We start from the raw sequence: 144,179 nt of genomic DNA on the forward strand, positions 1-144,179 counted from the left end.
CCCTACAGCCATACCAAGCCTCACCAAAAAGGTAAAAAGAGTGCAAACAAAACAAAGAAAATGCTGGCCGACAATTGCCATTCCAGAAATACCAATAGCACTAGCAAAGACCCAGAACTGTGATTTACATGTTCATCGCAGTGCTGTTACTAATGACAAAAAGGAAACAAACCGATTTTTAGATCGAAAAGTGCTGTATAAGGGCCCTAATTAGTTGTTCTCTTCTAAGATATTTTTATATTATTTTGTGGCACAGTACTTTAGGTAAGGTAATTCAAAATTATATTATCAGCCCGTCTTGGTCATGCCACAGGACGCCGGACCAATAGTTAACGCAAAATTATATTATCAGCCTATCACGCTCGTAACAGAAGGTAACTCAAAATTGTATTATCAGCCCGTCGCGCTCTTTCCACAGGGCGCCGGACCAAAAGCAAAATGTAACTAATGTAACTAAAAATTACATTTTCAGGCCGTCACGCTCCTACCACAGGGCGCTGGACCAAAAGGTAACTCAAAATTATATTATCAGCCCGTTGCGCACCTACTAAAGGGCGCCGGACCAAAAGATAACTCAAAATTTTATTATCGGCCCGTCGCGCTCTTTCCACAGGGCGCCGGACCAAAAGCAAATGTTATTAATGTAACTAAAAATCACATTTTCAGCCTGTCGTGCTCCTACCACAGGGCGCCAGACCAAACGGTAACTCCAACTTTTATTATCAGCCCGTCGCGCTCTTTCCACAGGGCGCCGGACCAAAAGGTAACTCAAAATTATATTATCAGCTCGTTTGAGAATGGCATCTCAACTGCCAACAAAATACTGAACGCATTGCACAAATTGCTGCAACCTAAAGAGTAGAACTCAGGGGCATATTTAAAATGATTTAAATATACCCCCAAATTCTACTTATGGCCTCCTCCTCCCCTACAGCCATACCAAGCCTCACCAAAAAGGTAAAGCATAAGAGTGCAAACAAAACAAAGAAAATGCTGGCCGACAATTGCCATTCCAGAAATACCAATAGCACTAGCAAAGACTCCGAACTGTGATTTACATGTTCATCGCAGTGCTGTTACTAATGACAAAAAGGAAACAAATCGATTTTTAGATCGAAAAGTGCTGTATAAGGGCCCTAATTAGTTGTTCTCTTCTAAGATATTTTTATATTATTTTGTGGCACAGTACTTTAGGTAAGGTAATTCAAAATTATATTATCAGCCCGTCTTGGTCATGCCACAGGACGCCGGACAAATAGTTAACACAAAATTATATTATCAGCCTATCACGCTCCTAACAGAAGGTAACTCAAAATTGTATTATCAGCCCGTCGCGCTCTTTCCACAGGGCGCCGGACCAAAAGCAAAATGTAACTAATGTAACTAAAAATTACATTTTCAGGCCGTCACGCTCCTACCACAGGGCGCTGGACCAAAAGTTAACTCAAAATTATATTATCAGCCCGTCGTGCACCTACTAAAGGGCGCCGGACCAAAAGATAACTCAAAATTTTATTATCAGCCCGTCGCGCTCTTTCCACAGGGCGCCGGACCAAAACCAAATGTAACTAATGTAATTAAAAATTACATTTTCAGGCCGTCACGCTCCTACCACAGGGCGCTGGACCAAAAGGTAACTCAAAATTATATTATCAGCCCGTCGCGCACCTACTAAAGGGCGCCGGACCAAAAGATAACTCAAAATTTTATTATCGGCCCGTCGCGCTCTTTCCACAGGGCGCCGGACCAAAAGCAAATGTTATTAATGTAACTAAAAATCACATTTTCAGCCTGTCGTGCGCCTACCACAGGGCGCCAGACCAAACGGTAACTCCAACTTTTATTATCAGCCCGTCGCGCTCTTTCCACAGGGCGCCGGACCAAAAGGTAACTCCAAATTATATTATCAGCTCGTTTGAGAATGGCATCTCAACTGCCAACAAAATACTGAACGCATTGCACAAATTGCTGCAACCTAAAGAGTAGAACTCAGGGGCATATTTAAAATGATTTAAATATACCCCCAAATTCTACTTATGGCCTTCTCCTCCCCTACAGCCATACCAAGCCTCACCAAAAAGGTAAAAAGCATAAGAGTGCAAACAAAACAAAGAAAATGCTGGCCGACAATTGCCATTCCAGAAATACCAATAGCACTAGCAAAGACCCAGAACTGTGATTTACATGTTCATCGCAGTGCTGTTACTAATGACAAAAAAGAAACAAACCGATTTTTAGATCGAAAGGTGCTGTATAAGGGCCCTAATTAGTTGTTCTCTTCTAAGATATTTTTATATTATTTTGTGGCACAGTACTTTAGGTAAGGTAATTCAAAATTATATTATCAGCCCGTCTTGGTCATGCCACAGGACGCCGGACCAATAGTTAACGCAAAATTATATTATCAGCCTATCACGCTCGTAACAGAAGGTAACTCAAAATTGTATTATCAGCCCGTCGCGCTCTTTCCACAGGGCGCCGGACCAAAAGCAAAATGTAACTAATGTAACTAAAAATTACATTTTCAGGCCGTCACGCTCCTACCACAGGGCGCCGGACCAAAAGCAAATGTAACTAGTGTAATTAAAAATTACATTTTCAGGCCGTCACGCTCATACCACAGGGCGCTGGACCAAAAGGTAACTCAAAATTATATTATCAGCCCGTCGCGCACCTACTAAAGGGCGCCGGACCAAAAGATAACTCAAAATTTTATTATAGGCCCGTCGCGCTCTTTCCACAGGGCGCCGGACCAAAAGCAAATGTTATTAATGTAACTAAAAATCACATTTTCAGCCTGTCGTGCTCCTACCACAGGGCGCCAGACCAAACGGTAACTCCAACTTTTATTATCAGCCCGTCGCGCTCTTTCCACAGGGCGCCGGACCAAAAGGCAACTCAAAATTATATTATCAGCTCGTTTGAGAATGGCATCTCAACTGCCAACAAAATACTGCACTTTGCTGCAACCTAAAGAGTAGAACTCAGGGGCATATTTAAAATGATTTAAATATACCCCCAAATTCTACTTAGGGCCTCCTCCTCCCCTACAGCCATACCAAGCCTCACCAAAAAGGTAAAAAGAGTGCAAACAAAACAAAGAAAATGCTGGCCGACAATTGCCATTCCAGAAATACCAATAGCACTAGCAAAGACCCCGAACTGTGATTTACATGTTCATCGCAGTGCTGTTACTAATGACAAAAAGGAAACAAATCGATTTTTAGATCGAAAAGTGCTGTATAAGGGCCCTAATTAGTTGTTCTCTTCTAAGAGATTTTTATATTATTTTGTGGCACAGTACTTTAGGTAAGGTAATTCAAAATTATATTATCAGCCCGTCTTGGTCATGCCACAGGACGCCGGACCAATAGTTAACACAAAATTATATTATCAGCCTATTACGCTCCTAACAGAAGGTAACTCAAAATTGTATTATCAGCCCGTCGCGCTCTTTTCACAGGGCGCCGGACCAAAAGCAAATGTAACTAATGTAACTAAAAATTAACTTTTCAGGACGTCACGCTCCTGCCACAGGGCGCTGGACCAAAAGTTAACTCAAAATTATATTATCAGCCCGTCGTGCACCTACTAAAGGGCGCCGGACCAAAAGATAACTCAACATTTTATTATCAGCCCGTCGCGCTCTTTCCACAGGGCGCCGGACCAAAAGCAAATGTAACTAATGTAATTAAAAATTACATTTTCAGGCCGTCACGCTCCTACCACAGGGCGCTGGACCAAAAGGTAACTCAAAATTATATTATCAGCCCGTCGCGCACCTACTAAAGGGCGCCGGACCAAAAGATAACTCAAAATTTTATTATAGGCCCGTCGCGCTCTTTCCACAGGGCGCCGGACCAAAAGCAAATGTTATTAATGTAACTAAAAATCACATTTTCAGCCTGTCGTGCTCCTACCACAGGGCGCCAGACCAAACGGTAACTCCAACTTTTATTATCAGCCCGTCGCGCTCTTTCCACAGGGCGCCGGACCAAAAGGTAACTCAAAATTATATTATCAGCTCGTTTGAGAATGGCATCTCAACTGCCAACAAAATACTGAACGCATTGCACAAATTGCTGCAACCTAAAGAGTAGAACTCAGGGGCATATTTAAAATGATTTAAATATACCCCCAAATTCTACTTAGGGCTTCCTCCTCCCCTACAGCCATACCAAGCCTCACCAAAAAGGTAAAAAGCATAAGAGTGCAAACAAAACAAAGAAAATGCTGGCCGACAATTGCCATTCCAGAAATACCAATAGCACTAGCAAAGACCCCGAACTGTGATTTACATGTTCATCGCAGTGCTGTTACTAATGACAAAAAGGAAACAAATCGATTTTTAGATCGAAAAGTGCTGTATAAGGGCCCTAATTAGTTGTTCTCTTCTAAGATATTTTTATATTATTTTGTGGCACAGTACTTTAGGTAAGGTAATTCAAAATTATATTATCAGCCCGTCTTGGTCATGCCACAGGACGCCGGGCCAATAGTTAACACAAAATTATATTATCAGCCTATCACGCTCCTAACAGAAGGTAACTCAAAATTGTATTATCAGCCCGTCGCGCTCTTTCCACAGGGCGCCGGACCAAAAGCAAAATGTAACTAATGTAACTAAAAATTACATTTTCAGGCCGTCACGCTCCTACCACAGGGCGCTGGACCAAAAGTTAACTCAAAATTATATTATCAGCCCGTCGTGCACCTACTAAAGGGCGCCGGACCAAAAGATAACTCAAAATTTTATTATCAGCCCGTCGCGCTCTTTCCACAGGGCGCCGGACCAAAACCAAATGTAACTAATGTAATTAAAAATTACATTTTCAGGCCGTCACGCTCCTACCACAGGGCGCTGGACCAAAAGGTAACTCAAAATTATATTATCAGCGCGTCGCGCACCTACTAAAGGGCGCCGGACCAAAAGATAACTCAAAATTTTATTATCGGCCCGTCGCGCTCTTTCCACATGGCGCCGGACCAAAAGCAAATGTTATTAATGTAACTAAAAATCACATTTTCAGCCTGTCGTGCTCCTACCACAGGGCGCCAGACCAAACGGTAACTCCAACTTTTATTATCAGCCCGTCGCGCTCTTTCCACAGGGCGCCGGACCAAAAGGTAACTCAAAATTATATTATCAGCTCGTTTGAGAATGGCATCTCAACTGCCAACAAAATACTGCACTTTGCTGCAACCTAAAGAGTAGAACTCAGGGGCATATTTAAAATGATTTAAATATACCCCCAAATTCTACTTAGGGCCTCCTCCTCCCCTACAGCCATACCAAGCCTCACCAAAAAGGTAAAAAGAGTGCAAACAAAACAAAGAAAATGCTGGCCGACAATTGCCATTCCAGAAATACCAATAGCACTAGCAAAGACCCAGAACTGTGATTTACATGTTCATCGCAGTGCTGTTACTAATGACAAAAAGGAAACAAACCGATTTTTAGATCGAAAAGTGCTGTATAAGGGCCCTAATTAGTTGTTCTCTTCTAAGATATTTTTATATTATTTTGTGGCACAGTACTTTAGGTAAGGTAATTCAAAATTATATTATCAGCCCGTCTTGGTCATGCCACAGGACGCCGGACCAATAGTTAACGCAAAATTATATTATCAGCCTATCACGCTCGTAACAGAAGGTAACTCAAAATTGTATTATCAGCCCGTCGCGCTCTTTCCACAGGGCGCCGGACCAAAAGCAAATGTAACTAATGTAATTAAAAATTACATTTTCAGGCCGGCACGCTCCTACCACAGGGCGCTGGACCAAAAGGTAACTCAAAATTATATTATCAGCCCGTCACGCACCTACTAAAGGGCGCCGGACCAAAAGATAACTCAAAATTTTATTATCGGCCCGTCGCGCTCTTTCAACAGGGCGCCGGACCAAAAGCAAATGTTATTAATGTAACTAAAAATCACATTTTCAGCCTGTCGTGCTCCTACCACAGGGCGCCAGAGCAAACGGTAACTCCAACTTTTATTATCAGCCCGTCGCGCTCTTTCCACAGGGCGCCGGACCAAAAGGTAACTCAAAATTATATTATCAGCTCGTTTGAGAATGGCATCTCAACTGCCAACAAAATACTGAACGCATTGCACAAATTGCTGCAACCTAAAGAGTAGAACTCAGGGGCATATTTAAAATGATTTAAATATACCCCCAAATTCTACTTATGGCCTCCTCCTCCCCTACAGCCATACCAAGCCTCACCAAAAAGGTAAAGCATAAGAGTGCAAACAAAACAAAGAAAATGCTGGCCGACAATTGCCATTCCAGAAATACCAATAGCACTAGCAAAGACTCCGAACTGTGATTTACATGTTCATCGCAGTGCTGTTACTAATGACAAAAAGGAAACAAATCGATTTTTAGATCGAAAAGTGCTGTATAAGGGCCCTAATTAGTTGTTCTCTTCTAAGATATTTTTATATTATTTTGTGGCACAGTACTTTAGGTAAGGTAATTCAAAATTATATTATCAGCCCGTCTTGGTCATGCCACAGGACGCCGGACAAATAGTTAACACAAAATTATATTATCAGCCTATCACGCTCCTAACAGAAGGTAACTCAAAATTGTATTATCAGCCCGTCGCGCTCTTTCCACAGGGCGCCGGACCAAAAGCAAAATGTAACTAATGTAACTAAAAATTACATTTTCAGGCCGTCACGCTCCTACCACAGGGCGCTGGACCAAAAGTTAACTCAAAATTATATTATCAGCCCGTCGTGCACCTACTAAAGGGCGCCGGACCAAAAGATAACTCAAAATTTTATTATCAGCCCGTCGCGCTCTTTCCACAGGGCGCCGGACCAAAACCAAATGTAACTAATGTAATTAAAAATTACATTTTCAGGCCGTCACGCTCCTACCACAGGGCGCTGGACCAAAAGGTAACTCAAAATTATATTATCAGCCCGTCGCGCACCTACTAAAGGGCGCCGGACCAAAAGATAACTCAAAATTTTATTATCGGCCCGTCGCGCTCTTTCCACAGGGCGCCGGACCAAAAGCAAATGTTATTAATGTAACTAAAAATCACATTTTCAGCCTGTCGTGCGCCTACCACAGGGCGCCAGACCAAACGGTAACTCCAACTTTTATTATCAGCCCGTCGCGCTCTTTCCACAGGGCGCCGGACCAAAAGGTAACTCCAAATTATATTATCAGCTCGTTTGAGAATGGCATCTCAACTGCCAACAAAATACTGAACGCATTGCACAAATTGCTGCAACCTAAAGAGTAGAACTCAGGGGCATATTTAAAATGATTTAAATATACCCCCAAATTCTACTTATGGCCTTCTCCTCCCCTACAGCCATACCAAGCCTCACCAAAAAGGTAAAAAGCATAAGAGTGCAAACAAAACAAAGAAAATGCTGGCCGACAATTGCCATTCCAGAAATACCAATAGCACTAGCAAAGACCCAGAACTGTGATTTACATGTTCATCGCAGTGCTGTTACTAATGACAAAAAAGAAACAAACCGATTTTTAGATCGAAAGGTGCTGTATAAGGGCCCTAATTAGTTGTTCTCTTCTAAGATATTTTTATATTATTTTGTGGCACAGTACTTTAGGTAAGGTAATTCAAAATTATATTATCAGCCCGTCTTGGTCATGCCACAGGACGCCGGACCAATAGTTAACGCAAAATTATATTATCAGCCTATCACGCTCGTAACAGAAGGTAACTCAAAATTGTATTATCAGCCCGTCGCGCTCTTTCCACAGGGCGCCGGACCAAAAGCAAAATGTAACTAATGTAACTAAAAATTACATTTTCAGGCCGTCACGCTCCTACCACAGGGCGCCGGACCAAAAGCAAATGTAACTAGTGTAATTAAAAATTACATTTTCAGGCCGTCACGCTCATACCACAGGGCGCTGGACCAAAAGGTAACTCAAAATTATATTATCAGCCCGTCGCGCACCTACTAAAGGGCGCCGGACCAAAAGATAACTCAAAATTTTATTATAGGCCCGTCGCGCTCTTTCCACAGGGCGCCGGACCAAAAGCAAATGTTATTAATGTAACTAAAAATCACATTTTCAGCCTGTCGTGCTCCTACCACAGGGCGCCAGACCAAACGGTAACTCCAACTTTTATTATCAGCCCGTCGCGCTCTTTCCACAGGGCGCCGGACCAAAAGGCAACTCAAAATTATATTATCAGCTCGTTTGAGAATGGCATCTCAACTGCCAACAAAATACTGCACTTTGCTGCAACCTAAAGAGTAGAACTCAGGGGCATATTTAAAATGATTTAAATATACCCCCAAATTCTACTTAGGGCCTCCTCCTCCCCTACAGCCATACCAAGCCTCACCAAAAAGGTAAAAAGAGTGCAAACAAAACAAAGAAAATGCTGGCCGACAATTGCCATTCCAGAAATACCAATAGCACTAGCAAAGACCCCGAACTGTGATTTACATGTTCATCGCAGTGCTGTTACTAATGACAAAAAGGAAACAAATCGATTTTTAGATCGAAAAGTGCTGTATAAGGGCCCTAATTAGTTGTTCTCTTCTAAGAGATTTTTATATTATTTTGTGGCACAGTACTTTAGGTAAGGTAATTCAAAATTATATTATCAGCCCGTCTTGGTCATGCCACAGGACGCCGGACCAATAGTTAACACAAAATTATATTATCAGCCTATTACGCTCCTAACAGAAGGTAACTCAAAATTGTATTATCAGCCCGTCGCGCTCTTTTCACAGGGCGCCGGACCAAAAGCAAATGTAACTAATGTAACTAAAAATTAACTTTTCAGGACGTCACGCTCCTGCCACAGGGCGCTGGACCAAAAGTTAACTCAAAATTATATTATCAGCCCGTCGTGCACCTACTAAAGGGCGCCGGACCAAAAGATAACTCAACATTTTATTATCAGCCCGTCGCGCTCTTTCCACAGGGCGCCGGACCAAAAGCAAATGTAACTAATGTAATTAAAAATTACATTTTCAGGCCGTCACGCTCCTACCACAGGGCGCTGGACCAAAAGGTAACTCAAAATTATATTATCAGCCCGTCGCGCACCTACTAAAGGGCGCCGGACCAAAAGATAACTCAAAATTTTATTATAGGCCCGTCGCGCTCTTTCCACAGGGCGCCGGACCAAAAGCAAATGTTATTAATGTAACTAAAAATCACATTTTCAGCCTGTCGTGCTCCTACCACAGGGCGCCAGACCAAACGGTAACTCCAACTTTTATTATCAGCCCGTCGCGCTCTTTCCACAGGGCGCCGGACCAAAAGGTAACTCAAAATTATATTATCAGCTCGTTTGAGAATGGCATCTCAACTGCCAACAAAATACTGAACGCATTGCACAAATTGCTGCAACCTAAAGAGTAGAACTCAGGGGCATATTTAAAATGATTTAAATATACCCCCAAATTCTACTTAGGGCTTCCTCCTCCCCTACAGCCATACCAAGCCTCACCAAAAAGGTAAAAAGCATAAGAGTGCAAACAAAACAAAGAAAATGCTGGCCGACAATTGCCATTCCAGAAATACCAATAGCACTAGCAAAGACCCCGAACTGTGATTTACATGTTCATCGCAGTGCTGTTACTAATGACAAAAAGGAAACAAATCGATTTTTAGATCGAAAAGTGCTGTATAAGGGCCCTAATTAGTTGTTCTCTTCTAAGATATTTTTATATTATTTTGTGGCACAGTACTTTAGGTAAGGTAATTCAAAATTATATTATCAGCCCGTCTTGGTCATGCCACAGGACGCCGGGCCAATAGTTAACACAAAATTATATTATCAGCCTATCACGCTCCTAACAGAAGGTAACTCAAAATTGTATTATCAGCCCGTCGCGCTCTTTCCACAGGGCGCCGGACCAAAAGCAAAATGTAACTAATGTAACTAAAAATTACATTTTCAGGCCGTCACGCTCCTACCACAGGGCGCTGGACCAAAAGTTAACTCAAAATTATATTATCAGCCCGTCGTGCACCTACTAAAGGGCGCCGGACCAAAAGATAACTCAAAATTTTATTATCAGCCCGTCGCGCTCTTTCCACAGGGCGCCGGACCAAAACCAAATGTAACTAATGTAATTAAAAATTACATTTTCAGGCCGTCACGCTCCTACCACAGGGCGCTGGACCAAAAGGTAACTCAAAATTATATTATCAGCGCGTCGCGCACCTACTAAAGGGCGCCGGACCAAAAGATAACTCAAAATTTTATTATCGGCCCGTCGCGCTCTTTCCACATGGCGCCGGACCAAAAGCAAATGTTATTAATGTAACTAAAAATCACATTTTCAGCCTGTCGTGCTCCTACCACAGGGCGCCAGACCAAACGGTAACTCCAACTTTTATTATCAGCCCGTCGCGCTCTTTCCACAGGGCGCCGGACCAAAAGGTAACTCAAAATTATATTATCAGCTCGTTTGAGAATGGCATCTCAACTGCCAACAAAATACTGCACTTTGCTGCAACCTAAAGAGTAGAACTCAGGGGCATATTTAAAATGATTTAAATATACCCCCAAATTCTACTTAGGGCCTCCTCCTCCCCTACAGCCATACCAAGCCTCACCAAAAAGGTAAAAAGAGTGCAAACAAAACAAAGAAAATGCTGGCCGACAATTGCCATTCCAGAAATACCAATAGCACTAGCAAAGACCCAGAACTGTGATTTACATGTTCATCGCAGTGCTGTTACTAATGACAAAAAGGAAACAAACCGATTTTTAGATCGAAAAGTGCTGTATAAGGGCCCTAATTAGTTGTTCTCTTCTAAGATATTTTTATATTATTTTGTGGCACAGTACTTTAGGTAAGGTAATTCAAAATTATATTATCAGCCCGTCTTGGTCATGCCACAGGACGCCGGACCAATAGTTAACGCAAAATTATATTATCAGCCTATCACGCTCGTAACAGAAGGTAACTCAAAATTGTATTATCAGCCCGTCGCGCTCTTTCCACAGGGCGCCGGACCAAAAGCAAATGTAACTAATGTAATTAAAAATTACATTTTCAGGCCGGCACGCTCCTACCACAGGGCGCTGGACCAAAAGGTAACTCAAAATTATATTATCAGCCCGTCACGCACCTACTAAAGGGCGCCGGACCAAAAGATAACTCAAAATTTTATTATCAGCCCGTCGCGCTCTTTCCACAGGGCGCCGGACCAAAAGCAAATGTAACTAATGTAATTAAAAATTACATTTTCAGGCCGTCACGCTCCTACCACAGGGCGCTGGACCAAAAGGTAACTCAAAATTATATTATCAGCCCGTCGCGCACCTACTAAAGGGCGCCGGACCAAAAGATAACTCAAAATTTTATTATCGGCCCGTCGCGCTCTTTCCACAGGGCGCCGGACCAAAAGCAAATGTTATTAATGTAACTAAAAATCACATTTTCAGCCTGTCGTGCTCCTACCACAGGGCGCCAGACCAAACGGTAACTCCAACTTTTATTATCAGCCCGTCGCGCTCTTTCCACAGGGCGCCGGACCAAAAGGTAACTCAAAATTATATTATCAGCTCGTTTGAGAATGGCATCTCAACTGCCAACAAAATACTGCACGCATTGCACAAATTGCTGCAACCTAAAGAGTAGAACTCAGGGGCATATTTAAAATGATTTAAATATACCCCCAAATTCTACTTAGGGCCTCCTCCTCCCCTACAGCCATACCAAGCCTCACCAAAAAGGTAAAAAGCATAAGAGTGCAAACAAAACAAAGAAAATGCTGGCCGACAATTGCCATTCCAGAAATACCAATAGCACTAGCAAAGACCCAGAACTGTGATTTACATGTTCATCGCAGTGCTGTTACTAATGACAAAAAGGAAACAAACCGATTTTTAGATCGAAAAGTGCTGTATAAGGGCCCTAATTAGTTGTTCTCTTCTAAGATATTTTTATATTATTTTGTGGCACAGTACTTTAGGTAAGGTAATTCAAAATTATATTATCAGCCCGTCTTGGTCATGCCACAGGACGCCGGACCAATAGTTAACACAAAATTATATTATCAGCCTATCACGCTCCTAACAAAAGGTAACTCAAAATTGTATTATCAGCCCATCGCGCTCTTTCCACAGGGCGCCGGACCAAAAGCAAATGTAACTAATGTAATTAAAAATTACATTTTCAGGCCGGCACGCTCCTACCACAGGGCGCTGGACCAAAAGGTAACTCAAAATTATATTATCAGCCCGTCACGCACCTACTAAAGGGCGCCGGACCAAAAGATAACTCAAAATTTTATTATCGGCCCGTCGCGCTCTTTCAACAGGGCGCCGGACCAAAAGCAAATGTTATTAATGTAACTAAAAATCACATTTTCAGCCTGTCGTGCTTCTACCACAGGGCGCCAGAGCAAACGGTAACTCCAACTTTTATTATCAGCCCGTCGCGCTCTTTCCACAGGGCGCCGGACCAAAAGGTAACTCAAAATTATATTATCAGCTCGTTTGAGAATGGCATCTCAACTGCTAACAAAATACTGCACGCATTGCACAAATTGCTGCAACCTAAAGAGTAGAACTCAGGGGCATATTTAAAATGATTTAAATATACCCCCAAATTCTACTTAGGGCCTCCTCCTCCCCTACAGCCATACCAAGCCTCACCAAAAAGGTAAAAAGCATAAGAGTGCAAACAAAACAAAGAAAATGCTGGCCGACAATTGCCATTCCAGAAATACCAATAGCACTAGCAAAGACCCAGAACTGTGATTTACATGTTCATCGCAGTGCTGTTACTAATGACAAAAAGGAAACAAACCGATTTTTAGATCGAAAAGTGCTGTATAAGGGCCCTAATTAGTTGTTCTCTTCTAAGATATTTTTATATTATTTTGTGGCACAGTACTTTAGGTAAGGTAATTCAAAATTATATTATCAGCCCGTCTTGGTCATGCCACAGGACGCCGGACCAATAGTTAACGCAAAATTATATTATCAGCCTATCACGCTCGTAACAGAAGGTAACTCAAAATTGTATTATCAGCCCGTCGCGCTCTTTCCACAGGGCGCCGGACCAAAAGCAAATGTAACTAATGTAATTAAAAATTACATTTTCAGGCCGGCACGCTCCTACCACAGGGCGCTGGACCAAAAGGTAACTCAAAATTATATTATCAGCCCGTCGCGCACCTACTAAAGGGCGCCGGACCAAAAGATAACTCAAAATTTTATTATCGGCCCGTCGCGCTCTTTCCACAGGGCGCCGGACCAAAAGCAAATGTTATTAATGTAACTAAAAATCACATTTTCAGCCTGTCGTGCTCCTACCACAGGGCGCCAGACCAAACGGTAACTCCAACTTTTATTATCAGCCCGTCGCGCTCTTTCCACAGGGCGTCGGACCAAAAGGTAACTCAAAATTATATTATCAGCTCGTTTGAGAATGGCATCTCAACTGCCAACAAAATACTGCACGCATTGCACAAATTGCTGCAACCTAAAGAGTAGAACTCAGGGGCATATTTAAAATGATTTAAATATACCCCCAAATTCTACTTAGGGCCTCCTCCTCCCCTACAGCCATACCAAGCCTCACCAAAAAGGTAAAAAGCATAAGAGTGCAAACAAAACAAAGAAAATGCTGGCCGACAATTGCCATTCCAGAAATACCAATAGCACTAGCAAAGACCCAGAACTGTGATTTACATGTTCATCGCAGTGCTGTTACTAATGACAAAAAGGAAACAAACCGATTTTTAGATCGAAAAGTGCTGTATAAGGGCCCTAATTAGTTGTTCTCTTCTAAGATATTTTTATATTATTTTGTGGCACAGTACTTTAGGTAAGGTAATTCAAAATTATATTATCAGCCCGTCTTGGTCATGCCACAGGACGCCGGACCAAAAGGTAACGCAAAATTATATTATCAGCCCGTCGTGCACCTGCTAATGGGTGCCGGACCAAAAGGTAACTCAAAATTTTATTATCAGCCCGTCGCACTCTTTCCACAGGGCGCTGGACCAAAAGCAAATGTAACTAATGTAATTAAAAATTACATTTTCAGGCCGTCAGGCTCCTACCACAGGGCGCTGGACCAAAATGTAACTCAAAATTATATTGTTAGCCCGTCGCGCACCTACTAAAGGGCGCCGGACCAAAAGATAACTCAAAATTTTATTATCAGCCCGTCGCGCTCTTTCCACAGGGCGCCGGACCAAAAGCAAATGTTATTAATGTAACCAAAAATCACATTTTCAGCCTGTCGTGCTCCTACCACAGGGCGCCAGACCAAACGGTAACGCCAACTTTTATTATCAGCCCGTCGCGCTCTTTCCACAGGGCGCCGGACCAAAAGGTAATTCAAAATTATATTATCAGCCCGTCGCGCACCTACTAAAGGGCGCCGGACCAAAAAGTTAACTCAAAATTATATTATCAGCTCGTTTGAGAATGGCATCTCAACTGCCAAAAAAATACTGCACGCATTGCACAAATTGCTGCAACCTAAAGAGTAGAACTCAGGGGCATATTTAAAATGATTTAAATATACCCCCAAATTCTACTTATGGCCTCCTCCTCCCCTACAGCCATACCAAGCCTCACCAAAAAGGTAAAAAGCATAAGAGTGCAAACAAAACAAAGAAAATGCTGGCCGACAATTGCCATTCCAGAAATACCAATAGCACTAGCAAAGACCCAGAACTGTGATTTACATGTTCATCGCAGTGCTGTTAATTATGACAAAAAGGAAACAAATCGATTTTTAGATCGAAAAGTGCTGTATAAGGGCCCTAATTAGTTGTTCTCTTCTAAGATATTTTTATATTATTTTGTGGCACAGTACTTTAGGTAAGGTAATTCAAAATTATATTATCAGCCCGTCTTGGTCATGCCACAGGACGCCGGACCAATAGTTAACACAAAATTATATTATCAGCCTATCACGCTCCTAACAGAAGGTAACTCAAAATTGTATTATCAGCCCGTCGCGCTCTTTCCACAGGGCGCCGGACCAAAAGCAAATGTAACTAATGTAACTAAAAATTACATTTTCAGGCCGTCACGCTCCTACCACAGGGCGCTGGACCAAAAGTTAACTCAAAATTATATTATTAGCCCATCGCGCACCTACTAAAGGGCGCCGGACCAAAAGATAACTCAAAACTTTATTATCAGCCCATCGCGCTCTTTCCACAGGGCGCCGGACCAAAAGCAAATGTAACTAATGTAATTAAAAATTACATTTTCAGGCTGTCACGCTCCTACCACAGGGCGCTGGACCAAAAGGTAACTCAAAATTATATTATCAGCCCGTCACGCACCTACTAAAGGGCGCCGGACCAAAAGATAACTCAAAATTTTATTATCGGCCCGTCGCGCTCTTTCAACAGGGCGCCGGACCAAAAGCAAATGTTATTAATGTAACTAAAAATCACATTTTCAGCCTGTCGTGCTCCTACCACAGGGCGCCAGACCAAACGGTAACTCCAACTTTTATTATCAGCCCGTCGCGCTCTTTCCACAGGGCGCCGGACCAAAAGGTAACTCAAAATTATATTATCAGCTCGTTTGAGAATGGCATCTCAACTGCCAACAAAATACTGAACGCATTGCACAAATTGCTGCAACCTAAAGAGTAGAACTCAGGGGCATATTTAAAATGATTTAAATATACCCCCAAATTCTACTTAGGGCCTCCTCCTCCCCTACAGCCATACCAAGCCTCACCAAAAAGGTAAAAAGCATAAGAGTGCAAACAAAACAAAGAAAATGCTGGCCGACAATTGCCATTCCAGAAATACCAATAGCACTAGCAAAGACCCAGAACTGTGATTTACATGTTCATCGCAGTGCTGTTACTAATGACAAAAAGGAAACAAACCGATTTTTAGATCGAAAAGTGCTGTATAAGGGCCCTAATTAGTTGTTCTCTTCTAAGATATTTTTATATTATTTTGTGGCACAGTACTTTAGGTAAGGTAATTCAAAATTATATTATCAGCCCGTCTTGGTCATGCCACAGGACGCCGGACCAAAGGGTAACGCAAAATTATATTATCAGCCCGTCGTGCACCTGCTAATGGGTGCCGGACCAAAAGGTAACTCAAAATTTTATTATCAGCCCGTCGCACTCTTTCCACAGGGCGCTGGACCAAAAGCAAATGTAACTAATGTAATTAAAAATTACATTTTCAGGCCGTCAGGCTCCTACCACAGGGCGCTGGACCAAAATGTAACTCAAAATTATATTGTTAGCCCGTCGCGCACCTACTAAAGGGCGCCGGACCAAAAGATAAGTCAAAATTTTATTATCAGCCCGTCGCGCTCTTTCCACAGGGCGCCGGACCAAAAGCAAATGTTATTAATGTAACCAAAAATCACATTTTCAGCCTGTCGTGCTCCTACCACAGGGCGCCAGACCAAACGGTAACGCCAACTTTTATTATCAGCCCGTCGCGCTCTTTCCACAGGGCGCCGGACCAAAAGGTAATTCAAAATTATATTATCAGCCCGTCGTGCACCTGCTAATGGGTGCCGGACCAAAAGGTAACTCAAAATTTTATTATCAGCCCGTCGCACTCTTTCCACAGGGCGCTGGACCAAAAGCAAATGTAACTAATGTAATTAAAAATTACATTTTCAGGCCGTCAGGCTCCTACCACAGGGCGCTGGACCAAAATGTAACTCAAAATTATATTGTTAGCCCGTCGCGCACCTACTAAAGGGCGCCGGACCAAAAGATAACTCAAAATTTTATTATCAGCCCGTCGCGCTCTTTCCACAGGGCGCCGGACCAAAAGCAAATGTTATTAATGTAACCAAAAATCACATTTTCAGCCTGTCGTGCTCCTACCACAGGGCGCCAGACCAAACGGTAACGCCAACTTTTATTATCAGCCCGTCGCGCTCTTTCCACAGGGCGCCGGACCAAAAGGTAATTCAAAATTATATTATCAGCCCGTCGCGCACCTACTAAAGGGCGCCGGACCAAAAAGTTAACTCAAAATTATATTATCAGCTCGTTTGAGAATGGCATCTCAACTGCCAAAAAAATACTGCACGCATTGCACAAATTGCTGCAACCTAAAGAGTAGAACTCAGGGGCATATTTAAAATGATTTAAATATACCCCCAAATTCTACTTATGGCCTCCTCCTCCCCTACAGCCATACCAAGCCTCACCAAAAAGGTAAAAAGCATAAGAGTGCAAACAAAACAAAGAAAATGCTGGCCGACAATTGCCATTCCAGAAATACCAATAGCACTAGCAAAGACCCAGAACTGTGATTTACATGTTCATCGCAGTGCTGTTAATTATGACAAAAAGGAAACAAATCGATTTTTAGATCGAAAAGTGCTGTATAAGGGCCCTAATTAGTTGTTCTCTTCTAAGATATTTTTATATTATTTTGTGGCACAGTACTTTAGGTAAGGTAATTCAAAATTATATTATCAGCCCGTCTTGGTCATGCCACAGGACGCCGGACCAATAGTTAACACAAAATTATATTATCAGCCTATCACGCTCCTAACAGAAGGTAACTCAAAATTGTATTATCAGCCCGTCGCGCTCTTTCCACAGGGCGCCGGACCAAAAGCAAATGTAACTAATGTAACTAAAAATTACATTTTCAGGCCGTCACGCTCCTACCACAGGGCGCTGGACCAAAAGTTAACTCAAAATTATATTATTAGCCCATCGCGCACCTACTAAAGGGCGCCGGACCAAAAGATAACTCAAAACTTTATTATCAGCCCATCGCGCTCTTTCCACAGGGCGCCGGACCAAAAGCAAATGTAACTAATGTAATTAAAAATTACATTTTCAGGCTGTCACGCTCCTACCACAGGGCGCTGGACCAAAAGGTAACTCAAAATTATATTATCAGCCCGTCACGCACCTACTAAAGGGCGCCGGACCAAAAGATAACTCAAAATTTTATTATCGGCCCGTCGCGCTCTTTCAACAGGGCGCCGGACCAAAAGCAAATGTTATTAATGTAACTAAAAATCACATTTTCAGCCTGTCGTGCTCCTACCACAGGGCGCCAGACCAAACGGTAACTCCAACTTTTATTATCAGCCCGTCGCGCTCTTTCCACAGGGCGCCGGACCAAAAGGTAACTCAAAATTATATTATCAGCTCGTTTGAGAATGGCATCTCAACTGCCAACAAAATACTGAACGCATTGCACAAATTGCTGCAACCTAAAGAGTAGAACTCAGGGGCATATTTAAAATGATTTAAATATACCCCCAAATTCTACTTAGGGCCTCCTCCTCCCCTACAGCCATACCAAGCCTCACCAAAAAGGTAAAAAGCATAAGAGTGCAAACAAAACAAAGAAAATGCTGGCCGACAATTGCCATTCCAGAAATACCAATAGCACTAGCAAAGACCCAGAACTGTGATTTACATGTTCATCGCAGTGCTGTTACTAATGACAAAAAGGAAACAAACCGATTTTTAGATCGAAAAGTGCTGTATAAGGGCCCTAATTAGTTGTTCTCTTCTAAGATATTTTTATATTATTTTGTGGCACAGTACTTTAGGTAAGGTAATTCAAAATTATATTATCAGCCCGTCTTGGTCATGCCACAGGACGCCGGACCAAAGGGTAACGCAAAATTATATTATCAGCCCGTCGTGCACCTGCTAATGGGTGCCGGACCAAAAGGTAACTCAAAATTTTATTATCAGCCCGTCGCACTCTTTCCACAGGGCGCTGGACCAAAAGCAAATGTAACTAATGTAATTAAAAATTACATTTTCAGGCCGTCAGGCTCCTACCACAGGGCGCTGGACCAAAATGTAACTCAAAATTATATTGTTAGCCCGTCGCGCACCTACTAAAGGGCGCCGGACCAAAAGATAAGTCAAAATTTTATTATCAGCCCGTCGCGCTCTTTCCACAGGGCGCCGGACCAAAAGCAAATGTTATTAATGTAACCAAAAATCACATTTTCAGCCTGTCGTGCTCCTACCACAGGGCGCCAGACCAAACGGTAACGCCAACTTTTATTATCAGCCCGTCGCGCTCTTTCCACAGGGCGCCGGACCAAAAGGTAATTCAAAATTATATTATCAGCCCGTCGCGCACCTACTAAAGGGCGCCGGACCAAAAAGTTAACTCAAAATTATATTATCAGCTCGTTTGAGAATGGCATCTCAACTGCCAAAAAAATACTGCACGCATTGCACAAATTGCTGCAACCTAAAGAGTAGAACTCAGGGGCATATTTAAAATGATTTAAATATACCCCCAAATTCTACTTATGGCCTCCTCCTCCCCTACAGCCATACCAAGCCTCACCAAAAAGGTAAAAAGCATAAGAGTGCAAACAAAACAAAGAAAATGCTGGCCGACAATTGCCATTCCAGAAATACCAATAGCACTAGCAAAGACCCAGAACTGTGATTTACATGTTCATCGCAGTGCTGTTAATTATGACAAAAAGGAAACAAATCGATTTTTAGATCGAAAAGTGCTGTATAAGGGCCCTAATTAGTTGTTCTCTTCTAAGATATTTTTATATTATTTTGTGGCACAGTACTTTAGGTAAGGTAATTCAAAATTATATTATCAGCCCGTCTTGGTCATGCCACAGGACGCCGGACCAATAGTTAACACAAAATTATATTATCAGCCTATCACGCTCCTAACAGAAGGTAACTCAAAATTGTATTATCAGCCCGTCGCGCTCTTTCCACAGGGCGCCGGACCAAAAGCAAATGTAACTAATGTAACTAAAAATTACATTTTCAGGCCGTCACGCTCCTACCACAGGGCGCTGGACCAAAAGGTAAATCAAAATTATATTATCAGCCCGTCACGCACCTACTAAAGGGCGCCGGACCAAAAGATAACTCAAAATTTTATTATCGGCCCGTCGCGCTCTTTCAACAGGGCGCCGGACCAAAAGCAAATGTTATTAATGTAACTAAAAATCACATTTTCAGCCTGTCGTGCTCCTACCACAGGGCGCCAGACCAAACGGTAACTCCAACTTTTATTATCAGCCCGTCGCGCTCTTTCCACAGGGCGCCGGACCAAAAGGCAACTCAAAATTATATTATCAGCTCGTTTGAGAATGGCATCTCAACTGCCAACAAAATACTGCACTTTGCTGCAACCTAAAGAGTAGAACTCAGGGGCATATTTAAAATGATTTAAATATACCCCCAAATTCTACTTAGGGCCTCCTCCTCCCCTACAGCCATACCAAGCCTCACCAAAAAGGTAAAAAGAGTGCAAACAAAACAAAGAAAATGCTGGCCGACAATTGCCATTCCAGAAATACCAATAGCACTAGCAAAGACCCAGAACTGTGATTTACATGTTCATCGCAGTGCTGTTACTAATGACAAAAAGGAAACAAACCGATTTTTAGATCGAAAAGTGCTGTATAAGGGCCCTAATTAGTTGTTCTCTTCTAAGATATTTTTATATTATTTTGTGGCACAGTACTTTAGGTAAGGTAATTCAAAATTATATTATCAGCCCGTCTTGGTCATGCCACAGGACGCCGGACCAATAGTTAACGCAAAATTATATTATCAGCCTATCACGCTCGTAACAGAAGGTAACTCAAAATTGTATTATCAGCCCGTCGCGCTCTTTCCACAGGGCGCCGGACCAAAAGCAAAATGTAACTAATGTAACTAAAAATTACATTTTCAGGCCGTCACGCTCCTACCACAGGGCGCTGGACCAAAAGGTAACTCAAAATTATATTATCAGCCCGTTGCGCACCTACTAAAGGGCGCCGGACCAAAAGATAACTCAAAATTTTATTATCGGCCCGTCGCGCTCTTTCCACAGGGCGCCGGACCAAAAGCAAATGTTATTAATGTAACTAAAAATCACATTTTCAGCCTGTCGTGCTCCTACCACAGGGCGCCAGACCAAACGGTAACTCCAACTTTTATTATCAGCCCGTCGCGCTCTTTCCACAGGGCGCCGGACCAAAAGGTAACTCAAAATTATATTATCAGCTCGTTTGAGAATGGCATCTCAACTGCCAACAAAATACTGAACGCATTGCACAAATTGCTGCAACCTAAAGAGTAGAACTCAGGGGCATATTTAAAATGATTTAAATATACCCCCAAATTCTACTTATGGCCTCCTCCTCCCCTACAGCCATACCAAGCCTCACCAAAAAGGTAAAGCATAAGAGTGCAAACAAAACAAAGAAAATGCTGGCCGACAATTGCCATTCCAGAAATACCAATAGCACTAGCAAAGACTCCGAACTGTGATTTACATGTTCATCGCAGTGCTGTTACTAATGACAAAAAGGAAACAAATCGATTTTTAGATCGAAAAGTGCTGTATAAGGGCCCTAATTAGTTGTTCTCTTCTAAGATATTTTTATATTATTTTGTGGCACAGTACTTTAGGTAAGGTAATTCAAAATTATATTATCAGCCCGTCTTGGTCATGCCACAGGACGCCGGACAAATAGTTAACACAAAATTATATTATCAGCCTATCACGCTCCTAACAGAAGGTAACTCAAAATTGTATTATCAGCCCGTCGCGCTCTTTCCACAGGGCGCCGGACCAAAAGCAAAATGTAACTAATGTAACTAAAAATTACATTTTCAGGCCGTCACGCTCCTACCACAGGGCGCTGGACCAAAAGTTAACTCAAAATTATATTATCAGCCCGTCGTGCACCTACTAAAGGGCGCCGGACCAAAAGATAACTCAAAATTTTATTATCAGCCCGTCGCGCTCTTTCCACAGGGCGCCGGACCAAAACCAAATGTAACTAATGTAATTAAAAATTACATTTTCAGGCCGTCACGCTCCTACCACAGGGCGCTGGACCAAAAGGTAACTCAAAATTATATTATCAGCCCGTCGCGCACCTACTAAAGGGCGCCGGACCAAAAGATAACTCAAAATTTTATTATCGGCCCGTCGCGCTCTTTCCACAGGGCGCCGGACCAAAAGCAAATGTTATTAATGTAACTAAAAATCACATTTTCAGCCTGTCGTGCGCCTACCACAGGGCGCCAGACCAAACGGTAACTCCAACTTTTATTATCAGCCCGTCGCGCTCTTTCCACAGGGCGCCGGACCAAAAGGTAACTCCAAATTATATTATCAGCTCGTTTGAGAATGGCATCTCAACTGCCAACAAAATACTGAACGCATTGCACAAATTGCTGCAACCTAAAGAGTAGAACTCAGGGGCATATTTAAAATGATTTAAATATACCCCCAAATTCTACTTATGGCCTTCTCCTCCCCTACAGCCATACCAAGCCTCACCAAAAAGGTAAAAAGCATAAGAGTGCAAACAAAACAAAGAAAATGCTGGCCGACAATTGCCATTCCAGAAATACCAATAGCACTAGCAAAGACCCAGAACTGTGATTTACATGTTCATCGCAGTGCTGTTACTAATGACAAAAAAGAAACAAACCGATTTTTAGATCGAAAAGTGCTGTATAAGGGCCCTAATTAGTTGTTCTCTTCTAAGATATTTTTATATTATTTTGTGGCACAGTACTTTAGGTAAGGTAATTCAAAATTATATTATCAGCCCGTCTTGGTCATGCCACAGGACGCCGGACCAATAGTTAACGCAAAATTATATTATCAGCCTATCACGCTCGTAACAGAAGGTAACTCAAAATTGTATTATCAGCCCGTCGCGCTCTTTCCACAGGGCGCCGGACCAAAAGCAAAATGTAACTAATGTAACTAAAAATTACATTTTCAGGCCGTCACGCTCCTACCACAGGGCGCTGGACCAAAAGTTAACTCAAAATTATATTATCAGCCCGTCGTGCACCTACTAAAGGGCGCCGGACCAAAAGATAAGTCAAAATTTTATTATCAGCCCGTCGCGCTCTTTCCACAGGGCGCCGGACCAAAAGCAAATGTAACTAGTGTAATTAAAAATTACATTTTCAGGCCGTCACGCTCATACCACAGGGCGCTGGACCAAAAGGTAACTCAAAATTATATTATCAGCCCGTCGCGCACCTACTAAAGGGCGCCGGACCAAAAGATAACTCAAAATTTTATTATAGGCCCGTCGCGCTCTTTCCACAGGGCGCCGGACCAAAAGCAAATGTTATTAATGTAACTAAAAATCACATTTTCAGCCTGTCGTGCTCCTACCACAGGGCGCCAGACCAAACGGTAACTCCAACTTTTATTATCAGCCCGTCGCGCTCTTTCCACAGGGCGCCGGACCAAAAGGCAACTCAAAATTATATTATCAGCTCGTTTGAGAATGGCATCTCAACTGCCAACAAAATACTGCACTTTGCTGCAACCTAAAGAGTAGAACTCAGGGGCATATTTAAAATGATTTAAATATACCCCCAAATTCTACTTAGGGCCTCCTCCTCCCCTACAGCCATACCAAGCCTCACCAAAAAGGTAAAAAGAGTGCAAACAAAACAAAGAAAATGCTGGCCGACAATTGCCATTCCAGAAATACCAATAGCACTAGCAAAGACCCCGAACTGTGATTTACATGTTCATCGCAGTGCTGTTACTAATGACAAAAAGGAAACAAATCGATTTTTAGATCGAAAAGTGCTGTATAAGGGCCCTAATTAGTTGTTCTCTTCTAAGAGATTTTTATATTATTTTGTGGCACAGTACTTTAGGTAAGGTAATTCAAAATTATATTATCAGCCCGTCTTGGTCATGCCACAGGACGCCGGACCAATAGTTAACACAAAATTATATTATCAGCCTATCACGCTCCTAACAGAAGGTAACTCAAAATTGTATTATCAGCCCGTCGCGCTCTTTCCACAGGGCGCCGGACCAAAAGCAAAATGTAACTAATGTAACTAAAAATTACATTTTCAGGCCGTCACGCTCCTACCACAGGGCGCTGGACCAAAAGTTAACTCAAAATTATATTATCAGCCCGTCGTGCACCTACTAAAGGGCGCCGGACCAAAAGATAACTCAAAATTTTATTATCAGCCCGTCGCGCTCTTTCCACAGGGCGCCGGACCAAAACCAAATGTAACTAATGTAATTAAAAATTACATTTTCAGGCCGTCACGCTCCTACCATAGGGCGCTGGACCAAAAGATAACTCAAAATTTTATTATCGGCCCGTCGCGCTCTTTCCACAGGGCGCCGGACCAAAAGCAAATGTTATTAATGTAACTAAAAATCACATTTTCAGCCTGTCGTGCTCCTACCACAGGGCGCCAGACCAAACGGTAACTCCAACTTTTATTATCAGCCCGTCGCGCTCTTTCCACAGGGCGCCGGACCAAAAGGTAACTCAAAATTATATTATTAGCTCGTTTGAGAATGGCATCTCAACTGCCAACAAAATACTGAACGCATTGCACAAATTGCTGCAACCTAAAGAGTAGAACTCAGGGGCATATTTAAAATGATTTAAATATACCCCCAAATTCTACTTATGGCCTCCTCCTCCCCTACAGCCATACCAAGCCTCACCAAAAAGGTAAAAAGCATAAGAGTGCAAACAAAACAAAGAAAATGCTGGCCGACAATTGCCATTCCAGAAATACCAATAGCACTAGCAAAGACCCAGAACTGTGATTTACATGTTCATCGCAGTGCTGTTACTAATGACAAAAAAGAAACAAACCGATTTTTAGATCGAAAAGTGCTGTATAAGGGCCCTAATTAGTTGTTCTCTTCTAAGATATTTTTATATTATTTTGTGGCACAGTACTTTAGGTAAGGTAATTCAAAATTATATTATCAGCCCGTCTTGGTCATGCCACAGGACGCCGGACCAATAGTTAACGCAAAATTATATTATCAGCCTATCACGCTCGTAACAGAAGGTAACTCAAAATTGTATTATCAGCCCGTCGCGCTCTTTCCACAGGGCGCCGGACCAAAAGCAAAATGTAACTAATGTAACTAAAAATTACATTTTCAGGCCGTCACGCTCCTACCACAGGGCGCTGGACCAAAAGTTAACTCAAAATTATATTATCAGCCCGTCGTGCACCTACTAAAGGGCGCCGGACCAAAAGATAACTCAAAATGTTATTATCAGCCCGTCGCGCTCTTTCCACAGGGCGCCGGACCAAAAGCAAATGTAACTAGTGTAATTAAAAATTACATTTTCAGGCCGTCACGCTCATACCACAGGGCGCTGGACCAAAAGGTAACTCAAAATTATATTATCAGCCCGTCGCGCACCTACTAAAGGGCGCCGGACCAAAAGATAACTCAAAATTTTATTATCGGCCCGTCGCGCTCTTTCCACAGGGCGCCGGACCAAAAGCAAATGTTATTAATGTAACTAAAAATCACATTTTCAGCCTGTCGTGCTCCTACCACAGGGCGCCAGACCAAACGGTAACTCCAACTTTTATTATCAGCCCGTCGCGCTCTTTCCACAGGGCGCCGGACCAAAAGGTAACTCAAAATTATATTATCAGCTCGTTTGAGAATGGCATCTCAACTGCCAACAAAATACTGAACACATTGCACAAATTGCTGCAACCTAAAGAGTAGAACTCAGGGGCATATTTAAAATGATTTAAATATACCCCCAAATTCTACTTATGGCCTCCTCCTCCCCTACAGCCATACCAAGCCTCACCAAAAAGGTAAAGCATAAGAGTGCAAACAAAACAAAGAAAATGCTGGCCGACAATTGCCATTCCAGAAATACCAATAGCACTAGCAAAGACCCCGAACTGTGATTTACATGTTCATCGCAGTGCTGTTACTAATGACAAAAAGGAAACAAATCGATTTTTAGATCGAAAAGTGCTGTATAAGGGCCCTAATTAGTTGTTCTCTTCTAAGATATTTTTATATTATTTTGTGGCACAGTACTTTAGGTAAGGTAATTCAAAATTATATTATCAGCCCGTCTTGGTCATGCCACAGGATGCCGGACCAATAGTTAACACAAAATTATATTATCAGCCTATCACGCTCCTAACAGAAGGTAACTCAAAATTGTATTATCAGCCCGTCGCGCTCTTTCCACAGGGCGCCGGACCAAAAGCAAAATGTAACTAATGTAACTAAAAATTACATTTTCAGGCCGTCACGCTCCTACCACAGGGTGCTGGACCAAAAGGTAACTCAAAATTATATTATCAGCCCGTCGCGCACCTACTAAAGGGCGCCGGACCAAAAGATAACTCAAAATTTTATTATCGGCCCGTCGCGCTCTTTCCACAGGGCGCCGGACCAAAAGCAAATGTTATTAATGTAACTAAAAATCACATTTTCAGCCTGTCGTGCTCCTACCACAGGGCGCCAGACCAAACGGTAACTCCAACTTTTATTATCAGCCCGTCGCGCTCTTTCCACAGGGCGCCGGACCAAAAGGTAACTCCAAATTATATTATCAGCTCGTTTGAGAATGGCATCTCAACTGCCAACAAAATACTGCACTTTGCTGCAACCTAAAGAGTAGAACTCAGGGGCATATTTAAAATGATTTAAATATACCCCCAAATTCTACTTAGGGCCTCCTCCTCCCCTACAGCCATACCAAGCCTCACCAAAAAGGTAAAGCATAAGAGTGCAAACAAAACAAAGAAAATGCTGGCCGACAATTGCCATTCCAGAAATACCAATAGCACTAGCAAAGACTCCGAACTGTGATTTACATGTTCATCGCAGTGCTGTTACTAATGACAAAAAGGAAACAAATCGATTTTTAGATCGAAAAGTGCTGTATAAGGGCCCTAATTAGTTGTTCTCTTCTAAGATATTTTTATATTATTTTGTGGCACAGTACTTTAGGTAAGGTAATTCAAAATTATATTATCAGCCCGTCTTGGTCATGCCACAGGACGCCGGACAAATAGTTAACACAAAATTATATTATCAGCCTATCACGCTCCTAACAGAAGGTAACTCAAAATTGTATTATCAGCCCGTCGCGCTCTTTCCACAGGGCGCCGGACCAAAAGCAAAATGTAACTAATGTAACTAAAAATTACATTTTCAGGCCGTCACGCTCCTACCACAGGGCGCTGGACCAAAAGTTAACTCAAAATTATATTATCAGCCCGTCGTGCACCTACTAAAGGGCGCCGGACCAAAAGATAACTCAAAATTTTATTATCAGCCCGTCGCGCTCTTTCCACAGGGCGCCGGACCAAAACCAAATGTAACTAATGTAATTAAAAATTACATTTTCAGGCCGTCACGCTCCTACCACAGGGCGCTGGACCAAAAGGTAACTCAAAATTATATTATCAGCCCGTCGCGCACCTACTAAAGGGCGCCGGACCAAAAGATAACTCAAAATTTTATTATCGGCCCGTCGCGCTCTTTCCACAGGGCGCCGGACCAAAAGCAAATGTTATTAATGTAACTAAAAATCACATTTTCAGCCTGTCGTGCGCCTACCACAGGGCGCCAGACCAAACGGTAACTCCAACTTTTATTATCAGCCCGTCGCGCTCTTTCCACAGGGCGCCGGACCAAAAGGTAACTCCAAATTATATTATCAGCTCGTTTGAGAATGGCATCTCAACTGCCAACAAAATACTGAACGCATTGCACAAATTGCTGCAACCTAAAGAGTAGAACTCAGGGGCATATTTAAAATGATTTAAATATACCCCCAAATTCTACTTATGGCCTTCTCCTCCCCTACAGCCATACCAAGCCTCACCAAAAAGGTAAAAAGCATAAGAGTGCAAACAAAACAAAGAAAATGCTGGCCGACAATTGCCATTCCAGAAATACCAATAGCACTAGCAAAGACCCAGAACTGTGATTTACATGTTCATCGCAGTGCTGTTACTAATGACAAAAAAGAAACAAACCGATTTTTAGATCGAAAAGTGCTGTATAAGGGCCCTAATTAGTTGTTCTCTTCTAAGATATTTTTATATTATTTTGTGGCACAGTACTTTAGGTAAGGTAATTCAAAATTATATTATCAGCCCGTCTTGGTCATGCCACAGGACGCCGGACCAATAGTTAACGCAAAATTATATTATCAGCCTATCACGCTCGTAACAGAAGGTAACTCAAAATTGTATTATCAGCCCGTCGCGCTCTTTCCACAGGGCGCCGGACCAAAAGCAAAATGTAACTAATGTAACTAAAAATTACATTTTCAGGCCGTCACGCTCCTACCACAGGGCGCTGGACCAAAAGTTAACTCAAAATTATATTATCAGCCCGTCGTGCACCTACTAAAGGGCGCCGGACCAAAAGATAACTCAAAATTTTATTATCAGCCCGTCGCGCTCTTTCCACAGGGCGCCGGACCAAAAGCAAATGTAACTAGTGTAATTAAAAATTACATTTTCAGGCCGTCACGCTCATACCACAGGGCGCTGGACCAAAAGGTAACTCAAAATTATATTATCAGCCCGTCGCGCACCTACTAAAGGGCGCCGGACCAAAAGATAACTCAAAATTTTATTATAGGCCCGTCGCGCTCTTTCCACAGGGCGCCGGACCAAAAGCAAATGTTATTAATGTAACTAAAAATCACATTTTCAGCCTGTCGTGCTCCTACCACAGGGCGCCAGACCAAACGGTAACTCCAACTTTTATTATCAGCCCGTCGCGCTCTTTCCACAGGGCGCCGGACCAAAAGGCAACTCAAAATTATATTATCAGCTCGTTTGAGAATGGCATCTCAACTGCCAACAAAATACTGCACTTTGCTGCAACCTAAAGAGTAGAACTCAGGGGCATATTTAAAATGATTTAAATATACCCCCAAATTCTACTTAGGGCCTCCTCCTCCCCTACAGCCATACCAAGCCTCACCAAAAAGGTAAAAAGAGTGCAAACAAAACAAAGAAAATGCTGGCCGACAATTGCCATTCCAGAAATACCAATAGCACTAGCAAAGACCCCGAACTGTGATTTACATGTTCATCGCAGTGCTGTTACTAATGACAAAAAGGAAACAAATCGATTTTTAGATCGAAAAGTGCTGTATAAGGGCCCTAATTAGTTGTTCTCTTCTAAGAGATTTTTATATTATTTTGTGGCACAGTACTTTAGGTAAGGTAATTCAAAATTATATTATCAGCCCGTCTTGGTCATGCCACAGGACGCCGGACCAATAGTTAACACAAAATTATATTATCAGCCTATTACGCTCCTAACAGAAGGTAACTCAAAATTGTATTATCAGCCCGTCGCGCTCTTTTCACAGGGCGCCGGACCAAAAGCAAATGTAACTAATGTAACTAAAAATTAACTTTTCAGGACGTCACGCTCCTGCCACAGGGCGCTGGACCAAAAGTTAACTCAAAATTATATTATCAGCCCGTCGTGCACCTACTAAAGGGCGCCGGACCAAAAGATAACTCAACATTTTATTATCAGCCCGTCGCGCTCTTTCCACAGGGCGCCGGACCAAAAGCAAATGTAACTAATGTAATTAAAAATTACATTTTCAGGCCGTCACGCTCCTACCACAGGGCGCTGGACCAAAAGGTAACTCAAAATTATATTATCAGCCCGTCGCGCACCTACTAAAGGGCGCCGGACCAAAAGATAACTCAAAATTTTATTATAGGCCCGTCGCGCTCTTTCCACAGGGCGCCGGACCAAAAGCAAATGTTATTAATGTAACTAAAAATCACATTTTCAGCCTGTCGTGCTCCTACCACAGGGCGCCAGACCAAACGGTAACTCCAACTTTTATTATCAGCCCGTCGCGCTCTTTCCACAGGGCGCCGGACCAAAAGGTAACTCAAAATTATATTATCAGCTCGTTTGAGAATGGCATCTCAACTGCCAACAAAATACTGAACGCATTGCACAAATTGCTGCAACCTAAAGAGTAGAACTCAGGGGCATATTTAAAATGATTTAAATATACCCCCAAATTCTACTTAGGGCTTCCTCCTCCCCTACAGCCATACCAAGCCTCACCAAAAAGGTAAAAAGCATAAGAGTGCAAACAAAACAAAGAAAATGCTGGCCGACAATTGCCATTCCAGAAATACCAATAGCACTAGCAAAGACCCCGAACTGTGATTTACATGTTCATCGCAGTGCTGTTACTAATGACAAAAAGGAAACAAATCGATTTTTAGATCGAAAAGTGCTGTATAAGGGCCCTAATTAGTTGTTCTCTTCTAAGATATTTTTATATTATTTTGTGGCACAGTACTTTAGGTAAGGTAATTCAAAATTATATTATCAGCCCGTCTTGGTCATGCCACAGGACGCCGGACCAATAGTTAACACAAAATTATATTATCAGCCTATCACGCTCCTAACAGAAGGTAACTCAAAATTGTATTATCAGCCCGTCGCGCTCTTTCCACAGGGCGCCGGACCAAAAGCAAAATGTAACTAATGTAACTAAAAATTACATTTTCAGGCCGTCACGCTCCTACCACAGGGCGCTGGACCAAAAGTTAACTCAAAATTATATTATCAGCCCGTCGTGCACCTACTAAAGGGCGCCGGACCAAAAGATAACTCAAAATTTTATTATCAGCCCGTCGCGCTCTTTCCACAGGGCGCCGGACCAAAACCAAATGTAACTAATGTAATTAAAAATTACATTTTCAGGCCGTCACGCTCCTACCACAGGGCGCTGGACCAAAAGGTAACTCAAAATTATATTATCAGCCCGTCGCGCACCTACTAAAGGGCGCCGGACCAAAAGATAACTCAAAATTTTATTATCGGCCCGTCGCGCTCTTTCCACATGGCGCCGGACCAAAAGCAAATGTTATTAATGTAACTAAAAATCACATTTTCAGCCTGTCGTGCTCCTACCACAGGGCGCCAGACCAAACGGTAACTCCAACTTTTATTATCAGCCCGTCGCGCTCTTTCCACAGGGCGCCGGACCAAAAGGTAACTCAAAATTATATTATCAGCTCGTTTGAGAATGGCATCTCAACTGCCAACAAAATACTGCACGCATTGCACAAATTGCTGCAACCTAAAGAGTAGAACTCAGGGGCATATTTAAAATGATTTAAATATACCCCCAAATTCTACTTAGGGCCTCCTCCTCCCCTACAGCCATACCAAGCCTCACCAAAAAGGTAAAAAGCATAAGAGTGCAAACAAAACAAAGAAAATGCTGGCCGACAATTGCCATTCCAGAAATACCAATAGCACTAGCAAAGACCCAGAACTGTGATTTACATGTTCATCGCAGTGCTGTTACTAATGACAAAAAGGAAACAAACCGATTTTTAGATCGAAAAGTGCTGTATAAGGGCCCTAATTAGTTGTTCTCTTCTAAGATATTTTTATATTATTTTGTGGCACAGTACTTTAGGTAAGGTAATTCAAAATTATATTATCAGCCCGTCTTGGTCATGCCACAGGACGCCGGACCAAAAGGTAACGCAAAATTATATTATCAGCCCGTCGTGCACCTGCTAATGGGTGCCGGACCAAAAGGTAACTCAAAATTTTATTATCAGCCCGTCGCACTCTTTCCACAGGGCGCTGGACCAAAAGCAAATGTAACTAATGTAATTAAAAATTACATTTTCAGGCCGTCAGGCTCCTACCACAGGGCGCTGGACCAAAATGTAACTCAAAATTATATTGTTAGCCCGTCGCGCACCTACTAAAGGGCGCCGGACCAAAAGATAACTCAAAATTTTATTATCAGCCCGTCGCGCTCTTTCCACAGGGCGCCGGACCAAAAGCAAATGTTATTAATGTAACCAAAAATCACATTTTCAGCCTGTCGTGCTCCTACCACAGGGCGCCAGACCAAACGGTAACGCCAACTTTTATTATCAGCCCGTCGCGCTCTTTCCACAGGGCGCCGGACCAAAAGGTAATTCAAAATTATATTATCAGCCCGTCGCGCACCTACTAAAGGGCGCCGGACCAAAAAGTTAACTCAAAATTATATTATCAGCTCGTTTGAGAATGGCATCTCAACTGCCAAAAAAATACTGCACGCATTGCACAAATTGCTGCAACCTAAAGAGTAGAACTCAGGGGCATATTTAAAATGATTTAAATATACCCCCAAATTCTACTTATGGCCTCCTCCTCCCCTACAGCCATACCAAGCCTCACCAAAAAGGTAAAAAGCATAAGAGTGCAAACAAAACAAAGAAAATGCTGGCCGACAATTGCCATTCCAGAAATACCAATAGCACTAGCAAAGACCCAGAACTGTGATTTACATGTTCATCGCAGTGCTGTTAATTATGACAAAAAGGAAACAAATCGATTTTTAGATCGAAAAGTGCTGTATAAGGGCCCTAATTAGTTGTTCTCTTCTAAGATATTTTTATATTATTTTGTGGCACAGTACTTTAGGTAAGGTAATTCAAAATTATATTATCAGCCCGTCTTGGTCATGCCACAGGACGCCGGACCAATAGTTAACACAAAATTATATTATCAGCCTATCACGCTCCTAACAGAAGGTAACTCAAAATTGTATTATCAGCCCGTCGCGCTCTTTCCACAGGGCGCCGGACCAAAAGCAAATGTAACTAATGTAACTAAAAATTACATTTTCAGGCCGTCACGCTCCTACCACAGGGCGCTGGACCAAAAGTTAACTCAAAATTATATTATTAGCCCATCGCGCACCTACTAAAGGGCGCCGGACCAAAAGATAACTCAAAACTTTATTATCAGCCCATCGCGCTCTTTCCACAGGGCGCCGGACCAAAAGCAAATGTAACTAATGTAATTAAAAATTACATTTTCAGGCTGTCACGCTCCTACCACAGGGCGCTGGACCAAAAGGTAACTCAAAATTATATTATCAGCCCGTCACGCACCTACTAAAGGGCGCCGGACCAAAAGATAACTCAAAATTTTATTATCGGCCCGTCGCGCTCTTTCAACAGGGCGCCGGACCAAAAGCAAATGTTATTAATGTAACTAAAAATCACATTTTCAGCCTGTCGTGCTCCTACCACAGGGCGCCAGACCAAACGGTAACTCCAACTTTTATTATCAGCCCGTCGCGCTCTTTCCACAGGGCGCCGGACCAAAAGGTAACTCAAAATTATATTATCAGCTCGTTTGAGAATGGCATCTCAACTGCCAACAAAATACTGAACGCATTGCACAAATTGCTGCAACCTAAAGAGTAGAACTCAGGGGCATATTTAAAATGATTTAAATATACCCCCAAATTCTACTTAGGGCCTCCTCCTCCCCTACAGCCATACCAAGCCTCACCAAAAAGGTAAAAAGCATAAGAGTGCAAACAAAACAAAGAAAATGCTGGCCGACAATTGCCATTCCAGAAATACCAATAGCACTAGCAAAGACCCAGAACTGTGATTTACATGTTCATCGCAGTGCTGTTACTAATGACAAAAAGGAAACAAACCGATTTTTAGATCGAAAAGTGCTGTATAAGGGCCCTAATTAGTTGTTCTCTTCTAAGATATTTTTATATTATTTTGTGGCACAGTACTTTAGGTAAGGTAATTCAAAATTATATTATCAGCCCGTCTTGGTCATGCCACAGGACGCCGGACCAAAGGGTAACGCAAAATTATATTATCAGCCCGTCGTGCACCTGCTAATGGGTGCCGGACCAAAAGGTAACTCAAAATTTTATTATCAGCCCGTCGCACTCTTTCCACAGGGCGCTGGACCAAAAGCAAATGTAACTAATGTAATTAAAAATTACATTTTCAGGCCGTCAGGCTCCTACCACAGGGCGCTGGACCAAAATGTAACTCAAAATTATATTGTTAGCCCGTCGCGCACCTACTAAAGGGCGCCGGACCAAAAGATAAGTCAAAATTTTATTATCAGCCCGTCGCGCTCTTTCCACAGGGCGCCGGACCAAAAGCAAATGTTATTGATGTAACCAAAAATCACATTTTCAGCCTGTCGTGCTCCTACCACAGGGCGCCAGACCAAACGGTAATGCCAACTTTTATAATCAGCCCGTCGCGCTCTTTCCACAGGGCGCCGGACCAAAAGGTAATTCAAAATTATATTATCAGCCCGTCGTGCACCTGCTAATGGGTGCCGGACCAAAAGGTAACTCAAAATTTTATTATCAGCCCGTCGCACTCTTTCCACAGGGCGCTGGACCAAAAGCAAATGTAACTAATGTAATTAAAAATTACATTTTCAGGCCGTCAGGCTCCTACCACAGGGCGCTGGACCAAAATGTAACTCAAAATTATATTGTTAGCCCGTCGCGCACCTACTAAAGGGCGCCGGACCAAAAGATAACTCAAAATTTTATTATCAGCCCGTCGCGCTCTTTCCACAGGGCGCCGGACCAAAAGCAAATGTTATTAATGTAACCAAAAATCACATTTTCAGCCTGTCGTGCTCCTACCACAGGGCGCCAGACCAAACGGTAACGCCAACTTTTATTATCAGCCCGTCGCGCTCTTTCCACAGGGCGCCGGACCAAAAGGTAATTCAAAATTATATTATCAGCCCGTCGCGCACCTACTAAAGGGCGCCGGACCAAAAAGTTAACTCAAAATTATATTATCAGCTCGTTTGAGAATGGCATCTCAACTGCCAAAAAAATACTGCACGCATTGCACAAATTGCTGCAACCTAAAGAGTAGAACTCAGGGGCATATTTAAAATGATTTAAATATACCCCCAAATTCTACTTATGGCCTCCTCCTCCCCTACAGCCATACCAAGCCTCACCAAAAAGGTAAAAAGCATAAGAGTGCAAACAAAACAAAGAAAATGCTGGCCGACAATTGCCATTCCAGAAATACCAATAGCACTAGCAAAGACCCAGAACTGTGATTTACATGTTCATCGCAGTGCTGTTAATTATGACAAAAAGGAAACAAATCGATTTTTAGATCGAAAAGTGCTGTATAAGGGCCCTAATTAGTTGTTCTCTTCTAAGATATTTTTATATTATTTTGTGGCACAGTACTTTAGGTAAGGTAATTCAAAATTATATTATCAGCCCGTCTTGGTCATGCCACAGGACGCCGGACCAATAGTTAACACAAAATTATATTATCAGCCTATCACGCTCCTAACAGAAGGTAACTCAAAATTGTATTATCAGCCCGTCGCGCTCTTTCCACAGGGCGCCGGACCAAAAGCAAATGTAACTAATGTAACTAAAAATTACATTTTCAGGCCGTCACGCTCCTACCACAGGGCGCTGGACCAAAAGTTAACTCAAAATTATATTATTAGCCCATCGCGCACCTACTAAAGGGCGCCGGACCAAAAGATAACTCAAAACTTTATTATCAGCCCATCGCGCTCTTTCCACAGGGCGCCGGACCAAAAGCAAATGTAACTAATGTAATTAAAAATTACATTTTCAGGCTGTCACGCTCCTACCACAGGGCGCTGGACCAAAAGGTAACTCAAAATTATATTATCAGCCCGTCACGCACCTACTAAAGGGCGCCGGACCAAAAGATAACTCAAAATTTTATTATCGGCCCGTCGCGCTCTTTCAACAGGGCGCCGGACCAAAAGCAAATGTTATTAATGTAACTAAAAATCACATTTTCAGCCTGTCGTGCTCCTACCACAGGGCGCCAGACCAAACGGTAACTCCAACTTTTATTATCAGCCCGTCGCGCTCTTTCCACAGGGCGCCGGACCAAAAGGTAACTCAAAATTATATTATCAGCTCGTTTGAGAATGGCATCTCAACTGCCAACAAAATACTGAACGCATTGCACAAATTGCTGCAACCTAAAGAGTAGAACTCAGGGGCATATTTAAAATGATTTAAATATACCCCCAAATTCTACTTAGGGCCTCCTCCTCCCCTACAGCCATACCAAGCCTCACCAAAAAGGTAAAAAGCATAAGAGTGCAAACAAAACAAAGAAAATGCTGGCCGACAATTGCCATTCCAGAAATACCAATAGCACTAGCAAAGACCCAGAACTGTGATTTACATGTTCATCGCAGTGCTGTTACTAATGACAAAAAGGAAACAAACCGATTTTTAGATCGAAAAGTGCTGTATAAGGGCCCTAATTAGTTGTTCTCTTCTAAGATATTTTTATATTATTTTGTGGCACAGTACTTTAGGTAAGGTAATTCAAAATTATATTATCAGCCCGTCTTGGTCATGCCACAGGACGCCGGACCAAAGGGTAACGCAAAATTATATTATCAGCCCGTCGTGCACCTGCTAATGGGTGCCGGACCAAAAGGTAACTCAAAATTTTATTATCAGCCCGTCGCACTCTTTCCACAGGGCGCTGGACCAAAAGCAAATGTAACTAATGTAATTAAAAATTACATTTTCAGGCCGTCAGGCTCCTACCACAGGGCGCTGGACCAAAATGTAACTCAAAATTATATTGTTAGCCCGTCGCGCACCTACTAAAGGGCGCCGGACCAAAAGATAACTCAAAATTTTATTATCAGCCCGTCGCGCTCTTTCCACAGGGCGCCGGACCAAAAGCAAATGTTATTAATGTAACCAAAAATCACATTTTCAGCCTGTCGTGCTCCTACCACAGGGCGCCAGACCAAACGGTAACGCCAACTTTTATTATCAGCCCGTCGCGCTCTTTCCACAGGGCGCCGGACCAAAAGGTAATTCAAAATTATATTATCAGCCCGTCGCGCACCTACTAAAGGGCGCCGGACCAAAAAGTTAACTCAAAATTATATTATCAGCTCGTTTGAGAATGGCATCTCAACTGCCAAAAAAATACTGCACGCATTGCACAAATTGCTGCAACCTAAAGAGTAGAACTCAGGGGCATATTTAAAATGATTTAAATATACCCCCAAATTCTACTTATGGCCTCCTCCTCCCCTACAGCCATACCAAGCCTCACCAAAAAGGTAAAAAGCATAAGAGTGCAAACAAAACAAAGAAAATGCTGGCCGACAATTGCCATTCCAGAAATACCAATAGCACTAGCAAAGACCCAGAACTGTGATTTACATGTTCATCGCAGTGCTGTTAATTATGACAAAAAGGAAACAAATCGATTTTTAGATCGAAAAGTGCTGTATAAGGGCCCTAATTAGTTGTTCTCTTCTAAGATATTTTTATATTATTTTGTGGCACAGTACTTTAGGTAAGGTAATTCAAAATTATATTATCAGCCCGTCTTGGTCATGCCACAGGACGCCGGACCAATAGTTAACACAAAATTATATTATCAGCCTATCACGCTCCTAACAGAAGGTAACTCAAAATTGTATTATCAGCCCGTCGCGCTCTTTCCACAGGGCGCCGGACCAAAAGCAAATGTAACTAATGTAACTAAAAATTACATTTTCAGGCCGTCACGCTCCTACCACAGGGCGCTGGACCAAAAGTTAACTCAAAATTATATTATTAGCCCATCGCGCACCTACTAAAGGGCGCCGGACCAAAAGATAACTCAAAACTTTATTATCAGCCCATCGCGCTCTTTCCACAGGGCGCCGGACCAAAAGCAAATGTAACTAATGTAATTAAAAATTACATTTTCAGGCTGTCACGCTCCTACCACAGGGCGCTGGACCAAAAGGTAACTCAAAATTATATTATCAGCCCGTCACGCACCTACTAAAGGGCGCCGGACCAAAAGATAACTCAAAATTTTATTATCGGCCCGTCGCGCTCTTTCAACAGGGCGCCGGACCAAAAGCAAATGTTATTAATGTAACTAAAAATCACATTTTCAGCCTGTCGTGCTCCTACCACAGGGCGCCAGACCAAACGGTAACTCCAACTTTTATTATCAGCCCGTCGCGCTCTTTCCACAGGGCGCCGGACCAAAAGGTAACTCAAAATTATATTATCAGCTCGTTTGAGAATGGCATCTCAACTGCCAACAAAATACTGAACGCATTGCACAAATTGCTGCAACCTAAAGAGTAGAACTCAGGGGCATATTTAAAATGATTTAAATATACCCCCAAATTCTACTTAGGGCCTCCTCCTCCCCTACAGCCATACCAAGCCTCACCAAAAAGGTAAAAAGCATAAGAGTGCAAACAAAACAAAGAAAATGCTGGCCGACAATTGCCATTCCAGAAATACCAATAGCACTAGCAAAGACCCAGAACTGTGATTTACATGTTCATCGCAGTGCTGTTACTAATGACAAAAAGGAAACAAACCGATTTTTAGATCGAAAAGTGCTGTATAAGGGCCCTAATTAGTTGTTCTCTTCTAAGATATTTTTATATTATTTTGTGGCACAGTACTTTAGGTAAGGTAATTCAAAATTATATTATCAGCCCGTCTTGGTCATGCCACAGGACGCCGGACCAAAGGGTAACGCAAAATTATATTATCAGCCCGTCGTGCACCTGCTAATGGGTGCCGGACCAAAAGGTAACTCAAAATTTTATTATCAGCCCGTCGCACTCTTTCCACAGGGCGCTGGACCAAAAGCAAATGTAACTAATGTAATTAAAAATTACATTTTCAGGCCGTCAGGCTCCTACCACAGGGCGCTGGACCAAAATGTAACTCAAAATTATATTGTTAGCCCGTCGCGCACCTACTAAAGGGCGCCGGACCAAAAGATAAGTCAAAATTGTATTATCAGCCCGTCGCGCTCTTTCCACAGGGCGCCGGACCAAAAGCAAATGTAACTAATGTAACTAAAAATTACATTTTCAGGCCGTCACGCTCCTACCACAGGGCGCTGGACCAAAAGTTAACTCAAAATTATATTATTAGCCCATCGCGCACCTACTAAAGGGCGCCGGACCAAAAGATAACTCAAAACTTTATTATCAGCCCATCGCGCTCTTTCCACAGGGCGCCGGACCAAAAGCAAATGTAACTAATGTAATTAAAAATTACATTTTCAGGCTGTCACGCTCCTACCACAGGGCGCTGGACCAAAAGGTAACTCAAAATTATATTATCAGCCCGTCACGCACCTACTAAAGGGCGCCGGACCAAAAGATAACTCAAAATTTTATTATCGGCCCGTCGCGCTCTTTCAACAGGGCGCCGGACCAAAAGCAAATGTTATTAATGTAACTAAAAATCACATTTTCAGCCTGTCGTGCTCCTACCACAGGGCGCCAGACCAAACGGTAACTCCAACTTTTATTATCAGCCCGTCGCGCTCTTTCCACAGGGCGCCGGACCAAAAGGTAACTCAAAATTATATTATCAGCTCGTTTGAGAATGGCATCTCAACTGCCAACAAAATACTGAACGCATTGCACAAATTGCTGCAACCTAAAGAGTAGAACTCAGGGGCATATTTAAAATGATTTAAATATACCCCCAAATTCTACTTAGGGCCTCCTCCTCCCCTACAGCCATACCAAGCCTCACCAAAAAGGTAAAAAGCATAAGAGTGCAAACAAAACAAAGAAAATGCTGGCCGACAATTGCCATTCCAGAAATACCAATAGCACTAGCAAAGACCCAGAACTGTGATTTACATGTTCATCGCAGTGCTGTTACTAATGACAAAAAGGAAACAAACCGATTTTTAGATCGAAAAGTGCTGTATAAGGGCCCTAATTAGTTGTTCTCTTCTAAGATATTTTTATATTATTTTGTGGCACAGTACTTTAGGTAAGGTAATTCAAAATTATATTATCAGCCCGTCTTGGTCATGCCACAGGACGCCGGACCAAAGGGTAACGCAAAATTATATTATCAGCCCGTCGTGCACCTGCTAATGGGTGCCGGACCAAAAGGTAACTCAAAATTTTATTATCAGCCCGTCGCACTCTTTCCACAGGGCGCTGGACCAAAAGCAAATGTAACTAATGTAATTAAAAATTACATTTTCAGGCCGTCAGGCTCCTACCACAGGGCGCTGGACCAAAATGTAACTCAAAATTATATTGTTAGCCCGTCGCGCACCTACTAAAGGGCGCCGGACCAAAAGATAACTCAAAATTTTATTATCAGCCCGTCGCGCTCTTTCCACAGGGCGCCGGACCAAAAGCAAATGTTATTAATGTAACCAAAAATCACATTTTCAGCCTGTCGTGCTCCTACCACAGGGCGCCAGACCAAACGGTAACGCCAACTTTTATTATCAGCCCGTCGCGCTCTTTCCACAGGGCGCCGGACCAAAAGGTAATTCAAAATTATATTATCAGCCCGTCGCGCACCTACTAAAGGGCGCCGGACCAAAAAGTTAACTCAAAATTATATTATCAGCTCGTTTGAGAATGGCATCTCAACTGCCAAAAAAATACTGCACGCATTGCACAAATTGCTGCAACCTAAAGAGTAGAACTCAGGGGCATATTTAAAATGATTTAAATATACCCCCAAATTCTACTTATGGCCTCCTCCTCCCCTACAGCCATACCAAGCCTCACCAAAAAGGTAAAAAGCATAAGAGTGCAAACAAAACAAAGAAAATGCTGGCCGACAATTGCCATTCCAGAAATACCAATAGCACTAGCAAAGACCCAGAACTGTGATTTACATGTTCATCGCAGTGCTGTTAATTATGACAAAAAGGAAACAAATCGATTTTTAGATCGAAAAGTGCTGTATAAGGGCCCTAATTAGTTGTTCTCTTCTAAGATATTTTTATATTATTTTGTGGCACAGTACTTTAGGTAAGGTAATTCAAAATTATATTATCAGCCCGTCTTGGTCATGCCACAGGACGCCGGACCAATAGTTAACACAAAATTATATTATCAGCCTATCACGCTCCTAACAGAAGGTAACTCAAAATTGTATTATCAGCCCGTCGCGCTCTTTCCACAGGGCGCCGGACCAAAAGCAAATGTAACTAATGTAACTAAAAATTACATTTTCAGGCCGTCACGCTCCTACCACAGGGCGCTGGACCAAAAGTTAACTCAAAATTATATTATTAGCCCATCGCGCACCTACTAAAGGGCGCCGGACCAAAAGATAACTCAAAACTTTATTATCAGCCCATCGCGCTCTTTCCACAGGGCGCCGGACCAAAAGCAAATGTAACTAATGTAATTAAAAATTACATTTTCAGGCTGTCACGCTCCTACCACAGGGCGCTGGACCAAAAGGTAACTCAAAATTATATTATCAGCCCGTCACGCACCTACTAAAGGGCGCCGGACCAAAAGATAACTCAAAATTTTATTATCGGCCCGTCGCGCTCTTTCAACAGGGCGCCGGACCAAAAGCAAATGTTATTAATGTAACTAAAAATCACATTTTCAGCCTGTCGTGCTCCTACCACAGGGCGCCAGACCAAACGGTAACTCCAACTTTTATTATCAGCCCGTCGCGCTCTTTCCACAGGGCGCCGGACCAAAAGGTAACTCAAAATTATATTATCAGCTCGTTTGAGAATGGCATCTCAACTGCCAACAAAATACTGAACGCATTGCACAAATTGCTGCAACCTAAAGAGTAGAACTCAGGGGCATATTTAAAATGATTTAAATATACCCCCAAATTCTACTTAGGGCCTCCTCCTCCCCTACAGCCATACCAAGCCTCACCAAAAAGGTAAAAAGCATAAGAGTGCAAACAAAACAAAGAAAATGCTGGCCGACAATTGCCATTCCAGAAATACCAATAGCACTAGCAAAGACCCAGAACTGTGATTTACATGTTCATCGCAGTGCTGTTACTAATGACAAAAAGGAAACAAACCGATTTTTAGATCGAAAAGTGCTGTATAAGGGCCCTAATTAGTTGTTCTCTTCTAAGATATTTTTATATTATTTTGTGGCACAGTACTTTAGGTAAGGTAATTCAAAATTATATTATCAGCCCGTCTTGGTCATGCCACAGGACGCCGGACCAAAGGGTAACGCAAAATTATATTATCAGCCCGTCGTGCACCTGCTAATGGGTGCCGGACCAAAAGGTAACTCAAAATTTTATTATCAGCCCGTCGCACTCTTTCCACAGGGCGCTGGACCAAAAGCAAATGTAACTAATGTAATTAAAAATTACATTTTCAGGCCGTCAGGCTCCTACCACAGGGCGCTGGACCAAAATGTAACTCAAAATTATATTGTTAGCCCGTCGCGCACCTACTAAAGGGCGCCGGACCAAAAGATAAGTCAAAATTTTATTATCAGCCCGTCGCGCTCTTTCCACAGGGCGCCGGACCAAAAGCAAATGTTATTGATGTAACCAAAAATCACATTTTCAGCCTGTCGTGCTCCTACCACAGGGCGCCAGACCAAACGGTAATGCCAACTTTTATAATCAGCCCGTCGCGCTCTTTCCACAGGGCGCCGGACCAAAAGGTAATTCAAAATTATATTATCAGCCCGTCGTGCACCTGCTAATGGGTGCCGGACCAAAAGGTAACTCAAAATTTTATTATCAGCCCGTCGCACTCTTTCCACAGGGCGCTGGACCAAAAGCAAATGTAACTAATGTAATTAAAAATTACATTTTCAGGCCGTCAGGCTCCTACCACAGGGCGCTGGACCAAAATGTAACTCAAAATTATATTGTTAGCCCGTCGCGCACCTACTAAAGGGCGCCGGACCAAAAGATAACTCAAAATTTTATTATCAGCCCGTCGCGCTCTTTCCACAGGGCGCCGGACCAAAAGCAAATGTTATTAATGTAACCAAAAATCACATTTTCAGCCTGTCGTGCTCCTACCACAGGGCGCCAGACCAAACGGTAACGCCAACTTTTATTATCAGCCCGTCGCGCTCTTTCCACAGGGCGCCGGACCAAAAGGTAATTCAAAATTATATTATCAGCCCGTCGCGCACCTACTAAAGGGCGCCGGACCAAAAAGTTAACTCAAAATTATATTATCAGCTCGTTTGAGAATGGCATCTCAACTGCCAAAAAAATACTGCACGCATTGCACAAATTGCTGCAACCTAAAGAGTAGAACTCAGGGGCATATTTAAAATGATTTAAATATACCCCCAAATTCTACTTATGGCCTCCTCCTCCCCTACAGCCATACCAAGCCTCACCAAAAAGGTAAAAAGCATAAGAGTGCAAACAAAACAAAGAAAATGCTGGCCGACAATTGCCATTCCAGAAATACCAATAGCACTAGCAAAGACCCAGAACTGTGATTTACATGTTCATCGCAGTGCTGTTAATTATGACAAAAAGGAAACAAATCGATTTTTAGATCGAAAAGTGCTGTATAAGGGCCCTAATTAGTTGTTCTCTTCTAAGATATTTTTATATTATTTTGTGGCACAGTACTTTAGGTAAGGTAATTCAAAATTATATTATCAGCCCGTCTTGGTCATGCCACAGGACGCCGGACCAATAGTTAACACAAAATTATATTATCAGCCTATCACGCTCCTAACAGAAGGTAACTCAAAATTGTATTATCAGCCCGTCGCGCTCTTTCCACAGGGCGCCGGACCAAAAGCAAATGTAACTAATGTAACTAAAAATTACATTTTCAGGCCGTCACGCTCCTACCACAGGGCGCTGGACCAAAAGTTAACTCAAAATTATATTATTAGCCCATCGCGCACCTACTAAAGGGCGCCGGACCAAAAGATAACTCAAAACTTTATTATCAGCCCATCGCGCTCTTTCCACAGGGCGCCGGACCAAAAGCAAATGTAACTAATGTAATTAAAAATTACATTTTCAGGCTGTCACGCTCCTACCACAGGGCGCTGGACCAAAAGGTAACTCAAAATTATATTATCAGCCCGTCACGCACCTACTAAAGGGCGCCGGACCAAAAGATAACTCAAAATTTTATTATCGGCCCGTCGCGCTCTTTCAACAGGGCGCCGGACCAAAAGCAAATGTTATTAATGTAACTAAAAATCACATTTTCAGCCTGTCGTGCTCCTACCACAGGGCGCCAGACCAAACGGTAACTCCAACTTTTATTATCAGCCCGTCGCGCTCTTTCCACAGGGCGCCGGACCAAAAGGTAACTCAAAATTATATTATCAGCTCGTTTGAGAATGGCATCTCAACTGCCAACAAAATACTGAACGCATTGCACAAATTGCTGCAACCTAAAGAGTAGAACTCAGGGGCATATTTAAAATGATTTAAATATACCCCCAAATTCTACTTAGGGCCTCCTCCTCCCCTACAGCCATACCAAGCCTCACCAAAAAGGTAAAAAGCATAAGAGTGCAAACAAAACAAAGAAAATGCTGGCCGACAATTGCCATTCCAGAAATACCAATAGCACTAGCAAAGACCCAGAACTGTGATTTACATGTTCATCGCAGTGCTGTTACTAATGACAAAAAGGAAACAAACCGATTTTTAGATCGAAAAGTGCTGTATAAGGGCCCTAATTAGTTGTTCTCTTCTAAGATATTTTTATATTATTTTGTGGCACAGTACTTTAGGTAAGGTAATTCAAAATTATATTATCAGCCCGTCTTGGTCATGCCACAGGACGCCGGACCAAAGGGTAACGCAAAATTATATTATCAGCCCGTCGTGCACCTGCTAATGGGTGCCGGACCAAAAGGTAACTCAAAATTTTATTATCAGCCCGTCGCACTCTTTCCACAGGGCGCTGGACCAAAAGCAAATGTAACTAATGTAATTAAAAATTACATTTTCAGGCCGTCAGGCTCCTACCACAGGGCGCTGGACCAAAATGTAACTCAAAATTATATTGTTAGCCCGTCGCGCACCTACTAAAGGGCGCCGGACCAAAAGATAAGTCAAAATTTTATTATCAGCCCGTCGCGCTCTTTCCACAGGGCGCCGGACCAAAAGCAAATGTTATTAATGTAACCAAAAATCACATTTTCAGCCTGTCGTGCTCCTACCACAGGGCGCCAGACCAAACGGTAACGCCAACTTTTATTATCAGCCCGTCGCGCTCTTTCCACAGGGCGCCGGACCAAAAGGTAATTCAAAATTATATTATCAGCCCGTCGCGCACCTACTAAAGGGCGCCGGACCAAAAAGTTAACTCAAAATTATATTATCAGCTCGTTTGAGAATGGCATCTCAACTGCCAAAAAAATACTGCACGCATTGCACAAATTGCTGCAACCTAAAGAGTAGAACTCAGGGGCATATTTAAAATGATTTAAATATACCCCCAAATTCTACTTATGGCCTCCTCCTCCCCTACAGCCATACCAAGCCTCACCAAAAAGGTAAAAAGCATAAGAGTGCAAACAAAACAAAGAAAATGCTGGCCGACAATTGCCATTCCAGAAATACCAATAGCACTAGCAAAGACCCAGAACTGTGATTTACATGTTCATCGCAGTGCTGTTAATTATGACAAAAAGGAAACAAATCGATTTTTAGATCGAAAAGTGCTGTATAAGGGCCCTAATTAGTTGTTCTCTTCTAAGATATTTTTATATTATTTTGTGGCACAGTACTTTAGGTAAGGTAATTCAAAATTATATTATCAGCCCGTCTTGGTCATGCCACAGGACGCCGGACCAATAGTTAACACAAAATTATATTATCAGCCTATCACGCTCCTAACAGAAGGTAACTCAAAATTGTATTATCAGCCCGTCGCGCTCTTTCCACAGGGCGCCGGACCAAAAGCAAATGTAACTAATGTAACTAAAAATTACATTTTCAGGCCGTCACGCTCCTACCACAGGGCGCTGGACCAAAAGGTAAATCAAAATTATATTATCAGCCCGTCACGCACCTACTAAAGGGCGCCGGACCAAAAGATAACTCAAAATTTTATTATCGGCCCGTCGCGCTCTTTCAACAGGGCGCCGGACCAAAAGCAAATGTTATTAATGTAACTAAAAATCACATTTTCAGCCTGTCGTGCTCCTACCACAGGGCGCCAGACCAAACGGTAACTCCAACTTTTATTATCAGCCCGTCGCGCTCTTTCCACAGGGCGCCGGACCAAAAGGTAACTCAAAATTATATTATCAGCTCGTTTGAGAATGGCATCTCAACTGCCAACAAAATACTGAACGCATTGCACAAATTGCTGCAACCTAAAGAGTAGAACTCAGGGGCATATTTAAAATGATTTAAATATACCCCCAAATTCTACTTAGGGCCTCCTCCTCCCCTACAGCCATACCAAGCCTCACCAAAAAGGTAAAAAGCATAAGGGTGCAAACAAAACAAAGAAAATGCTGGCCGACAATTGCCATTCCAGAAATACCAATAGCACTAGCAAAGACCCAGAACTGTGATTTACATGTTCATCGCAGTGCTGTTACTAATGACAAAAAGGAAACAAACCGATTTTTAGATCGAAAAGTGCTGTATAAGGGCCCTAATTAGTTGTTCTCTTCTAAGATATTTTTATATTATTTTGTGGCACAGTACTTTAGGTAAGGTAATTCAAAATTATATTATCAGCCCGTCTTGGTCATGCCACAGGACGCCGGACCAATAGTTAACGCAAAATTATATTATCAGCCTATCACGCTCGTAACAGAAGGTAACTCAAAATTGTATTATCAGCCCGTCGCGCTCTTTCCACAGGGCGCCGGACCAAAAGCAAATGTAACTAATGTAATTAAAAATTACATTTTCAGGCCGGCACGCTCCTACCACAGGGCGCTGGACCAAAAGGTAACTCAAAATTATATTATCAGCCCGTCGCGCACCTACTAAAGGGCGCCGGACCAAAAGATAACTCAAAATTTTATTATCGGCCCGTCGCGCTCTTTCCACAGGGCGCCGGACCAAAAGCAAATGTTATTAATGTAACTAAAAATCACATTTTCAGCCTGTCGTGCTCCTACCACAGGGCGCCAGACCAAACGGTAACTCCAACTTTTATTATCAGCCCGTCGCGCTCTTTCCACAGGGCGCCGGACCAAAAGGTAACTCAAAATTATATTATCAGCTCGTTTGAGAATGGCATCTCAACTGCCAACAAAATACTGCACGCATTGCACAAATTGCTGCAACCTAAAGAGTAGAACTCAGGGGCATATTTAAAATGATTTAAATATACCCCCAAATTCTACTTAGGGCCTCCTCCTCCCCTACAGCCATACCAAGCCTCACCAAAAAGGTAAAAAGCATAAGAGTGCAAACAAAACAAAGAAAATGCTGGCCGACAATTGCCATTCCAGAAATACCAATAGCACTAGCAAAGACCCAGAACTGTGATTTACATGTTCATCGCAGTGCTGTTACTAATGACAAAAAGGAAACAAACCGATTTTTAGATCGAAAAGTGCTGTATAAGGGCCCTAATTAGTTGTTCTCTTCTAAGATATTTTTATATTATTTTGTGGCACAGTACTTTAGGTAAGGTAATTCAAAATTATATTATCAGCCCGTCTTGGTCATGCCACAGGACGCCGGACCAAAAGGTAACGCAAAATTATATTATCAGCCCGTCGTGCACCTGCTAATGGGTGCCGGACCAAAAGGTAACTCAAAATTTTATTATCAGCCCGTCGCACTCTTTCCACAGGGCGCTGGACCAAAAGCAAATGTAACTAATGTAATTAAAAATTACATTTTCAGGCCGTCAGGCTCCTACCACAGGGCGCTGGACCAAAATGTAACTCAAAATTATATTGTTAGCCCGTCGCGCACCTACTAAAGGGCGCCGGACCAAAAGATAACTCAAAATTTTATTATCAGCCCGTCGCGCTCTTTCCACAGGGCGCCGGACCAAAAGCAAATGTTATTAATGTAACCAAAAATCACATTTTCAGCCTGTCGTGCTCCTACCACAGGGCGCCAGACCAAACGGTAACGCCAACTTTTATTATCAGCCCGTCGCGCTCTTTCCACAGGGCGCCGGACCAAAAGGTAATTCAAAATTATATTATCAGCCCGTCGCGCACCTACTAAAGGGCGCCGGACCAAAAAGTTAACTCAAAATTATATTATCAGCTCGTTTGAGAATGGCATCTCAACTGCCAAAAAAATACTGCACGCATTGCACAAATTGCTGCAACCTAAAGAGTAGAACTCAGGGGCATATTTAAAATGATTTAAATATACCCCCAAATTCTACTTATGGCCTCCTCCTCCCCTACAGCCATACCAAGCCTCACCAAAAAGGTAAAAAGCATAAGAGTGCAAACAAAACAAAGAAAATGCTGGCCGACAATTGCCATTCCAGAAATACCAATAGCACTAGCAAAGACCCAGAACTGTGATTTACATGTTCATCGCAGTGCTGTTAATTATGACAAAAAGGAAACAAATCGATTTTTAGATCGAAAAGTGCTGTATAAGGGCCCTAATTAGTTGTTCTCTTCTAAGATATTTTTATATTATTTTGTGGCACAGTACTTTAGGTAAGGTAATTCAAAATTATATTATCAGCCCGTCTTGGTCATGCCACAGGACGCCGGACCAATAGTTAACACAAAATTATATTATCAGCCTATCACGCTCCTAACAGAAGGTAACTCAAAATTGTATTATCAGCCCGTCGCGCTCTTTCCACAGGGCGCCGGACCAAAAGCAAATGTAACTAATGTAACTAAAAATTACATTTTCAGGCCGTCACGCTCCTACCACAGGGCGCTGGACCAAAAGTTAACTCAAAATTATATTATTAGCCCATCGCGCACCTACTAAAGGGCGCCGGACCAAAAGATAACTCAAAATTTTATTATCAGCCGATCGCGCTCTTTCCACAGGGCGCCGGACCAAAAGCAAATGTAACTAATGTAATTAAAAATTACATTTTCAGGCCGTCACGCTCCTACCACAGGGCGCTGGACCAAAAGGTAACTCAAAATTATATTATCAGCCCGTCACGCACCTACTAAAGGGCGCCGGACCAAAAGATAACTCAAAATTTTATTATCGGCCCGTCGCGCTCTTTCAACAGGGCGCCGGACCAAAAGCAAATGTTATTAATGTAACTAAAAATCACATTTTCAGCCTGTCGTGCTCCTACCACAGGGCGCCAGACCAAACGGTAACTCCAACTTTTATTATCAGCCCGTCGCGCTCTTTCCACAGGGCGCCGGACCAAAAGGTAACTCAAAATTATATTATCAGCTCGTTTGAGAATGGCATCTCAACTGCCAACAAAATACTGAACGCATTGCACAAATTGCTGCAACCTAAAGAGTAGAACTCAGGGGCATATTTAAAATGATTTAAATATACCCCCAAATTCTACTTAGGGCCTCCTCCTCCCCTACAGCCATACCAAGCCTCACCAAAAAGGTAAAAAGCATAAGAGTGCAAACAAAACAAAGAAAATGCTGGCCGACAATTGCCATTCCAGAAATACCAATAGCACTAGCAAAGACCCAGAACTGTGATTTACATGTTCATCGCAGTGCTGTTACTAATGACAAAAAGGAAACAAACCGATTTTTAGATCGAAAAGTGCTGTATAAGGGCCCTAATTAGTTGTTCTCTTCTAAGATATTTTTATATTATTTTGTGGCACAGTACTTTAGGTAAGGTAATTCAAAATTATATTATCAGCCCGTCTTGGTCATGCCACAGGACGCCGGACCAATAGTTAACGCAAAATTATATTATCAGCCTATCACGCTCGTAACAGAAGGTAACTCAAAATTGTATTATCAGCCCGTCGCGCTCTTTCCACAGGGCGCCGGACCAAAAGCAAATGTAACTAATGTAATTAAAAATTACATTTTCAGGCCGGCACGCTCCTACCACAGGGCGCTGGACCAAAAGGTAACTCAAAATTATATTATCAGCCCGTCACGCACCTACTAAAGGGCGCCGGACCAAAAGATAACTCAAAATTTTATTATCGGCCCGTCGCGCTCTTTCAACAGGGCGCCGGACCAAAAGCAAATGTTATTAATGTAACTAAAAATCACATTTTCAGCCTGTCGTGCTCCTACCACAGGGCGCCAGACCAAACGGTAACTCCAACTTTTATTATCAGCCCGTCGCGCTCTTTCCACAGGGCGCCGGACCAAAAGGTAACTCAAAATTATATTATCAGCTCGTTTGAGAATGGCATCTCAACTGCCAACAAAATACTGCACGCATTGCACAAATTGCTGCAACCTAAAGAGTAGAACTCAGGGGCATATTTAAAATGATTTAAATATACCCCCAAATTCTACTTATGGCCTCCTCCTCCCCTACAGCCATACCATGCCTCACCAAAAAGGTAAAAAGCATAAGAGTGCAAACAAAACAAAGAAAATGCTGGCCGACAATTGCCATTCCAGAAATACCAATAGCACTAGCAAAGACCCAGAACTGTGATTTACATGTTTATCGCAGTGCTGTTACTAATGACAAAAAGGAAACAAATCGATTTTTAGATCGAAAAGTGCTGTATAAGGGCCCTAATTAGTTGTTCTCTTCTAAGATATTTTTATATTATTTTGTGGCACAGTACTTTAGGGAAGGTAATTCAAAATTATATTATCAGCCCGTCTTGGTCATGCCACAGGACGCCGGACCAATAGTTAACACAAAATTATATTATCAGCCTATCACGCTCCTAACAGAAGGTAACTCAAAATTGTATTATCAGCCCGTCGCGCTCTTTCCACAGGGCGCCGGACCAAAAGCAAATGTAACTAATGTAACAAAAAAATTAACTTTTCAGGACGTCACGCTCCTGCCACAGGGCGCTGGACCAAAAGTTAACTCAAAATTATATTATCAGCCCGTCGTGCACCTACTAAAGGGCGCCGGACCAAAAGATAACTCAAAATTTTATTATCGGCCCGTCGCGCTCTTTCAACAGGGCGCCGGACCAAAAGCAAATGTTATTAATGTAACTAAAAATCACATTTTCAGCCTGTCGTGCTCCTACCACAGGGCGCCAGACCAAACGGTAACTCCAACTTTTATTATCAGCCCGTCGCGCTCTTTCCACAGGGCGCCGGACCAAAAGGTAACTCAAAATTATATTATCAGCTCGTTTGAGAATGGCATCTCAACTGCCAACAAAATACTGAACGCATTGCACAAATTGCTGCAACCTAAAGAGTAGAACTCATGGGCATATTTAAAATGATTTAAATATACCCCCAAATTCTACTTAGGGCCTCCTCCTCCCCTACAGCCATACCAAGCCTCACCAAAAAGGTAAAAAGCATAAGAGTGCAAACAAAACAAAGAAAATGCTGGCCGACAATTGCCATTCCAGAAATACCAATAGCACTAGCAAAGACCCAGAACTGTGATATACATGTTTATCGCAGTGCTGTTACTAATGACAAAAAGGAAACAAATCGATTTTTAGATCGAAAAGTGCTGTATAAGGGCCCTAATTAGTTGTTCTCTTCTAAGATATTTTTATATTATTTTGTGGCACAGTACTTTAGGGAAGGTAATTCAAAATTATATTATCAGCCCGTCTTGGTCATGCCACAGGACGCCGGACCAATAGTTAACACAAAATTATATTATCAGCCTATCACGCTCCTAACAGAAGGTAACTCAAAATTGTATTATCAGCCCGTCGCGCTCTTTCCACAGGGCGCCGGACCAAAAGCAAAATGTAACTAATGTAACTAAAAATTACATTTTCAGGCCGTCACGCTCCTACCACAGGGCGCTGGACCAAAAGTTAACTCAAAATTATATTATCAGCCCGTCGTGCACCTACTAAAGGGCGCCGGACCAAAAGATAACTCAAAATTTTGTTATCAGCCCGTCGCGCTCTTTCCACAGGGCGCCGGACCAAAAGCAAATGTAACTAATGTAATTAAAAATTAAATTTTCAGGCCGTCACGCTCCTACCACAGGGCGCTGGACCAAAAGGTAACTCAAAATTATATTATCAGCCCGTCGCGCACCTACTAAAGGGCGCTGGACCAAAAGATAACTCAAAATTTTATTATCGGCCCGTCGCGCTCTTTCCACAGGGCGCCGGACCAAAAGCAAATGTTATTAATGTAACTAAAAATCACATTTTCAGCCTGTCGTGCTCCTACCACAGGGCGCCAGACCAAACGGTAACTCCAACTTTTATTATCAGCCCGTCGCGCTCTTTCCACAGGGCGCCGGACCAAAAGGTAACTCAAAATTATATTATCAGCTCGTTTGAGAATGGCATCTCAACTGCCAACAAAATACTGCACGCATTGCACAAATTGCTGCAACCTAAAGAGTAGAACTCAGGGGCATATTTAAAATGATTTAAATATACCCCCAAATTCTACTTAGGGCCTCCTCCTCCCCTACAGCCATACCAAGCCTCACCAAAAAGGTAAAAAGCATAAGAGTGCAAACAAAACAAAGAAAATGCTGGCCGACAATTGCCATTCCAGAAATACCAATAGCACTAGCAAAGACCCAGAACTGTGATTTACATGTTCATCGCAGTGCTGTTACTAATGACAAAAAGGAAACAAACCGATTTTTAGATCGAAAAGTGCTGTATAAGGGCCCTAATTAGTTGTTCTCTTCTAAGATATTTTTATATTATTTTGTGGCACAGTACTTTAGGTAAGGTAATTCAAAATTATATTATCAGCCCGTCTTGGTCATGCCACAGGACGCCGGACCAAAAGGTAACGCAAAATTATATTATCAGCCCGTCGTGCACCTGCTAATGGGTGCCGGACCAAAAGGTAACTCAAAATTTTATTATCAGCCCGTCGCACTCTTTCCACAGGGCGCTGGACCAAAAGCAAATGTAACTAATGTAATTAAAAATTACATTTTCAGGCCGTCAGGCTCCTACCACAGGGCGCTGGACCAAAATGTAACTCAAAATTATATTGTTAGCCCGTCGCGCACCTACTAAAGGGCGCCGGACCAAAAGATAACTCAAAATTTTATTATCAGCCCGTCGCGCTCTTTCCACAGGGCGCCGGACCAAAAGCAAATGTTATTAATGTAACCAAAAATCACATTTTCAGCCTGTCGTGCTCCTACCACAGGGCGCCAGACCAAACGGTAACGCCAACTTTTATTATCAGCCCGTCGCGCTCTTTCCACAGGGCGCCGGACCAAAAGGTAATTCAAAATTATATTATCAGCCCGTCGCACACCTACTAAAGGGCGCCGGACCAAAAAGTTAACTCAAAATTATATTATCAGCTCGTTTGAGAATGGCATCTCAACTGCCAAAAAAATACTGCACGCATTGCACAAATTGCTGCAACCTAAAGAGTAGAACTCAGGGGCATATTTAAAATGATTTAAATATACCCCCAAATTCTACTTATGGCCTCCTCCTCCTCCCCTACAGCCATACCAAGCCTCACCAAAAAGGTAAAAAGCATAAGAGTGCAAACAAAACAAAGAAAATGCTGGCCGACAATTGCCATTCCAGAAATACCAATAGCACTAGCAAAGACCCAGAACTGTGATTTACATGTTCATCGCAGTGCTGTTAATTATGACAAAAAGGAAACAAATCGATTTTTAGATCGAAAAGTGCTGTATAAGGGCCCTAATTAGTTGTTCTCTTCTAAGATATTTTTATATTATTTTGTGGCACAGTACTTTAGGTAAGGTAATTCAAAATTATATTATCAGCCCGTCTTGGTCATGCCACAGGACGCCGGACCAATAGTTAACACAAAATTATATTATCAGCCTATCACGCTCCTAACAGAAGGTAACTCAAAATTGTATTATCAGCCCGTCGCGCTCTTTCCACAGGGCGCCGGACCAAAAGCAAATGTATCTAATGTAACTAAAAATTACATTTTCAGGTCGTCACGCTCCTACCACAGGGCGCTGGACCAAAAGTTAACTCAAAATTATATTATTAGCCCATCGCGCACCTACTAAAGGGCGCCGGACCAAAAGATAACTCAAAATTTTATTATAGGCCCGTCGCGCTCTTTCCACAGGGTGTCGGACCAAAAGCAAATGTTATTAATGTAACTAAAAATCAAATATTCAGCCTGTCATGCTCCTACCACAGGGCGCCAGACCAAACGGTAACTCAAAATTATATTATCAGCCCGTTTGAGAATGGCATCTCAACTGCCAACAAAATACTGCACGCATTGCACAAATTGCTGCAACCTAAAGAGTAGAACTCAGGGGCATATTTAAAATGATTTAAATATACCCCCAAATTCTACTTATGGCCTCCTCCTCCCCTACAGCCATACCAAGCCTCACCAAAAAGGTAAAAAGCATAAGAGCGCAAACAAAACAAAGAAAATGCTGGCCGACAATTGCCATTCCAGAAATACCAATAGCACTAGCAAAGAACCAGAACTGTGATTTACATGTTCATCGCCGTGCTGTTACTAATGACAAAAAGGAAACAAATCGTTTTTAGATTGAAAAGTGCTGTATAAGGGCCCTAATTAGTTGTTCTCTTCTAAGATATTTTTATATTCTTTTTCGGCACAGTACTTTAGGTAAGGTAATTCAAAATTATTTTAGCAGCCCATCTTGGTCATGCCACAGGACGCCGGACCAAAAGGTAACTCAAAATTTTATTATCAGCTTGTCGCGCTCTTTCCACAGGTCGCCGGACCAAAAGGTAACTCAAAATTATATTATCAGCCCATCGTGCTCCTAATAATGGGTGCCGGACCTATAAGTAACTACAACTTTTATTATCATCCCGTCGCACTCTTTCCACAGGGCGCCGGACCAAAAGGAAACTCAAAATTACATTATCAGCCCATTGCGCACCTACCACAGGGCGCCGGAGCAAAAGGTAACTCAAAAATTATATTATCAGCCCATCGTGCTCCTACCAATGGGCGCCGGACCAAAAGTTAACTCAAAATTTTATTATCAGCCCGTAGCGCTCTTTCCAAAAGGGAGCCGGATCAAAGGGTAGTGAAACTAATGTAACAAAAAATTACATTTTCAGCCCGTCACGCTCCTACCACAGGGCGCCGGACCAAAAGGTAACTCCAATTTTTATTATCAGCCAGTCGCGCTCCTATCAATGCGCGCCGGACCAAAAGCTAACTCAAAATTTTATTATTAGCCGGTCGCGCTCTTTCCACAGGGCTCCGGACCAAAAGGTAACTCAAAATTACATTATCAGCCAGTTGCGCACCTATCAAAGGGCCCGGGACCAAAAGATAATGTAACTAAAATTACATTTTTCAGCATGTCGCGCTCCTACCACAGGGCGCTAGACCAAACAGTAACTCCAACTTTTGTTATCAGCCCGTCACGCTCTTTCCACAGGGCGCTGGACCAAAAGGTAACTCAAGACACATTCTCACCAGAGGGGTAATCTTAGCAGTCCCTGTGACCACAGGGGGTTCCAAAGCTGTGGGGGCCCATATATTATATATATATATATATATATATATATATATATACATATATACACAAGCGTTTAATATATAGTGCTTTTACAGATTACATCGTCATGGTCCTCAAAGGAGCTCACAATCTAATCCTTCAAATCATATGTCCATCCTAAGGTCAATTTTAGTGGAAAGCCAAATAGCTTATCTGTATGATTTTGGGATGCGTGTGGAAACTGGAGTGCCAGGAGGACACCCACAGGGATGGCCACACTAGTTATATGACTCTTGCAAAATGGTTCTCACCAGGCTGTGTGAGTCACCAAGGCGAGGGGTGTGAGCATGGGGGGAAGGGGGGCGCATCGAGGTCACGCTGAGGGTACCATGGTGTGTAGTTAAGCCCCTGATTTTCACCATGTCCCAAACCCAGGTCACCTATGTCAATCATATAGTTTGCCCCAAAGGAACATGACTGAGGCCTTGTTCACATTGTGTTCCGTTTGCGTGTCCGTCCATGTTGGGCTTTTTTTGAGCGGTCTTTTTTTTCTGATATCCGGTGTGATTAACGGTTTTCTAAGCATTTTTTCCAGAGCGGTTTAGAAATTCAGTCCCTGATGCAAATCAGGAAGTGAACTCTTTGACCTGGAAAAGAATAAATACAATGTATTTATTCTTAAAAACGCGGATGCAAACGTCTTAATGCACGTTTTGTATGCGTTCGCCGATTTTTCTATACCTTTCTTTGAGGCGGAATTGCCTAGAAAATGCAACACGCACCGCTTTGCTAGCCACACAGCTTTCCTAGCCGCACCGGACTGACGTCAGTGAGGCTGGAGACGGAGCTCACCGTGGCTGAACAGCAGACCACGGGAGGACGGCATGGGACTTGAACACATTTATTGGGCGGCAGGAAGCCCCGGGTAAGTATCAGAGCTTGAGTTAATTTCATCTCTTAGTCTCTTTAAGCCTGGCACTTTCAGACCTTGTTCACATCTAAAAACGAAAGTGCAAACGTTTTGCGTTTTTGTGCATTTTTTTTTACTGCGCATTGCTCCTGATGCAAGTCAGGAAGTGAACTCTTTGACCTGGGAAAGAATACAATGTATTTATTCTTAAAAACGTGAAATACAGGGCACCTTTATACGCCGCAAGGATAAAATAGCAGCTAACCCCAAATCTCCTGCTATTGCTGCTAATTGCAGCTTGAAAGAAGCAGGAGTGGGAGGGTGTTAAGAATTAGGCTCCGCTGGGGTAGGTGGTCAATGGTTAGGCACCGTGGGGGGGCATTAAAGGGTTAGGCACCCCTACGGGTGGCGATGGGTACACAAGTTAGGCTGCTGTCATCGGAAACTAATGATAAATGACGGTTCAGTTGTGAATTGTGTATAAAAAAAGTGTCCCAGTCATGGTAAAAGAGCAATTATTGTCCATGTAGACCGATCTGTCCTGGAGGACAGTGTGGCAAATGTCACACTTCTGGGTCCTCATCTTCACACTTTTGGTAATGATCCGATTGGCAGACCATCGTCATGCCGTTACTGACTTAAAATGTGCGTCAACAACGTTCACTCATCACTAACCATCAGGGATTGCTTGTTTTCCAACAATCACGATCTAGCGTGTACCTCCGCACACATGCTAGACTGTGTCCCTTGGGAAACTAGTTTTAGAGTACAGCAACATTAAAAGGAACTGTACTGAATATATTGTAATTAAGGTGCCCATTAACGGTACAATTTTTTCACCAAATGCGATCTTTCGATGTGATTTTATGATCGATTTGAATAGAAAATGATCGATTTGTATAGAAAATTAGCTGTTTTTGAAGGCAATCAATAAGGAACGATTCTTTGGTAGATTGCTGAGTAGGATAAAATCTATCCAAAAGTTGCATTTTATGATAGACAGAATCATTCATTAAATGTAAACAATCGATAATTACCTTCCGATTATTTTCGATCGTGAAAATCGCATTGAAATATGGCATCTGGTGAAAAAATTGTACTGTTAATGGGAGCCTTTAGTAAAATAGCTTATTACGTACAATATAAAACTTTATAAATTATCTGGTCAGTGTTTGCCCATTTTAAAATCTTTCCTCACCCCAATTTGCATTCTGAAATCTTTATTGCTGTCAGGTGCATCTCTGCGGAATGCTTGTTTACCGGGAGTCCTGAAGCCAGGGAAAATAATACCTGGTCTCCAAGAATGCTGTGGGAGGAGAATTTTGCATATTTAAATAGCCTAGGCTGTGACATCATTGGGAGGGAAGGGCTACATACCAATATATTGAAAAATACTGTGTATAGATATAGGAAGTGATTCTGATGCTGAAAGCAAAATAATTATGGTAAACGTGAGTATCCTGAATAATTTACAACGTGTCACTTTGGTGCCTCTTTAGGGGCTGATGTAAGTTTGGTGAAGTTGCCGTGTGCTCCCTGCAATATTACCACGGTAACACACAAGGCACTTATGGGTTAATGGGCGGTCTTCCTACTGCGCTCCTAATGGTAAAATTGCTGTGCGCTCCCTGCACAATTACCTCTGAGCTCAGATCACACTGCTATCCATGCACCTGACCCTGCCATAGGAATGATCCAGTCCTGTGCTGCTGGAGCTATAAAGTCTACCCCACACACTTTCCATGACATGAGGTGTGCACATGGGGGATAGAATTGCGCCTCTCTTCTCTTTTTTGCTGGAGCAATGTGAAGGATACATCAGTTGTGATGCTTTGTGATGTGAAGCTCCACGACCCCTTAAAGAGAACCCGAGGTGGGTTTGAAGAATGTTATCTGCATACAGAGGCTGGATCTGCCTATACAGCCCAGCCTCTGTTGCTATCCCAAACCCCGCTAAGGTCCCCCTGCACTCTGCAATCCCTCATAAATCACAGCCACGCTGCTGACAAACAGCTTGTCAGAGCTGGCTGTGTTTATCTCTATAGTGTCAGTCTGCTGCTCTCCCCGCCTCCTGCAGAACTCCAGTCCCCGCCTGCATCCCTTCCCTCCCTGCTGATTGGAGGGAAGGGACGGGGGCAGGGACCGGAGCTATGCAGGAGGCGGGGGAGCAGCCGAGACTGACACTACAGATGTAAACACAGCCTCACAACAGGGCTGTGATTTATGAAGGATTGCAGAGTGCAGGGGGACCTTAGGGGGGTTTGGGATAGCAATAGAGGCTGGGCTGTATAGGCAGATCCAGCGTCTGTATGCAGATAACATTCTTTAAACACACCTCGGGTTCTCTTTAACCACCCTGGCGTTCTGATTAAATCGCCAGGGTGGCTGCGGGAGGGTTTTTTTTAAATAAAAAAAAAACTATTTCATGCAGCCAACTGAAAGTTGGCTGCATGAAAGCCCACTAGAGGGCGCTCCGGAGGCGATCTTCCGATCGCCTCCGGCGCCCAGAATAAACAAGGAAGGCCGCAATGAGCGGCCTTCCTTGTTTTGCTTATATCGTCGCCATAGCGACGAGCGGAGTGACGTCATCGACGTCAGCCGACGTCCTGACGTCAGCCGCCTCCGATCCAGCCCTTAGCGCTGGCCGGAACTTTTTGTTCCGGCTGCGCAGGGCTCAGGCGGCTAGGGGGGCCCTCTTTCGCCGCTGCTCGCGGCGAATCGCCGCAGAGCGGCGGCGATCAGGCAGCACACGCGGCTGGCAAAGTGCCGGCTGCGTGTGCTGCACTTTATTTGATGAAAATCGGCCCAGCAGGGCCTGAGCGGCAGCCTCCGGCGGTGATGGACGAGCTGAGCTCGTCCAGACCGCTCAGGAGGTTAAAGGACAACTGAAGTGAGAAGATTATGGAGGCTGCCATGTTTATTTCCTTTTAAACAATACCAGTTGCCTGGCAGCCCTGCTGGTCTGCTTGGCTGCAGAAGTGTCTGTATAATACTAGAAACAAGCATGGAGCTAATCTTTCAGATCTGACAATAATGTCAAACACCTGATCTGCTGCATGCTTGTGCAGGGTCCATGGATGAAAGTATTAGAGGCCAAGGGTCAGCAAGGCTGCCAGGCAACTGGAATTTCTTAAAAGAAAATAAACATGGCAGCCTCCATATACCTCTCTCTTCAGTTGTCCTTTAAAAGTACCTTTATTGCGAAAGTCGTAAAATGTAAAATCTATGTCAACACATACAAATAAGTACGTTTCTCCCAAATTAAAATGCTTTTCAGGGAGTGTCTTAATAAAGGCCATGCTGAGAATCCCCCATGAGGATATGGACTAGTCCAAATCCTGTCAGTTCTGCCAGCTTTCTGCTGCTAACCATAAGTGACAGCAACATAGTAGAAAATTAATTTAGAGCTCATTTTACTCTGGGAGAAACGTGATTCTTATTTATGTGTTTACATATATTTTACATTTTCTAATTGTTTTGCAATAATGGTCCTTTGAGAAGAATCGAAGGATAGCGGTCATGTTCCATCACCCTGTTGGACCTGTGTGTGAAGAGGAATGTGCAGTGTGTGTGGATCCACAGACCGAAGATGAATGGAATTTATATTGTTCTGAGCTACATTATAATTGTGGGACTGACAGTGGGAGGTGACTGCAAGGCGTAATGAGCAGCAGCTGCTGACAGTTTGTGGCCATATTGTGTGTGCCGGGTTCGGTTGGGCCTTACTATCGAATGACTCACCTCACCCTCAAGGGATTATGGGACTGGTCAGTGGACAGCATAGGAACAGTGCTAGAAGGTTTATTTACACGGGATATTTCTGATATTGTATTGTGGAGCGCCAACCAAAAAAGGACAGCTGTAACCTGCTATAAAAAAAGTAAGATACTCCCCTCAGAAGAGGGAAGACTCTGGATCCCTAATAGCCTTCCCGTTCCTCTGTGTCCCCTCGTTCCACTGCCGGGGCCCTTGTTCAAATCTACCGCTGGCTGCTGCTTCAGGTCTTCTAGTATGGAGCTGCTTGTCTTTGGAAGTACTTGGAGACCCGAGTACTTCAGTGGCCCTCCGAGGATACCCAAAGGCCTTGTCCACATTAAAGTTGAAAACTGGAACGGGGGCCAGCGGCAGTGGAACGAGGGGACATAGAGAGGAACGGGTAGGCTCTAAGGCAGGGGTGGCAAACTCCAGTACAAAATGGGGAGAATTAAACACTGGGACAAAGTTGTGGGCCAACTTCAATGTCTAATGGCCACTGCTTTAGCCGTGTCCGTGTTCTACCTTCTCCCCGTGTCTGTGTGAGTTTCCTCCAGGCACTCTACGATACACGCACTACACCATATATACATAGACATATGACTGCAGTAGAGATTAGATTGTGAGCTCCTCTGAGGGACAGTTAAGTGACAAGATCATATACTCTGTACAGCGCTGCGAAACATGTAGGTGCTATATAAACACTAATGCCTTAGAATTATGCCGTCTCTACCCAGCAGTTACCTTGTTTAGATGATTAAACTCCCTATTGTATTGTGATTACTTAGCTAGACTGTCATTAGCTTAGACTTCAGTATTTCCCACCAGTGGAGTAGCTAAAGAGCTGTAGACCCGATGCAAGTTTTACATGGGGCCCCCCCAAACACTCTATACGTAACAATTGATACGTCACACCAAAACCCGCCAATGGCAACTACAGTGTCAGAGGTGCAAGAAGGGAATGGGGAGCAGTGTGTTCATGCTTACTACTATTTAAAGTATCTATAGAAGTTATTATAACGAGCACAGGACCAATAGAGAGCTAATACTGCAGTTGAGGGAGGGCCCTTCGGGGCCTCTCTGGGGCCCCGATGCGGTAGCAACCTCTGCAACCCCTATTGCTACGCCCCTGTTCCCCACACTCAGATTATACACACGCTTTCTCACAGCCCCCTCCGATAGAACCGTCACCTGGTATTTACAGTATTTGCATCTGCACAGTACGGCCACGCAGGGAGCGCCGCACACAAGTTCAATGGATATTCTGACAGTGCGGCCACAAGGGGGAGCTCCGCACACAAGTTCAATGGACATTTTCCTAGTAACGTCGACAAGGGGGAGCTCTGCACACAATGCTGCCGGCTTACATACCGTTCCTGGTTCCAGGATACTCGGTGGGATGCTCCTAGTCTCGTCCCCCTCGGCTGTGTACAGCAGAGACACACCAACCTCCTCCATCCTTTTGTCGCATGAGCGCTGCTTCCTGTGCCCACGGAAATCGTGTTTCCGTCCCGCAGGTGATGCAGATGCCTCGCGCTGGTGACGTGGAGCTGTGCGATTAAAGGGACACTTAAGTAAAAAAAAAAAATGAGTTTTACTCACCTGGGGCTTCCAATAGCCCCCTGCAGCTGTCCGGTGCCCTCGCCGTCTCCCTCCGATCCTCCTGGCCCCGCCGGCAGCCACTTCCTGTTTCGGTGACAGGAGCTGACAGGCTATGGACGCGAGTGATTCTTCACGTTCCTGGCCACAATAGCGCCATCTATGCTGCTATAGCATATATCATATACCATATAGCAGCATAGAGGGTGCTAATGTGTCTGGGAACTCGAAGAATCACTCGCGTCCCCAGTCTGTCAGCTCCTGTCACCAAAACAGGAAGTGGCTGCCGGCGGGGCCAGGAGGATCAGAGGGAGACGGCGAGGGCACCGGACAGCTGCAGGGGGCTATTGGAAGCTCTAGGTGAGTAAAACTCATTTTTTTTGTTTGACTTAAGTGTCCCTTTAAGCACACCTTGCCAGTGATGTATATACTATACTGTAATATATATGTTATATCTATTAATACAAGATTAATTCTTGGCACAGCATATACTGTCAGGCTGTATAACGGTAAGCACAGCTTTAATACAAGGTTTTCACACTGGTTTCTTCAACTAGATGTTCAAGTATTACTGTACATGTTTGCTAGCCTTGCAACGCATAGCTGTCTCTTGCAGCATTTCATAGCTCCCGCCTCCCAACTATCCCTGCTTTGGAGGGACAGTACCTCTTTAGGGACCCTGTCCCTCTGTCTTCCTCATTTGTCCCTCTTTCTTGACTGATGTATATGTTACGGCCAGAACCCGAAGTGTGGCCACCTCGCGTTCTGGCCAGCCACTTCGGGTTCTGGCCAGCCACTTCGGGTTCTGGCCGGCCAATGTGTGAAGTGGCCGCAGCGCAGCAGCCAATGTTAGAAATGTAATGTTTAAATGTATTAAAACCTGCTTAATTTCATGAAATGTAATAGATGAAGCCGCCGGCTTTCGCACTGCCTCCTCTCCTCCTCCTCCCCCCCCCCACCGCCTCTCTCCGGATTCTCCTACAGAAGGAGGCCCGGTGGATGAGAAAGTTGGAGTCCATCAACTCCAAGGGGATGAATGAAATGTTCAGCTTGAAATGTTTTTTATGATGCTGTATTATGTGTTACTGACTTAATTTCTCTCTCTCTCCAATCCCCAGGTATTAATGGGACACACACCATCGTGATTGGTTGGGGGTGTCGGTTGGAGGGTGGTAAGATGGATCTGTGGTCCAAATATTTGCAACAGAAGTTTTTCGCAGTATTGTCTGTATTAGGTTTACCTAAGATGCAGTAATTTGATTTGTTAATCAGGTTTACCAAGGTAGACGGATATAGTAATGCCTCTGATTAGTGCCCTAAGGGGTTAACAAGACTTTGGGCTGTGTGATGTCAGTGATCAGTTGACTTGTCAGCTGACAAGATGGAGGTGGTCCAATTTAGGGTGTGGTGGTTAGAAGTATGTATTTATTCACTGTGTGCCATTCAATGTATGTACACCTGATGAAGGGGATATGCCCCGAAACATGTCGTGTATTACTGGGATTTGATAAAACGCAAGTTTGAAGCCAATTGAGTGCCTCCTTCGTATTTACTACATTGAACCGTGTGTGGAGTGGTGACCCACAGAGGGATTGTGCACCGGCAACATAGACCTGACTAGGCCTATTCCACAGGGACTCGCTGCAGTTTGCTTGTTCAGAACCCAAAGTGGCTGGCCAGAACGCGAAGTGACCACACTTCGGGTTCTGGCCATAACATATACATCTACAGTGGTTTGCAAAAGTATTCGGCCCCCTTGAAGGTTTTCCACATTTTGTCATATTTCTGCCACAAACATGTATCAATTTTATTGGAATTCCATGCGAAAGCCCAATACAAAGTGGTGTACACGTGAGAAATGGAACGAAAATCATACATGATTCCAAACATTTTTTACAAATAAATAACTGCAAAGTGAGGTGTGAGTAATTATTCAGCCCCTTTTGGTCTGAGTGCAGTCAGTTGCCCATAGACATTGCCTGATGAGTGCTAATGACTAAACAGAGTGCACCTGTGTGTAATCTAATGTCAGTACAAATACAGCTGCTCTGTGACGGCCTCAGAGGTTGTCTAAGAGAATATTGGGAGCAACAACACCATGAAGTCCAAAGAACACACCAGACAGGTCAGGGATAAAGTTATTGAGAAATGTAAAGCAGGCTTAGGCTACAAAAAGATTTCCAAAGCCTTGAACATCCCACGGAGCACTGTTCAAGCAATCATTCAGAAATGGAAGGAGTATGGCACAACTGTAAACCTACCAAGACAAGGCCATCCACCTAAACGCACAGGCCGAACAAGGAGAGCGTTGATCAAAAATGCAGTCAAGAGGCCCATGGTGACTCTGGACGAGCTGCAGAGATCTACAGCTCAGGTGGGGGAATATGTCCATAGGACAACTATTAGTCGTGCACTGTACAAAGTTGGCCTTTATGGAAGAGTGGCAAGAAGAAAGCCATTGTTAACAGAAAAGCATAAGAAGTCCCATTTTCAGTTTGCCACAAGCCATGTGGGAGACACAGCAAACATGTAGAAGGTGCTCTGGTCAGATGAGACCAAAATGAAACTTTTTGGCGAAAACGCAAAACGCTATGTGTGCAGAAAACTAACACTGCACATCACTCTGAACACACCATCCCCACTGTCAAATATGGTGGTGGCATTATTATGCTCTGGGGGTGCTTCTCTTCAGCAGGCACAGGTAAGCTGGTCAGAGTTAATGGGGAGATGGATGGAGCCAAATACAGGGCAATCTTGGAAGAAAACCTCTTGGAGTCTGCAAAAGACTTGAGACTGGGGTGGAGGTCTTCAAGCAGGACAACGACTCTAAACATAAAGCCAGGGCAACAATGGAATGATTTAAAACAAAGCATATCTGTGTTAGAATGGCCCAGTCAAAGTCCAGATCTAAACCCAGTCGAGAAGCTGTGGCAAGATCTGAAAACTGCTGTTCAGAAACGCTGTCCATCTTATCTGACGGAGCTGGAGCTGTTTTGCAAAGAAAAATGGGCAAGAATTTCAGTCTCTAGATAAGCAAAGCTGGTAGAGACATACTCTAAAAGACTGGCAGCTGTAATTGCAGCAATTTTAAAAAAAAATGTTTGGAATCATGTATGATTTTCATTCCACTTCGCACGTGTACACCACTTTCTATTGGTCTTTCACGTGGAAATCCGATAAAATTGATTCATGTTTGTGGCAGTAATGTGACAAAATGTGAAAAACTTCAAGGAGGCCGAATACTTTTGCAAACCACTGTATGTATTCATATGTATACTTCTTATTTTCAAATGTTAATATGAAGGAAAATGAACCAGGATAGAAAGTACCAGTGTGGTTTAAACTATAAAATAACATATTTTTCTTTTGGGAAAAGGGTAGGAGGCGCCCGTGGACGTGTATCTGTGGTTCTTATATTAGATGTGGCAATTCAAACAAGGTATTAATGGTCCTACCTTATAGTAGTACAACTCACACGTAAAGTGATGGTTGATGTTTCTCAAACTTTATTAGGGCACAATTGACAACGCGTTCCGCGGCCACGCCGCTTCCTCAGGTCTATAGGTGTGCCTTCAAATACAACATGGCAACAATCAGGATAGACACACCACTAAACGTTAGTATAAGCATAAAAAACAGTAAATTACAATAAATCACCGAATCAATATATAATAAAAAAATATTCGGAACGTACCACAGTACTCCACAGGAAAAAATGTATGCATCCATATACATATACCTATATATATATATATATATATATATATATATATATATATATATATATATATATATATATATATATATATATATATATATATATACACACACACACACACATAAGCGTGTGTGGGAGTAAATGTGTCTGCAGGTCCCACATATTTTTTGTCGGCAGGGTGATGAACATTACCCTGCCGACAAAAAATATGTGGGACCTGCAAACACATTAACTCCACTGACAGGGTAACGATACCAGGTTCACAACAGGAGTACAGAGTACAAGGTACATTTTCCTGTGGTTCCACCAATCTGGTATATCTGATCATGTGTGCTAAATGCCCCAATGTTTTGTACGTGGGAGAAACTGGACAAACTCTGCGCAAACGTATGAATGGACACAGGCACACTATTAATGATACCAAATCTGGACTCCCAGTTGCTACACACTTTCGGTCCAACGGACACAGCATGGATGATCTTCGTGTCACTGCCCTGAAGGGTGGCTTCAAAATGTCAAATGATTGATTAATAGCAGAAACAAAATTTATAAATTGGTTCAAAGCTGTGCAGAACGGATTGAATAAGGACAACAACTTCCTATATTGGTATGAGATTGATGATATTTGAACTTTCAACAGCCATTATAGCTGAATTTGTGAACTAAGAATTTACGATACCTCTGTGTCAGTCCAACTCCCAGGTCTGTGAGCAGGTGTTAAACAAGGATCCTTATCTTAGCTTACAACCTCTAACCCCAGGTCCATGGTCTGTGTGAATTAAGGCATCTTAATGACATGTATTTATGCTTGAAAAAATATCTGTTTTCCCTTTTGATGTTGCATGTATATAAGCTGTCTGTACCACCAGTTTGCAAACTAACAGGATATAAGCCAGACGAAGGCTGCAAGGCCGAAAGCTTGCTTATTTTTATTCATTTTTAGTTAGCCAATAAATGGTATCATCCTGGTTTAAAACTTCTTGCTTTTACTGATGGCTAACACGGTACAATACCCTACTGCTACCAATATAAAAACGTATGTGGCTGTAAGGGCCCACTAGTGCAACTAACCATAAATATTAAAGAAGTGGGGCTCAGTAATGTGTGTAGGATGAATGGATCTGAGGTGCCTATAAGTGTGTAGAGCAGTAGGGTGAGAGAATCTAATGGTTAAGTATATTTTTCTTTTGAAATCTTTATAGTATGCGTGACTAGGGGTGTGCCTAGGGCGTCATTAAAGGTACCCTTAACTGTGGTTCAAAAAAAAGTTTCATTCACCTGGGGCTTTCCCAAGCCTCCTGCAGCCATCCTGTGCCTGCGTAGCTCCTCCAGTGTCCTCCGGTCCCCCGCCGCAGCTTAGTTTTGTTTTCGGCCGACTGCCAGTAGTCCTCCGGCAACGTGTCCTATTCTTCCGCATTCCCCGGCGTAAAGTGCCGTAAAGCGCGTCCATGGAACACATTCCCCGCCGTAAAGCGCGGCCGAATGACGGAATTATGGTGCTTTACGTTGGGGAATGTGGAAGAATAGGATGCATTGCCGGAGGACGATTGCCAGTCGGCCGAAAACAAAACTAAGCCGCGGCGGGGGACCGAAGGACACTGGAGGAGCTGTGCGGGCACAGGACGGCTGCCGGACGCTTGGGAAAGCCCCAGGTAAGTGAAACTTTTTTTTGAACCACGGTTAAGGTTCCCTTTAAGGGTGTAGTACATTGTAGGGGAAAATGTCATCCGGAACTCAGCTGCTTACTTTGGAGGGTTATGAACCTTGCTCAAAAAACACCTGCAATATATATGATGGTGATCTTCTTCACCTCTTGCTCAAAAAGCACCTTCAGATAGGCTCACAGTCAAAACCAAGGAGACGTGCAGCAAGTTGGAGTAGTGCAGAGCACAACAAAAACACATAGCACATGGAGAAAAAATACTGTGCACCTGTCTCTTTAAACGTTTTTTATATTTATTCTGTCCTTCAGCCAAAAATCAACGGTATTGACATACAGAAAGAAGAAGCGTCAAACCTGGATGACAGACGGTGCTGCGGTGTGCAGGGGAAAGGTGACCAGGGGAAGAATGGACGGCACTACAGCCGTTTCACGCCAGACTGGCGCTTGCTCACGTGCGTGTCCTTAGAGAGACAGCGCCGTGCGGCTTCCTGGATAGGACCTTAAAGCCGCGCCCCCATCGATGTCTCATTGGTGGGGAGTGCGTGTGGGGAAAGGTCGGGGGTGAGAGGGCGGAGACTCGCCGTCGATCGGCCAGAAGCTTGCGCTAGTGTGATTTTACTGAGCGGCGCTTTGTGGATAATTAACAAAGTGACATCTTGTGCAGATACTTAAAACTCATGCTTGGTGCTAATAAATATACATAAACACATCCTTATTACAGGCATAACACGTACATAGTGATTAATAATGTGCATAATCAAATTCACATTTAGTGAAGCATATTCACTGTGCTGGTTAATACTGTGCAAAAAATGCACCCATAGACGCTGGCATAATGACATTACATAATTCTTATTATTCTTATCTCCTACAGTATTTAAAGAGAGACTGAAGTGAAAATAAATCTCGCTTCAGACCTCAGAGTTAGCAGGGGCATGTGTGCCCCTGCTAAAACGCCGCTATAGCACGGCTTAACGGGGGTCCCTTCACCCCCAAATCCCCCTCCGTAATGCGGGGGAGCGCTTCCTGGTTGGGGCAGGGCTAACCGCCGCAGCCCTGCCCCACGCGCGTCTGTCAGCGAGTATCTCCGCCTCTCCCCCGCCCCTCTCAGTCTTCCTTCACTGAGAGGGGCGGGGGAGAGGCGACGATGCGCCGCTGACAGACGCGACTGGAGGCAGGGCTGCAGCCGTTAGCCCTGCCTCCAGGAGCGACCAAATTCACGACCAAGTCGTGCTGGGGTGGGTTTGTGCGGCGCGATAGCGGCGGTTTAGCAGGAGCACACGTGCCCCTGCTAACTTTGAGCTCTGAAGCGAGATTTATTCTCGCTTCAGAGTCTCTTAAAAATCATTATTTTATTACTGTAATGATTAAATAATACACCCCAAATAATAACCCCAACAAAAAAAATCCCCATTAAAAAAGACCAGGAGCGGCAATACGAGTCCTAGAGACCTAATGGGTTACATTAACCTTTAAAATTGCCACCCTTCTATATTTTACAGAATTTTACAGAACCAAAGAGGTCCGAGGCACCATTACACTTATGGGAGAGTGATAACTCACTCATCCATCTATGCAATGGAAGCACAAAGCGGCTTATGTCCCTCACTGTGGGACTTCTCAAAGGGCCCAAAACCTAGTCCCAATCCGAGCATCTTGGGCCTCAAAAGCCTATTTATTAATAAGAAATGTAATAAGGATGTGTTTATGAATATTAATTAGCACCAAGCATGAGTTTTAAGTATCTGCACAAGATGTCACTTTGTTAATTATCCACAGAGCGCCGGTCGGTAAAATCACACTAGCGCAAGCTTCTCGCCGATGAAAGGCAAGTCTCCGCCCCCTCACCCCCGGCCTTTCCCCACACGCCCTCCACACCAATGAGACAGCGCCGGGGGCGCGGCTTGAAGGTCCTATCCAGGAAGCCGCACGGCGCTGTCTCTCTAAGGACACGCTCATGAGCAAGCGCCGGTCTGGTGTGTCATTCTTCCCCTGGTCACCTTTCCCCTGCACACCACAGCACCGTCTGGAATCTAGGTTTGACGCTTCTTCTTTCTGTATGTCAATACATATTTTTTCTCCATGTGCTATGTGATTAAGGGTGTGACAGGGGTGTGGCTTAAGTGTCCCTATTTCTTATCTCACTAAAGTTGGAAGGTATGGCTGGTTACAATTTCTGGGGCACCAACACAGGTGTCCATTTAAATATCTGAATGGTCGCCTATGGCAGCGCCCAAATTTCCTATTTCAGAGTCTCCCACATAGGTAGCCAGAGAGCCCTGTTTATGTGGCAAGAGAGGGCCCCAAATACACCACACAGCAGAGGGAGAATGAAAGTGAACCTTAACTGTATGAAAAAAAAAAGTTTAACTTTCCTGGGGCATCTACCACCCCCCTGCAGCTGCCCTGTGCTTGCACCGGGACACACCCATCCTCCGGTGCCTCGCTACACCCTACTTTCGTTCTAATGAGAGCCTCTGGTCCACTCGCCTCCTAATTGCGCTCCCATGGACGGGAGCACTCTGCAGATTTGCAGCACTAAAAAATCTCTACTGCTAAATCTCTACATAGATGAGAGCGTTATTAAGGAGCCGCACATGCACAGTGGCCAGTCAGTCTGGAAGAGGATCGCTGAGGGGGCACAGGGCAGCTGCAGGGGGCTGGTAGAAACCGCAGGTAAGTTAAACCTGTTTTGATTTCTTTTCTTTTTTTACTTAATAAGGTTCCCTTTAACTCACCTCTCCAGGTTCGCAGTAGTGATGGGTCGTTCGCGAACGAGCCGGCTCTTTGCTGCGAACGACAAGAGCCGACTCCCACTTTGAGGAGAGCCGGTGCCTCAGCCACCCCACATAGCCCTGCTTTGCTGTGTAATAAAGGGTGCTAAGGCATGCTGGGAGATGTAGTCCTCCTCTTGCAGCTTGTAGGAGTGTATGGGGCGGAGCAGAGCAAGAGCAGGAGGGATTGCCCCAGTCAGAGAAGCAGTCTGGAGTTGTCATGGAGACGGGGGCGGGGCTTTTACGCCAATTCTGAATGGTGTCTAGTGATATTTAATGAAGAGCCGATTGAGGCCTCTTGCACACTGCAAGCGATTCCGATTCCGCTTTTTAATCGGTTTTTACATCCGATTCTGATTTGCAGTTTGCTCCCTGCACACTGCAAATCGGAATCGGATCTAAAAACTGATTAAAAAGCGGAATCGGAAATGCATGCAGTGTGCAAGAGGCCTGAGAGCCGGCTCTTTAATGGGAGCCGATTCAGAAGAGCCGATTCTCTGAGAAGAGCCGGAATTCCCATCACTAATAGTAACATGTCTGTAGATGTAAGGCCTGTACACACTGAAAATCACCAGAAGCAGTGTGATGCAATGTTGCTGAGGGGATCTGTTGCTGGTTTTATGATTGTTCAATTATGAAATAATGCAAAGTACCAGTATGGGCTGCTGGCCGGGGGAGAGCACACCTGTCTGCTCAGCCTGCCATGTGCAGCAGCAGCACCCCTGATCACGTGCAGCTCAGTCTGCAGCCACCTGCATCCATATACAGCCGCCCTGTTCTTCCAGCAGCCTCACTACGGGATTCCCCAGACTCACAATATACACACAGCCCTCCCATAGAACTGGCTCCTAACAGGGTCTATGTACATCAATAAGAGTTCTATAGTGGCCACACGGGGGAGCTCCGCACACAAGTTCCATGAACATTTTACAGTCCGGCCACAAGAGGGAGCTCCGCACACAATGCTGCCAGCTTACATACGCGATCCTGGTTCCTGGCTGTTCCGGGTGATGCCTCCAGAGGGTAGGCGGACTCTCGTCCTCGGCTGTGCAGAGCGGAGACTCGTCCAACTCCTCCGGCTGTCAGTGTCTCGAGTGTGCTGTGTCCGTGGAGGGCGTGTTTCCGGTCACCTCACCTTCTGCAGATGCCTCGCGCTTCCAGCTCACCCGGCCAGTGCTATATGTAATGTATGCAATAGCATTGCTGACTATACTGTAATATATATATGCTATATGTTAATAGAAGATTAATACATGCACAACATATATTGTCAGGCTGTATAATGGTAAGCGCAGAGTTTATACAATGATTTAACACTTAATACTGCAACTAGGTTTACAATCATTACCTTTGTGCTGTTACTGTGGACTTATCATTCTGCTGGACTATCTTTACATTGATAACACAGTCCACTTCAGCTTATAGGAGGGCTATCTAACTCTGGGCTCACCTCCATCTCTTTCCCTGAACCCTAGCAATCATTAGGGCTCTTTCACATCACAGAGCGTGTGCAGGAACCGATTTCGTGCACGCATTATGACCTGCGGCGTGACTTTGGGAAGTTGCGGTGGGACGCTGATTAGCGGCGGTAGTTCTAATTCACCCTGCGGGAGAATGCTGCGGCTGGACGTTACGAAGCTCCCAGATGCATTACAATGTAACGCTCTGGAATGTGTCATCTAATGTGAAAGTGAACATGAAAGTCAAATAGGTTTTCATGTTATCTTTCTAAACGCAGCCTAGGAGCGATCCGTCAAAACGCACGGTGCAGCTCCTAGTGTGAGAGAGCCCTTACTGGTTCAGCCATATCACACTGCAGACCTCGGATCCAAGTTGCACAGCTGCTGAGCCATAAAACATCACCTGCAATTCTTCTTAGGGCTCATTCACACTAATTCACACTAAGTGCTGCGCTGTCAGTTTTGATGCATTGCACATAGTGTGCGATCCACATGGTAACATGAAAGTCCATAGACTTTCATGTTAGTAGTCACTGTAGAGCTGTGCGTTCCCGGGTGTTGCGATTTAACACGTCTGGGAACATCTTATCACATGACAAACACATTTTCCCAATGGGTTCTATTGTGTTGCTGCTGCCAATGTCTGCGCTTTAAGACACCTCAATGTGCATTCCGTGCGATGGAGACGCATGCACAAAATCGCATTTGTGCATGTGTTCTGTAGTGTGAATTAGCCCTTAGCCACAATTCTAGGGACACAGTGGGTTGCAAAAGTATTCGGCCCCCTTGAAGTTTTCCACATTTTGTCATATTACTGCCTCAAACATGAATCAATTGTATTGGAATTCCACGTGAAAGACCAACACAAAGTGGTGTACACATGAGAAGTGGAACGAAAATCATACATGGTTCCAAACATTTTTTACAAATAAATAACTGCAAAGTGGTGTGTGCATAACTATTCGGCCCCCTTTGATCTGAGTGCAGTCAGTTGCCTATAGACATTGCCTGATGAGTGCTAATGACTAAATAGAGCGCACCTGTGTGTAATCTAATGTCAGTACAAATACAGCTGCTCTGTGAGGGCCTCAGAGGCTGTCTAAAGCCGCATCTACACGCGTAGATGCGGCCGCGATGTTCCTTATCAATCGAGCCGGCTCAATTGAAAAGATCCGGCAGGACGGATCTCCCCACCGCCGATTCCCTGCTCGCTTCCCGCGAGGGGACAATGGCAGGGAATCGAGCGGAGGATAAGCGTCGCGGCGACGAGCGGGAATCGAGCGGGTATTGGGCAATCATTCAGAAATGGAAGGAGTATAGCACAACTGTAAACCTACCAAGACAAGGCCATCCACCTAAACTCACAGGCCGAACAAGGAGAGCGCTGATCAGAAATGCAGTCAAGAGGCCCATGGTGACTCTGGACGAGCTACAGAGATATACAGCTCAGATGGGGGAATCTGTCCATAGGACAACTATTAGTCGTGCACTGTACAAAGTTGGCCTTTATAGAAGAGTGGCAAGAAGAAAGACATTGTTAACAGAAAAGCATAAGGGCTCGTCTCCACTAGTGCGCGTGCGTCTCGCAGACGCACGCCGCACTGAGTCGGTGGGCGGGATCGCAGGAAAATCCCATGAGCCGTGCCATGCACGGCTATGGGATTCGCAGCCTCCGCGGCGAATTCTGCGGGGGGTTCCGGGCGAATCGCTCCCGCAAGCGATTCCGCCGCGGCGCCGTCATCCCCTATGGCAGATTTTACCCGTGCGAATCATGTGAGGGAAACTCTGCAGAATCGCCGGCGCAACCGCCCTAGTGGAAACGGGCCCTAAGAAGTCCCATTTGCAGTTTGCCACAAGCCATGTAGGGGACACAGCAAACATGTGGAAGAAGGTGCTCTGGTCAGATGAGACCAAAATGGAACTTTTTGGCCAAAATGCAAAACGCTATGTGTAGCGGAAAACACTGCACATCACTCTGAACACACCATCCCCACTGTCAAATATGGTGGTGGCAGCATCATGCTCTGGGAGTGCTTTCTTCATCAGGGACAGGGAAGCTGATTATACATAGATGGTGAAGTCCGCTCAACCGTCCACCCTGCAGGGTCAGAGCAGGAACAAGGAACCTTTACCTCAAATATACAGTGTCCAAGAAAGAGATGTTCCGCTCGATAATCCAGCAAAATAGAAAATCTCTATGATAGCAGTAACACACGACACAACATGTCTGCTGCTCTATGTGTTACTGCTATAATGAGGTTTTTCTATTTTGCTGGATCATCGAGCGGAACATCACTTTCTTGGACACTGAAGCTGATTATAGTTGATGGGAAGATGGAGGGAGCCAAGTACAGGGCAATCTTGGAAGAAAACCTCTTGGAGTCTGCAAAAGACTTGAGACCGGGGCGGAGGTCTTCCAGCAGGACGGGTCTTTGCGCCGCCGGCAATCGGAGGGCAGGGAGGGACGCCGCAGGGAGAGGGGAATCATGTTGCCAGCGCTAGGCTAGCTACATGATAGAAAAAAAATGTGCAAAAAACGTTCCGGCCACGGGAATCAGAACGCCAGGCAGGTTAAAACAAAACATATCTATGTGTTAGAATGGCCCAGTCAAAGTCCAGATCTAAATCCAGTCGAGAATCTGTGGCAAGATCTGAAAACTGCTGTTCACAAACGCTGTCCATCTTATCTGACTGAGCTGGAGCTGTTTTGCAAAGTAGAATGGGCAAGGATTTCAGTCTCTAGATGTGCAAAGCTGGTAGAAACATACCCTAAAAGACTGGCAGCTGTAATTGCAGCAAAGGGTAGTTCTACAAAGTATTGACTCAGGGTGCTGAATAATTACGCACAAACCCACTTTGCAGTTTTTTTTTTTTTTTATGTTTGGAATCATGTATGATTTTCATACCACTTCTCACGTGTACACCACTTTGTGTTGGTCTGTCATGTGGAATTCCAAAAAATTGATTCATGTTTGTGGCAGTAATATGACAAAATGTGGAAAACTTCAAGGGGGCCAAATACCTTTGCAAACCGCTGTATGTAATCATACTTCTTATTTTCAAATGTTAATATGGAGGAAAATGAACCAGGATAGAAAGCACCAGTGTGGTTTAAATCAGGGGTCCCCAACCTTTTCCGGCCCGGGGACCACTTTGACCAAATTTTTCTCTGGGGACCAGGTGGGGGTGGGGGGGAATGTGCGCGAGCTAGTGGACAGTGTCGTGCGCAGCGGGTAACAGGGGGGCTGGGGGTGGCGGCATAGCTAGCATAGTTGCTCCAGTATAGGGAGTTTAGTTACCCCAGTATGGCTAGTGTAGTGCCCCGGTATAGCTAGTATAGTGCCCCAGTATAGCTAGTATAGTGCCCCAGTATAGCTAGTATAGTGACCAGTACAGCGAGTATAGTACCCAGTATAGCTAGTATAGTGCACAGTATATAGCTAGTATAGTGCCCAGTATAGCTAGTATAGTGCCTAGTATGGGTAGGTAGTGCCCACCCCCCGGATCCAAACCCCCCCCCCCGGCCACCCGCGGCTGCCGCTCCTATTACCTTATGAGCTGGCAGCCGCTTGTTCTCTTAGATTCCCCGTAGCCGCTCTCCTCTTAGCAGCATCTCGTATTACAGCAGCGCGTATTGCGGCTGCTGTAAGGAAGGGAAGGAAGCGGGGCAGTGGCTTCCTGTAGCGGCGATATGCATTGCCGTTACCATGGGAACCGCTGTGCCACTTCCCCCCTTACAGCAGCCGCAAGACACGCTGCTGTAATACGAGATGCTGCTAAGAGGAGAGCGGCTACGGGGGAATATAAGAGAACAAGCGGCCGCCAGCTCATAAGGTAACAGGAGCGGCGGCCGCGGGGGGAGAGGGGCGAGATGACAGACCCGCCGCGGCCCGGTGGAAAACTGCCAACGGACCAGCAGTGGGTGGTTGGGGATCCCTGGTTTAAATTATAAAATAACATATTTTCTTTTTAAATCAATATAGTATGAGCGACTAGGGGTGTGCCTAGGGCGTGATTAAGGGTGTGGCAGGGGTGTGGCTTTAGTGTCCCTATTTTTTATCTCAAAAAGTTGGAAGGTATGGCCAGGGCCTGTTCGAGGGGCCGGTTACAATTTCTGGGGCACCAACACAGGTGTCCATTTAAATATCTGAATGGTCGCCTATAGCAGCACCCAAATGTCCTATTTCAGTCTCCCACATAGGTAGCCAGAGAGCCTTGTTTATGTGGCAAGAGAGGGCCCCGAATACACCGCACAGCCAGTGGCGTACCTAGGGCATTTGACACCCGGTGCTGGGTATTATAAGACACCCCCCCCCCCCCAAAAAAAAAAAGTAAAGGGGCAAAAAACGGGTGGGGCTATAACAAAAAACAATGGGAGCTAACTGTAATTTAACGTGAGCCCAGGGTGAGAGTGATATGGAGGCTGCCATATTTATTTCCTTTTAAACAATGCTAGTTGCCTGCCAGCCCTGCTGATCTATTTGGCTGCAGTAGTGAACTGAATCACACCAGAAACAAGCATGCTTGTTCAGGGTCTTGAAAGAATTAGAGGCAGAGGACCAGCACGGCAGCCAGGCAACTGGTATTGCTTAAAAGGAGATAAATATGGCAGCCTCACTATTATTCTCACCTCAGGTTCCCTTTAAAAGTGCAACGCAAAGACAGTGGACCCAAGTTTTGGTGACCCTTTCCCCAGAAAATTCACATACTTGTCCAGGTTTTCTCAAGAAAATACACATAATGTGTGCAGATTTGCCCAGAGAATACGTTCAATCAGGTCGGCAGATTTGCCCAGAAAATACATGCAATCATGTCGGCAGATTTGCCCAGAAAATACATGCAATCATGTCGGCAGATTTGCCCAGAAAATACATGCAATCATGTCGGCAGATTTGCCCAGAAAATACATGCAATCATGTCGGCAGGTTTGCCCAGAAAATACATGCAATCATGTCGGCAGGTTTGCCCAGAAAACACATGCAATCATGTCGGCAGATTTGCCCAGAAAACACATGCAATCATGTCGGCAGATTTGCCCAGAAAACACATGCAATCATGTCGGCAGATTTGCCCAGAAAACACTTCAATCGTGTAGCAGACCTGGCCAGAACATAAACGTAAAAATATAAATAAAAAAAAAAAAACATTTACTCACCTGCAGCAGAGCTCCTGTTCCAGACCTCAGTCCGGTGCGCAGCTCCCACGATCCTCTGCAGACAGCAACTGAAACTCCCAAAGTCTCCAGAGCAGGGCTTCGGACATTTTACCATAGCCCTGCTCTGCCGCTGCGGTGAACTGACACGGCATCTATTAGATGCCGAAAGTCAGTTCACGCTGGGGGGTGCTTGGAGAATTTTAGGAGGTGCTTCAGCACCCAAAACACCCCGCCCCCCCCGGTGTTGCCAGTGCCCCCAGTTTAGGTAGCTGGCAGTTGCCCCCAGTATAGGTAGCTAGTTGCCCCCAGTGAAGGTAGTATAGTTGCCCCAATATAGCTAGTATAGTTGCCCCCAGGATAGGCAGCATAGCTGCTGCCACCAATGTAGGTATTGTTGCTGCCCTCAGTGTAGCTAGTATAGTGGCCCCCCGTACAGCTGCCCTTCAGTATAGGTAGTATAGTGGCTGCCATAGTTGCCCCAGTATAGCTAGTATAGTGGCCTACAGTTTAGATAGTATAGTGGCCCCCAGTGTAGCTAGTATAGTGGCCTAAATTAGCTAGTAAAGTTACCCCCAGTGTAGCTAGTATAGTGGCCTCCATTGTAGCTGGTATGGTGCCCCCCCCCCCCCCCCAGTATAGGTAATATAGTAGCCCCCATAGTTGCCCCCAGTACAGCTAGTGTAGTGACCCCCCAGGCCCACCCCCCAGTGTAGCTAGAAGGAGGGGTGACAGCAGGGATAGTGGTGGGGAGGGTGGGGGACATATCCCCTCCCTCACCGGGGTCCCCTCCTTCTGCCTCTCTTACCCCCCCCCCCAAAATGCGGGCAGCGGGCAACAAACGGCGAGCAGGCGGGCGCAGAGAATACTCACGTTACTTCCGCGTATCAGCCTGGAACGCTGCGTCGCCGTCACGTGCCTCTTCTGCGCTTCCAATGATTGGAGCGCGCTGCGGCGAAAAGTGGGGAGGACTGAGGAGCGCGCAGCGACGAAGACTGGGGGGGGGGGCGGTCAGCAAAAAAGGGGCGTGGCCATGACATTGTATGGGCGGAGCTAACGAAATGATGTAACAGCGAGGCATAAGAAAGCTGTGTTTACGCCATGATGTGGACAAACGAGACTTTGCATCATGGGTGTGCAGAAACTGTGTGATGCTAATAGTATACCGTAACCACAAAGCAGCAAACATAGCCATCTATGACCATTAAATAATAAATGCAGTAACAGATACCCCGGACACCAGAAAATAAACGCAATGGGCAACATGTCAGCACAAAATAAACGCAATGCGGCCAACATGTCAGTACAAAATAAACGCAATGCGGGCAAACATGTCAGTACAAAATAAACGCAATGTGGGCAAACATGTCAGTACAAAATAAACGCAATGCGGGCAAACATGTCAGTACAAAATAAACGCAATGCGGGCAAACATGTCAGTAAAAAATTAACGCAATGCGGGCAAACATGTCAGTACAAAATTAACGCAATGCGGGCAAACATGTCAGTACAAAATAAACGCAATGCGGCCAACATGTCAGTACAAAATAAACGCAATGCGGGCAAACATGTCAGTAAAAAATTAACGCAATGCGGGCAAACATGTCAGTACAAAATTAACGCAATGCGGGCAAACATGTCAGTACAAAATAAACGCAATGCGGCCAACATGTCAGTACAAAATAAACGCAATGCGGGCAAACATGTCACTACAAAATAAATGCAATGCGGGCAAACATGTCAGTACAAAATAAATGCAATGCAGGCAAACATGTCAGTACAAAATAAATGCAATGCGGGCAAACATGTAAGTACAAAATAAATGCAATGCGGGCAAACATGTCAGTACAAAATAAACGCAATGCGGGCAAACCTGTCAGTACAAAATTAATGCAATGCGGGCAAACATTTCACCAGAAAATTAACGCAATGTGGGCAAACATTTCACCAGAAAAGAAACGCAATGCGGGCAAACATTTCACCAGAAAAGAAACGCAATGCGGGCAAACATTTCACCAGAAAAGAAACGCAATGCGGGCAAACATTTCACCAGAAAAGAAACGCAATGCGGGCAAACATTTCACCAGAAAAGAAACGCAATGCGGGCAAACATTTCACCTGGAAAAAAAAACAATGCGGGCAAACATTTCACCTGGAAAAAAAAACACAATGCGGGCAAACATTTCACCTAAAAAAAACACAATGCGGGCAAACATTTCACCTGGAAAAAAAAACGCAATGCGGGCAAACATTTCACCTGGAAAAGAAAGCATTTACTCACCTGGCAGAAGTCTCCGGCCTCTGGCGCGCTGCTCCCGGGACCAGCTTGCTGCTGATCTTCTCTCCCCTGTCACCATGAGCTTGCTGGTTAGTCTGTACTTCTCTCCCCTGCTGATAGGGCTACGGCAAGATGGCGCACGAAGCCCTGTACTGGAGACACAAGTAGTATCCAGTACAGGGCTCCGGCAGCCATCTTGCCGTAGCCCTGCTCGCCTGCCGGTGTCGGAACACCGGAAGACAGTTAGGCTGGAGCGGGGCTGCGGGCAATGAACTGGCACGGCGTCTATAGACGCCGCTGCCAGTTCATAATTAGAAATCTAATTGTATCGTCTCCATCCTACCTCACTGTGTAATTCCTGCTAGCGGCCGCTAGGGGGAGCTCCGGGATATAACTGCTTGTTCCTTCCCGGAGCTTCTGCCGGAGAATGTCGGGGCTGGGAGCTCCTGCCTATCGGGGATACAGAGAGAGAGACGCCGCACGTCTGTCTCCGCTGCTGCCGCCGCTCCGTCTGCGAAAAGAAGAATGAGTGCCGGGGTGACGTCATAGAAGCTATTGTGACGCAGGTGAGCAGCTCGAGCACCGCTGAGGATGGCACCTGCAGTGACACGTGACCACGCCCCTCTGCTGTTGCTGTGCCATGCTAGTGGATGGAGGTGACGTCATGGCAGCTAGTGTGACGCGCGTGTGCAGGTGGGCAGCTAGAGTCGAGCATCGCTGAGGAAGGCACCTGCAGTGACACGTGACCACGCCCCTCTGCTATTGCTATGCCATGCTAGTGGATGGAGGTGAGGCATTATGTGCAATAGGGAAAGGTCAGGAAGGGAGCGTGTGCTGCGCTGTATATACTGCTGTGCATGCATCATGCAGTTATGTACTCAGTGACCTGCATATGCCTATCCACACATTTAAGCTTGGGACACATCCAATTTTGATTGGCCAATTTTATCACTGCCATGTCGTATGAGAGGCTTATTTGCACAAGCTGGTCTCAGTATTTAAAGTCTCACTCTACATTGAGGTGGTAACAGTCTCTAGCAATTGGCCAATCAATGTTGGATGTGTGTCTGCACCCTGTTATTTTCACTCTATCTGCAATGCTGTGGTTATGTGATATACAGGGTTCGGCTGTCTAGAGTACTCTGGCCCGCCCCTTAGCATGTGGCTGCTCCTCCCCTCCTTAGTGCTGTCACACTGGGCAGCTCCGCCCCCTGATCTCCCAGCAATAGAGCTGAAGCTGTCACCATGTTAGCCACAGCTTGGCACTGAAACACTGGCCTGCCCGTCAATATGTCGCTGCTCCTCCCCTCCTCAATGCTGCTGGTGCACCCAGAGAAGCATATAGTAACATGTCTGTAGATGTAAGGCCTGTACACACTGAAAATCACCATCTGCTCAGCCTGCCATGTGCAGCAGCAGCGCCCCTGATCACATGCAGCTCTGTCTGTAGCCACCTGCATCCATATACAGCCGCTCTGTCCTTACTGTGATCTTCTGGGCTGTGTATAACCTGAGGTCTGTGTATGGGGCGATGCTGAGCGATATTATGGTGCCGTTAGGGAAGATGAGGAGTTTTGCTGGCAGTGTGTAGCGGAGCAATGCTTTTCAGCGCTGCTAGATTTGGACGCAGCCAGCGCCGCTATAGACTGTAATGGGAATCAGTCTATAGCGGTGCTCAGTGAGTAACGTCGGCTCCGTCAGAAGACAGAGCCAAAGTTGCTTGAAAACAAAATAATTTGGTCTCCAGCAATCGCTGGAAGCCAAATTATTTCATTCCCCCACTATTCATGGCGGCCTGTAGGGGGAATAGTAATTAAAACGGCCTGGACTTGTGCAGAAGCAGGATCAGCCTTATAGCGCTGTATCCTGCGCCCAAGTCTACCGGTGCCGATTTCAAATGTACTCGTGTGTAGGGCTGGATCATATTCCACAAGGTGACTGCTATGGCTTCTATACACTGAAGCTACATACACACATGCGAGAATTGTTGTGATGACGGAAGGGCTTTAATTGGTGGGCGGGCTAGTAGAAAGCATTGCGAATGGTCGTGCTTGGGTATCGGGAGTCGTACGGATCTTTAACGATGCCCGAGCAATAGCGATCTGCAGCCTCTGTACACACATAATGATCGGCAGTTGAAACCGTCATTATCGGCTGTTTCAGATGCATGTGAGTACGTGTAAACCCAGCCATAAAGTGACCCTAAGGGCTGGGACCCACTGGCGTTTTTGGCAGTGTTTTGGGATCACTGACAATCGACAGTGATTCCAAAAAAACTTTGTCACTGTATCTAAATGGGGCTGAACCCACTAATGCGATTGTGATTAGAGTTAATCGCAATCGCAGGGCAGGCAGCATTTTGAGTGTGTTTGAGCTCAGTGCTAAGTATAGAAACACTGCAAAATCGCTTTGAAAAATGAATTTTGCAGCAATTTGGGGGCGAGCATTTGCAGATTTAAATAAAAGGCTTTCCTTCGTAGCCCTGCCCCCTAATGGAAGAGGTCATAGGTGTTTCTCTAGCACCAATCAGAGAAGCTTCTGTGACATCTTCTGCTAGGGGGCGGGGCTATGGGCGGAAGCTGGACATCGAGACACCCAGTAAGTATAATTAACTTTATTTAAAATTATAAACGCTCAGCCCCCAAATCGCTGTAAAATTTCTTTTTGAAAACTGTTTTGCAGCACTTCTATACATAACATCAGGGCAGTTTCTAGGCTAAAATGCACCCAGGGCGAGAGTCTAAAAATTGTGCCCCCCACCTGCCGTGGGGGGTGTCAACAGTATAGGTTAGCCAGGTCTAGTTGCCCTCAGTATAGGTAGCCAACTATAGGTCCCCCCAGTGTAGGTAGCCAGGCATAGGTGCTCCAGTATAATTGCCCCCAGTATAGGTTAGCCAGGTATGTGCCTCCGGTATAGGTATCCAGTATAGTTGCCCCATTATAGGTTAGATAGGCAGTTGCCCCTTGTATAGGTTAGATAAGTAGGTGCCCCCGTACAGGTTAGCTAGGTGGGTGCCTCTAATATACGTAGCCATAATAGTTGCCCCCAGCATAGGTTAGATAGGTAGGTGACCCCAGTATAGGTTAGTTAGGTATGTGCCTCCAATATAGGTAGCCAGTATTGTTGCCACCAGTATAGGCTAGCTAGGTAGGCGCCCCCAGTATAGGCTAGCTAGGTAGGTGCCCGCAGTATAGGCTAGCTAGGTAAGCGCCCGCAGTATAGGTTAGATAAGTAGGTGTCCCCAGTATAGATTATATAGGTAGGTGCCCCAGTATAGTTTAGATAGGTAGCTTCCCCGAGTATACATTACATAGGTAGGTTTCCCCAGTATGGGTTGGATAGGTAGGTTCCCCCAGTATAGGTAGGTGCCCCAGTGTAGGTTAGATAGGTAGGTTCCCCCAGTATAGGTTAGATAGGTAGGTTCCCCCTAGTATAGGTTATATAGGTAGGTGCCCCAAATGTATAGTCTAGATAGGTAGCTGCCCCCCAGTATAGGTAGGTAGGTGCCCCCCTCATAATGGGGGAGCCGCAGCCGTGGGGAGGGCAGCCCAACCTCTCCCTCCCTTCCTCACCCCGGGCCGCCCTCCGTGCTCCCCCTCCGACTGCAGAGTAATTAGCGCAGGGAAACGCTGTATACAACTACTCACCTTCCTGGTTCCAAGCGCCTGCTCACTCACCGTTGGTCTTCTCCTCTCTGCACAGACACTGATACACCCGCTGAACAGGAAGCAGCGTGTGTATCAGCGTCTATGCAGAGAGGAGAAGACCGGCGGCGAGTGAGAGGCGATTGGAACCAGGGAGGTGAGTAGTTGTATACAGCGCTTCCCTGCGCATTACTCTGCAGTCTGGAGGGGGAGCACGGAGGGCGGCCCAGGGAGAGGAAGGAAGGGAGAGGTCGGGCTGCCCTCCCCACGGCTGCGGCTCCCCCCTCCATTACAGCGCCCCCCCCTCCCTCTGCGCTCAGAGCTGCCGCACGGCTGCACGGCCCCTAGAAACGGACCTGCATAGCATTGATTGCCCAAAATGCTGCATGTCATGCGATTGTGATTAATCCTAATCGCAATCGCACTAGTGGGTTCCCCACCATTTAAATACATTGGCAAATCGTTTTTTTGTTTTTTTTCTGTTTTTTTTTCAATCGTCAGCGATCTAAAAACTCTGCCAATATCGCCCTAGTGGGTTCTAGCCGTAGACATGGCCCAAAATCCTTGTGCACACACCTAATTTTCAATTCATCATCCACCCTCTAATAGGATTAGCACTGTCCAAAGTTCTCATTGAGGGTTGGGAACACACTAGGCGATGCTTGAAAGGTTGCGTTTTGCTGCATATGCGTTAATGTGTTTTATTAGTGTTTTGAGTGCATTTTAATTGCATTAGCGTTTTGCACATGAGTTTTTCTTGCGTTTTACTTTGCTTACATAGAAAAGCGCGTAACTAACTGCGGGTGTCCTGTGAAGTATTGTTATCGCCAGGCTCGGACAGAGCCGCCGAACCACCGATGATCCCATCGGTGGGCCCCGACTGCCCCTCCTCCTGGGGGCCCCAGAGCTAAGAGGGAGGGGGGCACTAGCGTCGTGACGTTTTTTTTTTGTTTTTTTTTTAATTTATTAAAAACCTCTTTCCCCCCGGGGGGGGGCCCCCTCCTATCCTCCCCCTCCCTCACCTCAGAGGGCCCCCCTCCTATTACGAGCGGCGGTAGAGCGGCGGTTACAGCAAAGTTCCGGCGAGGTATAGCAGAAGATAGAGGTCCAGCTGCCTCCCGGGCTACGCTGTCTCCTCTATGCCGCTCGCACTGCTTCCTGGTTTAGTGCGCGGCAATTACAAAGGAGACAGCGACTGGGAGGCAGCTGGACCTCTATCTTCTGCTTTACCTCGCCGGAAGTTTGCTGTACCCGCCGCTCTCCCGCCGCTCGTAATAGGAGGTGGGCCCTCCGAGAGTCCGAGGTGAGGGAGGGGGAGGATAGGAGGGGGCCCCACCGGGGAAAAGAGCTGCCCTCCCCGCAGCTTGTAATAGGAGGGGGGACACCCAGGTGAGGGGGAGCAAAGGAGTCGGGGCCCCCACTGGCTACCCACCCGGCTACCTAACTGCCCACCCGGCTATCTAACTGCCTACATTCCCACCCGGCTACCTATCTACCCACCCGGCTACCGATCTGCCTACCCTCCCATCCGGCTGCCTAACTGCCCATCCGGCTACCTATCTACCCACCCGGCTACCTAACTGGCTGCCCACCCGGCTACCTATCTACCCACCCAGCTACCTATCTGCCTACCCTCCCACCTGGCTACCTAACTGCCCACCCGGCTACCTAACTGCCTACCCTCCCACCTGGCTACCCTTCTGCCTACCCTCCCACCCGGCTACCTAACTGCCCACCCGGCTACCTAACTGCCTACCCACCCATCCGGCTACCTATCTACCCACCCAGCTACCTATCTGCCTACCCTCCCACCCGGCTGCCTAACTGCCCATCCGGCTACCTATCTACCCACCCGGCTACCTAACTGGCTGCCCACCCGGCTACCTATCTACCCACCCAGCTACCTATCTGCCTACCCTCCCACCCGGCTACCTAACTGCCCACCCGGCTACCTAACTGCCTACCCTCCCACCCGGCTACCCTTCTGCCTACCCTCCCACCCGGCTACCTAACTGCCCACCCGGCTACCTAACTACCTATCTACCCACCCAGCTACCTATCTGCCTACCCTCCCACCCGGCTACCTAATTGCCCACCCGGCTACCTAACTGCCTACCCTCCCACCCGGCTACCTATCTGCCCACCCGGCTACCTATCTGCCCACCCGGCTACCTATCTGCCCACCTGGATACCTATCTACCCACCCAGCTACCTATCTGCCCTCCCGGCTACCTAACTGCCTACCCTCCCACCTGGCTACCTAACTGCCCACCTGGCTACCTATCTACCCACCCAGCTACCTATCTGCCTACCCTCCCACCCGGCTACCTATCTGCCCACCCGGCTACCTATTTACCCACCCAGCTACCTATCTGCCTACCCTCCCACCTGGCTACCTAACTGCCCACCCGGCTACCTAACTGCCCACCCAGCTACCTATCTGCCCACCTGGCTACCTAACTGCCTACCCTCCCACCCGGCTACCTAACTGCCCACCCAGCTACCTATGTGCCTACCCTCCCACCCGGCTACATAACTGCCTACCCGGCTACCTATCTGCCTACCATGCCATGGGCGTCCCTACATAGGGCAAAATGGGGCATGCGCACTCCCCTGGCTAGCTGCTGCCCCCCCTAGCTACCCGGACGTGGCTGGCCCGCCCGCCCTGGGGTGGCAGCGGAGAGAGAAAAGAAGTGGCAGGCACAGCGGCGCTGCCTGCCGCATCACTTAATTCTAAAGGGGGGAGCGAGAGAGGGGGAGCCCCAAGGTGAGGGAAGGGGGAGGGGGAAACGTCCTCCCTTCCCCACCGCTTCTCTTCTCTCTCCGCTGCCACTGAGGACACCTATAGATCTGGCTATTTAAACTGGGGACACCTATAGACCTGTCTATCTATACTGGGGGGCCCTGTCACTACCTAAACTAGTGGCTCCTGTCACTACATACACTGGGGGGGGGGGGGTCCCTGTCACTGCATACACTGGGGGGCTCCTGTCATACCTAAACTGGGGGTACCTGTCACTAACTGAACTGGGGGGCGCCTGTCAATACCTGAACTGGGGGCACCTGTCACTACCTGAACTGGGGGGCCCTGTCACTACCTAAACTGGGGGCTCCTGTCACTACATACACTGGGGGGGGGGTCCCTGTCACTGCATACACTGGGGGCTCCTGTCATACCTAAACTGGGGGTACCTGTCACTAACTGAACTGGGGGGGGGCGCCTGTCAATACCTGAACTGGGGGCACCTGTCACTACCTGAACTGGGGGGCCCTGTCACTACCTAAACTGGGGGCTCCTGTCACTACATACCCTGGGGGGCACCTGTTACTACCTTAACTGGGGGGCACCTGTCACTACAAACACTGGGTGCTCCTGTCACTACCTAAACTGGGGGGTATCTGTCATTAACTAAACTGGGGGGCTCCTGTCGCTACCTAAACTTGGGGGTCCTGTCACTACCTAAGCTGGGAGGCTCCTGGTGCTACCTAAACTAGGGTGCACCTGTCACTACCTAAACTATCCAGGCCAGCCCAGCATCACCACCAGCCAACCAGCCCAGAATCACTGTCAAAAAGGCCACAGCATCACCACCAACAGTCAGGCCAACATTTACTTCAACCAGCCAAGTACAGCCCAGCATCACCGCCAGGCCGGCCACAGCATCACCGCCAGGCCTTTCAACCCACACATCATCCCCAATCCAGCCAAAAACAGTATTGCCTGGCACAGCAGCCAGTAGAGGAGAATTCAGAAGCCAGGTGAGAGGTGTATACCATATTAAGTGGGCATTCTGCCTATTTATGTGAAATGCTGTTTATTTATGTGCCTCATGACTGCTGAATTTGTCTTGTTGGGGGCCTCATGGTTACTGAATTTGTCTTGTTGGGGGCCTCATGGTTACTGAATGTCTTGTTGGGGGCCTCATGATTGCTGAATTTGTCTTGTTGGGGGCCTCAAGATTGCTGAATTTGTCTTGTTGGGGGCCTCATGATTGCTGAATTTGTCATGTTGGGGGCCTCATGATTGCTGAATTTGTCTTGTTAGGGGCCTCATGATTGCTGATTTTGTCTTGACGGGGGACCTCATGATTGCTGAATTTGTCTTGTTGAGGGTCACATGATTGCTAACTGCGAGACTATGGAAAAGGCTGAATCATCATCATATGAGACAATAGCTACTTTTTAGCTTTTTAAAACAGAAAATAAAACTGGGAGGTTCTAAAATAAAAAAAAAAGAATACATTTTTCAGGAGTAGGATGGATGAAATTGTTTATCTTCACAGTTTATTTTCAACTTGGATTTTCCATAATGTTCATGTATGAGTTAAAACGTTTTTATTTAGTTTAAATTGCTGTTGCCACTTTGCAATAGATAAGTGACTTTTGGATTGCATTTTGTGGGGGTATCTGCCGTCAACCTGATTGCATTGTGTGGGGGTATCTGCTGTCAACCTGATTGCATTTTGTGGGGGTATCTGCCACCAACCTGATTGCATTGTGTGGGGGTATCTGCCGTCAACCTGATTGCATTTTGTGGGGGTATCTGCTGCCATTTGACTACTTGATGAATTATGAGGCATGTAACTACTTGAATATTTTATCTACAATGTATCTGGTCGGACCTAATCTCTGTGAATAACGCCGCTACTTATTTTGTGTTTTGTATTTTTTTTTTAAGTCTGCCCATGACTCATCATGACCACGCCGATGTTCCAGTGCATGGTGACACCCATTTAGTTTCGCATTTAGACATATCCCTATTGGAGACTGTCCTCAGAATTGCTCACAATCTATTCCCTACCATAAAGTCATGCAAAATTTCTAGAGTACATGTGTATGTGAGCCCAAAATGGGGGGGGGGGGGGGGAGGAGGAGAGGGGGGGGGCCCCAGGCTGAAACTTCCTTGGTGGGCCCTTGGTGTCCCAGTCCGACCCTGGTTATCGCGATAATTCACTTGCGGCCGCTACGCTGTTCATTTGCATAGTTGTAACTATGTAAGTTAACATAGTAGCGGCTGCAAGTGAAGTATCGCGGTAACGATACTGCACAAGACCACCTGCAGTTAGTTACGGGCCCTAGGCAAAGCGGGCGCTCCTTCACATTAACCTCCCTAGCGGTATGGACAGATATATCCAGTGGCGGACATACGGCCGTGCAGGTCGTGCCGCCGCACAAGGGCCCCTGAAGTTCCCCTGCTTCAGGGGGCCCATTAAGGAAGTATCGAGCAGTATACAAAGTTGGAGACCAAGCGGCAGCTGCCTCTAGCGTCTGCTGCAGCCCCGGCCGGAGACTTCCTGTATTTTCTGCTCTCCCGCCGGCCGCCGCGCATACCGGGAGGGGGGCCCCCCGAGGTGAGGGAGGGAGGATAGGAGTCGGGCCCCCCACCCGGATAGCTACCCACCCACCCGGCTACCTTACCCACCCGGCTACCTTACCCACCCGGCTACCTAACCACCCACCCGGCTACCTACCCGGCTACCTAACCACTCTGCCGGCTACCTACCCACTCGGCTACCTACCCGGCTACCTAACCACCCACCCGGCTACCTACCCACCCGGATACCTACACACCCACCCGGCTACCTACCCGGCTACCTAACCACCCACCCGGCTACCCACCCGGCTACCTACCCACCCGGATACCTACCCGGTTACCTAACCGCCCTGCCGGCTACCTACCCTCCCGGCTACCTACCCGGCTACCTAACCACCCACCCGGCTACCTACCCTCCCGGATACCTACACACCCACCCAGCTACCTACCCGGCTACCTAACCACCCACCCGGCTACCTACCCACCCGGATACCTACACACCCACCCGGCTACCTACCCGGCTACCTAACCACCCACCCTCCTACCTACCCACCCGGCTACCTAACCACCCACCCGGCTACCCACCCACCCGGCTACCTACCCGGCTACCTAACCACCCACCCGGCTACCTAACCACCCACCCGGCTACCTACCCACCCGGCTACCTAACCACCCACCCGGCTACCTAACCACCCACCCGGCTACCTAACCACCCACCCGGCTACCCACCCACCCGGCTACCTAACCACCCACCCGGCTACCCACCCACCCGGCTACCTAACCACCCAACCGGCTACCTACCCACCCGGCTACCTACCCACCCGGCTACCTAACCACCGTGCCGGCTACCTACCCACCCGGCTACCTACCCGACTACCTAACCACCCACCTGGCTACCCACCCACCCGGCTACCTACCCGGCTACCTAACCACCCACCCGGCTACCTACCTACCCGGCTACCCAACCACCCACCCGGCTACCTAACCACCCACCCGGCTACCTACCCGGCTACCTAACCACCCACCCGGCTACCTACACACCCACCCGGCTACCTACCTACCCACCAGGCTACCTACCTACCCACCCACCCGGCTACCTACCAACCCACCAGGCTACCTACCTAAAGACCCACCAGGCTACCTACCTACCCACCCACCCACCCAGCTACCTACCCACCCACCTAGCTACCTACCCACCCACCTACCCACCCACCAGGCTACCTACCCACCCGCCTACCCAGCCACCCACCAGGCTACCCACCCACCCGGCTACCAGCCACCCACCAGGCTACCTACCCACCCGGCTAAGGGCTACCTACCTACCCACCCGGCTGCCTACCTACCTACCCACCAGGCTACCTACCCACCAGGCTACCTACCCACTCACCCACCAGGCTACCTATCCACCCAACCACCCATGGGAGCTGCGCGCCGGATGGAGGCTGGGACAGGAGGTCTGCTGCTGCAGGTGAGTAAATGGTTTTTTTATTATTTATTTTAGCAGGTGTATGTTCTGGGCAGGTCTGCCACATGATTGCATGTATGTTCTGGGCAAATCTGCCGACATGATTGCATGTATTTTCTGGGCAAATCTGCCGACCTGATTGAACGTATTCTCTGGGCAAATCTGCCGACATGATTGCACGTATTTTCTGGGCATATCTGCCGACATGATTGCACGTATTTTCTGGGCATATCTGCCTACATGATTGCACGTATTTTCTGGGCATATCTGCCGACATCATTGCACGTATTTTCTGGGCATATCTGCCGACATCATTGCACGTATTTTCTGGGCATATCTGCCGACATCATTGCACATATTTTCTGGGCATATCTGCCGACATCATTGCACGTATTTTCTGGGCATATCTGCCGACATCATTGCACGTATTTTCTGGGCATATCTGCCGACATCATTGCACGTATTTTCTGGGCATATCTGCCGACATCATTGCACGTATTTTCTGGGCATATCTGCCGACATGATTGAATGTATTTTATGGGCAAATCTGCCGACATGATTGAATGTATTTTATGGGCAAATCTGCTCACATTATGTGTATTTTCTTGAGAAAACCTGCACAATTATGTGAATTTTCTGGGGAAAGGGTCACCAAAACTTGGGCCCACTGTCTTTGCGTTGCACTTTTCAAGGGAACCTGAGGTGAGAATAATATTGAGGCTGCCATATTTCTCTCCTTTTAAGCAATACTAGTTGCCTGGTTGCCGTTCTGGTCCTCTGCCTCTTATTCTTTCAACCATAGACCCTGAACAAGCATGCAGCAGGTCAGGGGTTTCTGACAATATTGTCAGAACTGAGAAGATTAAGCTGCATGCTTGTTGCTGGTGTAATTCAGTTTATTACTGCAGCCCAGTGGCGTCCCTACCATGGGGCGGCCAGGAGCGCTCCGCTCCGGGTGTCAGCTCCAGGGGGGGTGTCATCAAGGCCTCCCCAGAAGCCTTGATGACACAGGAGGGGAAGCAGCGCTGAAGGAGGGGTGGCAGCGTCGGCGGGGAGGGGGGAAATACCCCCCACATCTCCCTCACCTGGGTCCCCTCCTTCGGCGCTTCCCCTCCACGGGCGCCGGCAACGGGCACTGACAGGGCGGCTGATAGCCGCCCTCAGTTTACCCGAGCAGGGCTACGGGAAGATGGCCGCCGAAGCCCGCACTGGAGACAAAAATAGACGGCAAGATGGCCGCCGACACCATCTTGCCGTCTATTTTTGTCTCCAGTGTGGGCTTTGGCGGCCATCTTCCCGTAGCCCTGCACTGATGACGCAGCAGGAGACGGCGCGGGACATTCAAGAGGAGCTGCGGAGGCTGCCTGGGACTCGGAAGACATCTGCAGGTAAGGTTTTTTTCTTTTACAGGTGCACCGGCCACCCACCGCTGCTGCCCACCTACCCACCGCTGCTGCCCACCTACCCACCACTGCTGCCCACCTACCCACCAGGCTACCCACCACTACTGCCCACCTGCCCACCACTGCTGCCCACCTACCCACCGCTGCTGCCCACCTACCCACCAGGCTACCCACCGCTGCTGCCCACCTGCCCACCGCTGCTGCCCACCTGCCCACCGCTGCTGCCCACCTACCCACCACTGCTAGCAGGCTACCCACCACTGCTGCCCACCTACCCACCGCTGCTGCCCACCTACCCACCACTGCTGCCCACCTACCACCACTGCTGCCCACCTACCCACCACTGCTGCCCACCTACCCACCAGGCTACCCACCACTGCTGCCCACCTACCCACCACTGCTGCCCACCTACCCACCGCTGCTGCCCACCTACCCACCAGGCTACCCACCGCTGCTGCCCACCTGCCCACCGCTGCTGCCCACCTGCCCACCGCTGCTGCCCACCTACCCACCACTGCTAGCAGGCTACCCACCACTGCTGCCCACCTACCCACCACTGCTGCCCACCTACCCACCGCTGCTGCCCACCTACCCACCAGGCTACCCAGCAGGCTACCCACCGCTGCTGCCCACCTGCCCACCGCTGCTGCCCACCTGCCCACCGCTGCTGCCCACCTACCCACCACTGCTGCCCACCTACCCACCGCTGCTGCCCACCTACCCACCGCTGCTGCCCACCTACCCACCGCTGCTGCCCACCTACCCACCACTGCTGCCCACCTACCCAGCAGGCTACCCACCACTGCTGCCCACCTACCCACCACTGCTGCCCACCTACCCACCGCTGCTGCCCACCTACCCACCACTGCTGCCCACCTACCCAGCAGGCTACCCACCACTGCTGCCCACCTACCCACCACTGCTGCCCACCTACCCACCACTGCTGCCCACCTACCCACCAGGCTACCCAGCAGGCTGCCCACCTACCCACCACTGCTGCCTACCTACCCACCAGGCTACCCAGCAGGCTACCCACCACTGCTGCCCACCTACCCACCGCTGCTGCCCACCTACCCACCGCTGCTGCCCACCTACCCACCGCTGCTGCCCACCTACCCACCAGGCTACCCACCACTGCTGCCCACCTACCCACCACTGCTGCCCACCTACCCACCAGGCTACCCAGCAGGCTGCCCACCTACCCACCAGGCTACCCACCACTGCTGCCCACCTACCCACCACTGCTGCCCACCTACCCACCACTGCTACCCAGCAGGCTGCCCACCTACCCACCAGGCTACCCAGCAGGCTGCCCACCTACCCACCACTGCTGCCCACCTACCCACCACTGCTACCCAGCAGGCTGCCTACCTACCCACCAGGCTACCCAGCAGGCTGGCCACCTACCCACCACTGCTGCCCCCCTACCCACCATGCTACCCACCTACCCACCACTGCTGCCCACCTACCCACCAGGCTACCCAGCAGGCTACCCACCACTGCTGCCCCCCTACCCACCACTGCTACCCAGCAGGCTGCCCACCTACCCACTAGGCAATCAGGCTGCTCACCCTTCACCACCTACCCACCAGGCTATCAGCTTGCCAACACTCAAATCTGTTACCGATATTGTGTATTTTGTGGTCAGATCTGCTACCGACATTGTGTATTTTGTGGTCAGTTTAACTACCGTCATTATGTATTTTGTGGTCAGTTTAACTACCGTTGTGTATTTTGTGGTCAGTTTAACTACCGTCATTGTGTATTTTGTGGTCAGTTTAACTACTGATATTGTGTATTTTGTGGTGAAATCTGGTGCTGACATTGTGTATGTTCTGGTCAAATCTACCGCAAGATTGAATGATTTTTTTCTGGTCAAATCTGCCGACATGATTGAATGTATTTTCTTGTGAAATCTGCTCACATAACGTGTAATGTCTGGTGAAATGTTCTCGCATTACGTGTATTTTATGTTGAAAGCTTCTGACATTTTGTGTATTTTCTGGAGAAAAGCTGCGCAATGATGTGAATTTTCTGGAGAAAGGTTGACTAAAACTTGGGTGCACTTTTAAATTAGCTCCGCCCCATCCGGTCATAGCCACGCCCATTTTCGCACGCCGCAGGTGGTGTACCGTGTGGGGGGGGTGTCTTTCAATACCTAGCACCGGGTGTCAAATGCCCTAGGTACGCCACTGCTGCAGCCAAATAGATCAGCAGGGCCGCCAGGCAACTAGTATTGTTTAAAAGGAAATAAATATGGCAGCCTCCATATCACTCTCACCCCGGGATCACTTTAAATTACAGTTAGCTCCGCCCTTATCCGGTCATTCCACACCCATTTTTTGCCGCGGCGCGCTTTGCGCACCGCAGGTCAGGGGAGCCCACAATTGATATTTTGCACAGGGGCCCACTGCTGGCTGTGTCCACCACTGGATATATCCGTCCATAAAAACATGCTGTGAACAGTATAAATGTGCATACACATCAATACTCTCCTGCACTGCATACTAGACCCTTGCTTGACACATTTTTGCAAGTTACAGGAAAAAAAAGTTTAAAAAATAAATTTTATCACTTTTTTGCACAGAAATCCTGGGAAAAATTGAATGCCAGGGTTAAAGAAAATCTGTAATGAAAAAAGTTCCCCTGGGGGTACTCACCTCAGTAGGGGGAAGCCTCCGGATCCTATTGAGGCTTCCCCCGTCCTCCTCGGTCCTACGGCGGCGGCGAAATTCTCCTGGAGCGGCGGCGATGTAAATATTTACCTCTTGGCTCCAATGCAGGCGCAGTATCCGCTCTTCCCATGGAGATAGGCGGAAATAGCTGATCTCCGTCGGACCGCTCTCCTGCGCCTGCGCAGTACAGCGGACCCAAAGGAGATTGGCCTTGTCCGCCTATCTGCGTCAGAAGAGCCGCAACAGCGCCCCCGCTGGAGCCAGAAAAGGTAAATATGGCACAGCAGGACAAATTATCGCCTGTGCGTTCCGGGGGCTGCAGCGAGACCGCTGTGGGACACAGGAGGATGGGGGAAGCCTCTATAGTGTCCAGAGGCTTCCCCCTACTGAGGTGAGTACTCCCAGGGGAACTTTTTTCGTACAGGTTTTCTTTAAGCTGCACTGCTAAGGAACACAGCTTGATGAATCAGGCCCAAGGGTACACAGAGCTTGTGCCAAAGTAAGCACTTAGCTTCCGATTGGAGGAAGCTAGTGGAGGCGGGGAGATCCTGTAATGGAGGAGAACAGTGATTGACAAGCTACAGGTGAATACAGGTCCTATTTAGAATTAAAAATTCCGCCTTGGGTTCTCTGTAAAAACGGATTTTGAAAATCTAGTTCCACTTTCATGATTTCCTCTGCACTGACTGATAAAACTGTTTGGTTGCTATGGGCAGCATCTCTGCGCTGACTGATATAACTGACACAGTTGCTATGGGCAGCATCTCTGCACTATAGTAGAAGAGACAAGAGTGCTCCTTTGGTGTAATACTTTTCTTTACTTAAAATTTCACGCATACAGGTTACACGCGTCGGGAGACACCGCACCTGCTGTTTTGGCCAAACACAGGGTAGGAGAGGACGGTTGGCAGGCCTGAGAAGCGCTTTTGTTTTTAACACATTGTAAGTGTAACCTGTATGCGTGAAATTTTAAGTAAAGAAAAGTATTACACCAAAGGAGCGCTCTTGTCTCTTCTACTATTTTACTTAGGTCACTGGTACCACCCAGCAACCAGGAGCAGCACCTTGAAACCATCACAGCCCATACCGAGTGAGGGGGTAGCGCAGGAGAATCTCTTCCTTCTGTAGCATCTCTGCACTGACTGATATAACTGACACGGTTGCTATGGGCAGCATCTCTGCACTGGCACTGACTGATATAACTGATGCGGTTGCTATGGGCAGCATCTCTGCACTGACTGATATAACTGACACGGTTGCTATGGGCAGCATCTCTGCACTGGCACTGACTGATATAACTGATGCGGTTGCTATGGGCAGCATCTCTGCACTGACTGATATAACTGACACGGTTGCTATGGGCAGCATCTCTGCACTGGCACTGACTGATATAATTGACGCGGTTGCTATGGGCACATCTTACCTTGCATTTGCTGCACCGCCACTGCACCGCATGCATCATGTTCCCATATGGTAGATTAGATAAAGTAGCAGTATGGGCTGTTGGCCGGCGGGGAGAGCACACCTGTCTGCTCAGTGAGAGGCGCCCTGCAGCCATACTACACAGGCAGTATCGGGAAGCTTGGAAGGCTCCCACCTGTAGTGTCGGGGTTGGTGTGAGCAGCACAGGCAGCCTGCTGTGGACAGTACTTCTTCCTGCGCCACCAACACAGGCCTACCCTGCAGTCACTGATGTACCCAGCAGTCACCTTGCTTTGATGATAAAACCCCCTATTGTACTGTGTTTACCTAAGCAGCCTGCCATGTGCAGCAGCAGCTCCACTGATCACGTGCAGCTCTGTCTGCAGCCACCTGCATCCATATACAGCAGCCCTGTCCCTTCCAGCAGCCTAACTACTGGATTCCCCAGACTCACAATATACACACAGGCTCTCACAGCCCCAGGGCTGGTTTAAGCAACATGGGGGCCCCGGGGCAAAGGTAAATTGGGAGCCTCCTACCCCCCTCGCCCTTCCCAGCATAGTCAGCCCCCAGGCTTGTAGTAAACTACACCCACGCTATTTGACCAATCACATCGCTTAGTGCTGTAAGAGAGTACTGTGATTGGAGAACTGCTCCCCATGAGGAATTGTGCTGGGTTCCCTGAAGTAGACTAGAGCCAAGGATTGTAGTTAGCCAATAAATAGTATCATCCTGATTCAAAGTATAACCACACCTCCCAACTTTTTGAGATGGGAAAGAAGGACACTTAAGCCACGCCCCTGCCACTCCCTTAATCACACCCCTAGTCATACATACCATAAAGATTTCATGAGAAAAATAGGTTGTTTTATAATTCAAACCACACTGATCCTTTCTATCCTGGTTCATTTTCCTTCATATTAACATTTTTAAATTATTAATATATAATTTTAAAGGATGGGAATAAAGTTTAAAGTCAATCAAACACATTTTTTTAGTAGAGAAATATATATATTTACATAGAAAGAGGGACAAAGTCCTGAAAGAGACAAATGAGGAGGAAAGGGGGACAAGGTTCCCAAAGAGAGACTGTCCCTCCAAAAGAGGGGGACAGTTGGGAGCTATGACATAACTAATGCAACCTCACTGTTGGGCAACATTTTTTGTTTGAATTCAGGTACAAGTTAAATTAATTTGTGTTCAGTAAAACTGGTGCATCCCGTCTATTCAAGAGGCACTGTAGTGAAATAATATAATGAATGAAATTGCTTTTAGAAATAATTTATCAGCTCTGTGGAAAGTTTGTTTCGGGGAATTCCAAAGCCAGTGAAAATAATGCCTGGTGTCCTAGAATGCTCTGAGGAGAATTCCGCATTGCTAAACAGCCTAGGCTAAGCATCACTGGGAGGGTGGGGCTACATACCAGTACACAGCCATATATAGCTATAGGAAGTGTTTCTGATGCTGAAACCAGGAGAATAACCTTTAACCCTCTGGGGGATAATCCCGAGCTGAGCTCGGGGTAAGCCGCCACAGAGGATTTCTCAGGCCCTGGTGGGCCGATTTGCATAATTTTTTTTTGTTGCACACAGCTAGCACTTTGCTAGCTGCGTGTATATACCGATCGCCGCCGCTCCGCGCTGATTCGCCGCTACCCACCGTGCCGCACCGCTCCCCCCCCAAGACCCCGTGCGCAGCCTGGCCAATCAGTGCCAGGCAGCGCTGAGGGGTGGATCGGGACTCCCTCTGACGTCGTTGACGTCGATGATGTCATCCCAATTGTCGCCATGGCGACGGGGGAAGCCAAACAGGAAATCCCGTTCTGAACGGGATTTTCTGTTTGCTTTGATTGCCGGAGGCGATCGGAGGTGGTCAGGGGATGCCGCTGCACAGCGGCTATCATGTAGCTAGCACTAGGCTAGCTACATGATTAAAAAAAAAAATAATTAAAAAAAAATGTGCTGCGCCGCCCCCTGGCGATATTATTGTATCGCCCATTAGGTTAAAGTGGGTATCCTGAATAATTTCCTGCATTCCACTATACGTCACTGCAGCGTTTCTTTAATCATACTGTGGTCACCATTTCATCACCTATATAGTGACAGCTCCTGTCACACCCAACTCTGTCCTCCATAACACAACCACACTGTCTGTTGTGAGCCAACTACGGGGCCAGACAAGGCCACAATGCACTGTTAGCACTCATTTGATCTAACAAGCCTTTTCATCTCTATCTAGTTTAAAATTCAAGGCTGTGCCCCCGACATACATGCTGCAATAAACTATATTCTGATTCCCCTACAGAGAGTCTAAAAGGGGTGTTCCCACTTTAATGACATTGCATGTCTCATATATAAGTGGCCATTCTTTACCTGGCGTAGGTGGTAGCAACCTCCTGCCAGGAGTGGTGGCTCTGCTCTCCAGGGTGCCATTAGCTGGGGGAGCTGCAGGAGGTGGAACATTGGAATCCGCTCTTCAAGATACGCTGATCGCTGCAGCTGCTGCGGCTGCCACTCCAGCCAGTTAGCGGGGTGCCTCTTCCCTCCTCACAGGCATGTACGTTCTGGCATGACGTCACATGCCTGCATGACACGTCAGGGAGAGCGCGCTGCTGGAGGAAGAAGTGTAACCATGGCAACCATGATGCCAGCGCAGCCCCAGGCAGAATCAAGAAATGTATGTCCCGACACCCGGCCACCTCACTCCCCTCAGCCAACACCGTCCTCACCCCTGACAGTTCAGGCCACAGCATCCGGCGGCCACTACAGACATTTTTAAAGGGGAAATAGATACGTGGGGTCCCCTATGGATTCTTGGGCCTTTGGACAATTTCCCCCCCCTTGCCTTAATTGAAGTGCCGGCCCTGTGCCGCCCCGAAGGTGATGTAGATGCCTCGCGGTGGTGACGTAGAGTTTTGCGATTAAGCACACCTTGCCAGTGATGTATATACTATACTGTAATATATATGTTAGATCTAGTAATAAAAGATTAATTCTAGGCACAGCATATACTGTCAGGCTGTATAACGGTAAGCACAGCTTTAATACAAGGTTTTAACACTGGTTTCTTCAACTAGATGTTCAAGCATTACTGTAGTTGTATGCTAGCCTTGCAACACATAGCTGTCTCTTGCAGCATTTCATAGCTCCCAACTATGCCTGTTTTGGAGGGACAGTACCTCTTTGGGGACCGTGTCCCTCTTTCTTCCTCATTTGTCCCACTTTCATGACTGATGTATAGATCTATGTAATTATATGTATTTTATCCAGGGCTGAGGGGTCGGTACAAAAATCTTCCGACTCCGACTTCTCAGTTTTTGAAATCACCGACTCCAACTCGACTCCGGGTACCCAAAATGGCTCCGACTTCGACTCCTTAATCTAATACTTACCAGGGCTGTGTAGTCGGTACAAAAATCTTCCGACTCCTCAGTTTATGAAATCACTGACTCCGACTCCGGGTACCCAAAATGGCTCCGACTCCTCGCCTCCGACTCCTTAGTCTAATACTTACCAGGGCTGTGGATTTTGTACAAAAATCATCCGACTCCGACTCCGGGTACCCAAAATTGCTCCGACTCCAACTCCGACTCCACAGCCCTGATTTTAACTACTAACACATGTGTTTAATTGACTCTAAACTTTATTAACACTCTTTAAATTGATATACAGTGGTTTGCAAAAGTATTCGGCCCCATTGAAGTTTTCCACATTTTGTCATATTACTGCCACAAACATGAATCAATTTTATTGGAATTCAATGTGAAAGACCAATACAAAGTGGTGTACACGGGAGAAGTGGAACGAAAACCATACATCATTCCAAACATTTTTTACAAATAAATAACTGCAAAGTGGGGTGTGCATAATTATTCAGCCCCCTTTTGTCTGAGTGCAGTCAGTTGCCTATAGACATTGCCTGATGAGTGCTAATGACTAAATAGAGTGCACCTGTGTGTAATCTAATGTCAGTACAAATACAGCTGCTCTGTGAAAGCCTCAGAGGTTGTCTAAGAGAAAATTGGGAGCAACAACACCATGAATTCCAAAGAACACACCAGACAGGTCAGGGATAAAGTTATTGAGAAATGTAAAGCAGGTTAGGCTACAAAAAGATTTCCAAAGCCTTGAACATCCCACGGAGCACTGTTCAAGCGATCATTCAGAAATGGAATATAACTGTAAACCTGTAAACCTACCAAGACAAGGCCGTCCACCTAAACTCACAGGCAGGGCCGGCCTTAGGTTTCACTGCAACCTGAGCAAAACCGGATTTTGGTGCCCTCCCCCATCCTCTTTGCACGTGATCACACATACACACGCACACACACAAGCCCATATATAGCACCAACAATTTGCAACACTCGTTATAGCTGTGGTGCGCAGGGCTGTGGAGTCGGGGCAATTTAGGGTGCCTGGAGTCGGAGTCGGGAACAAATGCACCGACTCCAACTCCTAATGAATTTAAACTGTAATAGAAAATATGATAAAATGTTCTATTTCTCAGATAATAGTCATCATAAATAATTTATACATACAGTAATAGCTGTGCTTAGTCCACAAAAAATGAAGGAAAAAAAACAAAATGATTGACTTGGGCTGCTTCAATAAAGCAGTCCCCATATTTTTAAAGTCAGATATACACATCTGATTGTGACTGTATATATGATGTGTACACAGGAATCTCTTATATATACTAAATAACATCTATGCTGTAAGAATAAAGCCTCATGTGTAGCTGTGTCACTAATAGAGATGGTCAACGAGATGGAAATAATTCAGCATTGATTCTGATTTATGCAAATGTATGCACTCCCTTTGCTGATGAAATCAAATAATTTGATATGTTGTTAAAATTTGGTTTGGTGACTACGAATTAAATGGTACCTGAGAAGGATGAAAAGAAAATTATTTTATACATACCTGGGGCTTCCTCCAGCCCCCTTCAGGCTAATCAGTCCCTCGCTGTCCACCTCCACCACCCGGATCTTCTGCTATGAGTCCCGGTAATTCAGCCAGTCAGCGCAGTCCGGCCGCATGCCGCTTCCACAGCCAGGAGCATTCTGCACCTGCGCAATAGTGCTGCACAGGTGTAGTACGCCCCCAGCGGTGGAGTGTGTGCATGCGCAATACGCCAGACTGTCTCAAGTACCTGGACTCATAACAGAAGATCCAGGTGGCGGAGGAGGACAGCAAGGGACTGATTAGCCTGAAAGGGGCTGGAGGAAGCCCCAGGTATGTATAAAACTTTAATTTCATATGTCTCAGGTTTACTTTGTTACACAGTAGTACTATACTCTACATATGCACTCCCCACAGAGCTGCAGGGAATCCACTGAGAATGTTGTGCACATTGAACACAGAGGTGTTGTCTATCACCCATAAACCTGGTTCAGATTGTGCATGAAGAATGTGTGATAGAGGAAGAATCTCCTCATTCCCCTGCAGTGTACCTGCACATCACTCTTACATGTACCCACAGTTACATTGCCTAGGGTCTGATAGATGTTCTTTGTTCCGGCCTGTACCTTTTACAAGTACTTTTACCAAGGACTAGTTTTAGTCTATGACTAAAGAGAATAAATACGGCAGTCTCCATATCCTTCTCACTTCAGTTGTTTTTTAAAATTCCTAAGTGTTGGCAGTTAAGAGACGAATTTCATGTTACATACATATATGCAAATTAGAGGAGTCGGAGTCAGTGGATTTTTGTACCGACTCTACAGCCCTGGTGGTGCGTCGATCCCCAAAAAATGCCCTTAGACTCAGTATAGGTAGATAGGATCTCATGTGTAGGTGCCCTCAGTGTAGGTAGCCAAGTATAGGTAGTATAGTTGCCACAGGAAAGGTAGCTAGTATAGTTGCCCCTAGTGTAAGTAGCATAGTTGTCCCCATATAGGTAGCATAGTTGTCCCCATATAGGTAGCATAGTTGCCCCATATAGGTAGCATAGCTGCACCCAGTGTAGGTAGTATAGTTGCCCCATATAGGTAGCATAGCTGCCCCCAGTGTAGTAGCATAGCTGCCCCCAGTGTAGTAGCATAGCTGCCCCCAGTGTAGTAGCATAGCTGCCCCCAGTGTAGGTAGTATGCCCCCCGTGTAGTAGCATAGCTGCCCCCAGTGTAGTAGCATAGCTGCCCCCAGTGTAGGTAGTATGCCCCAGTGTAGGTAGTATGCCCCCAGTGTAGTAGCATAGCTGCCCCCAGTGTAGTAGCATAGCTGCCCCCAGTGTAGGTAGTATGCCCCCCGTGTAGTAGCATAGCTGCCCCCAGTGTAGTAGCATAGCTGCCCCCAGTGTAGGTAGTATGCCCCAGTGTAGGTAGTATGCCCCCAGTGTAGTAACATAGCTGCCCCCAGTGTAGGTGGTGTGCCTTTAGTGTAGGTGGTGTGCCTCCAGCATAGGTAGTGTGCCCCCAGCGTAGGTAGTGTGCGCCCAGCGTAGGTAGTATGCGCCCAGCGTAGGTAGTGTGCGCCCAGCGTAGGTAGTATGCCCCAGTGTAGGTAGTATGCCCCCAGTGTAGTAACATAGCTGCCCCCAGTGTAGGTAGTATGCCCCCAGTGTAGGTGGTGTGCCTTTAGTGTAGGTGGTGTGCCTCCAGCATAGGTAGTGTGCCCCCAGCGTAGGTAGTGTGCGCCCAGCGTAGGTAGTATGCGCCCAGCGTAGGTAGTGTGCGCCCAGCGTAGGTAGTATGCCCCAGTGTAGGTAGTATGCCCCCAGTGTAGTAACATAGCTGCCCCCAGTGTAGGTAGTATGCCCCCAGTGTAGGTGGTGTGCCTTTAGTGTAGGTGGTGTGCCTCCAGCATAAGTAGTGTGCCCCCAGCGTAGGTAGTGTGCGCCCAGCGTAGGTAGTATGCGCCCAGCGTAGGTAGTGTGCGCCCAGCATAGGTAGTGTGCGCCTAGCGTAGGTAGTGTGTGCCCAGCATAGGTAGTGTGCCCCCAGCGTAGGTAGTGTGCCCCCAGTGTAGGGAGTGTGCCCCCAGCATAGGTAGTGTGCCCCCAGCATAGGTAGTGTGCCCCCAGCGTAGATAGTGTGCGCCCAGCGTAGGTAGTGTGCCCCCAGCGTAGGGAGTGTGCGCCCAGCATAGGTAGTGTGCCCCCAGCGTAGGTAGTGTGCCCCCAGCGTAGGTAGTGTGCCCCCAACGTAGATAGTGTGCCCCCCACGTAGGGAGTGTCCCCCCCGCGTAGGGAGTGTGCCCCCAGAGTAGGGAGTGTGCCCCCCACGTAGGGAGTGTGCCCCCAGCATAGGTAGTATGCCCCCAGTCAATCCCCCCCTCCCCTTCTGCGGCAGCGGGCCGGACCGGGCTGAGACTGACTCACCTGACTCCCATGCTCCAGCGCCGACGTCACTCTTCTCTCCCCGCCTCACCTCCATCTGTAGTTAGAGCAAGGCTACGAGAAAATGGCCGCCGATTGTCCGCATCTGTGGACAACGGCGACCATGTTCTTGTAGTCCTGCTCTAATTGCACACGGAGAGGACGCAGGGAGAGAGAGCAGGGTGGCAAGGGGCGACAGGGTGCATGCGACCTTCAGAGCATGGCGCCCTGGGCTCCGATCGCTCATAGAAAAGGCCGGCCCTGCTCACAGGCCGAACAAGGAGAGCACTGATCAGAAATGCAATCAAGAGGCCCATGTTGACTCTGGACGAGCTGCAGAGATCTACAGCTCAGGTGGGGGAATCTGTCCATAGGACAACTATTAGCCATGCACTGCACAAAGTTGGCCTTTATGGAAGAGTGGCAAGAAGAAAGCCATTGTTAACAGAAAAGCATAAGAAGTCCCGTTTGCAGTTTTCCACAAGCCATGTGGGGGACACAGCAAACATGTGGAAGAAGGTGCTCTGGTCAGATGAGACCAAAATGCAACTTTTTGGCCAAAATGCAAAACGCTGTGTGTGGCGGAAAACTAACACTGCACATCACTCTGAACCCACCATTCCCACTGTCAAATATGGTGGTGGCAGCTTCTTGCTCTGGAGGTGCTTCTCTTCAGCAGGGAGAGGGAAGCTGGTCAGAGTTAGTGGGAAGATGGATGGAGCCAAATACAGGGCAATCTTGGAAGAAAACCTGCAAAAGACTTGAGACTGGGGCGTAGGTTCACCTTCCAGCAGGACAACTGCCCTAAACATAAAGCCAGGGCAACAATGGAATGGTTTAAAACAAAACATATCCAAGTGTTAGAATGGCCCAGTCAAAGTCCAGATCTAAATCCAATCGAGAATCTGTGGCAAGATCTGAAAACTGCTGTTAACAAACGCTGTCCATCTAATCTGACTGAGCTGGAGCTGTTTTGAAAAGAAGAATGGGCAAGGATTTCAATTTCTAGATGTGCAAAGCTGGTAGAGACATACCCTAAGGCTGGTTTCACAGTGAGACGTTAAAGTCCCACGTTACAGCAACCAGTAACGCAGCCCAACTCACAGCACTGTAAAATCAATGTGCTTGTTCACAGTGCACACGTTGCGTTACATTGTAACGCAGCAGGTTTAAACAAAGTGCAGCATGCTGTACCATATACTGGGCTAAGCCACGCTAAACTGTTTGCACATGCTCAGTAATGTTAGGTCCGGAGGAGGAGGAGGTCTCCCCTCCTCCTCCGTAGCCAGCCACATGGCTAATTAATATTCACTGCACTGTGGAGAGACTCATGGTGGGACTGTAGTGTTGTCTGGATCATGAACGAATCGTTCATTTGATCTGGATCTTTTTTGTGAGTCGAATCATCCGGATCATCACAATCAAAGATTTGGTTCACAGTGGATGTCTGTCTGGAAGAAACAGGAACTTACAGAATGTACAGTGCAGGGAAAGTCCTGTCCTGCTAGTCATTTCACCCAGTCTGCTGCCCTAGTAAAATGATTCGGTTCAAAGATCCAGATCTTTTCAATGATCCGATTCGAATGATCCGAATCCTTAAAAAGATCCGGACTTCTTATCAGTAACCCGGGCTGCTTTGAGAGCTGCATGACGCAGCTCAATCTGACGTCCAACTTCAACACCACCATGCGTTGCGTTAGGGGCACGTTATGCGACCATAACGTCCCCTAAAACGCAACGTCTTGGTGAGAAAGTAGCCTAAAAGACTGGCAGCTGTAATTGCAGCAAAAGGTGGTTCTACAAAGTATTGACTCAGGGGGCTGAATAATTACGCACACCCCACTTTGCAGTTATTTTTAAAAAAAAAGCGTGGAACCTTGTATGATTTTCGTTCCACTTCTCACGTGTACACCACTTTGTGTTGGTCTTTCACGTGGAATTCCAATAAAATTGATTCATGTTTGTGGCAGTAATGTGACAAAATGTGGAAAACTTCAAGGGGGCCGAATACTTTTGCAAACCACTGTAGAGTCTATTTCCACCCCACCCCACACACTTCCGATGGCATGAGGTGTGCACATGGGGGATAGAATTGCGCCTCTGTTCTCTTTTTTTCTGGAGCAATGTGAAGAATACATCTGTTGTCATGCTTTGTCATGTGATGTGAAGCTCCACGACCCCTTAAAGGACAACTGAAGTGAGAAGACTATGGAGGCTGCCATGTTTATTTCCTTTTAAACAATACAAGTTGCCTAGCAGCCCTTCTGGTCTGCTTGGCTGCAGAAGTGTCTGAATAATACCAGAAACAAGCATGGAGATAATCGGTCAGATCTGACAATAATGTCAAACACCTGATCTGCTGCATGCTTGTTCAGGGTCTATGGATGAAAGTATTAGAGGCCAAGGGTCAGCAAGGCTGCCAGGCAACTGGTATTGCTTAAAGAGGCACTTAAGTCAGATAAAAAAATGAGTTTTACTCACCTGGGGCTTCCCTCAGCCTCCTGCAGCTGATCGGTGCCCACGTAGAGTCGCTCCGATCCTCCTGGACCCGCCAGCGGCCACTTCCGGTATCGCTGTCATCCGCCGACAGGATGGAAACGCGTGTGATTCTTCGCGTTCCAAGCCACAATAGCGCCCCCTGTATTGCTATTGCGGCCTTCCTTGCCGTAATAGCAGCATAGAGGGCCCTATTGTGGCTGGGAACGCAAAGAATCACTCGCGTTCCCAACCTGTCGGCAGCTGATGGCGAAACCGGAAGTGGCCGCCGGCGGGTCCAGGAGGATCGGAGCGACTCTACGTGGGCACCGATCAGCTGCGGGGGGGCTGAGGGAAGCCCCAGGTGAGTAAATCTCATTTTCTTTTATCTGACTTAAGGTTCACTTTAAAAGGAAATAAGCATGGCAGCCTCCATATACCTCTCTCTTCAGTTGTCCTTTAAAAGGACCACTATTGCGAAAGTCGTAAAATGTAAAATCTATGTCAACACATACAAATAAGAAGTACATTTCTCCCAAATTAAATCCTTTTCAGGGAGTGTCTTTATAAAGGCCATGTTGCGAATCCCCCATGAGGATATGGACTAGTCCAAATTCTGTCAGTTCTGTCAGATTTCTGCTACTAACCGTAAGTGACAGCAACATAGTAGAAATGTAATTTATAGCTAATTTTACTCTGGGAGAAACGTGATTCTTATTTATGTGTTTACATATATTTTACATTTTCAAATTGTTTTGCAATAATGGTCCTTTAAGAAGTATCAGAGGATAGCTGTCATGTTCCATCTCCCTGTTGGGCCTGTGTGTGAAGAGGAATGTGCAGTGTGTGTGGATCCACAGACCGAAGATGAATGAAATTTATATTGTTCTGAGCTACATTATAATTGTGGGACTGACAGCGGAAGGTGACTGCAAGGCGTAATGAGCAGCAGCTGCTGACAGTTTGCGGCCATATTATGTGTTCCGTGTTCGATTGGGCATTACTATCGAATGACTGTGCCGGGTTCGATTGGGCCTTACTATCGAAAAGCGCCACGGCCTGCACTCTGGCCATGGTGGTCTCTGGTCACTACACAAACAGCTGTTTGCAGTCACTGCATACCTTTCACTGCATCTTTGACTACACATTGTATTATACTTAGCAGTCAGTGCATACCTTTCACTTAAATGGATAGCAGACTTGCCCTCATTAACAGATTCTCGTTAAAGGATTTAAAGTTGATTCATCTCATATACAGCAGGGCCTCAAAAGTCCTCCTGTATTGTTATTTTTGGTCACTACCTCGAGACGTGCATGCCATGCCTGCTGCCTTCCTTGGATGTGTGGTAGCCGTTCCTGTTCCTTTTCCCACAGCGTGCCTGCTGCCTTCCTTGGATGTGTAGCCATTGCTTAGGCTCCCACTCCAGACCGGAATTGAACCAGGATTCCCCGGCCATTACCCGTGGTCACCATGCTACTGAGAAAGTACCATCAAAAGTTTCACACAGTTGAATGAATAGCTGACTTGCCCTCCATAACATATTCTCGTTAAAGGCAAGTGGTGTCATCTCTGGCACACAGCGCTGGGTCAAGGGTCTATCTGACCACAGATGCCTGGTCTGCAAAGCACGGTCAGGGCAGGTACATTACTTATACAGCAAATGGGTCCTTACTTGGATGTGTGGTGGTGGTAGCCAGTTCTCAGGCTCCCACTCCAGACCGGAATCGAACCCTGATTACCCGTGGTCACTCACAATGGCTAACTTGCCCTCCATAACAGATTCTTGTTGCAGGTACTGAACAGCCAGCAGAAAATGTAATTTAAAAAAAATAGATGTAAGCTTTAACAATGTTATTGTTATTTTTGGTCACTACCTCGAGACGTGCATGCCATGCCTGCTGCCTTCCTTGGATGTGTGGTAGCCGTTCCTGTTCCTTTTACCACAGTGTGCCTGCTGCCTTCCTTGGATGTGTAGCCATTGCTTAGGGCCAGTTCAGATCAGAAATGCGGATGGCCATGCGTGCGGAACGCGTGCGGACCGCAACGCGTACGAACGCATGGCCATCCGCGTTTGTGTGCGTTGCGTGGCTGATCCCATCACTGAAAAGTGAATGGGACAGCCACGCGTTTTTGCAAAATCTGCTTGCAGCATGCGTTCCTGGACCGCACAGGTCCGGAACGCATGCAGTGTGAACATCAGACATTGCACTCTATGCAATGTCTGATGTCGTGCGTTTTGGCCACCTGCACGCGTTTCCAAAACGCGGCTGGAAACGCGTGCAGTGTGAACGGGCCCTTAGGCTCCCACTCCAGACCGGAATTGAACCAGTTGAATGAATAGCTGACTTGCCCTCCATAACATATTCTCGTTAAAGGCAAGTGGTGTCATCTCTGGCACACAGCGCTGGGTCAAGGGTCTATCTGACCACAGATGCCTGGTCTGCAAAGCACGGTCAGGGCAGGTACATTACTTATACAGCAAATGGGTCCTTACTTGGATGTGTGGTGGTGGTAGCCAGTTCTCAGGCTCCCACTCCAGACCGGAATCGAACCCTGATTACCCGTGGTCACTCACAATGGCTAACTTGCCCTCCATAACAGATTCTTGTTGCAGGTACTGAACAGCCAGCAGAAAATGTAATTTAAGAAAAATAGATGTAAGCTTTAACAATGGTAGAGAAAGAACCATCGAAAGTTGATAAGGCAGTCAGACATTACCTGATATCACTGAGGAAGAGCAATCTCGCCATGTTGCGCACCAGTCCAGCACGGCCGTCACTACACAAACAGCTGTTTGCGGTGCGTAACAGTGAGTTTGGTGTGTCAGTGTGAAGCAGTAATCTAATTACACTACCTGATTAATGTATACACATGCAAGATGTTTTAAAGCACTTTAGGCCTGCAATTTAGCATTCAATGTGATTTCTGCCCTTAAAACGCTGCTTTGCGTCAAATCCAGATTTTTCCCCAGGACTTTTGGCGTTTATCTCACTCCGCCATGCCCCCCTCCAGGTGTTAGACCCCTTGAAACGTCTTTTCCATCACTTTTGTGGCCAGCATAAGTGTTTCTAGTTTTCAAAGTTCGCCTCCCCATTGAAGTCTGTTCGCGAAAGTTTGTGCGAACCGAACTTTCGCAGAAGTTCGTGAACCGAAAATCAGAGGTTTAGGCCAGCTACAGTGTAGTGGTAGTACAGTACAGTGTAGGGGGGGGGGGGGGACAAAAAGTCATAAGGCGCTCCTGAACTATACACGCATCTAGATTTAATATCTTTTTTTTTTTCTGATTATTTGCCCTCCAAACCTAGGTGCATCTTATATGCCGGAGAGTCTTATATTCTGAAAAATACGGTACTTACTCTGGATCCTCAAGAGGCTTTCCCAGCCCCCTCCACCAACTTTGGGGGTCCTAGCATTATAACCGCAAGGTGGAGTAACTTGTGGGTATAACGCTAGGACCCCCAAAGTTCCCGGCCATGTGTTGAGTCTGGCCACAATGTGCAGGTCAGCTCTCTCCTGTGCAATAGCAGGGAGCCACCGCTCAGGCTTGGCGGAAAAGTTGAGCCTGGCTGTCTCTGTCCTACTGCACAGGTGCGAAAAATCTGCGCATACGCAATGCGGCCAAGTTCTGTCAACAAGTCCTCAGGAGAGAAAGTTAATAATTCAATTAATTAATTCTCCTGAGTTTTCTCCTAAGGCTAGGTCCACACTTGTCCGGTGCAGGTCGGATCCGCTTCAAATGGATCCGATCTGGTAAAAAAAAAAATTCTCTCCATTTTATAATCTTAAAATGTATTCATATATATGTTTCCAGTCCGTTGAACCGTATACCGTGGGGTGGGGGGGGGGGGGCGAATTGGAGGTGGAAGCAGCCAGGACAGGGTTGGCAGTGGTCGGCGGGGAGGGGGTTCGCTCCCCTCCAACTATTGCGCAAAAAGCTTTAAAATGTAGCAGCGAGCGGGGACACTTACCTTCCTCTCTTGCATTCCACCTCTCGCCGCTTGACTTCCTGAAATGTCACCCTTTATACTTCAGAGGGCAGCATTGCATTGCCTGTCACTACCCCTTAGTGTATCCGGATCCATTTGCGGTCCATGAAGTCCCGTCAAGTCCGGACCCTGCGTTCAGTTTTTCAAAACGGATCCCCCGGAATGCACACGGATCCGTTTTGAAACTGAATGAAGACTGATGCTACTTTTAACATTTGTATCCGGGGCTCCATTTTTGATCTGAGCCAAAAAGTGGAGCCATGTATGCGTTTTTAAAATGTGTGAACCTACTCTTAAGAAATAATTTTTAACTTTTTTTTCTTTGTAATAACTTTTCAGCATTTAACAATTGAAAAAGTACCAAAAAGTAGGTAAAAATGTACTTTTAAGATTATTGTGTGTTGAGTGTTTTCTTGCTTGCTGGTACTTTAACCTCCCTGGCGGTATGATTATTTCCAGATTTTAGGATCTTTTTAAAACGTTTCAGACCCTAAAATCAGGGGAAAAATCATGCCGTCAGAGTCTCTGCAGCAGCCCCTGCTCTCACTCACCTCCCTGGCTCCAGCGCTGCAATTTTACCTCCGTCCTCCGAGTGGCGCTGTAACTCTGTAGTGAGATCGATGACGGTGATCTCACCAGAGTGATTCAGAGCCTTGGAGGACAGGAAGGAGAATGGCTCCTGCCGTCGGAATCCTCTGGGAGGTGAGTAAAAACGCTTACTGCAAACTGTACTCTGCATTGAGCTACACTCAGGATTGCCGCCAGGGAGGTTAAGACATTCTATTTGTAAGGTGTCAAAACATCACCTAGGAGTAAACTTGAGATGAAAGGAGGGAAAAGTTTTTTTTTTTTAATACATACATGTGGCTTCCTTCAGCCCCCTTCACGCAGATCTCTCCCTCGCCGCCGTCTTCCGCCTCCTGGATGGTCTGGTAGCTGCCCTGTTATCTTTGGCCAGTTGGGCGTACTGCATCCGCCCCGCCACGCTCCTCGAGCATCTCCGGAAGCATTCTGCGGCTGTGCAGTACTACTGCCCAGCCATGGGAGCGCGACGGGGTGCATGCACAGGTGGACTGCGCCTGCCCTGACTGTCCCCAACTGGCGAAGATAACCGGGCTTCTACCAGACCATCCAGGAGGCGGAGGACAATGCTGAGGGAGCAATCTGCGTGGAGGGGGCTGGAGGATGCCCCAGGTATGTATAAAACTTTTCCCTCCTTTCGTCTCCGGTACACTTTAAATTATTCACAAAGTGTTTCGTATTTTATTAAATAAGAGCGTAGCTTTTCAATAAGCCAAAGCCAATATAGTGACTAAGTGGCGTTTAAGCATTACCTTGTTATTCTTTGTTTTATGTGTAAACCCCAAAAAGTTGTAGTTTGTAAAACATATGAAATAAAAAGTGGGAATGTAGTGGACTAAAGTCACTTTTTTTTTTGTTTTGTTTTTTTAGAAAATGGTCAAAGAAAGTTTGTAGCAGTGCCTATTTAAAACCAGTATGGATCCTATCAGCAGTTCCAGCTGTATATCGTCTCGTGTGATGAAGCTGCCATGGTAACAGTCTCGGTTTCCCATCTGAGTTTCGCCAAAATGGTGTTTATTCCTGAACACGGCAGTGGGGAGGTGAATTTGGACCACCGATTTGTGGTATCTGAAAGAATTGTGACTTCCAAGGCTGTGCTGGTGACATCAGATGTGGACGTGTCCGTCTTCGTGTATCACCATATTTCTGGCAATGGTGATGCTACAGCCCTTCTACCGGAAGAAGACCTGGGGACAGAATACTTCATATCAACTCCAAGTACACCAGGGTCAAACAAGCAATTTGCAGTGGCCAATGGTCATCAAGAGAACATTGAAGTCATTGTAACAGTTTCAGGATCTATCTACTACGACGGGATGATCTACTCTGATGGAAAAAATATCTCGGTTATGCTTAGATACCAGCAAGTTGTCCAGTTTTATAGCTCTGGAGACCTGACAGGCACTAAGGCCACCTCTACATCTCCTGTGGCTGTTTTCAGTGGCCATAGCTGCTACCATGGTAAATGAAGGAGTTGTGAACCTATCTTTGAACAGCTCCAACCTGTGTGGAACTGGGAAACGTTTTTTACTATCTTCCCACTGTTCAATCATACTGAAGATATCATCGATATTATAGCTGCATATCCTGGTACGGTAGTAGATATAAAAAATCAGGGGAGGACAAGCAAGCAGGAACTACAGAGAGGCTCCCATTGTCAGACCATATTAAACAATGCGATGACATTGAAGTCCTCCAAGCCCATCATGATTTCCTACATCTTCCATGAGTCTAAATCAAGGAGCTTCGTATTAGCTTATGATGCATTTTTGACAACCGTTCTGCCTCGTTACTAGGGAGAAGCCATTACCAGTTTTTTTACAAAAAACTATCTCCCACAACTTTCTCATGATCGTGTCCCAGACATACTCAGAATCTGGATTCTACCTGGACCAGAAGCCACTCAGTTCATACAGTTACTCAGTAAATGAATGGGATGGATTTCAAGCTTGGGAGGTCTCATTGGGTAAAAGTGAAGGAAGACATGAGATATACCACAAGTACTCCATATTAATCAACTACATTTATGGTGTTGAAAACACTTTATCATATCATATGGATATTCATTGGACCAGAGAACCTCCTCAGGTAGGATTGTAATTTTATTGCCAAATACTACACATGGGAACAAGTCACCTCTTCCCATATCCCGAAATGTTGGAAGCAGCTTGTTCTAGGTGTGACTCCACTGGCAACATGCTTGTTCCATGTGTAATGTCACTGGTTGCATGCTTGTTCCAGGTATAACTTCACTGGTTGCATGCTTGTTCCAGGTGTGATTCCACTGGTTGCAGGCTTGTTGCAGTGAAAAATCTGAATTAGTGGGAAATGTCCTCTTGGGAAGGTGGTACTTATGAAAATACAATTTGATAGATGTGGCTCTAAGGCTGCTAGCAGTGGCCGCTATACTAATTTTTCTGGTGCATGTACATGCCTGCCTAATTTTTCTGGCTGCACTGCGGTTGCAACAACAAAACAAAAGGCATGTGCATGTGTCAATTCCCCTTCATGATCATTACCTTGCCACGGTGAAGGGGCTTGCATATCACAATGAAGCAATGACCGAGGCTATATGAGTGTCTCTCGGAGGGGGTGCACACCCAGTATAATAAGGATGTTGCTTCATTGTGGACAGAACAAATTCGATCAGCCAAATTCGATCAGCTGGACAATCACTGTTGTTCTGTCATTGAGCTACCTCAGCCCAGCGACCATATGGGCTGGAAAGCCGCCATCACCTGCACTCTCGTCATGGTGTTCACCAGTCCAGCACGGCCGTCACTACACAAACAGCTGTGTGCGGTGCGTTACACAGTGAGTTTGGTCTGTCAGTGTGAAAGAGTGCACTAATTACACTACCTGACTGATGTATACACATGCAAGATGTTTTAAAGCACTTTAGGCGTCCAATTTAGCATGCATTGTGATTCTGCCCTTAAGACGCTGCTGTGCGTCGAATCCAGATTTTTCCCGGGGACTTTTGGCGTGTAACCCACTCCTCCTCCATGCAAAAACTCAGATGTTAGACCCCTCGAAACATCTTTTCCATCACTTTTGTGGCCAGCATAAAGGTTTCTAGTTTTCAAAGTTCACCTCCCCATTGAAGTCTATTGCGGTTCGAAAAGTTCGCGCAAACCGAACTTTTTGCGGAGGTTCGCGAACCGAAAATCGGAGGTTCGAGCCATCCCTACTTGGATTTTGTTATCGAACAGCTTTTGGTGAATTGAAGCCTAAGTGTAGTAAAAATGCCTAAATACTCAAGTCAGAACTACTACAATGCAGTCCAAGATAAAAGTGGCAAATCATCTGGTTCTGAAATGATATAAGCTCTGATTAAGGGTTTTTTCCAATATGTGTTCTGGATTTTGATGCGAACAGTAAACTCACTACTCATAAATGTAAATGTGTCCATTCACAACTACAGGCATTCTAATATAATAATAATGAAATTGCTTGTATATATATTATAACACTTGCATTAAAATGAGCACATAACATGTTGTATAATGCACATGTTAAAACAATATAGGTGTGCTTTAAAGTAACTCTGAAGTCTCATAAAAATCATGGTTTCATATAAAAAATCTCTTTAACATGTTTGCCCTAACTAAAATGCTGCATCTCCGCGGCTGAACTCTAACTAAATCCCTCCTTTCAGCTGCAGCTCTGCCTCCATGCGCGTCAATCCACGCGTATCTCCGCCTCTCCCCCGCCCCTCTCAGTGAAAGAAGACAGAGGGGCGGGGAGAGGCGGCTATCCGCGCTGATAGACGCGCTAATAGACGCGTGCTCCCCGCAATGTGCCCCAGGGGGATTTATTTAGAAATCAGCCGCGGGGATGATGCGTTTTATTTAGGTCTATCATGTTAAAGAGATTTTTAATATAAAAACATGATTTTTAGGAGACTTCAGAGTCTCTTTAACCACTTCAGAACCACAGGCTTTACCCCCGCCCCCCCCCCCCCCCCCCCTTCCCAAAGACCAGGTCATGTGAGGCCAGAAAACCACTAGGAGCGATTTTCTGAAAGCTTTATGATTTGAAAACGCTTGCTAATGTAATGCTATGGGTGTAATCCCACTTTAGCGCTGTGATTTTATAAAAATCCCCCATAGCATTGCATTAGCAAGAGCTTTTTCAAATCACTAGCCCTTAGATATTTCTCCTAGTGGGTTTCTGGCCTGAGACATTGGGCTTGATTCACAAAGCGGTGCTAAACTACTTAGCATGTCTAAAGTCTTTAGACGCGCTAACCAGGGTGCTAAGTAGGTTAGCACCAGATTTCTCAATCAGATCGCGCACTAACTTTGCGCGCGCAAAGTTTTACGCGCGCAAAGTTTTACGCGCGCTAAGTCCCATAGGCTTTAATGGGCACTTCGCGTGGAGCGCCCTGCGCTCTGTGCAGTACGCGCGTAAAGTTTTACGCGCATAAAGTTTTGCGCGCGTAAAGTTTTATGCGCGAAAAGCTTGTTTAGACGTGCTAAGGGGGTTTTCACAGGCGTGCTAACAGTTAGCACCGCTTTGTGAATCAAGCCCATTGTGTTTTAAGGAGTAATACTCTACAGAAATATTTCTAAAATTCCATAGAAAACCATAGAAAGTACTCGTGTTTTGTAATTTGTCCACAGGTGTCTCCTGGACTCCACCTTACAGACCTACCCAACATCAGACAGGAGACTGCAGAGGTTCAGTTTTCACGTGTTTAAGTTTGATGATCTCCCGGAAGTGTACCTGTCCTGTAGTGTCATTATCTGCCACAGTAGAAGCTCTCCCAACTGCTCCTCTCCCCAAGACAAACGTGTGAAATCCACAGCTCCGAACTGCAAGACCTGGTCAGATTGTCTCAAGGCCCTCTCATTCGCAGTAAGTCAACAGAATCTCTGTCCATTACATGTCTGCAAAATATTATGCTGTATTTCTCAGCAAGAATTTAATACAGGTGTATTAGCAAGGCATCTTCTTCTGTGAGACCCCACTAGGTTTTTTTGGGAACAGAGGGGGCATGCATCCCAATTATGCCTTTGCTCTCTAGAATGTCTCTGTTTGTGGAATGTAAGAGTCTTTCCTTTGTACGCACAGCACTGGATTTTGCTTGAAAATTGGCTTTAATACGTTAACTTAGAACTCTAGCCGCTGCCAGTCTGTTTGTGTTGGTAAGTTAGAAAGAACCGCACTCACATATGCGTGAATGTGCTGGTCCTGGGCTGTTCAACCGTGTACTCTTGATGGAGTCCGCACACAGACTTTAAGGAACAACCAGTGTGAAGTTTATTTTCCCATCACATACTGTACATGTGCAATAAATGTCTGACCTGCAAGGCCGACGATCGTTTCAGGGCCACTTAGGGTCCCCTTTGTCAAGGCAGATAGCAGAAAGGCAAATACTTGTCTTTCTGCTATCTGCCTTGACAAAGGGGACCCTAAGTGGTCACACTGGTTGTTCCTTAAAGTCTGTGTGCGGACTCCTTCTTTAAGAGTACATGTTTGTGTTGGTAAGTATTTTAAATTAAAGTGTATCTGAGGCGATATGTGACTTGATGAGATAAACGTGTATGTACAGTACAAAACATATTAACCACCAGGCTCGTTTACTTGTTTGCCTGAAAGAGTTAATTTCTAGGCATGGAAGGGACAGCTTCTGTGTTGCCGGTACCTTGTTGGGAATATAGTAAACATCACTGATAAGTAAATTGTAGCCATAAAAGTTTTCCTGGAAGAATATAACTGTATTTTCATTTAGAAACACTTAAAGAGACACTGAAGCGAGACTAAATCTCGCTTCAGCTCTCATATATAGCAGGGGCACGTGTGCCCCTGCTAAAACGCCGCTATCCCGCGGCTTAACGGGGGTCCCTTCACCCCCAACCCACCCCCCGCAATACTTGGTCGTAAAATGGTCGCTGGCTGTCTCTTCCTGGAGGCAGGGCTAACGGCTGCAGCCCTGCCTCCCAGCGCGTCTATCAGACGAGCATCGCCACCTCTCCCCCGCCCCTCTCAGTGAAGGAAGACTGAGAGGGGCGGGGGAGAGGCGGAGATACGCGTCTGACAGACGCGCATGGGGCAGGGCTGCGGCGGTTAGCCCTGACCCAACCAGGAAGCGCTCCCCCGCTGCACGGAGGGGGTTTGGGGGGACAGGGACCCCCGTTAAGCCGCGCTATAGCGGCGTTTTAGCAGGGGCACGCATGCCCCTGCTAGCTATGAGGTCTGAAGCGAGATTTATTCTCGCTTCAGACTCTCTTTAACAGGCTGCCACTGAGCAGAGACAACAAAACAATCGATCTACTTGGAACAGTATTTAAGTATGGCGCTCTACACCTGTCAGTGCACAATATCCGCTCACATCATGAAAAGCAACTAAAGTCCCACTCTGCACAAAAGTCCATGCACCACTGTCCTGAGCAGTGGCTGAACTTGAAGTTGCCGCAATCCTCTATTCCGTTTCAATATTGGCATACAGTTGTAACATTAGTAGGTATCACTCTCACCAGATGGGTAGGCTGATTAATTAAAGTCAGCATATATAGCGTTGTGCAATAGTTGTGGCCCCTCGTATTCAGCCTCTTCCTCCTAATAATAGCTCAGAGACAAGAAACAGTAGATAGCGTAATACTGTATAGAGACCAGGTATGATCAGTCCTCCACCAAAAAGTGATAGCACCAATCCGTGCCAGAGAACATAGATAGCACCACCAATCTGTGTATCCAACAACAGTAAGATTCAAGGCTCACCAAATGCCATGGCTGACCATGACAGTTCAGCAATCAAGTTTTCCACCAAACTTCCTATTCATAATTAGCAGGCTTCTCCCTTTATAAATTCAGCCTGTTGGAAGAGTCCACAGTCCATGAAAAGTCCACTGTTTCTAAACAATCCAACTTTGGGAAAACAGGTCTTTAGGCAAAACACAAACAGCAGCAGTCCTGGTGTTCACCAAGCTTCCATCCAGCTAGCAGCTCACCTGCTGCATACATTAGTGTTCTCTGGCACGGATTGGTGCTATCACTTTTTGGTGGAGGACTGATCATACCTGGTCTCTATACAGTATTACGCTATCTACTGTTTCTTGTCTCTGAGCTATTATTAGGAGGAAGAGGCTGAATACGAGGGGCCACAACTATTGCACAACGCTATATATGCTGACTTTAATTAATCAGCCTACCCATCTGGTGAGAGTGATACCTACCAATGTTACAACTGTATGCCAATATTGAAACGGAATAGAGGATTGCGGCAACTTCAAGTTCAGTCACTGCTCAGGACAGTGGTGCATGGACTGTTGTGCAGAGTGGGCCTTCAATTGCTTTTCATGGTGTGAGCGGATATTGTGCACTGACAGGTGTAGAGCGCCATACTTAAATACTGTTCCCTGTTGTTTAGGGTGTATATACCCACCCATTTGCGTGGCGATCCACTTGTCAGTTTTGTATGTTAAACTTAGGCCCCTAATTGGGTTCTCATTATAGGCTTGAGGCAGTTGGGATAAAGGTGTTAAGAGGAGCGCACCTACCACATTGGTCAATCGATCTACTTGGTAAATGTTTAAATATAAAATAAAACCATGGGCTACCCCACTGGATCGCAGGAGAACTTCAACTGTAGAAGATGGCATTGGAAGCAGAGCTTTAAAGCAACCTAGTATGCAATCTTACCGCCAGTATAATCACATTCGTGAAAAAAGCTAACTGCACTTTTTATGATATCGTACACTAGAATAGATTTCTATGCATCTCTCACTCAACAAAAATGATTTCTAACAGTACAATTAATTAATGTATTATGTTAGATAAATTCATGCTGTTTCCCCTTACTGTAGGAGACTGGCATAACTCAGGAGGACAGTCATCCCCACTCTTGTTGTTCATCATCTGTATAATCGGAGTCCTGGCAGTGATAGGCCTTGTGCTGCAGAGACGTTACTACAAGAAGCAGCAGAAAATGGTATAAAGATGGCCATACACTGGTCGATTTGCCACCAGATCGACCAACAGATAGATCCCTCTCTGATCGAATCTGATCAGAGAGGAATCGTATTGGCTGCCTTTACTGCAAACAGATTGTGAATCGCTTTCAGCATGAAACCGATCACATTCTGTGGAGCTGAGACCCATCCCCCCCCCCCCCCGCCAGCTATACATTACCTGATCCGGCCGACGCAGGTCCCCTGGTCTCCGCTGTCTTCTTCTCCGCTCTGGGCTCTGGGTTTCGGACCGACTGGCTTCACTTCCTGTCCGGGGAAATGTAAACAGTAGAGGGTGCTCTACTGTTTAAACTTCCTGCCGGGACAGGAAGTAGCCAGCCAGAACCCAGTGGAGAAGAGACAGCGGAGACCAGGGGACTTGCGTCGGCTGGATCAGGTAATGTATTGCTGCTAGTGTCAGTCGTTGGGCAATCGACGCACTCCCGACCCACCAGCAATTGAGGGAAATCTTCCGCACGGACGGAATGACGGGAATCGTCGGGAACGATCGATTTCGGGTGGAAATTGATCGTTCGGTCAGCGCTTGCGCAACGATTTCACTGATTTGATCACAGTGATCGAATCGGCTGTATATCAGCGGGAAAATCGGTAAGCATATGGGCCCCTTTACGGAAGTTCAGCAACTGAACAAGACCTGAGGAACTCTCAACGTATGAAGTAACAAGTTGACTAACATCTAGCCTATCACCTCTACAGCCGATGCAGAATCACACTCCAGACTTTGTTATGCACTCAGTTCACAAATTGGACGTAAAGGTGGCCATACATCTAGTGATTTTGATGGCCGATCGGCCAATAGACAGATCTCTCCCTGATCAAATCTGCTTGGAGAGAGATTTGTTGGCCGCCATAAACCACAGGCCAATTCCCGACTGATTTTAGCATGAAAACCTCTGCGCCGCCCACTGGATTCCTCTTCCAGGTTTGCGCACCTTGGTTTAATCGTCGATTGGGCATGCTTTTTTCCTGCACCGATTTTCATCCAATTCGATAATAATTATCGAAAAGGTTAGTCGATCGGCCACCTAATCGGTAGGCTCTATGGGCACCTTAAGTCAACGCACTCTCCTCTCTACACAATTAGAGATGGCACGAACGGTTTGCACGCAAACATACTTGCGCGAACTGCGGTGGTTCTCGTTGACCCTCTACATCACAGTCAGCAGACACAGGGTAGCCAATCAGGCTACACTCCGTCCTGGAGTCCCCCCCCCCCCCCCCCCCATAAAAGGCAGGCAGCGTCAGGCTTTCCACTCACTCGTGTGGCTGCAGTAATTAGAGAAGGGAGAGGTTGCTGCAGAGACTTAAGGAAAGCTTAGTTAGGCTCTTATTAGGCTTGTTAGCTTGCTCATTGCTGATACTTATTGCTAAAAAGCACTCCTCATCCTCAACAGCTCTTTTGAGAGCTAATGTTGTTCTTGTGATCTTTTTTTTGTGTGTGTGTGTGTGTGTATCCCACAGACACTTGTGTTGCATATACAGCCCTGTCAGTCAGTCGCAGCTGCTGAACCTTGGCCCCTTGGTAATTCCTACTGTGCCACTACCAGGCCCAGCACATTCAGTGACTACCTGTGTGTGTGACTGCACATTTGTAATACCAATCCCTGCATACCTGTTCAGTAGTGCACCTACCTACGTGAGCGCACGCCGTGTTATATACCACCAGTCACTGCACCTGTTCACGGTACCTGTGTGTGTGACATTACATTTGTAATACCAATCACTGCATACCTACCTGTTCAGTGCACCTACCTATGTGAGCACATGCAGTGTTATATACCAGTCCCTGCACCTGTTCACTGTACCTGTGTGTGTGGGACAGCTGCACACTTGTAATACCAATCACTGCACACCTACCTGTTCAGTGCACCTACCTACGTGACCGCAAGCAGTGTTATATTATATACCAGTCCATGCACCTGTTCACTGTACCTGTGTGTGTGACAGCTGCACATTGTATTGATACCAGGCACTGCATACCTGTTCACTGCACCTGTGTGACTGCACATTGTATTAATCAAGTCAGTGCATACCTTTCACTTCATCCCTCCCAATATGGGCAAAACAGGCAGAGGCAGGCCACCCGGCAGGTCTGTTCAAGGTCGTGCTGTCGTGATTTTGTGCGGCCCTGGACCAAAGTACAATGTTCAGAAGGCGCGTGCCATCAACCCCCAAGATGGTTAGGATGTAGTTGACTATTTAACACAGAACACCTCATCTTTCTCATCTTCCACACGGAAGCATGACCTATCTTCCTCCTCCTGCTCTGATTCTGGCACCCCACCTAACACTCAGTCGGCTGCCACTACCAAAGTGCCATCACCCCAGGGCTCAGCGGTGTGGAAATTTTTTTGTGTGTCTGCCTCAGATGAGAGCAATGCCATCTGTACTCTCTGCCACCAAAAATTGAGCTGTGGAAAGACCAAGACAGGGACAACTTCCTTACCTTCGTATATGATGACAAAGCACAAACTGCAATGGGATGACCACCTGAGGAAAAGCAGCATAAAAAAGTAAAGCCACACACCGCAGTGGAAGATACCAGGACGCAATTATTTCTCAAAAAAGGTGATACCCAAACTGTACCGTGATGTTGAAAGGCTAGTGGTGTCATCTCTGGCATATAGCATTGGGTCAAGGGTCCATCTGACCACGTGGTCTGCCAAGCACGGTCAGGCCCGCCCGAAGACTAAGTCAGTCCCCACACACAGCATCTCTGCCTGCAGGCCGCCTGACTGCCTTCTTCGCCACCACCAACAGGGTCCAGGACTCCAGGCGGATTCCTGAATTTTTAAGGCCGCAGCCGCTATAGTATTTTTTTCTGGTGCGTGTACATGCCTGTCTAATTTTTCTGGCTGCACTGCAGCTGCAACAACAAAACAAAAGGCATGTACATGTGTCAATTCCCCTTCGTGATCGTTACCTTGCCGCGGTGAAGGGTTTGAGTATCACAATGAAGCAATGACCGACGGCCATGTGCGTGTCTCGGGGGGGGGGGGGGGGGGGGGGGCTTGGGGAAGGTCAGGGCACACCCACAATAATAAGGTCGTTTCTTCATTGTGGACAGGCCACATTCGATCAGCTGGACAGTCCCTGCTCTGTCATTGAGCTACCTCAGCCCGGTGACCGTATGGGCTGGAAAGCCGCCACCACCTGCACTCTCGTCATGGTGCGCACCAGTCCGGCATGGCCTACACAAACAGCTGTTTGTCACTGCATACCTTTTACTGCATCTGTGACTGCACATTGTATTATACCTGGCAGTCAGTGCAAACCTTTCACTTAAATGGAGGGTAGACTTGCCCTCCATAACAGATTCTTGTTAAAGGATTTAAAGTTGATTCGTCTCATATACAGAGGCGCCTTGAAATCCTCCTGTATTGTTATTTTTCGTCACTACCTCTCTGAGTCGGGACTTGCATGCCATGCCTGCTGCCTTCCTTGGATGTGTGGTGGTAGCCGTTCCTGCTCCTTTGCCCACAGCGTGCCTGCTACCTTCCTTGGCAGAATCGAACCCGGATTCCCCGGCCATTACCCGTGGTCACCATAGTGCTGAGAAAGTAATATGGAAACTTGTTTATCAGTCACACAGTTGAATGAATGGCAGACTTGCCCTCCATAGCAGATTCTCGTTAAAGGCAAGTGGTGTCATCTCTGGCACACAGCGTTGGGTCAAGGGTCCATCTGACCACAGATGCCTGGTCTGCAAAGCACGGTCAGGGCAGGTACATTACTTATACAGCACAATGGGTCCTTCCTTGGATGTGTGGTGGTAGACATTTCTCAGGTTCCCACTCCGGACCGGAATCAAACCCTGATTCCCCGGCCATTACCCGTGGTCACCATGGTACTGAGAAAGTACCATCGAAAGTTTCACACAGTTTAATCAATGGCAGACTTGCCCTCTATAACAGATTTTCGTTAAAGGTACTGAACAGCCAGCAGATAAAGTAATTTAACCACTTTGTCCTCCACTACAGTATATCTACGTCAGCTGTGGCAACCTCCAAGCCACAGTGACGTAGATATACTGACCCCCTTGCAGCCCTGCTGTGCACGATCGGGTGCGCTTCAGAGCGCACACTCCGGCACTGTCAGCTGCAATACTAATTGGTGGAAGGGAACATGTTCCCTTTTGGCCAATTAGTATACCCTCCTCCCATGAATGATTGCTGCAGTAGTGAACTGCAGCGATCCTTCATCTGTCCCCCTGGGCGCACAAATAGTTAAAAAAAATGCACAAGCAAGCAGCCACACTCACCTACCTCGGTCCTGCGACTGTCTTGAAGCCTGATCCTCCGATCACCGCTCTGAAGTCAGCCGCATATTGCCGGAAATCCGGGTCCCGGCTTGATGACGTCATCAAGCCGGGACCCGGGTTACCGGCAATATGCGGCTGACTGCAGAGCGGTGATCGGAGGATCAGGCTTCAAGACAGTCGCAGGACCGAGGTAGGTGAGTGTGGCTGCTTGCTTGTGCATTTTTTTAACTATTTGTGCGCCAAGGGGGCTGCCTAATGGGGGGGGGGTGCATCTGGATCTATGGATTATTGGGGGGGAGGGGGGGATATGTAAAGGGGGGTGCATATGCACGGGGGACATCTGAGTAACCAAGGGGAGGGGAGGTTTACACATTTTGCACATCTGGGCACCTGGGGGGCCCATAACTTAATACTGGGAGCACATTTGGTTATAATGGGGGGCAGCACTAATCTTGGGGGTACATCTGACTATATTGGGGTAATCCTGATCCAGGGGACACATCTGGCTATAAAGAGGGGCACTATTCTTGGGGGTGCATCTGTCAATCGATTCTGGGGGTGGCAAACACAGGGGACGCATCTGGCTATGCTGGGGGGGGCTGATATTGGGGACACATCTGGCTATACTGGGGGGGGGGTGATACTGGGGACACATCTGGATATCTATACTGGGGCGACTTTAACTGGTTGCACAGTTTTTATGTCAATCGCACTTTTTATTTTTAATCTAAATTGGTCAAAATTGAGAAATGATGCATTTTTTTTTATTTTTTCCCCCCTTTTTCCCATTAAAATGCATAGAGAGGAACATTTTATTTGGGACCAAATACCCCCCAATGAAAGCTTAGTTTTGTCTTGAAAAAAACAATGTATAGATCATTTAAGTAGCACGAGTACAGATGAAGTTATTGGTGATTAAACAGGGACACCGCTAAAGCGTCAAAACTGCTCTGGTCAATAAGGGGAAAACAAGTTCTGGATGCGAAGTGGTTAAAAAAAATAGATGTAAGCTTTAACAATGGTAGAGAAAGAACTATCGAAAGTTGATAAGGCAGTCAGACATTACCTGATATCACTGAGGAAGAGCAATCTTGCCATGGTGCGCACCAGTCCAGCACGACCGTCACTACACAAACAGCTGTTTGCGGTGCGTTACACAGTGAGCTTGGTCTGTCAGTGTGAACCAGTACACTAATTACACTCCCTGATTGATGTATACACATGCAAGATGTTTTCAAGCACTTTAGGCCTCCAATTTAGCATGCAATGTGATGTCTGCGCTTAAAACTCTGTGCGTCAAATTCAGATTTTTCCTCGGGACTTTTGGAGTGTATCCCACTCCGCCATGCAAAAATTCAGATGTTAGACCCTTGAAACATCTTTTCCATCACTTTTGTGGCCAGCATAAATTTTTCTAGTTTTCAAAGTTCGCCTCCCCATTGAAGTCTATTGCGGTTCGAAAAGTTTGCGTGAACCAAGCTTTTTGCGGAAGTTCATGTTCGAGGTTCGCGAACCAAAAGTCGGAAGTTCGAGCCAGCTCTATACACAATCCTAGATTACACTGTTGATTCATCTCTGAGCTGAATAAAAGGCTACAGAGTTAAAAAGTAATAACAGCAACCCTCCCCTCCTCCCCCAGGGAATTCAGTGGCAGGACTAGAGAGTAAACATGTGTAAACTAAACATTGCAGTAGAAGAGAAAGGCAGCATTGAGTAAAGCATAGAGTCTGTTTATTTGTGTTCATCATGTATCAGGCACAGTTTTAATAAACAGGAGAGATAAACAAATGAGTGGGCTTATAGAACTTTTTACATTAAAGCTATAAAGGATGCAAATAAATCTGTAGCATACCTTACATTTTATAAATATTCCTACAGGGAGTCCATCATGCTCTTGAGTCTGACCTACTATCAAAACACACCTGTTCAGACAAGCCTAAAATTTGCTATAGGTAGCATTGGCGATTCGCTGCCTCATCCACTAACCCCTGTGTCTCCTTCACTTGTGTCTCAACCTCTTCAGAAGAACCGGGACCTCCTCCGAGTTTTTCTTATTCTGTTGTAATTTATCATATGAGCATGTACCAGTATATATATATATATATATATATATATATATATATATATATATATATATATATATATACCGTATTTTTCGGAATATAAGACGCTCCGGCATATAAGACGCACCTAGGTTTAGGGGCAAAAATCAGAGAAAAAAAAATAAACTAATCCTAGGTGCGTCTATGGTGCAGGGGCATCTTATGGACCCTTTCTCCCTAAACTGTCACTATCTTAGCTAAACTGCCCATCTACACCACACTACACTTCACTTCACTTACCCCTGCTGCCCCCACTACACTACACTAACTAACCCCTGCTGCTGTAACCACCTACTACACTACACTACACTAACCAACCCCTTCTGCCACTACCAAATACACTACACTGGCTAAACCCTGATTAAACATCTCACCTGATCCTGTCGCCACGACCCTCTCCTCCCCCATCTGGCTTTCTTCATCAGAGGGTGTCCGTCATTCAGGATGCAGGTCTTCAGGGTCCCAGCTGCTGCGCTCCTCTTCAGCTGCAGTCTCCTTGTCTCTTCATCCCAGGACATCCTGTCATCCTTTTTGAAGGTCTTCAGAGCCCCAGCTCCCCGCTCTACTCTTCGCAGCAGTCTTCATATGGACTGCAGCCTTGCTGTATACATGTGCTGCTGCCGCCATCCTTCCTAGTTACGGCGTCCTCCCTAGTTACAGCGTTCTCCCCAGTTACAGCGTCCTCCCCGACGTCCTCCCTAGTTACAGCGTCCTCCCCCGACATCCTCCCTAGTTACAGCATCCTCCTCTGACGTACTTCCTAGTTACAGTGCCCTCTGCTGGTTGATCAGCGGCGCACGTGTGCGCGTGATGTCAGAGGCACTGTAACTAGGCAGGACGTCGGTGGAGGACGCTGTAACTACGTCGGTGGAGGACGTCGGTGGAGGACGTCGGGGAGGACGCTGTAACTAGGGAGGACGCCGGGGAGGACGCTGTAACTAGGCAGGACATCGGAGGAGGACGCCGTAACTACGAAGGATGGTGGCGGCAACACATGTATACCGCAAGGCTGCAGTCTATACGAAGACTGCAGCGAAGAGGAGCGCGGGCAGCTGGGGCTCTGAAGACCTTCACAGTGACTGACAAGACGTCCTGGGATGAAGAGAGCCAGACGAGGAGGAGAGGATCGCGGCGACAGGATCCGGTAAGTATATTCCGGGGCCACATTTACCGCATCTTTGGAATATAAGACGCACCCACTTTTCCCCCTCATTTTTGGGGAAGAAAAAGTGCGTCTTATATTCCGAAAAATACGGTATATATATATATATATATATATATATATATATTTATTAATAAACTGAAAAACATTCTAATTGGCATCCACCATCTGTTCTTACACTGCATTAGGGATGTTGCACTGTGACCATGCTAGGGACATTAGATTGTGAGTCCCTCTGCACAGTTATTGACATGAATTACTGGTAGTCCTCGAAGGAGATAGGGACTGTAGGTTCGTTCTTAATCTGAATCTGTTCTTCAGTTGGAACAATGTGCCATCTCTGTCCCCTGTACCTCCTCTGTGCCCCCCTGTGCCTCTGTTCCCTTCTATGTCACCTCTGCCCTCTGTACCTGCTTAAAGGGAAGGTTCAGGGAGGGTGGCTAAAAAATAAAAATCAATCTCCACTTACCTGGGGCTTCCTCCATCCAAGGCCCGGCACTTCTGCGTCCCACGCCGGCGCGCTGACGTCATCGGACGTCCGCCAGGCTGTACTGCGCAGGCGCAGAATTACTGTGCCTGCGCAGTACAGCCCGGAGGACGTCCGATGACGTCAGCGCGCCGGCGTGGGACGCAGAAGTGCCGGGCCTTGGAGTGCAGAAGAGCCCGACCTGGCAGCCGGCCTGGCCAGGTCGGGTCGGCCACCGGAGACCACCGGGAGCCTGCAGAGCGGCGGCGAGGGCACCTCCTGCCTGCCACGGGCTGGAGGAAGCCCCAGGTAAGTGGAAATTGATTTTTATTTTTTAGCCACCCTCCCTGAACCTTCCCATTAAACAAGTTTAAAAGCCGTTTTTTCTTTGAATTATTTCAAATGGATTTTCTTAAAAACTACAAGTCCAATTTGGGAAAAAAAATTTGAGTTGTTCCCCTGGAAACACAGAATCCATGCTGTTCGTATCGACGAGTCGTTCGTAAGTCGGGAGTTCGTAAGTCGGGGACTGCCTGTATTCAAGGCAGTGTGTAGAAAATAACCTTATAGCACTATATTAATACAGTCACCTTGTTTTTTTTTTCTTTATTTTTTCTTTTTACTTTCTGTACACAAAGAGGTTAACAAATCAGATAGCAGACTGAAACGTCCAGACTAGCATTGGTTAATGTCCTCAGCAGACAAGTATATCACTGATGCCTCCTTTCTACAGTCAATAAAGTGATAAGAAATGACTCAGTAAGGGCTCAGCCACACTATAAGCGATTTTCTGAGCGCTTTGTGATAGCTTCCATTCACTTTCATTAAGATCACGGTAAAGATTGCGCGATCGCGTACGTGAAAAATCGTGGCGATTTTTACAGCGATTTTAATGAAATTGAATAGGCGCGATGTTTAAAAAGCGCTTATCAATCACAAAATGCTCAGAAAAGCGCTTATAGTGTGGCTGAGCCCTAACTGGCTGTTGTTGTAAGTTACAGGTGGAGTGACCTCTCTCTCCTGCAAAGTGTTCACATCACAAACAATATGGAACCTCCAACAAAAGCAAGAAAAATAATGGATGAAGAAATAAGGTATAGGAAAAAAGTAATAGGGGAAACAGCTAGGCAAACTTTTTGATGTGGGGCCAAAACGGGTGCCAGACCACCTCCTCCCCTTTGAGTTGTGCCTGCCCCACCATAGGTAGCAGATGTGCCCTGGGTGTAAGGTAGGTTCACCCCCCACCACCCTAAATGTAGGTATCACCCCCCTGCCCAGTAACCCCTCCCTCCAACACTATTAATCATGTGAGATGGTATTGGGCAGCGGGAGGTACCCCACACTCGTAGGCTCCAAACCACACTATAAATCATGTGAGATGGTATTGGGCAGCGGGAGGTACCCCACACTCGTAGGCTCCAAACTCTCTGTGAAATATTAGCCTGCATCAGGTACAAGGGATTTATTAGTCTTGATGGGGTAACTTCCTTTTTTTTATCTTTTATTTATTTGCTATTATTTATCTCTGTTTCTGAATGATCTTTAAACATATATTTCTATGAGTATGAATGTTTATTGTAGTAGACGAAAATGGGTTCTCCTGCTTTTATCGGTCGTCGGCATTCGGCAGCAGTGTGTATTTCTGGCTCTTGTAATACTGTTTCTGAATCACCAAACTCAGCGTCGACAGAACAGCCATCACAGCGACCACAGCCACAAGGACGAAGGAAGGAACTACCTGTGAAGTCTGGAGTCCTGCTGTAAAAATATATAATTTAATAATAATTACTATTATACCATATGGGCCACATCAGAACAGGATATTCTTAACTTTTACAGTATCAGCACCATTCATCTCATCGGTTACTACAGGGTGGTGCATGTAAGACTGGCCCAGCTGCCTGCAACAAGCCTGAATGTACAGGCAGACCTATGGGTAACGCTCTCATACTACAGCAAATGCAGGTAATACAGGCTTCAATAAAGCAGGGCAGGACACAGCAAGTATAGAGTAAGAGGCGTCTGCCTGTGCACTTGCGCTTGTGGTAGGCAGCCTGGCCGGTCTTTCGTGCACCACCCTGTATTTCAGTGCCTCTTCCAAAAACCCAAAGGTGGTAAGAGGCACCCAGGAGTGTATAAAGCTGAGCTAAAAACAAGTAAAAGTGAAAAGGGGGCGACGCGTTTCGTGGGTCTCTGGCCACTTAAAGTGCCAAAAGGTTTCACAAGCCAGGTGCAGAGCTATCTTCCAGGCCCATTCTTCACCTCAACTGGTCTGAATATCTAAAATTGCACAAAAAGTGGGATCAGCACATCACCAGGCCGCCTCCGAATGACCTCCGACCAGAGATGCGCTGAGCCGCCCCCCCCCCCCCCCCCAGAGACTGCAATCGCACCTTGAACCCAAACAGAGGCTCTGCCTATACACCAGGTGGGAGCGGCTGACCAAAAATGAATTAAATTAGTACATAGCAAGGAAATGAACAGCGCTACTTAAAAACAGATGAGTGCCTACCTGCAAAAGAGTGCAAGCCCCACTTATGGGATAAAATACAATGCGCATGTAGCAGAACGCAATGGACGTTAAGGTGTGACAGCTGAAGAGGCAGCCGCGGCGAACAGCACTGCCGTAGCGGCTGCCTCCATTCCCGCACCCGTCCCTCCGGCGTCTAGGACGCCGAGGTCGGGTCGTCACATAGGTAATGGGATCCCAGTCTCGCGTGGGCGCGCGCACAGTCGGGACCTTTATGCTGGAAGGAGGCAGGTCAGCTGACTGGCGGGTCAGCTGACCTCAGAGGAGACTCACGGCGCCCAGCATTGGCTGAGTGCAGGGGGGCGTGCCAGTGAGGTCTCCTCTGCTTCTTAAGCCTCCGGGCTTCAGTCTGGCGCTGTCTGGTGTCGTGAATGCCTCGTGTGTTAGCGCTCAGACCTTAGATTAGATCCTAGGTGTTGAAACCAAGGACTTCACACCTAGTCTAGGATATTGTTTATATTGTTATTGATTCCTGACTCTGATCTCGCTTACTGATTCTGTACCTCTGCCTATCTGCCTCAAGTTGCTGAACCTCTGCCTGATTTCCGTTTACTCTTCTACCTTACGATTCTGCTCTGATACTGTCTTCTCTGTTGCCGACCCTTGCCTGTTTTTGTGGAAAACAATTTTTATTTTTATAAAACATATAAACAAGACATAAGAACATACATCTGTATCCCCCCTACCCTCCCATCCCTGGTTGGTTCCGGTCCGAAGGAGCATCAAAGTTCATAGTCCATATAACAAGTATGATATCAGGATTATAGCATCTGAAGAACTGCAGTTAAGCAGGTAAGAAAGACAATAAGAAATTTACATCATGTTTCTACATCAAAATCGCTTGGTTAGATAAAGAACATTCAGAGGCAGTACAGCAAAGAAATTATTTACATATCTAGTTTGAATTTAGACATCCACTTAGTCCATATCTTATAGAATTTCTTTGACGACCCCCTGTTAGTATATACACCCTTGTAGACAGGCAGATCACAGTTAATGGAGCGAATTACTTCTTGTGTGGTGGGAGCATCAATAGATTTCCACTTCATAGCGATCTGCCTCCTAGCATAGAATAAAATCACTCTGCATAGGAGTAGTTTCTTTTCAGAGAGAGTTTTAACACTAAAGATGTTAAGTAGCAGGCTTTTAGATGTGCTCGGGATGGATGGGCTCACTAATTCAAAAAGCAGGTTATGAACACTTTCCCAATAATGTTTTATTTTGGAGCATGTCCAGAATATGTGTAGGAAATGAGCATTCGAGTCACCACATCTCCAGCATTTGTCTTCATGTTCAGGGTTAATCTTGGATAGCTTATATGGTGTAAAGTATACTTGATATAAGTATTTAATCGCAGATAGCTTGTGTCGGGCTGCTATTGGGGTAGCTATAAACAGAGAGATTGAGTCATTCCACTCAGTTTCTGTTAGGTCCGGTATTGCGTTTTTCCATAATTGGTAGGGTTTGGTTTTGCTCGGGTTATTAGTGTTTATGAGCGTGGTATAGACGAGGGAGATGAGACCTGTCTGGCCTGAATGACTTAAGATATCTTCAATAGGGTGAGAACGCAGAATTAATTTTGGCAGAGTAAATTGTGATTGAAATGCATGTCGAAGTTGGAGGTATCGAAAATACATTGAATTAGGAAGAGAGAATTGCTGTTTAAGGGTGTTAAATTGCTTAATCTCATCTCCCTCAACTACATCCCTGAGCCTCGTTATGCCCCTATTTACCCAAACTGATGGATCCGGAACAGACAGAAATTCGTTGAGTTTAGTATTATTCCATATGGGGGTGACTGGTGACCATTGACCTGTGCTGGATACAAAATGCCCTACATCTTCCCAAATTTGGACTGTGGTGATCATGGGTAAGGTAAGGGATGAGGAGGCTTTAGGTCCTCTAAAGGGTAGGCTGGCTAGAGCTAATGGGGATCCTATGATTGCTGCCTCTAGTGCGGAGGCTGGATTGTAGGAAGATTGCTCGAACCACCAGTATATGGTAGGGAGCACAGCGGCCCAGTAGTAGAATTTCATTTTGGGTAGAGCAAGTCCCCCCTGATCAACCGGGAGTTGTAGATTGGACAAAGCTATCCGTGGAGAGGAGGATTTCCAAAGAAAGGAGGAAAACATGGAATCAAGTGTATGGAATAGTTTAGCTGGTAGTTTGATAGGAGTGTGTCTAAACACGTAAATGAATTTCGGGAGAATGCACATTTTACTTAGATTGACTCGGCCTACGAGAGATATTGACAAGGTTGACCATGCCCTTAGTTTATCTTTGACTTGTGCAAGTAAGGGTTCCACGTTAAGAGTGTAAAAGTCTTTGATATTAGGCGTTAGTTCAATCCCAAGGTACTTTATTTTAGGCACTATTTGTAATGGGGTATTATGGGTGGTAGGTGAGGGAAGTGGATCAAGGGGCATGAGGAGAGATTTATGCCAGTTGATGACTAGGCCAGAAAAAGAGCCAAATCTTTCAATAGAGTTTAAGGCCGATGTAAGGGACACATGAGGGTCAGCTAGATATAACAGCAGGTCGTCTGCATATAACGAAACTTTCTCATTGAGAGAACCTACTTGCAGACCTATAATATCATGTTGAGATCGAAGTACTGCTGCCAGCGGTTCCATGGCCAGGGCGAATAGCCCTGGGGACAAGGGGCATCCCTGACGGGTGCCTCGCTCTAAGGAGAAAAAGGAGGAGACCTGATTTCCAGTGCGGACTCTAGCTTTACAGGAGTGGTAGAGTGCTTTAACATAAGTAATGAATTTAGGGCCTATGTTGAACTTTTTCAGAACTGCCCACAGGTAGGGCCATTCAACCGTGTCAAAGGCCTTTTCAGCGTCTAGGGAGGCAATAGCTCTGGACTTAGAGTTAGTATGCTGTATAGATAAGTGAGTAAATAATCTGCGGAGATTGATATCGCATCCCTTCCCAGGGATAAAACCTGACTGGTCTCTATGTATAATGGATGTAATGACTCCATTGAGTCGCATAGCAAGGATCTTGGCTAAGATTTTACTGTCAACGTTCAATAATGAAATGGGGCGGTAAGATGAGCATAGCATAGGATCTCGTCCTGGCTTATGTATTACTGTAATTAGGGCTTCCGACATTGTCGGAGAAACGTTGCCCATAAGAAGAATTTCTTTGTATATAGTTAGTAATTGAGACGCAAATTGGCCTTTATAAGTGGAATATAGTTCGGATGGAAGCCCATCTAAGCCAGGAGCCTTTCCCTTCTTAAGAGAGAGAATGGCTTGGGTTACTTCAATAAGTGATATGTCTTCTTCTAACAAGTTCATTTCGTCTGCACTAAGGGCAGGAAGAGCGATACTCTCCAGATAGGAATCTATCTCAGCAGGGGCCTTTGACACGGTTGAAGTGTATAATTTTTGATAGTAGGATCGAAATGCATTGTTAATATCTCCCGGATGTGTGATCACAGTGCCATCATCTGCTCTTAATTGTGCAATTTGTGTGGTGGAATGGTCCTGTCTAATCAAACGAGCAAGCAGTTTCCCAGTGCGGTCGCCATGTTCAAAGAGCCTAATTTTGTATAACTGAATTTCTTGTTTTGTATTATCAATCTGCTTGCTTGAGAGTGATAGAAGTTGAGATTGCCACCGTTGATAGGTTTCAGGATTAGGGTTTGCTATATACTCCTGCTCAGCTTGTTTAGTTTTTTCCTCAATATTAGTTGTTATAATATTGGATTGACGTTTTTCTTCCGCTATGCTGGAAATGTATGCTCCACGTATTACTGTTTTATATGCATCCCAGGTGATCAGAGGGGGGACTGGGTCGTGAGTTAGGGAGTGGTATTCCTTCATCCTGTCTTGAACTAAGTATTTAACTCTGGGCTCTAATAGCCAGTGTGGAGATAGTCTCCATATTATGGTGGATATCGAATTGCCCAGGTCTAAGGTTAGTAGTATCGGACTATGGTCTGAGATGCCTCGCGGCAGCAGGTTAATGTCATGAATCAATGACAGGGCAGGAGGGGATGCATAAACCAGATCAATCCTGGATAGCGTACGGTATGAAGCAGAATGACAAGTGAATCCAGGTTCATCTGGGTGCTTCCACCTCCATACGTCCGTCAAGGGGTACGCCTGTGCCCAGTCCATAAGCACTGGAGAATTAGGTAATTTAGAGTGTAAACGGTCTGCCTGTGTAGAGGGAACCATGTTGTAGTCGCCTAGGAACAGGCAGTTAGAGGTGGAGTAACTAAGGGACAGTTGAGCTAGGTCATGAAGTAAGTCTGTTGTGCCTGGAGGAGGGTTGTACAACCCTACTAGTATAATTTTAGTATTATGGAATTTCCCATGGACTAATACGTATCTGCCCGAGTCATCAATCTTAAGGTCAAGGAGTTGAAAGGGGAGATTTTTCCTAATTAATACACTGACTCCCTTAGAATAGGAGGAGTACGTAGAGTTATAGTAATGCCCCACCCAGGGTTTTTTTAGGGCGAGTATTTTACTCCCATGAAGATGGGTCTCTAGAAGAATGACTATATGTGGTGAGTATTTCTTAATATAGTTGAATACTAGTGATCTCTTAAAGGGAGAGTTTAATCCTCTGGTGTTCCAAAGTATACAATCAATTCGTTCACGCTTAGGTGCCATTTGTAAAAATATTGCCATTGTAAAAAAGTATCATGCTTATATGGGCTATGTATAATGCCTGAGGAATAGAACCGGTGTTTACCCCTAGGAACCAAGTAGGACCCCCACCCTGCATCTTCACCCAAACTGAAGCTGCCTTAATCCCTAACCCCGTTATATATAAGGTATTCCCTTCCCCTCCCCCTCCCCCTTAAACTTCCTCTTCCTTATATAGCTAAGCTATTAAAAATGTCGTGTAGTGTAATAGTATAAATGAGGATTCTGACTGGGGCAGTCGTCCTTGTATCGGGTGAGCTCCGCCACCCAACTTCTCCCAATTTGTATTGGGGGTACATATCTTAAACGTTGCGAAATATAATAACAATGCACGAGCTGGATGTGCAGTTATGTGTCTTATTACGTACATGAATAGGAGTGTCACTCGGCAGAGGATCTAATCAGCATTCCCTGCATAGAATAGAATCGTCCCAGCATGGTGGTGTTCTTTTTTAAGTTTTCCTGGATAGCCTTTTTGTGCACCTGTCGGCTAATTATCCACCAACGAAAGATGTACCTCTGAGTTAATGAGGAGAATATTCTTATAGGCCTGGTGCACACCAAAAACCGCTAGCAGATCCGCAAAATGCTAGCAGATTTTAAACGCTTTTTCTTCTTTTTCTATAGCGTTTCAGCTAGCGTTTTGCGGTTTTGTCTAGCGGTTTTGGTGTAGTAGATTTCCTGTATTGTTACAGTAAAGCTGTTACTGAACAGCTACTGTAACAAAAAACGGCTGGCAAACCGCTCTGAAGTGCCGTTTTTCAGAGCGGTTTGCGTTTTTCCTATACTTAACATTAGGCAGAAACGCATCCGCAATCCAAAATCTGCAGCAGCCCGGGAGTATGCGTTTCTGCAAAACGCCTCCCGCTCTGGTGTGCACCAGCCCATTGAAATACATTACCCTAGCGGATCCGCACCTGCAAGCAGATCGCAAACCGCAGCGGAAACGCTCCGGTGTGCACTAGGCCATATAGTTTATTTCCCAATCACTATGAAGCGGTGGGGAAACGGTGCTATGTCACAGCAACGTATTAATATTAAAGGGACACTTAAGTCAAACAAAAAAAAATGAGTTTTACTCACCTGGGGCTTCCAATAGTCCCCTGCAGCTGTCCGGTGCCCTCGCCGTCTCCCTCCGATCCTCCTGGCCCCGCCGGCAGCCACTTCCTGTTTCGGTGACAGGAGCTGACAGGATGGGGAGGCGAGTGATTCTTTGCATTCCCAGACACATTAGCACCCTCTATGCTGCTATATGGTATAAGATATATGCTATAGCAGCATAGATGGCGCTATTGTGGCCAGGAACGCGAAGAATCACTCGCGTCTCCAGCCTGTCAGCTCCTGTCACCGAAACAGGAAGTGGCTGCCGGCGGGGCCAGGAGGATCGGAGGGAGACGGCGAGGGCACCGGACAGCTGCAGGGGGCTATTGGAAGCCCCAGGTGAGTAAAACTCATTTTTTTTGTTTGACTTAAGTGTCCCTTTAATGCTAAGAAGGAAAATCAGAGTCTGAGATTTATCGCCATCTACTGGCTGCATCTTATAATAGTCTCATCGTGCGCGAGTAATGACCGAGAGGTACGACATGCTGGAAGGCCACCACGCTGGGACGTAAAGTACAGGAGCGGCAGTTACATCAATATGATGGGTAAAAGAAAACTTCCCTGGGAAGTATTCCCATCATCCCAGAGTACCAGGAGTTCATAGGGGGATTATAGCTGGTTGCTTAGAGTGACATGGCTTAGTTCTAACCTCTAGCGACTATTTAGTAGAACATTAATCAATTATATGATCAGGGGGATGGAATCAAGAGCACCAGCACAGTGACGGGGTACCACACACAAAACCTGGGTATGAACTATCATTTATAGGGTTAGCACAGTGACGGGGAGTTACGTGTGGACCGGGGTATGAGTCGGCACATCTCGATCCCACCCCCCGTGTGGCAGCACATTGAGGAAGTCTCGCCTCACCTCAGTTGTACCAAGTAGCAGGAATGACAGAATATATAAAGTTCCAAATATTTTAGTTAGCAGCCATATCTAGTATTGTCGGATGTTCACTCCCTCCCACAGCAGACCATAGGTGGTTGAAAATTACATTGCAGTGACAAAAACGAGTAGAGCATTTAAAGGTGTCGTGCCGTTATAAAGATATCCATGCATACAGAGCAGCATAAGTGTGGAAGAAAGCGCGCGCATAATTTTAGTACCGGTATAGAGCGCTGTATAGACATTAAGTATATACACATATAGTGTTGGCACAGAGTGGGGAGAAATATATGCAACTCGGATATGTAATTTAGTGGTCTGCTGTTAGAGGGACGCCAACCATTATTGCAGCAATTGGAAGAGAACAGTATATATATAGGGCAGTTGTATTATACATACAGGATAATCATATAACCCTTATTAATGAGAGGTAGCATAATATAACATCATATAGCAGTACTAGTGAGGCAGGATTAGTAATAATGATCCATATTAGAAAGAGTTTCCGTCAGGCAGGTGGGTGATAGGTACAACCAGGTCTATGTAAACCGAAGGGTAGATGATGGATTATATAGTCACTCATATATAGAGATATAATGTTTGTTATCTCCCACAAGTGTATGGAGAAGAGGAAAGGAGGACAGTACGTGTTTACGAAATGGCGGGAGGTAGCTCCTTCATGCAGCAGAGTTGCCGCCAAAAAACGCCATCTTGAGCTGTTCGTTAGTTCCAAGAGGTGAAACGTTCCAGTATAAATAACAGGTTGAAGAGAGAATCTTCAGAGCATCCAGGGGCATGGGAATAGGGAAGTTAAAAACGGGGATAGAAGAAAAATAAATAAAACTAAGAATGTACAGGGCCGAGGAGAAAGCAGGCACATCCAGCATCGTGCGTTAAAGAGATCCACAGCAGTGGATTATAGGAGTGAACAAACCCCCAGAGTATGGGGAACAGTACTTACAGTTTATGTTGCATAGGAACATTGATTACTGCTGCTGGCGAGGCTGAGCTGGAATAGAATCTAGCCATTTAAAAACCTCCTCCGGTTTTTCAAAGAAGTGGGTATCCTCATTGTGTTGGACCCTTAGCTTAGCAGGGAAAAGCATGGCATATTGAAGATCCCGTTCTCTAAGCTTCTCTTTAGCCTTCACAAAAGATTTCCTCAATTTCTGGGTGGCAGTTGAAAAATCCGGAAAGAGCATTATACGATTATTTTCAAAGTTCAGATCTCCCTCTCGGCGTGCTGCAGAGAGAATAGCATCCCTGTCCTTATAGTGAAGGACTTTGAAAATGAGAGCTCGTGGTGGTGCCCCAGGAGGGGTTTTCTTGGTAGAGATTCGGTGAGCTCTCTCCACTGTAAAGAAGGGTGAGAAAGTGTTGTCGGGAAGTAGCTTTTTTTAGAAGGGTTTCAACGTAGGTAGTTGCATCTTTACCTTCCATTCCTTCTGGTAATCCGAGGAGTCTAATGTTATTCCTTCGGTTGCGGTTTTCTGCATCCTCGGATCTGTCTTCCAGTGCTTTGAGGCGGTGTCGCATGTCAGGAATGGCTACCTCGTGTTCTCTCACCCGGTCTTCTGCATCTGAGGTACGTTGTTCTATTGCAGAAATTCTATCTCGGATAATAGACACGTCTTGTCGCAGGAGCCCCATGCCCATCTCCACATGATCTATCTTAGAGGTGAGGGTGGCTTGACAGGCTTTTATGGCTTCCATCAGGGCCTCAGCATAGGGAGGGGGGGTTTCCTGATCTTCTGTGTCGTCTACAAGCGAGAGTTCTGTCCCCTGCTTGTTTTTATTTCTGTTGGAGCTGGGAGTCTCCGGAGGGCAGTCTAGGGCACGATTCTTCTCCCCCTTCTCCTTATCTTTATTGCCCTTTGTGCGCTGAGCCATCGGATCTCCGTAAGGGTGGAAGCGTGAGGAGGAAGAGAGATGGCTTCTAGCGGGGCCAGGTTCCTGATCCCAGTCTGTGCTGTTGGAGTCAATTTCACTGTGACAGTCGCCCGGAGGGTCACACCAATTAGCCAGCTTTAGCTCTGAGCAGGCAAGAAATCAGCAGAATGAGTTCAGGCTGTGGATGTTCAAATATTATTTCGCAATTTATAATAAAGAGAGTAAGGGCAGCGGAGCTCTCACACCACGCGTCTTCTCAGCTCTACATCCAGGCCACGCCCCCGACCCTTGCCTGTTTGACCATTTTGCTCACCAGTGGGCCCTCACCACTGGTGAGGTGTTAGCTTAACCAGCTCCTCTGGTGAAGTTGCTCTACTAGGCTGCAGTACAGCTTTAATCGCCTGCTCCTCAGGTGATCAGCAATTGCAGTGTTATTTGTAGCGCCTGCTCCTCAGGTGTCATCTAGGCTGCAGTACAGCCTGCTCCTCAGGTGATTAGTAATCACAGTATTGTTGTAATCGCCTATCACTGGGTTGCAGTACTGGCTGAATCACCCGCTCCTCGAGATTCTATCTCTTCAGTTCCAGTATCCCCAGCTTCAGGGTTGCCAACTCATCCCTTTAAATACTGACACATCTAAGTTATACAGGATCTGGAGCTTCTCACACATAATCAGTGCCTAAACTGCATCTAACTAGCCACAAGACATGTATTATTCTTAAGCGTCCGTATTTAAAGGGATGAGTTGGCAACACTGCCCAGCTTGCTGGGGTTTGTACTTTATTATACGGGCAGTACACCGATAGTATCTCACCAGTCTCTCTGGTGAGGTCTCGCTAATCTATTAAAGTTATTGTACTCTATTACACGGTCAGTGTATCGTTAGTACCTCACCAGCCCTCTGGTGAGGTCTTGTCAAATTATAAGTCACGGTTGCACCAAGCACTACGTACTCAGCTCCTTGTGCTGCTATACTGGTATTATTGGTGATTCTGCAGATCACACATAATCAGGTATAGCGTCTGCATTATTGGTGATTCTGCAGATCACCAAATAATCAGACATCTGAGCTGCAACACCCAACCGTTACATAAGGTAAGTGCCTGTTTTTAATATTGGGAAGTGGGTGCGGACGGCTCTCCCCGGCGCTGGCCACGCTTGGGGGGATCGGCTGCGCCACCCAGCCTCCCCCTCCGGGGTGCCGCTGTGGTTCCCAGGCAGTGAGAGAGCCCCCGGTTGTATAAAAAGGGGGCATTGGGAATCCTCCCCGTGACGCTCCTGGATAGTGCTAATGTAGCATGAACTTATTCCCGCAGGGCGACCGCTTTGCGGTATTGGTTTTTTGACCCTGCATATTTACATGAGCATTGCCTCATGAATAGCCAATTAGGCCAGATTTGCAAAGCCAGACTTGCTAGGATTAAACCTGGTGTTTGAGCACACATAATTTTTTTCATGGAAATCATTTTTGGCAGTTGTATCCTTTGGAGGCAGGTGGTGGATAGCTTGCTCTGGTGGTGTGAGCCCTGGAGTGAGTCCGCCAGCTCCGTTCCTAGACTTCAAAGTTGACGCCAGCGCAGCCCTGCCAAGCGTCTGCAATAGCAGGGTATACGGAAAAAATATATGCGTGGCCAGAGCCGCGCAGGCGTAGTGGCCCGGCGGCGAAACCGAAAGTAGCTGGCGGCGGGAGAACGGAGACTCGGGCAGGACCGGCGCGGGACAGGGCGGCTGCTGGGGGCTTGCAGAAGCCTTAGGTAAGTGAAACAGTGTGCTTAAAATGTATTTACAGTTCCGCTTTAAACTTGGTGTTTGAGCACGCATACATTTTCTCATGGAAAGCCTACTTATTCTTCTTGCTTTAAGGTTGAGGCACATACTCTATGAGGCCTGGAACCCACTACAAAACGCTATCGCATTCGCTAGCGTTTTGTATGAGCAGTTTGTAAGCGATTTCATGAGCGTTTTAGGGAGCGATTTTAGAAAGTGTAATAAATTTGCCAGCGGTTGTGTAGCAATTAACGTTTTAAAGTCTGATTGGTCCTTTCAATTATTTTTAGTTTTGTTACAGTGTACATTAACTTTAAAACACTAGCAAAATCGCTCCGTGCAAGTTTTGATGAGTGATTACGCCAGTGATTATATACTTTACATTGAAGCGCAAACGCTAACAAAATGCTGCATGTCCTGCGTTTGCGATTTTGCTAATCGCAATCGCTTTTGTGGAATTTGCACCATCCATTTACATTGGCAGAGCGTTTAGGGAAATCGCTAACGATTTCTCACGCTCCCTAAACACTCAGAAAATCTCTCTAGTGGGTACCAGCCATCAGCTAGATAGATGCGGCGTATGCTACGACGCAGGTCGGCTAGTACAGTATATTTGCATAACATTTACATCCTCACAAGGAGGTTTGCTTTAACAAAGATAGATAGTTGGTGACCTCATCAGTGTGCTGCTGCTTTTTGTGGTCCAGACAGCAGGGTGAGGGCATGTTCATTATCCAGCTTATTGTTTAGCTGCTGTAGGGAAAATTCCAGAAATGGACCTGGCTATAGTGTCTGGTAGGGCTGTTAGAAGTTAGGACTGAATACACAAAATGCCAGTTCTTTTAGCAGCATAGATAAATGTTTCTATTTGCATGGTTAAAATGTAAAAAATGAAAGGGAATATTTCACCAGATTTGAACACGATAGGTCCCTGAGATAACCTGGCTGCGCTCAGAAGTGCCGGAGAACTGTGAACATTCCGTCTGTGCCTTGCGGGGAGACAACCTTGATTGCAGCGGTTTGGGGAGGTTCCATTGTGGCAGATGATGACATTGCAGGAGAGATACACCTCCTCAAATGAGCTAAACTTGAATACATGGAGGCTGAAATGCTGCACCCTCTGGTCAGGAACTGGATGGGTCTGCAAGGTGGAGTCTTGAGGGCATCTAAAACAGATTTAAAAATGAAATAACAATTTGTCACATAACACCAATCCTTTGCTCATTACACTGGCTACCCCTAAAATGGAGAATGCTTTTCAAAATTGTCATGCTAACATTCAAATCCCTACACGACCTCGGCCCTGGATACCTGAAGGATTTGTTGCAACTGCTTCACACCCCCACAACCTCATATCAAAAGGATCTAATAATTTGACCACTCCCATAGTCCAACTAAAAATCTTTGGAGCCACAGCCTTCTGTCGTGCTGCCCCTACCCTCTGGAATACCTTGCCACAACCAATCAAGACTGCTCCAATGCTGGAGAAGTTTAAACCAGAACTGAAAAGCCACCTGTTCAGTCTGGCACCCGTGGTGGGCCAAAATTTTGCATTGAAATACACAATTACGCATCATAGTCGTAATGCAGTGTTCTCCCCAGAAATTTTTTCCAGCCGAGTGGCTTGAAAAAGTAGCCGGGTGGGGCAAGTTGAGGAAATGCAGGGCCGGTGCTTCTGTGCACAATTCTGCTTACAGCAGAGAAGGAGGTGAGCCGATGACAGCCGGGTGCTCGCCAAAACTAGCCGGGTGGAGCGCCCAGCTAAAAGAGTCTGTGGAGAACACTGGTAATGTGAAATTTCATAGAAAGTCATAACTACAAATGTAATAGTAATAATTCATAATTTCGCATAATTGTCGGTGTAAATTTTGCATGAATTATGCACAATTTCGTGCCGACTTTGGTGGTTAATAGCAAAGCCTCCATACATGATATTGCCACCAAATTGCTACATATGTTAAGAAGAATAGTAATAGTAATTTTTGAAAAAGACCTTGTAGTTTTTGAGAAAATCTATTTTAACCGCTTCACAACTGAGGGGTTTCACCCTTTCCGCATCCGAGCAATTTTTACCTTTCAGCTCTCCTTACATCCTATAACTTTATTATTACTTATCACAATGAAATGAACTATATCTTGTTTTTTTCGCCACCAATTAGGCTTTCTTTAGGTGGGACATTATGCCAAGAATTATTTTATTCTAAATGTGTTTTAATGGGAAATGGAAAAAAAATCATTATTTTTCAGTTTTTGGCCATTATAGTTTTTAAATGATGCATGCTACCATAATTAAAATCCATGTAATTTATTTGCCCATTTGTCCTGGTTATTACACCATTTAACCTTCCTGGCGGTAAGCCCGAGCTGAGCTCGGGCTATGCCGCGCAGGAAGATATCTCAACCCTGGTGGGGCGATTTTCGCCATTTAAAGTGCTGTGCACGCAGCTAGCACTTTGCTAGCCGCGCGCACAGCTTGATCGCTGCCGCTCTGCGGCAGAAGAGGGCCCCCCCCCCCACCAGAGCCCTGCGCTGCCCGGACCAATGAGTTACGGGCAGCGCTATGGGCTGGATCGGAGGCGTCTGACGTCAGGACGTCGGCTGACGTCCATGACGTCATTCCGATCGTTGCCATGGCGACAGGAGAAGCCAAACAGGGGAGCACGTTATATACGCGTTCCCCTGTTTGCTATTGATGCCGGTGATGATCGCACTAGAGGGACACATGCGCCAATATTTTATTTGGAAATAAATGTGCATTTTTTTCAGTTTTGCGTCCATCCCTAATTACAAGCCCATAGTTTATAAAGTAACAGTTTTATACCCTCTTGACATAAATATTTAAAGAGTTCAGTCCCTAAGGTAACTATTTCTGTTTTGTTTTTTTATTGTAATTTTTTTCTTTTTTTTACAAAAAAAAATAAATGGTAACAATTAGGGAGTGTGGGAGGTAATGTGTTACTTTAAAATGTAAAAATATATGTATTTGTATATAAAAATGTTTTTGACTGTAGTTTTACTATTTGGCCACAAGATGGCCACAGTAATTTTTTGTGAATGGTCCTCTAAGCGTAGTAAGTACGCTTACAGGAAAGGTAGTGAGGATGGGAAACTTTTTTTACACAATGATCGCGCAGCTTCTCCTGGAAGCAGCCGATCATTGCTGCAGGGACTTAGATCAAGAACGGGAACTGTGTTCCCATTAACTGTGTTCCCGTTCATTGATATCTGGGCGAGCGGGTGGCGGCACGCACATGCGAGCGGGAGTGCAGACAGCGGTGGGGGTGCGTATATCTACGCCCCGTGCGGGAAAATGAAGTTAAAAGGGGCGTAGATATACTGTACCCGGGTGGCGAAGTGATTAAAAATGCAAAGAAAACAATTTTTTACACTAATTTTCAGAGTTTTAAAAATTATTTTTTTCTTTGCTTTTTTAAAGGGAAGGTTCAGGGAGGGGATTAAAAAAATAAAAATAAATTTCCACTTACCTGGGGCTTCCTCCAGCCCGTGGCAGGCAGGAGGTGCCCTCGCCGCCGCTCCGCAGGCTCCCGATGGTCTCCGGTGCCCGACCCGACCTGGCCAGGCCGGCTGCCAGGTCGGGCTCTTCTGCGCTCCATTTCCTGGGACTTCTGCGTCCTACGCCGGCGCGCTGACGTAATCGGACGTCCGCCGGGCTGTACTGCGCATGCGCAGTAGTTCTGCGCATGCGCAGTACAGCCTCCTGCCTGCCACGGGCTGGAGGAAGCCCCAGGTAAGTGGAAATTTATTTTTATTTTTTTAATCCCCTCCCTGAACCTTCCCTTTAACCATTTCACAACTGAGGGGTTTTACCCCTGAAACACCAGCGCGATTTTTCCCTTTCAGCGCTGCTTCCATTACTGTACTGATGTACTATGATTGGTTATTGGGGACTGGAGAGTCCCCATAACCAATCATTGTACTGCAGAGCCGGGGCGCGCGATCGCGGGCTGCAAGTTTGTTTACCTTGCATTGTTTTGAATGAAGACGGCATTTGTTTGAAGCCGTCTTCATTCTACTCGCAATCGGCGAGGCTAATTGGATTTAGGAACGCTTGTTCCTAACATCCAATTAGTAACCTGCTGTGCGGGCTGGCTGGAGTGTACGCGAGAGTTCCCCGCCCACTCCCAGCCAGTAAACAAACAAGTGCGCCTTTCTCCGTCCCTGGGGGTGAAGCGGTGCGCAGAGGGACGGAGAAATTTAGCACTGGGGGGGTGAAGTGGTTAAAATCGAGTTTTATAAAAAAAAAAAAAAAAAAAAAAAAAAAGGTCTTTTTGGAAAATTCCCAAAATGTTGGTGTCAATAGCATGTATGGGGACTTTGCTATTAACTGCTAAAGTCGGCATGAAATTACGCAAAAATTATGCAAAATTTTACACGAAATTATAAATGACTATGCAAAATCAATTGAATTTACAAATCGTAATTACGTATAGGCGTAATTGCGAAAATTTACATGAAATTATGTAATCGTAATTAGCTGATTACCATCATCACTGTCTGGCACTTATGGTCACATAACTTTTTCCCCAGTACACATCACTATGTACTGATATGAGACAAGCTGATGTGCTTTGGGTCCTATGGGAGAAAATCGTTTTACAAATGTTTTGTTGTTGTAATTTAGGTAATACAAAATATCCATACATGGTAGCTTTTAAACCTGACCAAGAGCGGAGCTTGGATGGCTTCTTATCAGAGCTTTAGTCAAGTGTAGGGGATGAACTTCCGAATTCTGTGAAATTCGATTTAGGCATTTCTGTTCGAAAATCAGCTTTCTGAAGCAGAAAGTGGTATTCTGTGGAATACCACGTTCCCGAGAACGGTATTGCAATTATCAACACTGAATTTTTGGACCAATCAAAGTATTCGGAAGTGTACCGCAGTTGGCATTCGGAATTGCAGATTACGAGTAATATAGCATACATCCGCAAAATATAGTAGATTCTGCGGAATTTGGATATCAACAACAATAACTAAAAACAATTGCATGGAATTCAGAATGTTACATGTCGGAATGCGGAATTCTGTTGGAATCGGAAAATCGACATTTGGAAAGATAGCTGTAAAATTGGCAACATTCTTTGACTCAGGGGTGTAGGGGCCATGGTTGCAGCAGTCCCCTCTGCGAGTGGGCCCTTCCCCCACCGTGCAGCCACTGAGGGAGTCATCAGATACTCACTTTGCACACAATCCACGCACTGCAGCTACAAACTTCTTCCTGTTCTCGTGTTCCTTTTCACATTAAGGGCGCCCCCTAGGGGGCGCTCTTACTGTGAGCTGGAACGTAGGACAGGAATAAGTTTGTAGTTGCAGCGCGTGGATCGTGGGCGAAGTGAGTATCTGATGGCTGCTGAGCTACTGCTGCTGCGTCCCCCCTCCGCCTATCTACCTATACAGAGGCATCTATTCCTATCTATACAGAGGCATCTAATCCTGGCTACCTATACAGAGACATCTAATCTTGACTATACAGAGGCATCTAATCCTGACTATCTATACAGAGACATCTAATCCTGGTACCTCTACAGAGGCATCTAATCCTGACTATCTATACAGAGACATCTAATCCTGACTATCTATACAGAGACATCTAATCCTGACAATCTATACAGAGACATCTAATCCTGGCTATCTATACAGAGACATCTAATCCAGACTATCTATACAGAGGCATCTAATCCTGACTATCTATACAGAGGCATCTAATCCTGACTATCTATACAGAGGCATCTAATCCTGACTATACAGAGGCATCTAATCCTGACTACCTATACAGAGGCATCTAATCCTGGCTACCTATACAGAGGCATCTAATCCTGGCTACCTATACAGAGGCATCTAATCCTGACTATCTATACAGAGGCATCTAATCCTGACTATACAGAGGCATCTAATCCTGACTAGATATCTATACAGAGACCTCTATTCCTGACTATCTATACAAAGGCATCTAATCCTGATTATCTCTACAGAGGCATCTATACAGTGGCTGGATACACTACTGGTATCTATGCAGTGGCTGGATAGACTACTGGTTAAGGGCACCGCCTTTGACATGGGAGACCATGGTTCAAATCCTGGCTAGGGTCAGTACCTATTCAGTAAGAAGTTCAAGGCAAGACTCCCTAACACTGCAAAGTGGCCTCTTGAGCGCCTCCCAGTGGCTGCACCTCTTGAGCGCCTCCCAGTGGCTGCACCTCTTGAGCGCTTTGAGTCCCACAGGAGAAATGTGGGATTAATATTATCTAATCCTATCTATACAGAGGCATCTAATCCTGACTATCTATACAAAGGCATCTAATCCTGGCTATCTATACAGAGGCATCTAATCCTGGCTATCTATACTGAGGCATCTAATCCTGGCTATCTATACTGAGGCATCTAATCCTGACTATCTATACAAAGGCATCTAATCCTGGCTATCTATACTGAGGCATCTATTCCTGGCTATCTATACTGAGGCATCTAATCCTGGCTATCTATACTGAGGCATCTAATCCTGGCTACCTATACAGAGGCATCTAATCCTGGCTATCTATACTGAGGCATCTAATCCTGACTATCTATACAGAGGCATCTAATCCTACCTATACAGAGGCATCTAATCCTGACTATACAGAGGCATCTAATCCTACCTATACAGAGGCATCTAATCCTGACTATACAGAGGCATCTAATCCTACCTATACAGAGGCATCTAATCCTGACTATACAGAGGCATCTAATCCTGACTAGATATCTATACAGAGACCTCTATTCCTGACTATCTATACAAAGGCATCTAATCCTGATTATCTCTACAGAGGCATCTATACAGTGGCTGGATACACTACTGGTATCTATGCAGTGGCTGGATAGACTACTGGTTAAGGGCACCGCCTTTGACATGGGAGACCATGGTTCAAATCCTGGCTAGGGTCAGTACCTATTCTGTAAGAAGTTAAAGGC

At 46.0% G+C, this 144,179-nt stretch overlaps 2 long non-coding RNA genes across 2 annotated transcripts; one reads left to right on the forward strand and one right to left on the reverse strand.

The window, feature by feature from the left end:
- Positions 1-64,562: 64,562 nt before the first annotated feature.
- Positions 64,563-78,862, reverse strand: LOC137532278 (uncharacterized). The gene is made up of 3 exons (XR_011023897.1): positions 78,122-78,862; positions 70,206-70,404; positions 64,563-64,643 (listed from the first exon to the last, which is right to left on the reverse strand). It is a non-coding gene; the product is annotated as an uncharacterized lncRNA (long non-coding RNA).
- Positions 78,352-113,254, forward strand: LOC137532279 (uncharacterized). The gene is made up of 3 exons (XR_011023898.1): positions 78,352-78,684; positions 109,271-110,488; positions 113,026-113,254. It is a non-coding gene; the product is annotated as an uncharacterized lncRNA (long non-coding RNA).
- The last annotated feature ends 30,925 nt before the right edge of the window (positions 113,255-144,179 follow it).

This window comes from Hyperolius riggenbachi, chromosome 9 (genome assembly GCF_040937935.1).
Source record: "Hyperolius riggenbachi isolate aHypRig1 chromosome 9, aHypRig1.pri, whole genome shotgun sequence".
Taxonomy (NCBI): Eukaryota; Metazoa; Chordata; class Amphibia; order Anura; family Hyperoliidae; genus Hyperolius; species Hyperolius riggenbachi.